The 144,179-nt window shown below is 38.2% G+C and overlaps 1 protein-coding gene across 4 annotated transcripts; it reads left to right on the forward strand.

Annotated features, from left to right (window-relative positions):
* The first annotated feature begins 8,722 nt into the window (after positions 1–8,722).
* SS18 (SS18 subunit of BAF chromatin remodeling complex) lies at positions 8,723–80,227 on the forward strand. 4 transcript variants are annotated; one of them, XM_066246537.1, is made up of 11 exons: positions 8,914–9,076; positions 12,880–12,956; positions 20,932–21,016; positions 47,601–47,754; positions 52,392–52,613; positions 62,451–62,618; positions 63,406–63,510; positions 66,252–66,344; positions 67,051–67,173; positions 70,597–70,730; positions 78,466–80,227. In XM_066246537.1, exons 1-11 carry the CDS (start codon positions 9,008–9,010, stop codon positions 78,490–78,492), a joined length of 1,257 nt encoding a protein of 418 aa, XP_066102634.1. In that variant the 5' UTR covers positions 8,914–9,007; the 3' UTR covers positions 78,493–80,227. The 4 variants fall into 4 exon arrangements, with proteins under 4 accessions (XP_066102632.1, XP_066102633.1, XP_066102635.1 ...); XM_066246535.1 differs by lacking the exon at positions 12,880–12,956 and having other exon boundaries at positions 8,723–9,076; XM_066246538.1 differs by lacking the exon at positions 66,252–66,344 and having other exon boundaries at positions 8,890–9,076.
* The last annotated feature ends 63,952 nt before the right edge of the window (positions 80,228–144,179 follow it).

Below are 144,179 nucleotides of genomic sequence, written 5' to 3' on the forward strand. Positions count from 1 at the left end.
AACAACTTTCTTTAACTTGTCGTTTGCTTTTCTGATGTTCTTATTTAATAAAAAAATAATCAAATGCTTTATTTTATCGCTTCATATTCATTTTGAAATATCCCCCAATTTTTGTGAGCAGTATATTAGTGGAAGAACCAAAGAAGATTTACATAAGGGAAGATGTGTATCAGATTCATGAATCAGACAACTCAACTTGATCTAGATATTTAATGCAATACTGACAAGAATTCCAACACATGCCTGACCAGGCGGTGGCGCAGTGGATAGAGCCTCGGCCTGGGATGCGGAGGACCCAGGTTCGAGACCCCGAGGTCGCCAACTTGAGCGCGGGCTCATCTGGTTTGAGCAAAGCTCACCAGCTTGGACCCAAGGTCGCTGGCTCAAGCAAGGGTTTACTCGGTCTGCTGTAGCCCCACGGTCAAGGCACATATGAGAAAGCAATCAATGAACAACTAAGGTGTTGCAAAGAAAAACTGATGATTGATGCTTCTCATCTCTCTCCGTTCCTGTCTGCCTGTCCCTGTCTATCCCTTTCTCTGACTCTGTCTCTGTAAAAAAAAAAAAAGAATTCCAACACATTTTTCCTCAGGAATTACTTTCATATTTAAATTTTGTACAATACAATGAGTTTTTACAAATATAAACACCCATATAACCATAACCACAATAGAAATATAAAATATTTTCATTATCCCCAAAAGTTCCCTTGTTCTCCTTTGTAGTCAACATCCCCCTAACTCCATTCCCAGTCAACCATTGACCTACTTTCTGTCACTATAAAATCATTTGCCTTATAGAGATTTTTATATAAATGCATTCAATACTATGACTCTTTGTATGCAACCCAATATGTTTGAAATTCATCCATTTTGCTGCATAATTAAGTTTGGTCCTTTTCATTCCTGAGAAGTATTCTATTGTAGGAATATATCATAATTTATTTATTCATTCACTTGTGTTGACTTTTTGGGTTGTGTCCAACAATATACTATTTTTATGAAAGGTGCTATGAATGCTGAGGTCTTTGTGTGACAAATACATTTTCATTTCTTTGAAGTAAAGGGTCAGTACCCAAGAGTGCAATTGCTAGGTCCTGTGCTAAGTTCTTTATACTAATCACTAGTTGTTTTCCAGAGTGGCTGTATCATTTTGCACTCCCACTAGCAATGTATGAATGTCCCAGTTCCATATGCTCACCATAGCACTGACATAATCATCAATGCCCTTCTTTAATTTTAGCTTTTATTGAGTATGAAGTAGTTTTTCAATGTGGTTTTAATTTGCATTTCTATGATGATTAATGATAGAGAACAACTTTTCACATATTTATTGGCCACTGATATGTCATGAAGTGTCTAAATCTTTAGTTTTACTGTTTACATTGAAGTCTACAATCTATTTCAACTTAACATTTGTATATATGTGAGGAAAAGGTAAAAGTTCCTTTTTAAAGCCATGGATATCTATTATTTTTTGGGAGAGAGATGAGAACCATCAACGAATAGTTGCATCCCTTTAGTTGTTCATTGATTGCTTCTCATACAGGTCTTGACCTGGGGTGGGGGGTGCTCCAGCCAAGCCAGTGACCCCTTGCTCAAGCCAGCGACTGTGGGCCTCAAGCCAGTGACTTTTGGGTTCAAGCCAGCAACTGTGGTATCATGTCAATGATTCCATGCTCAAGCGGCAACCCTGTGCTCAAGCTGGTGATCCTGTGCTCAAGCCGTGTGACCTCATGCTCAAGCCGGCAACTTTGGGGTTTCAAATCTGGGACTTCAGTGTCCCAGGTCGATGCTCTGTCTGCTGTGCTACAACCAGTCAGGCAAAAACATGGATATCTAGCTATTTCAAAACAATCCTTTCTCTGTTGAATTATCTTGGCCTCCGTACTAGTTTCCTATGGCTGCTGAGATAAATTACTACAAATTTAGTGGCTTAAAATAATAGACATTTATTTTCTCACAATTCTGGAGGTCACATGGCTGAAATCATGGTTTCTGCAGGACTGTACTATACTATTATGCTATTACTTTTCTTCTAAGAAAATGTATAATAAATGTGGTTGTTAGGTTATTTTTATATATTATAGACAGTAGTTTGTAACATATTGAATGACGTAACAGTATTTTAGTTCACATTACCTAATTCAACCATAAATGTTAGATGGGAAAACCCCACTGTATTAGTTTCCTATGGCTGCTGTGACAAATTATCACACACTTAATGGCTTAAAACAATACAAACTAATTATTACAATTTTGGAGGTCATCTGTCCACAGTGGGCCTCATTGGCTATACTGAAGGTTTTAGCAGGATGGTGTTCTCTGGGGGAGAATCTACTTACTTTACTCTTCTAGCTTCTAGAGACTATCCACATTTTTTGGCTCTTGACTGCCTTCCATCTTCAAAACCAGTCAAGTCTTTCTCAAGATGCCACTGTTATTGACTCTTTAACCTCAACTCTTCCTCATTTAAGGATATTTGTGATTGCTTTGGGCTCATTCAGATAATCCATGTTAATCTCCCTATGTGAATGTCAATTGATTTACCTCCTTAATTCTATCTGTAGCCTTAATTTCACTTTGCCATGTAACCTGTCATAGTCACAGGTTCTGAGGATTGGGAGGTGGTCGTCTTTGTGAGGATAAAATCATTCTGCCTACCATACCCATTCATAGAAAAATTAGCTAATAATAAGGAAATTAATGTATTAAAATCCTCTCTGTAAATTTTGAAGCAGTTCCAGAATACCGTAGTTATTATATTCTCTTACTAAAGGTAGAGTAACTGCACATCATGCACAAAGGTCAGAGAACATTCTAAATTAAAAAAAAAAAAGATCACTCGATCTCTAAATAGTCAAAAATTTCCCAAGGGTGGACTGTATTGTCAAGTATTTTGAACCGTTTCTAGTCTTCAAGTACATATTTTCCTCATTAGATTAAAAACAAGCCCTGGCCAGATAGCTCAGTTGGATAGAGCATCATCCTGAAGCACAGAAGTTGTTGGTTTGATCCCCCATCAGGGCATATACAGGGACAGATTGATGTTCCTCTCTCTCCCTATCTCCCTTCCTCTCTCTCTCTCCCTCACTAAATCAATATAATAAATATTAAAAAAAATTAAGGACAAATTTTATCCTTGTTTTGTAATTTACAGTATCCCATGTGCTTTTACATATTTTACCTGTTGAAATTTGTGACACTCTTAAAGAAAATAATGTAAGATAATCACTTAGTACATTGGATTACATAATAAATGCTAAATAAATAATCAAACATTTTATTATTTCTAATAGCCTTTTAGATAGGGTAGCTGTTTTTCACTAAGACAAATGAAATGCAGAAATGACCTGTCCTGTATCATGCCATAGGTGGAAGAACTGGCGACTCCAAGCCTATGCATTTGTCAAAGTGAGTGAAGGTGGCATAGAGCTTCACACGGAAACTATTTTTTTTTAAAGCAATACTATCATATAATGTCCTCCAAATATAAATGATTCAGTTCCTCCTTTATTCATTCAATGTTTAATGTTGTAAGAAGAGATGGAAATGCCCAATAGGCTTTGTTATCATGTACTTTGAATGAAATCTTCTGGAGTATTGAAAATAAAGTATTTTATGGAGAATTGGGAAAAGGTGATTTGTTCTTGCCTAGAGTAATGATTATATATAGATGTATGCTGTTCTCCTTATAGTCTTAAATCTGTGGAAGCCACAACTCAAAATGACTCATCAGATGCCATGGAGACAGCAGAAATATTTTGAAAGATATTACCTGAGGGGTTTTGCTCTGAGCCCAATTAAGAGCAGACAGACTTGGTCTATGCCTTTTCAATGTGTTCTAAGAATCTATGGCAGCTCAGGGGCTTAAAATATCAGTAAATTTGATAGTATGTATATTCCATTATTATAAAACAGTAAGTATTAAATGCATGTATCTGCAAATGCTTACAGTTTTTTGTGGATTAAGAGAATTTTAGTGCCATCATTATATAGTTTCACTAAATATTGAGCTTATTTCTGAAACACATCTTCAGTTTGGTGAAATGTATTAGAAGAATACAAATTCATGTAAAAAAATTAAAAATTGAAACATTTGAAAATCAAACGGATATATATTTTATTACCGTATTTTGGGTTAAATGTGTCTACATTCATTGGTATAAATAACTATTCATGAAGCTATTTTGCTTAGTCTGAGCCATTGTGTATGTTCTTCTATTAGATTGTTTTAAAAAACCTTTCATGTCTTCCTTATGTGACCTTACTTCCTTCTTCAGATGTCTCAATCTGGAGCAATCTAAATGGTGGGACTTGATTTTTCTAGTTGGGGAGATGGTTGCCCAAGTTGCTCATTTTTAAGTTGCTGGAGTAATTTCTCAGACTTGGGCCAATTTCCCATTCTTTAGTCTCCATTTTTTCCTTAACTAAAGGCTGGAGTTTCTTAATACCCCTTTTCCTTCCAATTGTGCTACCACTCAGTGTGTACCTCGGGGTTCCTTTCTCTTCAAAACTAACAGTGAAGGCAGGATTCACTGGGTGCCCCTGTTTCCCTTAACCCAGGGCTCTTACAGTTATGAAGGCTCCAAAATTCTAAGGAAGTTCCTCAAGGCTGCAGTCTTCCCTCTCACTCTTTGAATTTTTGACTTTTCCAAGATAAGTCGTGCTTACCAAGGAAGCTGGAGAGTAACATAGGGTCCCTTTAAAGTGTCTTCTCTTGGGGAAGTAATTTGTATTTCTGGCTGTACCTTTATTCCAGTACTTCCCAATTGATTTCATGTGATGGACACATAGAAAATGTTATTTTTATGGCTCATATAGTATCACAGAAAAGACATATCCATGTGCCCTAGGCCCTACTCAGCTACTCTGAAGGAATAAACACCACAGGCTGGCTTGGTACCTGTTTTCAGTTGATCTCCTTTCTTGTTGTTGGGGAGCAATAGTTTAAACAGAGAAGGTATCTCCTTGTAAAATAAGTCCCCTTGGCACCTTTCTTTTTAACTGGAATATGGAAATTCAGATAACTATTCCCAATAGTTCACGTTGCTCTTTAAGATTTTCTTGCTATCTGCCAAGCAGATAGAACTGGAACAGGAAGACTTTTCCATTTTTCCTACTGAAATATTGTTCTTAACTACTTAGGTATCTGTATGTATCTAGATGACAAGTGATAAGAGAATACTAAAAGCCAGGTGTTGGACATATAGGGTTAGTAGTGGAAAAGACTTAGTTTCTGTTCTGGGTTCAATAGTTATTCCAATTTGATACCATTACATTAAATCCAGATACACCAGTGTTTTGTTTTGTTCCAAAAATTAGGGTAGTGAAAGACAATTAAATTCATAATAACTACAGTGTGCCCATAAAGTCATGGTGCACTTTTGACCGGTCACAGGAAAGCAATAAAAGACGGTAGAAATGTGAAATCTGCACCAAATAAAAGGAAAACTCTCCCAATTTCATACCTATTCAGTGCAGTTCGATGTGGGCTCACGCACAGATTTTTTAGGGCTCCTTAGGTAGCTATCCTGTATAGCCTCTGCAGACTCGTCACTGATTGATGGCCTACCAGAACGGGGTTTCTCCACCAAACTGCCGGTTTCTGTTGGGAGCCGATCCACTAATGCTGGCTAACAAGGTCACAGCAGGAGAAGATCCACAACTGCTGGTTGACAAAGTCACAGCAGAAGAAGACCAATGACTGCTGGTTGATAAAGTCACCGCAGTGAAGACTAATAGCTGTGGGTTGACAAAGTCACCGCAGAGGAAAGGCACAATGATACTTTCCCCTTTGACCTTTTGAATTAATCTGGCCTTATATCCCCCCTTTCCTGGGTGTGTGCTATTATTTATGGCACAGGGATAATAGTACCGTGCTTTCCCTGTAGATTCATAGTAATTTCTTTGGAAATGAGACAGAAGGTGTAAGTTCCACAGAAAAGCCTGTAAGCCCCTTGAACTGGGCTCATAAACATAAGAGGCTGACCATGATATCCCTCATAAAGGGTTAAGTTTGTAGGAGAATTTCTTCTTATTAATCATGTTAGAAAGAATAAAATTAGAACTTAACTAGTGTATGAATATAGTAAATGAATAAAGTTTAACTAGACATTAGAATCTTAGGTAAGGTGTAGTGGAGTGGTCCGTTGCGTGGCCTTGGATGGGAGCGCAGCTGGCAAGTAAAGAATGTTTTGTTAAAACCCTTGTTTTGTGACTGAAGGCAGTTGCTGGGCTTTTCTCAGTAAAACATTCTCATGAGATGTTTGTATTTTCCAAGAATAAGGAGAGGAATGTGGTAGGATTCATAGCAGCAATAGCAATTAATGCCTTCTGATATTATGTTGCTACTAGCTATCTTGCAGGTGCCCTCTATGTATCTTTAAGTAAAAGTTACTCTTAATGCTGTGTCAGTTTCTTAAATAGCTAGCCTTTTGAAGTCTTGTGAAAAGAGAATTAGGACACTACATGAACTCAAGGCTATTTGCGTGAGCAAGCGGTGGTCCTTTGCTAGTCCTTGATGATTTCGTCTGCTATCTCTCTCTGCGCCCTTGACTCACAACAGTAAAATAGAGTTATTAATTAGTACTAATCTTTTAGAAGTTTGTACCGATATTGTTATTACTATTCAAGTTATTGTATAACTGTACTTTGAATGACTTACCACCTGATTTGTCGCTTATAGATATGAATTAACTGTTATCTGGAAATATGTAACCATAGTGAAACTAAAACAATGATGTATTCAAAATACCATGTGATTGTAACTTAGTGTGTGTGCATAAAAAGAAAAGTTAGACCAGCCATTGGCAGAGATGCCTGGCAGTAAATGCTAACTAGAGAATAAAGAGAAAGAAAAGAATTCAGTTCTCACTCGATTTCGCGGACGCCGTCTCTTCCTGTGGGACCCCTGGACTCTCCCCGGGGCTGGACCCCGGCAGGTTTCCTTGAACAGCTTATCCCACTGAGTAATGTTATTCCTGTGTGGTGGTGCTTGTTATAAACACGCCGATATTCACATTGCACTTTGGTCACGGATTCGAATTTAGCGAGCCACAGAACACATTGAAAATCCTCTATACGTCCACATCTCAACTGGCATGGCTGTGGGCTGCTCCGCTGTATACACTGTGTTACGTCATCATCTGCGCATGCTGCCACATCATCCTACAGAAACTGGGAGGGTTTTCCTTTTATTTGGTGCAGGTTTCACATTTCTATCATCTTTTGTTGCTTTCCTATGACCGGTCAAAAGTGCACCATGACTTTACGGACACACTGTATTACTAGTAGGAGTATAAATTGTCCTCCCTTTAATAGGATGGCTTGAGTTTTTCATCCTTTAGGTCTCAGTTTAAACATAAAAGACTTGCCTGACCTGTGGTGGTGCAGTGGGATAAAGCATCAACCTGGAAACACTGAGGGCGCAGGTTCGAAACCCTGGCTTGCCTGGTCAAGGCACATATGGGAGTTGATGCTTCCAGCTCCTCCCCCCTTCTCTCCTCTCTCTCTATCTCTCTCCCTCTCTTCTCTAAAATGAATTAAAAAAAAACAAACAACTTTCCATCCTATCTCATGATGGCTCGTCTTTCTCTTTGTTCCTATTTGCCAGCCTTTCTTAGAACTTGACATATATTTGCTTCGGTTTGTCGGCCCCGTCCGAATATAAACTCCTTGAGAGCAGGTCGCAGGCCCAGCTTGTTCAGCTGTAACCTCGGTGCCTAGTATAAAGCCTCCTAACACATACAGTCAAATTTGCTAAATGAATTAAACTCATGCCTTTTTTTTTTTTAAATGGAGACTTATTTGAAGAACACTTTACCCAATTTTTCTTTATTTTTTCCAGCTTACATTATATATAAACTGCAAATTGATTTTCAGCCTTATTAATGTTGGGTGAAATTTTACATAAACTTTTCCTTTGTGTTATACAGAAATTAAATTTATAGACTAAGAAACACCCACAACCAACACATTATTTACATTTTCCCATGTTCCTTCTATAAATTGAGAGCTTTGGTTTTCTTCCTCCTCTGATTTGAAGCCTGACAAGTTAGGCCTAATTTCCAAGATACTAAAATATGTAATTGAAAAAGAGTGAGGTTACCCTGTTTCAAAACAATTCTAAAGAGCCAAGTCAGCCGAAATCGACTCCACATTTCTACTAAGGTTTTGTCTCAAGAGACCAACTGTTCTCTGGCTCTACAGCCAAGCTGGCCGACTGGCCCCCGAGTACTCGACAGAGCCTTCGTTTCCCGATTTTGGGTCAAGCGTACTTTCCAACTGTTAACTGTGCGTGCCGGAGCGGAGACGGCGGACTCAGGAGTGCGCTTTTGGGGGCGTAGCGGAGCCGTTCAAACCAGCGAATCGGCGTTCACCTAGTCCTTCCACTTCGGCCCATCCTGGTCGATGCTCCGCGGGTTGGCACGAACTCCCGGTCCTGACCTTCTAACTCCCGTCTCCTGGGTGCCGGGACCCTTCTTCCCAGGAGGGGTGAGGATAAAGTTGGAAAACTGAACTAGACCGACAGCAGAGCCCCGACACGCAGTTAGAGGAACCCCTCGGCGCGGGGGAGGGAAGCAAGCTGCACCCGCGCTGGGGGCGGGCCGGCTCGGGCGGCTCGTATTTCCTGTGACAGGGCTGCCCCAGCCTCTCCCTCACCCGCGGCGGCGGGCCCATTTCCTGAATCGCTGAAGCGGAGGGCGGACCCTACCATTGCCGCAAAGGGGCGGGAGAGTGGCAAAAGGACAGGTTGAGGGAGGATTGATGGACCAAGAGCGGGGACGCTCCACGGGGGTCTGGTTCTCGAGTGATGGTCCGAAGGAGGGGCGTCCCTGGGCCAGAGTCCGTCCTCGGGCCGGGCCGGCAGCCGGCCTCTTCGGCGCTGGAGCATCCCCCCTCCCCGCATTCCCGACGTGGTACAGGCCGAGAGGCCGGCGTCTCTCCCCCAGTTTGCTGTTCACCCGGAGCGCTCGGGACTTGCCGAGAGTGGTGACGGCGGCAACATGTCTGTGGCGTTCGCAGCCCCGAGACAGCGAGGCAAGGGGGAGATCACTCCCGCCGCCATTCAGAAGGTGAAAGCTCGCGGCGACGGGGATGCCAGGTCCATCGCGCCCTCGGGAGCGACGCCGGGGGCCGGGCCAGGAGTCGCCGGCCGGGCCGGGCCGGGGGCGGAGGCGGGCCTGCTGGGGAGCGGCTGTGTGGGGATCCGAGCCGCGGGGCTGTGCGGCAGTGGGTGGCGGGAGACGGTGAAGCGGCTCTCACGGCGAACTTGGCGCGGCGGGGCTCTTTCCTCCAGGCACAAAAGCTGGAGGAACCGCCGCCGGATTTCTCTAGGGATGGGGCGGCGTTCGGGCTGCGAGGCGCGTGCGTCCGGCGCGGCGCCGCGCGGGGAAGGGCTATTGATCCGCGCTGGCGCCCCCCGCCGCCCCGCGCCGCGCTCCGCGCTCCGGAGTTACTTTGGCGTCGCCCCGCCCATCGCGCTGGGGCAGCTCGGTGTAGACCCGACCCGAAGGCAGAGGGGACTTCGCCACCCTCCGCCGCGCTCCAACTCTGGCAGAGTTGGGGAGTTCCCTGGAGAACTTGGGGCACGTTGCGGGGAACCTTAGAGTCAGAGTGGCGGGCGACCGCCAGCCCGATGGACTTCGAGGTTACCCCCGAGTCTCCTCCATTCCATATTCACTCCCTATCCGTTTTCATCTGCAGCGAGTAGGTCCTGCGGCTGCATTGGTGAGCTATGGTCCCTGCCTTCATGGAGCTTGCAGTCCGCTGGTACGGGCACTCTGATAGTCGTGACCGGTTTCAGAAGTCCTGTTAGAGGGTAGTGCTGCCTCTTGTTGCTCTGTTATTGCCAGTTAGGGACACAAAGGTTATTGCCTACGCCTTGTTGCCTTTGAGCAAGGGAGCATTCTGAGTTTTACTCAGTCTTTGCAGTTACTTGCTGAATTTCGAAGTTTACTTTAAATATTCCAGATTTGTTTTATGCATTGGAGTAAGGATGAAAAATGAAGAGAAGTCAACTTTTAGTTCTACTCGGGGCACTATCATATGTCCAATATATTGTTTTTGTTTGTTTGGTTTTTTTTGTATTTTTCTGAAGTTGGAAACGAGGATGCAGTCAGACAGACTCCCGCATGCGCCCGATCGGGATCCACCCGGCACGCCCACCAGGGGGAGATGCTCTGCCCATCTTGGGGCGTTGTTCTGTTGCGACCAGAGCCATTCTAGCGCCTGAGGCAGAGGCCACAGAGCCATCCTCAGCGCCTGGGTCAACTTTGCTCCAGTGGAGCCTCAGCTGCGGGAGGGGAAGAGAGAGAGACAGAGAGGAAGGAGAGGGGGAGGGGTAGAGAAGCAGATGGGCGCTTCTCCTGTGTGCCCTGGCCGGGAATCGAACCCGGGACTCCTGCACGCCAGGCTGACGATCGACCGCTGAGCCAACCAGCCAGGGCTGTTTTTTTTTTTAAATTGAAGTTATTGAGATGACATTGGTTAGTAAAATTATATAGATTTCAAGTGTACAATTTAGTAATACATTATATGTATATTGTACTGTGTTCACCACCCAAAGTCAAGTCTCCTTCTGCCACCATTTATCCCCCTTTTACTCCCTTACACTTCCCTGAAACCCCTTCCTTCTCCCAACTCCCTCCCCTTATCCCCTCTCCCTTTCCCCTCTGACAGCTGTCAGTCTGTTCTTAGCTTCTGTTTATTGCAGGTTCTTTGTAGTGTGGCATTTGACATGTGTCTAACTGTTACTTTATTTTATGAACTGACCGGTTTGGCAGTCCTTGTGCATTGGGCTAAGTCTGCAGCCTGGCAAACAGCTCTAAGTATACACATGTAAAACATTTCTGGGGGGATTCACTTTTTATTTTTGGACTGTAGGAAAGTCAAGAGTTTTCTGTTATTTTCTACAGTTATTCTTACATACATCTTAAAGATATTCCTTATGGGTGGGTAATTAATTAATTAATTAATTGATTCAGGAGATGCTTGTTTTTTTTTGTTTTTGTTTTTTTGTTTGTTTGTTTTAATTTCTGAAGCTGTAAACGGAGAGACAGTCAGACAGACTCCCGCATGCGCCCGGCCGGGATCCACCCGGCACGCCCACCAGGGGCGATGCTCTGCCCCTCCGGGGCGTCGCTGTGCTGCCACCAGAGCCACTCTAGCACCTACGGCAGAGGCCAAGGAGCCATCCCCAGCGCCTGGGCCATCTTTGCTCCAATGGAGCCTTGGCTGCGGGAGGGGAAGAGAGAGACGGAGAGGAAGGGGGGGGGATGGAGAAGCAAATGGGCGCTTCTCCTATGTGCCCTGGCCGGGAATCGAACCCGGGTCCCCTGCACGCCAGGCCGACGCTCTACCGCTGAGCCAACCGGCCAGGGCCTGATTCAGGAGATGCTGATCAATTAGTTTTCTTCATCAGATGAGAAGGGAGAATGGGTTCCAAATTAATTATCTCATTCTACAGTGTGAGGGTTGGTTTTAGACATGAGACAGATATATAACCATTGGAAGGGTATCTTAGAGTTGTTTTCTAGCAAGTGAAGATTATGATTCATATGCAGAGAAAAAGCCACAGTTAATGTTAAATGAGTCTTCATTTTTAAGAGTTGCTTTATCTGAATTACTAAGAGTGATTATGGTGTTCTGCTGCTTCATGCTTTCATCAAAGGATGGAGCAGGTACAGAAGAAACAGTTACTTGGGTCCCTTGATCTTACAGAGAAATTTGAGACCCTGAAATCTTAAGTGTTTGCACAGTATAGCAAAGCTGGCACTAAAATTAACTGTCCTTTTGCTACATCCTACTCTTTTCTCAGTGTTCCTTTGCTTAGATGAATTATTATTATTATTTTTTGTATTTTTCTGAAGCTGGAAACAGAAAGGCAGTCAGACTCGCGCATGCGCCCGACCTGAATCCACCCGGCACGCCCACCAGGGGGTGATGTTCTGCCCCTCCGGGGCATCGCTCTGTTTCGACCAGAGCCACTCTAGCGCTTGGGGCAGAGGCCACAGAGCCATCCCCAGCGCCTGGGCCATCTTTTGCTCCAATGGAGCCTCAGCTGCGGGAGGGGGAGAGAGAGACAGAGAGGAAGGAGGAGGGGAGGGGTGGAGAAGCAGATGGGCGCCTCTCCTGTGTGCCCTGGCCGGGAATCGAACCTGGGAGTTCCTCACGCCAGGCCGACGCTCTACCACTGAGCCAACCGGCCAGGGCTAGATGAATTATTTAACCCTTAAAGCCAATACTGCCTTAAATTGTTATAAGATGATAGAGTGATAAATTGATGTGCTTTTGTTTTTAAAGTTTTGGGACAACTTAATTATCAGGTAAGGTCATAAAGTCGGCAGTAAGTATCATACATACATAGGAATTATTGTACAGTATTTGAGTCCATGTTTGGAGAATCAAAAAACCATTCTGGGTAAAACTTGAAAACTAGCTAGCTATCTCCTCAAGCCTTCTGGGCTGAAGTTTTCATATGTTTACTTCATTCTTGGGTAAAGACAATGTTACTTTACTGCTAAAAAGCTTTAGAATGATACAAAGCCAACTTGGATTAAAGTTTTAGTCTTAACAGGTTAAAGCTACTTTTACATATAGCAGAGGTTATTAAGTGTTTGAATACAGAAGTAACTCCAAATTTTCCATTCTGGGTTGCAGGTAAAACTATGAGAAAATTGGAATAGAGTTATTCAAAAATTATTGATTAAACATGACATTATTGCTGAGTTGAAAAACAAGAGTTCAAAGACCTGAGTGGATTCAGTTTTTGTATACATAAACATATCTGAAGATAAAGAAATCTGAAGGATTTTCAAAAATTTTACTTGATATACTGTACTAGATTTACAGTAAACTTTTTCTAATTTTATTTCAGATGTTGGATGAAAATAACCATCTCATTCAGTGTATAATGGACTATCAGAATAAAGGAAAGACCTCGGAGTGTTCTCAGTAAGATTGACATGAAATTACTTTTTAAATTTTTGTTTTTCTGTATTGGTTAACTTTCTACTTTTCTTTTTCATAGCAGCTTTATTGAGAAATAATTCACCCACTTTAAAGTGTATAATTTATACTTTTTAGAATATTCATTGAGTTGGAACTACATCACTTCAATTTCAGACCATTTTCATTACCCCAAAAGAACCCCTACACACATTAGCGGTCACTCCCTGTTTCTAGTACCTAATTCCTCACCCCCTGACAACCATCAGTCTTTCTATCTGTGTAGATTTGCCTGTTGTGGACATTTCATATAAATGGATTATTATATGTCTTTTTGAGAGAGAGAGAGAGAGAAACATCAACTTATTGCTCCTCTTAGTTATGTACCCATTGCTTCTCATTTGTGCCCTGACCCAGGCTCTAGCCAGTGCTCTGGGACCAGCTGTGGACCCTGAGATGAAACCTGTGACCTTGGTGTTCTGGGGCAATGCTCTGTCCACTGTGCCACTGCCCAGGCTATATGGGGTTTTTTGACTGACTTCTTTCACTTAGCGTATTTTCAAGATTTATCCATGTTGAAGCATGATTAGTACTTGCGTTTTATTGCTGAATAATCTTCCATTGTATAGCTATGCCATATTTAATTTATAAGTGATAGATATTTGGGTTATTTTCACTTGACTGTTGGAAATAATGCTACTATGAACATCAGTGTACAGATTTTTTGTGACTTGATGTTTACAAAAGAAAAATGTTATTTGGGATGGAGTGGGTATTAATTTTTTCTTATACTTCTTTTCCTGCATTGTAAAATAATGACTTCAAATTTGTTTATGGTCTAATTTGTGGAAAAGTTAGATCTTCACATACATAGGATATTTAGTTATATTCACGTAAGTGATTGAGAAAGCAAAGATTTTAGCTAATAAATCAAAAATTCGTCATCATTCATAAAAACCTAATTTGTTCATTTGAAGTGTTATATCTGAAATAAATAGTATCCCTTAATAGAATTTGATAGAGTGGAACAAGCTGAATATTTTATCAAAGCTCTATAGAACAACACTGTTTAGTAGAAATATTGTGAGCCATGTATGTCGTTTTATATTTGCTAGTCTAGTAGACACATTAAACAAGTAAAAGAAGAAAAAGGACAAATTGATTTTTATATTTTATTTAACTCATTAATTCCAAAATAATATTTCAATATATATTCAACTTAAAAATATTTGGATAGTTTACCTTCTTTTGTTTCATATATACTACGTCTCAGAAATCCATTGTGTATCTTACACCAACAATAACATTATTTTGGACTAGTCACATTTCATTATGTCTAGTGGCTACCATTTAAACAGTACAGCTCTAGAATATTTTATTCTCACCATCATTTTGAGGCACATTTGTCTTTTCTAGGGATCTCACTGGTCTGCTCTCAGATCAGATATTGCATTTAGTTGTTATTTGTCTTAACTCTACTTTAACCTGGAATTGATTTTCAGTCTTCCTGTTATTTTCATAATATTGATATCATTGAAGAATACAGAGCATATGTTTTGTGAAATATCTCATTTTGTATTTGAGTGGTATTTCCCCTTGATTAGATTCAGTTAGGCACTTCTGGCAGGAGTATTACAGATGTGACATATTCTTCTCAGTGCATCCTCAGTAGTGGTATGATTTGTCCCAGTATTTGTGGTGACTTTGGTCACAGGTTATGATGGTGCCTGCCAGTTCTCCCCTGTAAAGTTACATTTTTTTCTTTATTAATACTTATTTATCTTGTTGTGAAGATAACTTGAGACGCACATATGCTGTTTCTTAATCTTACTTTTTCACATTTATTTGAGTATCCACCAGTGATTCTTGCCTGAAACAGTTGTGTCTGTGGTGGTTGCTAAATAGTGACTGAATCCACCATTCCTTCTACATTTATCTGGAATTCTACTGTAAGGAAGAAATTTTCCATCACTTGCTCCTATTCATTCATTTATATTGATATATCTCTAAATGGATTTAGGGATTCTTACTGTATTCCCTAGGTTATACAGTACTCTGTTATTTTCTTTCTCACATTGTCCCTGATGTTGGCCACTGGTAGTCCCTCATGATGGCTTTTAGATGTGTGTCTGTTATTTTTTGACACTTTTTTTACTTTCCTGCACTTTAAAAAAATTTATCTTGTATTTTTTCCTGTCCAAGTTTGCAGTCACTTGTTTCTTCAAGCCCTGATTCATTTTTTGGAGAATGATATTTAGAAACTTAGGTCTGAGTCCTAGGTTATGTTATTTTCTAGTCATTCCACATTGTGTGTTTTATATGACTTTTCATTTTTTTTTTTGGACAGAGAGACAGCGAGAGGGACTGATAAGGACAGACAGACAGGAAGGGAAAGAGATGAGAAGCATCAATTCTTTGTTGCGGCAGCTTAGTTTAGTGTTTGCTTTCTTATATGTGCCTTGACCAGGGGGCTACAAAGAATGAGTGACCCTGGATTCAAGCCAACGATGTTGGGCCTCAAGCCAGTGACCTTTGGGCTTAAGCCAGCGGCCATGGGTCATGTCTATAATCCCACACTCAAGCCAGCAACCCCGCGCTCAACCCGGATGAACCTACACTCAAGCCCGTGACCTCAGGGTTTCAAACCTGGGTCTTCAGCGTCCCAGTCCCAGTGTTTATCCACTGCACCACTGCCTGGTCAGGCTGACTTTTTGTTTTTTATGCATATTTTTTCTTTGATGAATCTGGTTTATTTATATTTGAAAATATTTTTTCAAATAAAATATATTTGAAAATTAAGTAACTTAAGAACTTCCTTAGTTTAATATGTGGATAATTATCAGTGGTAAAGAGATCACTAACTCAAGTTAGCCATGAGATGGTAAAAGTTGAGAGGTTCTGATTAGAATTATTTTCATCTGTAGCTTTTAAAATCGTGCGTAGAACCAGGGGGTTTTGTGTCACGTCTTGTTTATTAAGGGACCTAACATGGGTGGGAAATACTCAGATCGAGAACCAACTTGTTCAACTTGGGTCAGAAAAAGTTTATGCTGTCTTATTCTTTATATTCTCAACCTTTTTATATAAATGATTATTTTCTCTATTCTCTGCATATTGGAAGAGACTTCATTTTCTCCCATATTTGGTATAAAAGGGGTAAATTGAGTTAGGTCGATTCTGCTTAAATTCTGCTCTTTCTGATGGATTTTACTTCATTCCTAGAGTTCTTTAGTTATTCATTCTTGTCAGGGTTGGTTTGTGAACAAAGAGAAAAAAAGTCCTTCTCTCAATCTTAATATTTTATTTCTTATGGTAGGAGAAGTAAAAGGAAAAGAAAGAGGAACATCAGTAAACTATTAAGTCCATGTGGGACTTAATAGTTAAGTTTTAATTAATTCCTTAAGATGTGATAACTTTGCCTGAAACTATTTATTTTAAATTGAAAATAAGTATATTTTTATGAAAGCAGTATATGTATTGTAGAAAATTAGAAAACAGATATGTGAAAAATGAGATAATGAACACCATATTCTTGCCACCCTAACATTTTTCACTTGTGACGTCTTTGTCTACATTGGTCTGTGTATTCTTTTCCACATTATGCACGTACTGTATATTGCATTCATGAAGTCAGTGAATCAATTGTGCTCATATGCACAGATCCACTTCCCTTTAAATTCTGACATGAGAATGTAATGATTGCTCTTATATAAGATGTTTGGTTTGAGTAGATGTTTTCTAAGTCAACCTCTATGTTTGCTTGACTATATAAATTTACTTTTTTTGCATTTTAGAATGAATGCAACTATTTCAGAGTATGCTGTCAATAATTATCAAGCAAAAATAATTGTATTCATCATAATATAAAGGAATGTGGTTTTTCAGTCCCTAGTTAGGAAGATGACTTTTTCTAGAAATTATACATATTCCTATTGTCTTAAAAACTCAATCATCATAGCTTCTTGGTAGAATGTTTTTAATGAAATTTAGCTTCGGATTCACTTTTAAATTGTATTGATAAATTTATTAGTGATTACTTTACCTTGTTTAGGTAATTGATATAGTGGCTGTTAGTGGAATCTTTGAGAAGTCTGCTGCCTCATTTAATAGGTTAATAATGATGGAATCATCAAATATAAAATGTTGATGTTTTATATCTAATCTTAGCTTATATACTTGATTTTATTTTATTAATGTAGATTAATTAAGAAATAATCATACCCAGTAGAAAAGTAAACTTTCAGTGACAGATGTTTCTTTAATATTTGTAGGAGAATCTACTTTTCATTATCATTTCAGTAGTCTGGCTGAAGCCAGATTTTTCTAGAATGTTTGCTTATTTCCTTTTAGGTGACATATAAACAAACTTATAAAAGAATATGAGTATATAATATTTTTATTAATGTTCATCTCTGAGCCTTGTATAAACTTATTTGAATGCCGTAAAAATAACAAGATTTACATAAAATAAAACTAACTGAAGATAGAAAAGGCCAGTTAAAAATGATTCTTTTTACCTGCTGTTAACACAGCGGAGCTAGTGGGACACTTTGAAAAATTTGAATGGGTTCTGTGGATTAGATGGTAATACTGCATCAATGTTAATTTCTTCTTTATAGTGATTGTACAGTGGTAACATAGGGTGACCTTGTTTTTGGGAACTTGAAGTATTAGTAGTAATGAGCAATTATGCCTGTAACTGACACCTACATGGTTTTGGAAAAAAGGTGTGGTGTGTGCTTGCATGCATGGGTATGTTGGTGTACATGTTTAGGATGGAATTATACAAAAGTAAAATATTAATGATTGGACAGTGTGGGAGAAATATGTTTCAGATTCTTTATATTACTCTTAAAATTGTAAATTTGAAATTATTTCAAACTTAAAAATTAGGCCCTGGCCGGTTGGCTCAGCGGTAGAGCATTGGCCTGGCATGCAGGAGTCCTGGGTTCGATTCTCGGCCGGGCACACAGGAGAAGCGCCCATCTGCTTCTCCACCCCTCCCCCTCTCCTTCCTCTCTGTCTCTCTCTTCCCCTCCTGCAGCCGAGGCTCCATTGGAGCGGAGATGGCCTGGGCGCTGGGGATGGCTCTGGCCTCTGCCTCAGGCGCTAGAGTGGCTCTGGATGCAACAGAGCGACGCCCCAAGAGGGGCAGAACATCGCCCCCTAGTGGGCATGCCGGGTGGATACTCGTCGGGCGCATGCGAGAGTCTGTCTGACTGCCTCCCGGTTTCCAGCTTAGGAAAAATGAAAAAAAAAAAAAATTAAAAAGATGGTTGGGGAAATGGCTTAAAATTAAAGTACTCAAAAAATTCTGTACTTGTAGATGTTTAGAAGCACAAGGGACTTTGAGATTCACCTTAACCATTATTTTACAAATGAGGCTTTCAGAGTTTGGCAGATGAGATTTAACAGTATTTTTACATTGGTTTACTAAGTACTAATCAGCATGACTAAAGTTTTTCATAAAGGGTCATGAGTAAATCATTGTTTCTTAGTTAGGTTTGGACTTTTATTTTTGATAGGGTGGTCAGCAAATCTTATATCTGAATATAATACAACCATTCTAATACTCGGAGAAGAAAAGAAAAACTTGCAGGAGGAGACTTTGAAAAGGGTTTTGTGTTCTTATTAAAAATGGTTGGTTTTTAAAAAATGACAAAATTGTGGAACCTTGTATCTTAAATTCTATTTATAATCTCTGTAGAATAAGGAAATAGTTCCAGCTAGTGGTGCCTATTAGTGCTGTTTGAAGAATTTTGACAATATAACCATTATGAATAATTCAGTGAAATATTATAATTCTTGGTCCTTGTTTATATATGGGTCACTAAAATAAACAAACTATCAGGTCTGATTGAGCAACAATGTAGAATATATGTGTGGAGAAGTGTTAAGAGCACAGACTTGTTTTTAAACAATAAAAAACAAAAAGGGAAACAAGGAAACTGGGAAGTGTTGGAAGTTTGGGAAGTCCATTACATTGATTGTAATGATGGTATTTCCCTGTGTCCAGACTCATCAAATTGTACATACTAAATATGTATAGATCTTTGTATATCAGTTATACCTGAATAAATCTGGAAAGAATAAACAAAGAGCATAAATTTATTAGTGAGGAAACTTTTAAGCCATTGAGATTTCTTTTCCCTAAAAAAAATAGTGAACCACTTATTTCTAATAGGGAAACAATAATATAGGAAATGATTTATTCTGCCTTCTTTTGTAGTGTTTTTTAGAAAATTATTTCACCTGAGATCGATGTTACAAGACTTTATTTAGCTGAATGTAGGGCCAGTAGTCATGGCCACCATCACAGCGGCCTTACCTGTGCAGGTTTGCATTGGATTCGGATCGAAATCAAACAACGGAGCCCAGAACTGGTGGGCCATCCTTTATTCCTGCTCTCAACAGGCAGGCAAGAGAATACACACAGCGGGAAAACACTTCCCTTTCCATTCAGGGCTCCCAAAGCCACTGACTTTCTCTGCTTTTTCCTAGAATCAAAGGCTCAATAGTCTCACTCAGTCCCCTCTGCACCCTCCAGTTTTGGCTGCCTCCCCTGCAACCACGTGGCCACTCTGCCTTGCAACAATGTGGTCTCTCCCCAAGATGGCCTCCTAGCTCCTCCTTTTTAAACCCCACCCATCACCCCTCCTCCAGCACACAGTAGCATAACCAAGCCCCTTCCCAAGTAGGAAGGGTAATTAATATTATCACATGGGCAACGCCATCTTTAATAAAGTGAGCATAAAAATTACAATTTACAAACTTATTTGCTCAACACTGAATAAAGTTTGACTTATTTTCATGATTATTTTAATTTTTCCACTGATTTGAGAGAGAGAAAGGAAGGGAGAGAGAGAGAAAAGCATCAACTCATTGTTTTACCTAGTTGCTTCATTCAGTTGTGTACTCATTGATCGCTTCCTGTATGTGCCAGGACCAAGTGGCAGACTTGTGACTTTTAGTTTCAGGGATTGATGCTTCATCTACTGAGCCACTTGGCCAGGGTCTTATTTTCATTATTTTAATTTGTATATAATGTTTGTTGGTAAACAAAATTCTAAAACAGCTTAACAATTTGATGCAGGATTTAAATTTGTATTTTGTGTTTATAAGCACTAATAATTGGATGATTACTAATTTTAATCTGGTATCATATGAGTTAATTATTAAAATTATGAAGAGAAGTTTAGCAAAGCTAATTCATAAGCAAGATCACTATAAATGTGTTTAATCATTTTGCGCCAGTAATGAGAATCTACTTTATTTTTTAAAGTTAATCCTTAATGGTGTTGGTGTGCTATTATTTCCTCCATCTCTGTGCTTTAGCGTATTTTGTAAGTGTATAAGTAATTGGAAACACCTGTTTACTGTCCTAATAGATGAGAAGTATAAACACAGCAGGCATAAATTGTTGGTCACTGCTGCAAGGGTGCGACATGGTTCCCACCTCCTTTCTGCATTTTAGCAGAGCATATTGATGTTCTTGGGATTGAGGTTTTTGGTAGCATGAAAATGGCAAAGGGAAGGTAATAGCATACTAGTTTCAGTGAATTTCTTCTTTCTAGACCTCTTTTTAAAAAGTATATGTACTATATATGGAGTCAGGACATATCTCATTTTCATCACTTTACTATGCTCTGCAGTCTTCTACAAATTATTAACCTTTCTGTATCTGCTTCCTCATCTATAAAATGGAGAAAATAAGAACTTCATAGTGTTGGTTTGAGGATTAAATGAGATGTGTATCAAACTAACTATAACACTATCTAGCACATGGTAACACCTCTGAGTTTATTATCTTTGAATGTATTTAGTGGAATTCTTTTGCAGAGGAACTAAGAAAATGAAATGCTGTTGATGTTCAGGTAACATAAATCTCTTATTAAACTTGGAAAATGATTATAGTGCTGTTTGCATTTAAGCAGATAGGAAGAAAATGACTTTAATATTGATATTTGTTTTTTTTTAATAGGTATCAACAGATGTTGCATACAAACTTGGTCTACCTTGCTACAATAGCAGATTCTAATCAAAATATGCAGTCTCTTTTACCAGCAGTAAGTACCTTTTAAAATAGTGTGAAGTAGACAATCTTTATAGTTATATATGGTGTAACATAATTTGTTTATTAATTTAGAAATTTTTTTAGTAAATCCTGATCCCCTCTGAGAACATGAAGCTGTTTACCCTCTATGATCTAATATATTGCCTTCATCTTTAATTTGAATTCATTCAGTTAGAATTGATTTCCTCCCTGAAGAAGTAATATCCATTCCATCCATTCACTGACATACCTATCTCTCTGCCTATTTAGTCATTTATTTTAATCTGTAATTGCACAAATAACTTATGAATATATCTGTAGTATTTCAAAGCAAATCTGAGATACCTTACAAATTTACCTAAATACTTCATTCAGTATACATCTGTATCAGATAAGGACTATTATTTCACCCAACAAATTTAACCAGAATTTCTTTTTTTTTTTTTTTACAGAGACAGAAAGAGTTAGAGAGAGGGAGAGATAGGGACAGACAGACGGGAACGGAGAGAGATGAGAAGCATCAATCATCAGTTTTTCGTTGTGACACCTTAGTTGTTCATTGATTGCTTTCTCATATGTGCCTTGACCGTGGGGCTACAGCAGACTGAGCAACCCCTTGCTCGAGCCAGCGACCTTGGGCTCAAGCTGGTGAGCTTTTTGCTCAAACCAGATAAGCCCGCGCTCAAGCTGGTGACCTTGGAGTCTCGAACCTGGATCCTCCACATCCCAGTCCAATACTATCCACTGTGCCACCGCCTGGTCAGGCTAACCAAAATTTCTTAATGTCTTTTGATACCCAGACTGTTTTCAATTTTCACCAGTTATCTTAAAAAAAAAAAAGTTTTAATGATTATTCCCCACGGAATCCGAAATCCACATGTTGAGTTGGTTGATTGATATGTCTTAAGTCTCTTTCAATCTGTATCAGTTTATCTTTTCTATTCTTCATTTATTTGTTGAAGAAACTGGGTCATAACATTTTGTAGAATTTCTCACATTCTGGATTTGGCTGATTTTATCCTCATGGTTCATTAACATGTCCTAGTCATCTCATCCTTTATTTCCTATAAGCTAGTGAATAGAGGCTTTATGAATTAGGTTTAGTTTTGTATTTCATTGGTGATGTTGTGTGTTGCCTATTTTAACACATCAGGAGGAACCTGTTTCGTTGTTCCATTTTTAGTAGAAAATCTAAACTTACAAATCTTTGTATTTTTATTGTGCTTAAATCCATTGCAGTCATTCTTTGATACTCAAGTTATCTCGTCTTTGGGCAGTGGGAGCGTCTTCATTTGGCTCCTGTGTCCTGAGGCGATTCCAGTTTTCTTGTGGAGCTTCTTCGTTGTCATGATTTGAGGGAGATATCAGGTTGATTATATTTTTTGTCCCGGAACTGTTTTGCCCAAGCTATTCTTCTTCCAAGCAGTTTTTTTTTCAGTGGGAATTGATACTTAGAGACCACAATTTGTATGTTTGGAACATTTATTGTTATTGGGTTTTAACGGTTTCTTAGGTGTTTTTAGTGGACAGAACTAGTATAAACATTATTTAGAAAAAGAAATAAAGCATTGGATTAGTGATATTTCCCCTTCAGGGAGGGTTTTTTAATTATCTTTGCTTTTATTTATTAGTATTTCTTTTGTCTTACTCTAAAATTTTGGTACCTTAATGACACTATGGTTGTTTATTTGCTGTATAGTACTATATATAAAACATAATATCAATATGACCCTACCTAGTTTATCACTAAAATAAGATGCTTCTCCTTAAATATATCCTACTGAGGATATAGAATTACTAAATTTTTTTTTTAATCTGAAATAATTCTTTATGTGATTATTGACGTGAAGTTGGTTACTGGCTAAGTAGAATTCATTTGTTTTCATATGGATAGTTCTCTGTCCCAGCATTATCTATTGAAAAAACAAAAGTACCTTTTTTTTGTTGTGTCTCCTGTATCATAGCAGGTGTGTTTATATATGTCTGTGTCGGATCTTTCTATTCTGTTTCATTGGTCTGATTTTTATAAATTCCACTACTTTGTCACACTTATCTAATAAATCTTTTTTTTTTTTTTTTTTTAAACTATTTTTTTAAGATTTTATTTATTCATTATAGAGAGGAGAGAGGAGAGAGAGAGAGAGAGAGAGAGAGAGAGAGAGAGAAGGGGGGAGGAGCAGGAAGCATCAACTCCCATATGTGCCTTGACCAGGCAAGCCCAGGGTTTTGAACCGGCAACCTCAGCGTCTCCAGGTTGACGCTTTATCCACTGCGCCACCACAGGTCAGGCTATCTAATAAATCTTAATGTATATTAGAGAAGTTCTGTACTTTTTTTTATTTTATAGAATAACTTGGCTAATGGTGCTTTGCGTTTTCTTTTACACTTAAATTTCATTATGTACAATGTAGTCCTGTTGTGATTTTCTTTTCTTTTTCTTACTTTTTTCTTTTTTTACATGTTTACTGATTTTAGAGAGGAAGGGAGAAAGAATGAAGGGAACATCAATCTGTTTCTGTATGTGCCTTGACTGTGGATCGAACTGGGAACCTCTGTGCTTTGGGACTATGCTCTAACCAACTGACCTGTCCAGCCAGGCCAACCCTGTTGTGAGTTTCATTGAGATTACTTTGACTGTAAGTCAGTTTGGGGAAAATTGATATTTTTACAATAGTGAGTCTTTGGACCCTGGCCCATTGGCTCAGTAGCTGGAGTGTTGGCCTGGTGTATGGATGTTCTGAGTTCGATTTCTGCTCAGGGCACACAGGAGAAGCTACCATCTGTTTATCTTCCCTTTTGCCTTCTGCAGCCAGTGGTTTTATTGGTTTGAGTGTCAAGCTGGACACTGAGAATAGCTCGTTGGTCCCAGCATCAGCCTGAAGTGCTAAAAGTAGCTTTTCAGGCTGATGGGATGGGTGTTGCTGGGTGGATCCTGGTCGGGGTGCATGTGGGAGTTTGTCTCCCTGTCTCCTCTCACTTAAAACAAACAAAAACATTATTGACTCTTTGAAATCATGATCCTTGTCTATGTTTTCATTTAGATAGTCCTTTAATACCCACCAATGAACTTTTATGATCTTTCCCCGCAGAGGATTTGTGCATCTCTCATTGGACTTATTGTTAGGTACTTCATATTTTTTGAGGCAATTAAATGTAGTCTTTGTGTTTTAAATTTTATCTTCTGTGATTGCTGTTTACATGGAAATGCAGTTGATTTTGAATTTCACAAATCTTTTTCAACTCTTATTTCTGTTAACCTTTCTGTACATACTTTCAGTTTTCTGTGTTCACGAACGTATAGTTTGTGAATAATTGGTTTTGTTTCTTTCTTGCCAATACTACACCTTTTATTTCTTTCTCTTGCCTTACTTCTCTGGCTAGGACCTCCAGTACATTCCTGAGTAGAAGTGGTGATATCTTGTTGCTGGTGACAAAGGGAAAGCTTTCACTGTTTGACCATAAAGTTTGTTGTTTGTTATAGTTTTGTAGATAACCTTTTATGAGATTAAGGTAGTTCCCTTTCGTTTCTGTTAAGAGTTTATATGTTGAATGAATGTTAAATTTTATTAAATACTTTTATTACATCTAATGAAATAAGTTTTTCTTTAATCTGTTAATATGGTGAACTACATTAATTTACTTTGAAAATCAATTTTGCATTTTTTTTCTGTGACAGAGACAGAAAGTGGGACAGACAGACAGAAAGGGAGAGAGATGAGAAGCATCAGTTCTTCGTTGTAGTACCTTAGTTGTTCATTGATTGCTTTTTCATATGTGCCTCGACCGGGGCGGGGGAAGGGCTGCAGCAGAGCGAGTGACCCCTTGCTCAAGCTAGCGACCTTGGGTTCAAGCTGGTGAGCCTTGCTCAAACCAGATGAGTCCGCACTCAAACCTTGGGGTTCGAAACCTTGGGGTTTCAAACCTGGGTCCTCCGCGTCCCAGTTCAACGCTCTATTCACTGTGCCACCGACTGGTCAAGCAATTTTGCATTCTTGTAATTAATTAATATACTTTTTTATGGACCGTTTGATATTAGTCTTTTTTTTTTTTTCATGGTCTTTTAAAAAATTTGCTGTATTCAGATTAAGATTTAAAATTTTGTTTTCTTTTTTTTTCTGTGACAGAGACAGAAAGACAGAGAGAGGGACAGACAGGCAGGAAGGGAGAGAGATGAGAAGCATCAATTCTTTGTTGCAGCTCGGTAAGGCCAGGAGCCGCCATCGTGGCCATTCACATGCAGGTTCCCATTGGATTCGGGCAGACGGTAAAGAAATAGCAGAGTCGGAGGATGGTGGGCCATCCTATTTATTGGTGTCTCACCAAGACAGGCAAACCACAAAAGAAGACAAAGGAAAAGCAGAAAACCAGCTTTTCCCATGAAAGGCAAGGGATCAGGGAAGCCCCTGCAATCATGATAGCAGGAACTGTGTGAGCCAGCTCCTGGTCTGTCCCACTTTATAGTGTAGAAAACCAAAAACCCTTAATCCAATATACATACAAGGAAGTCTCCGATACAAAGTCACTTATCCGAGGCATAATTGGATTCCTCATGAGAGTGCACCACCCAGATCATACAATCAGTCAAGGGTGTGGGGAAAAGCCCAGTCTTAAAACCAAACCCCAGGCTACAACGACCCTGTCCCCCACACCCAACACAAACCACAAGGGAGCAAACACATATATCATATTTACAAACTCATTTGACCAACAAGCTCATTAGTCTCCTTAGTTGTTCATTGATTGCTTTCTCATACGTGCCTTGACTCGGGGTGTCTGCAGCAGAGCGAGTGACCCCTTGCTCAAGTCAGTGACGTTGGGCTTTAAGCCAGCGACCATGGGGTTATGTTTATGATCCCACGTTCAAGCCAGCGACCATGCACTCAAGCTGGTGAGCCTCTGCTCGAGCCGGATGAGCCCGTGCTCAAGCCAGCGACCTTGGGGTTTCGAACCTGAGTCATCTGCATCCTAGTCCGATACTCTGTCAACTGTGCCACCACCTACTCAGGCTCAGTTTGTTAAGATTTTGATCAAGATTTTAATGTTTTTGTTCATTAATGTAATTGACCTTTAATTTGTTTTTTCTTATAAAGCCTTTGGTCCTTTTTTTTTTTTTTTTTTTTTACACAGAGAGAGGGATAGATAGGGATAGACAGAAAGGAATGAAGAGAGATGAGAAGCATCAATCATCAGTTTTTTGTTGCGACACCTTAGTTGTTCATTGATTGCTTTCTCATATGTGCCTTGACTGTGGGCCTTCAGCAGACCGAGTAACCGCTTGCTTGAGCCAGCAACCTTGGGTCCAAGCTGGTGAGCTTTTTTTGCTCAAGGCAGATGAGCTGGCGCTCAAGCTGGCGACCTCGAGGTCTCGAACCTGGGTCCTCGGCATCCCAGTCAGATGCTCTATCCACTGTGCCACCACCTGGTCAGACACCTTTAGTCTTTATTATGAGGTTATTCTAACTTCATAAAAGGAGCTGGAATAGTTTCCTACATTTTCTTAATCTGGAGGAATTTGCCTAGTAGAGCTGCTATTTCTTAAATGTTTGATATAATTCTTCAGAGAAGCTAACTGGATCTGCAGTTTTCTTTGTGAGAAGGCTTTTGCTTAATTTCTTTAATTTTTATAGGATGACTGGCATATTTCTGTGTTTTATGAGTTGCCTTTTATTGTAAATGTGCTTTTTCAGTACCATATTTCCCCATATATAAGATGCTCCCATGTATAAGACACACCTTAATTTTGGGGTCTGAAATTTGGAAAAAAATGTGTTACGTAAAGTTATTGAACTCAGGTTTTATTCATCATAAAATTCATACAACTCCACATCACTATCAAAACTCCCATCCAATTAGCTTGTCCTTATCTGTGTTTGATGATGAATCACAGTCTTCTACAGTGAGCGCAAAAACGTGTGAAAAAGCTGTAAATGCAAGTAAAAAAACTACAGCCTTTGTATAAGTAAGATGTACCGTTTTTAAACCCCAAATTTTTGGGGAAAATGTGGGTCTTATACATGGGGAAATAAAGTATTTTTCTAAATTTTCTAATTTGTTGGCATAAATTCATGAAATCCCATTTTTCTAATGTTCTCAGAATATATGGTGATTTTTTTCTTATTAGTGTAGCTTATTTGTGCCTTCTCTTTTAAAATATTTTTTGGCCTGATCTGGTTGTGGCACAGTGGATAGAGTGTTGGCCTGGGTCACTGTGGACCCAGGTTGAAAATCCCAAGATTGCCAGCTTGAGTGTGGGCTCACCAGTTTGAGCATGGGATTATAGATATAACCCCATGGTCACTGGCTTGAGCCAAAAGGTCACTGGCTTGAAGCTCAAGGTTGCTGGCTTGAGCCCAGGGTTGTTAGCTTAAGCAAGGGGTTACTGGCTCAGCTAGAGCCCCCCAGTGAAGGCACATATGAGCAAGCAATCAATGAGCAACGAGTTGATGCTTCTCATCTCTCTGTCTCTTCTGGTCTTTTCTCTCTCAGGCAAACTAGCCTGGCTAGTTTGCTCAGCGGTAGAGCATCAGCCTAGCTTGTCGAAATCCCGGGTTTGATTCCTGGTCTTGGCACACTGGAGAAGCAACTGTCTGCTTTTCCACCCTTCTGCTTCCCCCTTCTCTTTTTCTCTTTCTTCCCTTCCCACAGCTCTGGCTTGATTGGTTAGAGTGCTTTGGCCCAGAGCACTGAGGATGGCTCTGTGAAGTCTCCACCTCAGGTGCTAAAAATATCTCTGTTGGAAGCATGTCTCCAGATGGGCAGGGTACTGGCCGCAGATGGGTCGCTGGGTCGATCCCAGTCAAGGCACATGCGGGAGTTTGTCTGTCTCCCCTCCTCTCTCCTGGGAAAAGAAGAAAAAAAATAAAAATAAATTTTTTTGGAGCACTTTGGCCAGGTGTTTATCACTTATTTTTTCAAATCTTTTCAAAGAATCTATTTTGATTTTGATCTTTCTCTGTTGCAACATTTCTTAGACTTTGTTTTCAGAATCGCTTTACATTTAAAAATTGAGGATTTCAAATAACTTTATGTAGGCTATATATAGAGATATTTGTGCATTTTTTTCAGCTTTTAAATTAAAACAAAATATTTCAAATGAACAATAATAAACTCATTGCATGTTAATATAAAATTTTTTTAAGAAAAATAGCTATATATTTGAGAACAAATTTAGTGAGATATGAATGACATTTTTTAGTATTTTTGCAAATTTCCTTTAAATGTTTAGCTTAATAGAAAAAAAGCTTTATTTTCAGGTTTACTTCTGGATTTAAACTAGCACAGTATGGTTTGGTTGAAGTAGAATAAAATTTGGTTTCACACAGATACAGACTTGGAAAGGGAAGCATATTTTAATAGCTTCTGAAAAATAATCTTCATATTGTTTTGGATAAGTTTTGTTATTACAGCAGACCTCAGCAAGTTTTGTGTTTTCTTTTAAAGGTTAGTTGCAGTATGAAATCTGAAATCAGTACATTTTTCTTACTCTACATTAAAGTTCATTGGTCTGTCTTGCATTTTGGATGCATCTTTTGCTCATGCATACTTTTGTAACCTCATGCATTGATTATTCAGAAAATACAAGTTCACTGAATTATTCATGAGAGGAGGGGAGATAGACTTCCTCATGTGCCCTGACTGGGATTGATCTGTACACCTCCCCCATCTGGGGCCGATGTTCTGCCCACCCAGGGCCATGCTCCACTGAGCTATCCTGCCAGGGGTCCAGCCCTGGGTCCATGGGCTTGAACCAGTTGAGCTGGGGGAGGGGAAGAGAAAAAGTAGGGAGGGGGGAAGGATGGAGAAGCAGGTGATTGCTCTGTGCCCTGACCAAGAGTCGAACCTAGGACATCCACATGCTGGGCTCTACCACTGAGCCAACCTGCCAGGGCCAGGTTATGTTCATTTTGGAGAAAATATCTGCCAAGTTCCCAAGCCTGGATGAGTAAATGATTCTTTCAAGTAAAAATGATGTTCCATGAAAATACCTGGATCAGCAAGCAACTCAGTCGGTGTGCTTTTATCTTACTTTGATTTGGAACAAGATTTTCTCATTTGTCACACAGAATATTTAATTGACATAGAGCATTTAGTAAATAATTTTACTGTTTGTCAAGGACATGCTTAAATCAAAATGATTTTTTCTTTTTTTTAACTGCTAGTTTGTGGCAGTAAAGAATAGTGTTTTACAGTGGAGTTTGGTGCCTTGACTCATGCTAAGGCTTCAGCAATTATACCCACTTTTTTGTTTTTGTACTATCATTGTAGTATAAAAGGCAAATATCAATTTCATATTTTTATGGAAATAATTTTGACCTAGGATCCCCTAAAAGACTTTTGAGAACCACACACTGTAAACCATTACTCTTTTTTGTATTTTTGGTTATGATTAATTTCTGATTTTTGTTATTTCATTTCACTTTCTTCTGGTATATTCTGTTCTTTTTCTGAATTTTGAGATGAATGCCTGCTTTATCAATTTACATTTTTTGTACTATTACATATATTTAAGGGCAGAAAATTTTCTCTATTCATAGTTCTGATATGTGGTATATTTATATGGTTTCAAATGTTTTCTAATTTCCATTGTTATTTTTTCTTTATACATGGATTGATAAATATATTTCATTTTCAAACATGGAAATGTGGTCATTTCCTTTTCTTAATGATTTCTGGCTTCATTGTCCTGTGGTTAGATAACATTTTGCATGATTTTAGTTCTTTGGAAATCTTTTGAAATTTGTTTCATGGTGCAGCATATGGTCAGTTTTTACAATGTTATGTGTATACTTAGAAGGAATGTATATTTAGCCTATGAGTGCAGAGTCTTTATGTTTATTAGGTAAAGTGTGGTGATTTTTTTGATTTTGATTTTTAACCTTTTAAATGTTTTGTTCTGTTGGTTATTGAGAGATGTATGTTAAAATGCTCAAGTGTAATTGTGAATTGAGTTTTTCCTTGTAACTCAAGTTTTTGCTTAATTTATTTTGAGGCACTGTTAGTAGATGCATATATATTTTAAAATGTTAGCACTTTCTGTTTCTTTGTAACATTTGTCATTATGAAGTATCCCTTTTTATTTTTAATATGCTTTTTGTCCCTTTGTTTACTTATCTGATACCAGTGTAGCCTTATCAGCTTTCTTTAATGTTTTGCATGGTATATCCACCTTTTCTTTCCTTGTGTTAGAGTTTGTGTTGTGAACAGCATGTAGATTTAAAAAAAAATGCAGTCTAGCAATCTTGTTCTTTTCTTGGAACATTAAATCCATTTATACTGAATGTCATCACTTATATAATCTGAGTTAAACCTACCATCATACAATGTACTGTTTGTCTCATTTGTCATATGTTCCTTTTAGTCTTTATATAATAATTACCGGTAATTACTTTTTTTTTCTTTGCAAGTGTGGAGATTATATACATATAATTATATACTTACTATTCTTTTAGTAGTTACTGTACAGTTTACAATATGCATCCCCAGACAATTCAAGGACCTTCAAATACTTTATTTTCATTTTTTCTCTTCAGTGACATATCTGTTGTCATATATTTTAAATCTCTATGTTTACTCACAAGCGATTGTTATTACTGTCTTTTTTTGAAGTTAGTATTAATTAGAGTTATCTTTGTTAACCATTTTTGATGTTTTTTATTCCTCCCTTTGTTTACAACTTTTTTCTCAGAGCATAATTTTTTTTTCTTTCTTTTTTTTTTTTAATAAATTTTTATTAATGGTAATGGGATGACATTAATAAATCAGGGTACATATATTCAAAGAAAACATGTCTAGGTTATTTTGTCATTAAATTATGTTGCGTACCCCTCGCCCAAAGTCAGATTGTCCTCCGCCACCCTCTATCTAGTTCTCTGTGCCCCTCCCCCTCCCTCTAACTCTCTCCCTCCCATGTCCTCCCTCCCCCCACCCCTGGTAACCACCACACTCTTGTCCATGTCTCTTAGTCTCATTTTTATGTTCCACCAATGTATGGAATCATGTAGTTCTAGTTTTTTTCTGATTTACTTATTTCACTCCTAATAATGTTATCAAGATCCCACCATTTTGCTGTAAATGATCTGATGTCATCATTTCTTATGGCTGAGTAGTATTCCATAGTGTATATGTGCCACATCTTCTTTATCCAGTCTTCTATTGAAGGGCTTTTTGGTTGTTTCCATGTCTTGGCCACTGTGAACAGTGCTGCAATGAACATGGGGCTACGTGTGTCTTCACGTATCAATGTTTCTGAGGTTTTGGGGTATATACCCAGTAGAGGGATTGCTGGGTCATAAGGTAGTTCTATTTGCAGTTTTTTGAGGAACCACCATACTTTCCTCCATAATGGTTGTACTACTTTACAGTCCCACCAACAGTGAATGAGGGTTCCTTTTTCTCCACAGCCTCTCCAACATTTGCTATTACCCGTCTTGTTGATAATAGCTAATCTAACAGGGGTGAGGTGGTATCTCATTGTAGTTTTGATTTGCATTTCTCTAATAACTAATGAAGCTGAGCATCTTTTCATGTATCTGTTGGCCATTTGTATCTCTTCCTGGGAGAAGTGTCAGAGCATAATTTTTGACCCTATTACGAACATACATATATATATATTTTTTTTTTGTATTTTTCTGAAGCTAGAAACGGCGAGAGACAGACAGACTCCCGCATGCGCCCAACCAGTATCCACCCGGCACGCCCACCAGGGGGCGATGCTCTGCCCCTCTGGGGCGTCGCTCTGCCGCGACCAGAGCCACTCTAGCGCCTGGGGCAGAGGCCAAGGAGCCATCCCCAGCGCCTGGGCCATCTTTGCTCCAATGGAGCCTTGGCTGCGGGAGGGGAAGAGAGAGACAGAGAGGAAGGAGGGAGGGGGGTGGAGAAGCAAATGGGCGCTTCTCTTATGTGCCCTGGCCGGGAATCGAACCCGGGTCCCCCGCACGCCAGGCCGACGCTCTACTGCTGAGCCAACCGGCCAGGGCCGTACGAACTTATTTTAATATTTCCTTTTAGTACTGGTTTGCTAGTGACAGATTACATTCAGGTTTGTTTGTTGTCTTTTTTTTTTTCTTTCTCTTTTTCTCTTTTGTTGATTTAAAAATACCTTTATTTCATCATCACTCTTAAGTTTTTTTAAGTGTGTTTTTGCCAAGGGCAGATTCTAGGTTGGCCTGCCATTACATTAAATTTGTCATTCTATTTTTTGATTTGTATCTATTAAACATTTAATTGTCAATGTAAATGTTACTATTTTGAAGGTAATCTATTTTCTTTTTTTTTTCTTTTTTCTTTTTTTTTTTGTACTTTTCTGAAGCTGGAAACGGGGAGGCAGTCAGACTCCCGCATGCGCCTGACCGGGATCTACCTGGCACGCCCACCAGGGGGCGATGCTCTGCCCATCCAGGGCGTCGCTCTGTTGCGACCAGAGCCACTCTAGCGCCTGGGGCAGAGGCAAAGGAGCCATCCCCAGCGCCCGGGCCATCTTTTGCTCCAGTGGAGCTTCGGCTGCGGGAGGGGAAGAGAGAGACAGAGAGAAAGGAGAGGGGGAGGGGTGGAGAAGCAGATGGGCGCCTCTCCTGTGTGCCCTGGCCGGGAATCGAACCCGGGACTTCCACAGGCCAGGTCAACGCTCTTCCACTGAGCCAACCGGCCAGGGCCAAGGTAATCTATTTTCTTTGTGTAAAAGATTTTTTACTTTGTCTAGAGTTTTCTGTAGTTTTACTATGATATCTCTAGGTATGTGATTTTTTGTTTTTTAAACTAACCTGTTTGGTTGAGATTTACCCTGTTTGTTGAGATTTCTGAAATCTGTGGATTGATGCCTTTCATCAGTTTTGGGAAATCTCATTTGTCTTTCTAGACTGGCTAACATACCCACAGCAGGGGTACCCCAAGTTTGGGCCTGCCTCTCTGGAACTTTTTTCTTCTCCGGAATCTTGGACTGATCATTTTTTGTTACTTTGCTCTTTCATATCTTTAAACATATTTTAAAAATATCCAGCATTTTTTATTGTCCTGTTGGGTGAGTTGTTGGAATGTCCTAGTTTGCCATTATCTTTGGTGATTTCTTTAAGTATTAGAACTGAATTCTGTTTTTCTATCTACAGAAATGAATTCTCAGATATGACAATTTCCTTGCAGATAGAATAAACACTTGCAGAATAACTAGTATGCATTGGGTCCTTTTACAGTACTTTATATTAATCTCATTCTCTGGTTGAAGAAACTCAGTCTCAGGTTATTTAACATGCCTAGGGATTCATAGTTGGTAAGCAGTAGCATGGGCTTTGAACCTACGTCTTAGGGAAAGTAGTTTGTGTATTATGCTATCAAGTTATGTTGCTGTTAGGATGGAATTGAAATAAAAGCCTTGTGTATCTGGGTAGGATTTAGCTAAGTCTTCACAGAATGTGAATCTAAAATTTATAAGCTGCAGTGTCTTGATTATTTTATTGCATTGTTATGGAAATGAATGCCTTAGTATTTTTTTAAAATCTTGTTTAGCATTATTTCTGTATTTAGGTATTAAATTAAAAAAGTTAAGTGAATGAGTCTGCTTATAGCTAGGGACTAAACTATAGATTTAAGTAGCAGTTGTAACTCAGTAATTCTTAATCTTTCTTTCTGTTCTAGCACATCTTTGAGACATGACACACTCTCAACATGTTCTCATCATGGCAGGGATGGTCAAGTCAGGGCACAAGGGAAGAGAGGGGGACATTTCCTTTTAACATGTGTTATCAGAATTTGTGGTTTGTGAAGGGGTGTGGTTCACAAGATTTCCTCAGGTAATTCTGTATTCCTTCCCCATTCCTTGTACCCAACCAGTTGGGATTTTCTAATTTATTATACTGTGCAAACTGTGGATTTTGTCAGTTTGTCTGGAATTGAAATACAGTGGCACCTTGAGATACGAGCAGACTAACATACGAAAATTTTAAGATACGAGCTGTGACTCAGTCCATATTTTTGTTCGAGATCTGAGCGAAATTCCGAAATACGAGTCTGATTCAGGAAGCTGCCGCTAGTTGGCGTATTGGTGCATGGGTCCAGTATCGGCAGCACAACACCAGCATCTCATTCTTTCTCACGTGTTACCCGCAGAATCAAGTCAAATCTCGTGCACTGTACTCGTTCTTGCATCATTATGGCATTTTTTACTAATATTTTTGTGTGCTATCATGGGGCCAAAGAAAGCGAGTATAAAGGACAGTGGTGAGAAGAAGAAGAGAATGATGTCGACAGAAGTAAAGCAAGAAATAATAGAAAAACATGAGCGTGGTGTACGAGTGATTGAACTGGCAAGGCTGTACGACCGCAATACATCTACAATTTGTACCATCCTTAAACAAAAGGATGCCATCAAAAGCGCAAATCCAGCGAAAGGAACTACAGTTCTTTTCCAATTAAAAACAAATATCCATGAAGAAATGGAGAAGCTTCTGCTGGTGTGGGTGAAAGAGAAAGAGCTGGCAGGAGATACAGTGACAGAGACTGTAGTATGCGAAAAGGCATATATTATTTACTGGGGCTTGACGAAGAAAGAACCATCAACCTCAAAAGAGGCAGCAGAAGATACATTTAAGGCAAGTCACAGCTGGTTTGAAAATTTCAAGAAGAGATCGGGCATCTACTCGGTGGTGAGGCATGGTGAAGCTGCGAGTGCTGACGTTAAGGCAGCTAAGGAGTACGTCGTACATTTTGCTGCGCTTATCGCAAAGGAAGGCTACATCCCCCACCAAGTGTTCAACTGTGACGAAACAGGATTGTTTTGGAAAAAAATGCCTCAGAGGACTTTCATCACCGCCGAGGAGAAGAAGCTGCCAGGCCATAAACTCATGAAGGACCATCTGACCCTTGCATTGTGTGCAAATGCTAGTGGTGATGGTAAAGGAAAGCCACTGCTAGTATATCATTCCGAAAATCCTAGAGCAGGGGTCCCCAAACTACGGCCCGCGGGCCGCATGCGGCCCCCTGAGGCCATTTATCCGGCCCCCACCGCACTTCCGGAAGGGGCACCTCTTTCATTGGTGGTTGGTAAGAGGAGCATAGTTCCCATTGAAATACTGGTCAGTTTGTTGATTTAAATTTACTTGTTCTTTATTTTAAATATTGTATTTGTTCTCATTTTGTTTTTTTACTTTAAAATAAGATATGTGCAGTGTGCATAGGGATTTGTTCATAGTTTTTTTTATAGTCCGGCCCTCCAACGGTCTGAGGGACAGTGAACTGGCCCCCTGTGTAAAAAGTTTGGGGACCCCTATCATAGAGCTTTTGAGATTCACAAGATTCTTAAAGAAAAACTGCAGGGTATGTGGCGCACCAATGCTAGGGCATGGGTTACGCGGCAGTTTTTTTATTGAATGGGTAAATCTCGTTTTTGGTCCTGCAGTGAAGAAATATCTTCAAGAAAATAAAACTTCCTATGAAAGCATTACTAATCCTTGAAAATGCTCCAGCCCACCCACCTGGTCTTGAAGATGACATTCTCGATGAGTTCAAATTTGTGAAAGTCCTCTACCTCCCACCCAACACGACTTCAATCTCGCAATGTATGTATGGATCAGCAAGTTATTTCCAACCTTAAAAAGCTTTACACAAAGCACTTGTTTTGCCACAGCTTTGAGGTGACTGAGAATACAATTCTAACCCTTAGAGAGTTTTGGAAAGATCACTACAACATCGTGATATGTTGATGCATTATTGACTTGGCATGGCAAGAGGTTACCAGAAGAACCTTGAACTCGGCATGGAAAAAGTTATGGCCTGATGTTGCAGACAGGGACTTTGAAAGATTCAAACCAGAGACTGAGACTGAGGTAGAAGCGTTGGAGGAGATTGTGTCCCTCGGAAAGTCAGTGGGTCTGGAGGTGGATGAGGGTGATGTAAAAGAGCTTGTCAAGGAACATGAGGAGGAACTCTCTCAACTGAGGAGTTGTAGGAGCTACAGATGATGCAACATGCAGAGCTTCTGCAAGAGATTAGTAGTGAAGAGGAGGTAGAGTCGGAGGAAGTGATTTCTACAAGTGAAATTAAAGACATGCTGGCAACATGGGAGAAGCTTTCAAGTTTCATTGGAAAGAAACACCCAGAAAAAGTTTCAACTGGTCATGCTTCAGCACTTTTTATTGACACTTGTTTGTCATGTAACATTTGAAAAGGCAGGCAAAAGCAAACCTCTTTGGATAGATTTTTATTCATAAGTCCTACAAGTGAAAGTGCCCAAAGTGCTGCCAAAAAGGCAAAAGCAGGTGATTATTAAATAAAAATACGAAATGTTAAGCTTAGGTTAAGTTTTTAGTTAAGAAAGTGCATTTTTTGCATTTAAATTTTTGTGGTTTTATTTTAAGTAAAGAAAGTACAGTTTTAGTTTTGTTTAAAGTAAAGAAAATGCAGTTTTAGTTTACATGTCTACAGTGCCTGCATCCCTTCCTCCCTCCCTCTTCCTCCGCCATTCACCTCTGTTAGCCGCACTCATCTGTCTCCAAGGTAAGAATACAGTACTAAATAACACTTTTTAAAAATTTCATGGATTTTGTTAAGCATTGGTAAAGTATACATGTGTGTTTCTTAATTAAAAAAAACATGTCTTTTTCATAATTTAGGATGGTTTGGGGATGTTTCACAGGGCTGGAACGGATTCAATCTGTTTTAGTTATTTTAAATGGGAGAAATTTGTTTGATGTACGAGTTGACTGACTTACGAGCTCGGTTACAGAATGAATTAAACTTGTATCTCAAGGTACCACTGTATTACCTCTACAAAATGTGGTAGTGTCTGAAAGCTGTAAGCATACAGCTTCTCAAATGTTTCTTATTTTCCTTAGATTATATGAAGAAAACAAAAATGTTTGATTAGATCATTTATCTTGAAATTTAGTTACTCGTTTTCTTGCCCTTTCTCAGAAAGTTTTTAATTCTAGAGATGCCATTGTAAAATTGATCTTACCATAGAAATTCATTATGTTAGAGCAAATAAAATCTCTAATTCAAAATTTACTTTTTCATTCTCACCTGTTTAAGGTATAAACTCTTAATGAAGTTTCTGCATGTTTATTACAGAATTTTAATTTTTCCTATAGACCAAATAGGACAGTAAAAATTATTACCATTTAGATTCGGGTAAAGTATTATATTATTTTACTGTCACCTAATTAAGAACTATTATAAAGGGAAGAGACATGTCATTACAAATTTTTGCCATTAGTTCACTCATTGACCATGGAATCACCGTTTTACATTTTATTTAACTAATGAATATAAATACTGACACTTGTATATTTTGAAATAAAATTTTTACCTCTTAATACTGGTTAAAGTTTAATTTAAAATAGTGGTCAAGATTTCATTTTAAAAGATGGGTATTTTGAAGGTCAGTTGCTTTGGAGGCCGAATTAACAAAGGAGGAGGAAGGGTTTTAGAAAGAATAGAAAGAAATGTATCCTCACTGGACAGGGATCGAAAGAGCATTGAACCAACAAAGAAAAGTGACCCTAGAGAGGGGAATATTTAGCTAGAAGGAAAGCAGTGGGTTGGAGGTAAAATAGAAGTTGAGAATTTGGGAAAACTAGAATAACAGAGTACCTAAAGGAATATAACCCGTCTGACAATAGGGGGAATGTACTAGTTACTAACTGTAATTTGAGACATTTTGACCTTTGAAACGAACTCTGTGTATGGGCTTTTTTAGGAGGTGGGGGGCAGGGGGATGAGAAGCATCAACTTGTAGGTAGTTGTGGCACTCTAGTTGTCTGTTGATTGCTTTCAGATGTGCCTTTGCGAGGTGGGGGCACTGAAGCTTAGCCAATGACCACGGGATCATTTTGATGATGCCGTACCCTGCACTTAAGCTGGATGAGCCGGCACTCAAGCCAAAAACTTAGGGTTTCTAACCTTGGGACCTCAGCGTCCCAGGTCGATGCTTCTATCCACTATGCCACCACCTGGGCAGGCTGTTCATTTCTTTTTGTTTACTAACTTTTATCATACATGAAGTTGGAGGCACCATTGGTTTAGGAAAGAATTATGAGCAGCTTAAATCCCAAAAAGTTTACATTTGTTAACTTAATTTTTCTTTTTGAAAAACTTGGGGAGAAAATAGTCTTGCTATTGTGGTAGTTTATTTTAAGGCATACAGTTTGGAAATATAGTAATAAAACAATTAAAAATTTTACAACTGGAAAGAACATAGTTAACCACATAGTCTAGCTTCTCTACCTTGGCTACATACACATTTTAAAAGCTTTGCAAATGATTCTACCGTGCAGTTAGGAATTAAGGACTATATATTTTCATGCTTTTTAAATGGAATATTCAGTGATGTTTTGAGGATATGCAAAACTTCAGGATAAATTTATTTCTATTCCTGTAGTATCAACTTCATCTAATGTTGCATAACACGAACTATTTTTACAATATGAGAAAGATAATACTAATTCTGTAATGTTATGAAGATTAAATAAAAGAAGTTATGTAATCCAGCATATAGGAGGAGGTACCCAGTAATTTTGTGTGTGTGTGAGAGAGAGAGACAGACAGACAGACAGACAGATAGGGACAGACAGATAGGAAGAGAGATGAGAAGCATCAGTTCTTCATTGCGGTACCTTAGTTGTTCATTGATTGCTTTCTCATATGTGCCTTGACCAGGGGCTACTTGCTCAAGACCGATTGATCCCTTGCTCAGGAAGCGACCTTGGGCTTAAGCTGGTGAGCCTTGCTTAAACCAGATGTGCCCACACTCAAGCCGGGTCCTCGGGGTTTTGAACATGGGTCCTCTGTGTCCCAGTTCGACGCTCTATCAACTGTGCCACCACCTGGTCAGGCTCAGTAAATATTGATGATGATGAAGAAGAAGGTAGTATATAATTGGAAAGAGAAGTCAGATTCTGGAGTATATGAAGCAAGACTTATGGGATTTAGTTAACTGAATATCTATGAAGGGTAAGTTTAAAGACTTGACTGACAGTAATGCCATTCACTAAGACTGAGTGTGTAAGCATGTCTCTTAATTTTAAAAGAAGGCTGAAAGCTGGTTGGAATTGCTTATTTGGCTTTCACGTAATTTATGTTTTTAAAAATCCTTAATTTAACGAGATATAATTATTAATTAATTTATTTTTTATTCATTGAGAGAAGGGGAGGCAGAGACAGACTCCTGCATGTGCTCTGACTGGGCTCTACCTGGCAGACCCACTAGGAGGCATTGCTCTGCCCATCTGGGACATTGTTCCAGCAACCCAGCTCTTCTTAGCACCTGAGGCAGAGGCCATGGAACTTTCCTTAGTGCTAAGGACCAACTTGCTCCAATGGAGTTATGGCTGCAACAGGAAAGACAGCGAGAGAGAGAGAGAGAGAGAGAGAGAGAGAGAGAGAGAGAGGTGAGAGGTGGAGAACCAGATGGGCGCCTTTCCTGTGTGCCCTGACCAATAATTGAACCTGGGACATCTACACACTGGGCCAGTGCTCTACCACTGATTCAACTGGCCAGGGCTGAATTTAAATTTGTCAAAAATAATTTTTGTTTAGTTGATGCCCTGCACAGAGAATTGAAGTCTGCACTATTGATAAACATTGATTATAGTAAGTTTTGTATTTGATATTTTCATTTTCTAACTTGCATTATTTTTGGTGATGCCACCTACACTTGATGTTCTGAGAAACCTTTGGGCAGCACTTGATTAGCCTTTCATTATACAAGCTTCAGTAAAAAAAAGATAGCAGATTAGTCTTCAGGTTTAGTGACCTGGCTGGCAGAGCATCTGGTGACTAAATTTGGAACGGTAGAATTCACTGGTTACAGTGATTGAACCGAAGTTTGGAACATCTTAAAGATTAGCAGAATACATTACATTTATAAATTTTTATTTCACTTATAGTTTTTTTCATTTATACATTTTAACTTGATTTTTAGCATAGGTAATACTTAGATATAATTAGAACATCAAAAACTATAAAAATGTCATTGAAAAGCTTATTGCCATCTCTATCTTCTACCTGCTTTTATACAAATAAAAGTGTACATACAGGGCAAACGTAGGTTTATACTTGTGAGTATGAGAAATAGTTTATCCTTATATAGTAATTGTTGTATTACTTATTTGTATTACGAATGTAAACTTTTACCCTATATATACAGTGGGCAAAATTAGGTTTACAGTTGTGGGTACACAAAAGTTCATTCTTGTATTATTTATTAATTAATATATTATTTTCCCTATGAATAACCATAAACCTACTTCTGTCCCACTCTGTAGTATAAATTAAAGTATCAGTTACTTATTTGATCTTGAGGTGAGGAAGGCTTTCTTGAGAAAATGTAGACATCTGAAGATGATGTTTTTTTAAAAAAATGTATTATAAAATCTATATACCTATAAGTTTTATAAATGAAATTAATGAGAACACAACAGGCGGTCTAATACATGCTATTTTAGAATACTGTATATATAAATACATTTGAAACAAAAGTGATTTAGTTCTGCTAATTGTTAGGGAAAGTTTCACAAAGAGGTAACCATGTATTTTGTTGGGAATTGATTTATGGGGGCGCAGTTCTGTTGATTAACATATTAGTAGCATTTTGCCAGCATTGTTGCCTATCTTGTTTTTTCAGAATCCTATAAAAAAGTCATGTTATTTGCTGGAAAGTATATATAAAATTCAGAAGTCTGAGTCCAGATATATAAAGATTGGATACATCTTACTGTGAGGAATATATGATAAATGTTAGTATGTGCATTTGTATTTATGTGTGTGAGTATGTTGATTTTTTTTTTTTTAAGAACTGTATTAAATTAGTGAAAATAGCTTCCTAATGTACTAGGGAACCTAAAGGTTGTACCTTTGTCATAAATTCACACTAATGTATGTAGCTCACATATTCAAGGAGCAAACTTTCTTTGCTGTTTAGCAAAAAAAAAAAGAACCTAAATGTTGGAAATTAAGTAATTCATTCTTATTTGCATAGAGTTCAAGACAAAAACTTTTTGCACAAGTCTATTGTTTTAAGCATTGTTTATATTAGGAAAAAACAGACTAGGAATAAGTGTCAGTTTTGAGAGTGGGTAAAAAATTACATTTATACAGTAGAATCCCACACTTTTGAATGAGGTTGAACTATATACTGATAAAGAATAATGCTTACAGTAGAATAAAAGAAATCTCAATAATGTAATCCTACTTTCAAAAACTAAATGCATATATACACATTTTATAAAAATTTCTGAAAGTATGCATATGAAGTTTTTATTAGTGCTTTTCATTTTCAGATTTTTTACAGTGATTATGCATTACTTTGGTTAATTTAGCCAGATTGATATAGATGTAAAAATAATATAAAAATACATTCAAGATCAAACCAATATATCTTCCTGTATTTAACAGATGATATTACTACAAACTTAAAGGTTAGAGTCTATTTATCCCATGTTTCAGGAGTGGACTAGTTTTATTTTATTTTATTTTTCAAAGTATATTCAGAGAATTCTCCTGGTCTGGGAAGAAGGCATTTATTTTTTTATTCTTTAAGATTATATGGATCTGGAATGACTCTTTAGTGATTAACATCACTGTAGATTTCAGAGCTCTGAGGTAGTGTTAATGTTGGACTTGTCATGGTGGCAGTGTTTGCTGTTTTATAAAGGAAAGATTGGATTTAATGGGGAGCTTATTACTAAAACTGGGGAGAGTATTTTTAGTAGGTGAATTATTTTGAGTTCTAATTTCTTAGGAAATTTGGAGAATCATCATGCTGTGAAAACAAGTGGTAAAAATTTTTAGTTATGAAAGTTCAGGTTGTCAGGTTTTATATACTGAATTCTGTATTAGCTATTTTTAAAGAATTGCAAAAATACATGCCACTTGATGAAATTATAAAACAAGGAAATCAGTTGGTAAGTTCAAGGCTACCTGAAATTTCTTGTGGGAATGTGTGAGGAAGCAAAGGGATCCTTCTAGATGGTGTCAGATATATATAGAACTCAGTTTTGGGAGACTGGCTTAAGACAAGGATGTAAGGCAAATATGATACCTGATGGAACTTTTGCAGCTATTCTTGGTTGGCTGATGAAGGATCTTCGTCTGTGGGTATAGTGGTCATTTCTTTATCAACTTCTGATAGTATAATATATATCTCTCTCTTTTGAATAATTTTGTTTTTAGTTTATTTTTATGTGTCATTTTAGTGCCTCCTTGTGGGGAACTTTATTAATGACAGCTACATTAATGATAGTTTTACAGAAAGATTATTAAACTAAAAATTGTACTTCGCAATGATATTTTTATATTTTAAAGAAACATTGAAGATAATTTTATTGTCAGAATTATTTTTAGTTTTACAGTAAATCATTAAACTTGAGAGTCCATTCATTTATTTACTAAATATTAAGTAGCTACTGTGTGACAGGCTGTAGCTAGGTACTTTTTGAACTTTCAGTGAACAAAATAGACAAATATTCCTGCTCCTTTTTGTTTTATATTCTAGCAGGCAAGGCAGGCATAATAAATAATTACGTTATATAGCTTGTTAGAAGATGTTAAGAGCTATGGGAAAGGAAACAATAGAGCAAGAAGAGGTGTTTTGGGAATGCTAGAAGTAGAGAATGGAATTTGCAGCATGAAATAGAGTAGTGAGGGCAGATCTCAGTGAGAAGGTGACGTTTGGGCAAAGACTTGAGGGGAAGAGTGAGGGAGAAGAAACAGGCAGTGGAAGGGTGCCTGCCTGTTCAGGAACATGAAGGTTTGTGACTGGGACGTGTGAAGGTGAGGAAGGAGTATGGACAGCTCCCATCCTCGAGGCTTTTTTTTCTTTCTTTTTTTAAAATCTTTTAAGGACTTTGGTTTTTACTCTTAAGTTGAGAGCTTTTGGAGGATTTTGGACAGAAGCATGAATTAATATATTTTAACGAGCTTATCCTGATTACTGTGTGAAGAATTTTCTGTTAGAGGAGCATGGGTGGAATAGGGAGTCCCTCTAGTTGGCAGGCTGTTGCAGTAATCAACATGAGAGATGTTTTGATGAATTCCCTTTACATCTTTTTTTTGTGTGTGTAACAGAGAGAGGGACAAATGGAGACAGCCAGGAAGAGAGATGAGAAGCATCAATTCTTTGTTGCAGCACCTTAGTTGTTCAGTGTTTGCTTTCTCATGGGCCTTGACCAGGGGGCTCCAGCAGACTGAGTGACCAAGCCAGCGATCTTGGGTCCAAGCTGGTGAGCCTTGCTCAAACCAGATGAGCCCGCGCTCAAGCTGGTGACCTCGGGGTTTTGAGCCTGAGTCTGCATCCCAGTCCGACTCTCAGTTCACTGCGCCACCGCCTGGTCAGGCAAATTCCCTTTACTTATAATGAGTCCTCTGAGCTTTTGTTTGAGACTATTATTTCATATTTGTGTTTGGAGGATATTGTCTCATAGTGTCCAACTTTAGGTTGGTTGAATATTTTCTTTAAAAATGTCACATTATATTGTTTCTGATAAAAAAATTTTCATCTTATTGCTGTTACCTTAAAAAATAATGTATATTATTTTCCCTGGGTACTTTTAAGATTTTTCTCTTTGACTTTGACTTTTAGGACTTTGATGTTTCTAGATATGATTTTCTTTATATTATGCTGAATATGTAGAGCTTTGTACACTTGCTAGAAAGTCACATCTTGTTAGCCTTGGAAAATTTTATATTAGTATTTTTCAAATACTATATTATGAATGTTTAATTTGCTCTTCTTTGCTTTTATAACTTCAGCTAGATATGTATTAGACCTTTTCACTATGTTTTACATGTCTTTACATTTTTGGGGAGGTTTTTTTTTTGTATTTTTCTCTCAATTATCTCTTGGCATGTCATATTTTTTATACATTTTTTTCTATTCACCAATTCTCTCTTTTGCTCTTTTAAACTAAACTACCAAGTTCTTAATTTCAGGGATGACATTTTTCAGTTCTGGAATTTCCATTTGACTGAAGAATTTTAGGACTTGGGTGAAATTCTCTATCTGTCCTGTGTTATTTTCTTGGATCTATCAACCATAGTTATTTTAAAGTCTCTTAGATAACTCCAAAATGTGAATGGCCTGTGCATCTTTTCTATTTTTTATTTCTGTTTGTTGTCAGTTTACTCTTTTTTAAATTGAGATGAAATTCACATAACATGAAATTCACCATTTTAACCTTTTAAAGTATACAATTCACTGGTTTTTGATATATTCATAATTCTGTGCAACTGTCATCACTATCTAAGAATCCAAAACATTTTCATCACTCCAGACTGGGTTGACAGTCAATCGTAATGCCCCCTCAGTGCATCCCCCAGCAATGAATCATCAACTTATTTTTTGTCTCTCTGGATTTTCATATTCCTGGCCATTTTATATAAACAGAATTATTTAATGTGTGGCCTTTGAGTTCAACTTCTTTGTTTTTAAGGTTCATCTATGTTGTGGTATGTATCAGTACTTCATTTTGTGGCTGAATAATATTTCATTGTATGAATTTAATTTTTTTTATATAATTTTATTTATTTTTTACAGAGACAGAGTGAGTCAGAGAGAGGGATAGACAGGGACAGACAGACAGGAACAGAGAGAGATGAGAAGCATCAATCATTAGTTTTTCATTGCAGGTTGTGACACCTTAGTTGTTCATTGATTGCTTTCTCATATGTGCCTTGACCGTGGGCCTTCAGCAGACCGAATGACCCCTTGCTTGAGCCAGCGACCTTGGGTTCAAGCTGGTGGACTTTTGCTCAAACCAGATGAGCCTGTGCTCAAGCTGGCGACCTTGGGGTCTCGAACCTGGGTCCTCTGCATCCCAGTCCGACGCTCTATCCACTGCGCCTCTGCCTGGTCAGGCTCATTGTGTGAATTTATACGCCACATTATCCATCATCAGTTGATGGACATTTGGGTTTTTTAGCTATTTTGAAAAATGCTGCTATGGGCCCTGGCAAGTTGGCTCAGCGGTAGAGCGTCGACCCGGCGTGTGGAAGTCCCGGTTTTGATTCCTGGTCAGGGCGCAAAGGAGAAACGCCCATCTGCTTCTCCACCCTTTCCCCTCTCCTTTCTCTCTATTTCTCTCTTACCCTACCTCAGGCAAGGCTCCATTGAAGCAAAGTTGGCTCAGGTGCTGAGGACAGCTCCATGGCCTCTGCCTCAGGCACTATAGAATGGCTCTGGACGCAACAGAGCAGCGCCCCCTGGTGGGCATGCCTCGTGGATCCCGGTCGGGCACATGCGGGAGTCCGTCTGCCAGCCTCCCTGTACTTTGTCCCAGTCGGACGCTCTCTCCACTGCACTACCGCCTGGTCAGGCAACTCTTTAATTTTTTTTTTTGAGGAACTGCCAAATTGTTTTTCATGGTGGCTGTACCCTTTTACAATCCGTACAGCATTTATGAGAGTTTCATTTTCTCTGCATTCTTGCTAATACTTGTTACTTCCTATAGTATTTTTTATTGTTATAACTGTCCTAATTGGTGTTGGCTATTCATTCTTGTTTTTTAGAATACTTTGTAATTTTTAACTGAATGCCAGACATTATGAATGAACAATTCTAGTGACTTGACTTGTTTTTTTCCTCCAAAGAGTTAAGTTTTACTATGGTAGGTGAAGTGCTAGGGTCACCCTGAGCCTTTTGAGGATTGATTATAAAATTTTTATGGTTGATCTATTTCAATTTTTACCTTAATCTATGGAGAGACTTTAATGAAGTCTCAATAGAGAGCTTCAGTTGTTTACAAGGGTTCTTCTATCTTGTTGGGACCTAAACTATGTCTCCCTAATACTGGGCAGAGTCTAAAAACTACTCAGCTGTTTAGTTTCCTGACTGCTGTTTTCTTAGCTTCCAGCTCTGTGGTAGTCCAAAACTGACTCTTCTACTCAGTCCAGTAGAACTGCCACTTCCTGGTTGGACTCTTTCTCCTGTTGCACAGCAAACTCAGGGAAAAAGCCAAGGCGATTTCAGAGCTGCTCTTCTGTACTTCCATTCTTTCAGGAGTTGTAATCCTTCCTGTTCTTCTCTGTGTGTGTTCTTCAGTGTTTTCAGAGTTTCCATTTGTCCAGTTAACTTTGGTAAACAGGAGGGTTAGTTTGATATACAAGCTACTCTTACTTTGATGGGAACCATGAATGCTGATGTTTTTTTTTAGTTGCATCACAGAGAAATGAAAAACTGATACCTATTGAGAGTAACAACATGAATTTTCAATAGAATATTTGAACACAAATATAGGAGGGAGAATTTTTATTTTCCAATGAGGTTCACATTCCGCTATGTTTGAAGGATAATAAAGGATAACTTAAAATTATTATGTGACACTGAGTTGATGTTTGATAATTTTTTTGAAAGTTGAACAAGATTATTAAAGAATACACGTTGAATAAAGAATTTAAGATGAGAATTAAAGAGAAAATACTTATTGAAGAGCAATTAATATTTGGATTTAATAGTGAAAAAATTAAGATGATCAATTTTAAATGAATATTATAGAGTACCACTTGTTTATTTTTGTAAATGTTAGTGATTATTGGAAATGGAAATGGTTGGAGATTTGAGTGTTCACATGTGGTGGCTAAAGGACAATGTTTGTCTGTTAACAGTGCCAGAGAGGATTTTGATCACAAAATCTGGATGGTACAAACAGAGTCGTTAACAGGCCATTTAAAAATGTAGGGGAAATAGAGTGACATTATAGGAATAGACATTATGTTTAGAGCATAGAGAAGTGGAAAGGAAAGCAGAAACAGATCTGTAAAGAATAATATTGTCCTATCCTCCTGCATTCTTAAAAAGGAGGGTTTGGAAAGAAACTAACCATTTGCTTTCTCCATCAAAATACCCCTAAGAAGGGAGCCAGGTGTTGCAGACCACCTTGTATCTGTGTTTTTCCTTTCGCCCTTTGTGAACTCTCAAGGTTAGGCAGTGATTTTCTTCACACTTTCATTAGGAAAGTTGCCAAAGGCATCCTTTTAAGGCAGCTGTCTCTGTACCCTTGGAGGCCATCAGTAATGTTTCCCATCTATAAGAGCAGTCAGCACAAAAATGTTGGGCTGAACTGAGTCTTGGTATTTAAAACATCCCCCCTCCTCAGACCACTGCCTGCCCCCAACAGTAGCAAGTATATTACATTTTGGGGCTTCTATTGATAGTTCTTTGATAATTTTTTGTTACTGTATTTTTTCAGGTAAAATCCATTATTAATAGTCAATACATACAAACATATTAATAATGAAAAGCGACTTAATTTTCAAAACATAATTTTGATAACAATGAACGCCTTAGAAATCCTAATATACAAATAAAAATTCTTTTTGTATAGAATGTTAAAATTTTTTAAACATCATTGAGATTTTATAAACTAAAATATACTTTTATTGTATTCTCTTGGTCTAAAGTGGTCAGGTGATAGATTCAAGCTGATGGTACTGTGACGTTTTGGGGGTATATTAAATATTATGTTAATAAGTCTGTGATTAAAATGCATTAAAATAAATTGAAATGTTTTTGTTTTTGTTCCTATTTAATTTAATAATATAGGCAACTGTTACACCATATGCATCTTTAATATATTGTCTAACTGTTTCTCTTGTTTTACTAAACTGTCTTCTTTCAGCCACCCACACAGAATATGCCTATGGGTCCTGGAGGGATGAATCAGAGCGGCCCTCCCCCACCTCCACGGTCTCACAACATGCCTTCAGATGGAATGGTAGGTGGGGGTCCTCCTGCACCACACATGCAGAACCAGATGAACGGCCAGATGCCTGGTAAGTTTTTCTCCTCTAAGACATTAACACCAGAGTTGCTTAGCAACTGAAACGACATGGGGGCTCAAGGGATACTAGATTGTTGATGACAAAACTGCTTTGAATGCCCCCGAGTACAAGCTCTCTTAGAGTTTGTTAGCTACAGAGCTACGTGACCTGTATTCAGTGTTTATCAGGCTGCCCTTGGGCTTTGATGTAGCTGACACACAGCATTCCTCTGATGAACAGAACTGGCTAAATTTAGTCTGTCTGAAACTATGCAATACAGCTGGCTTTCGATGGTTTTGGGGGAAAAAGGCATTGTGCAATGGCTTAAGCATTAAAATCTGTTTATTAAAAGGTATTATAACATTTCCCTGAATTTGGTATTAAACATTTATTGGTTTTAGAAACAGTAATCCTAAAATAACATGTAGGGAAAAGAAACAAAACAATCTCTAAAGTGCTAGTTTATTTTAGTATTTTCTCATTGATACTATCGAAGCTGAGTATAGATTTATGTATTTATAACATAACATGAATGTGGAAATTTATATTAAAGCAAAATTAAAAGCTGAAAAACAATGTCAGCTTTCTTGTATAATGAGCCATTTCCTTTACGATTTATCCATTTTAATTTTAGAGTGACTTAGGATATATTTCAGGCCATTGGATGCCTATTTAGTTATCCTTTGCTGGTTTGAATAGTTAATCTGAAAAGTATTTTTTTTTTGTAACAGCTGTAGCCCACTTTCACAGTTTTTGGTGGGGTGTTTTCTCAATTTAATAAGAGAATATTTTTACTTTCTAATGACAAAGGTTATTTTCATTAAGAAAAATAAAGTATTATACAAATAACAGTAATGACACTAAAATAATGAGCAATTTATTTTAAGATTCATAATTAGCATCATTAGGAGAGTGTCATCCTAGCTGGTTGTGTAGGTTGGTAGCATTGGTGACCAGGGATGATAGGTGTACCAGGGGTCCCCAAACTACGGCCCGCGGGCCACATGCGGCCCCCTGAGGCCATTTATCCGGCCCCGCCGCATTCCAGAAGGGGCACCTCTTTCATTGGTGGTCAGTGAGACCACCGCAAAGTGCGGCGTCGCTCACTTACAGTACTACTTCTGGTGACGTGGGACGCACGCCTCACGGCTCTGGAAGCGCATCATATCACTTGTTACGGCTAGCAGTGACAAATACGGAACCGGACATTGACCAGCTCATTAGCCAAAAGCAGGCCCATAGCTCCCATTGAAATACTGGGATTTAAATTTACTTGTTCTTTATTTTAAATATTGTATTTGTTCCCGTTTTTTTTACCTTAAAATAAGATATGTGCAGTGTGCAAAGGGATTTGTTCATAGTTTTTTTTTTATAGTCTGGCCCTCCAACAGTCTGAGGGACAGTGAACTGGCCCCCTGTGTAAAAAGTTTGGGGACCCCTGGTGTAGACAGTGAAGTAAAAGAGCATGGAGCAAAAGAAGACAGGTAGCCTCATGTATAGAAGACTGATGATGTGTGATTGATCAGGTAGATGGGCAATGGTGTTTTGGTGGCTGTCTTCTATTTCCTGCTAAAGCTTTCCACAGTCAGTGGCCCACCTAGCCCACAGTGATATGGAGGTATGAATAAAGATGTAATTACTTGTCAGGTGTAGTGAGGAGGAATATTTTTGCTGAACCACATTTAGCACATCACGGCAGTGTTTTAAAAATTGGGCACTAGTGCTAATACAGGGTAGCAAAATAGAAATTTTGTGGGGTTTTTATGGTGTAACCTTTAATTAGGATTTTGATATCACTATATAACATTCAAGCCCAAGGCTGAAGTAGCAGTTCAACAACAATATAATTATTGTTAACATGATATTTTACATTTCGTGTAAGGCCGTTTGGCGTAGTTATAGTTTATAAGCCAGAGAGTTTCCTCTAGTTATACCTAGGTTGTCCAGAATACTGTGGATCTCCCAAAACCATTTATAGATAGAGAGTTATAGTTACGTGTAGGAGAAGATGGAAATCCAATTACTTATATTTTCTTTGTATAATAAGTTCTCTATAGCAATTTAACCAACTTTGTGTACACAAATTTTTATCAAGCCTTTTCATTTATAATTTTAGTTTTATTTTTAAAAATATTCTATGATCTAAGTTGCAGAGCTATTTATATGCTGTTGTTCCTTGTCAAATAATCTCTCAGTCTCAGGTTTCTTTTTTAAAAAAGTTAACGGATTTATAACAAAAGACTGCTAGATAGTGCATGCCTATGGTACCAAAGTCAAAAGGTACCAAAAGGCATACAGTCTCTACCTCTTCAGGTACTTTGTTTCAGAGTCATTCGGAGTCTAGCTGTCCTTGAAGAGATATTCTTTTCTTTTTTTTAAGATTTTATTTATAGATTTTTACAGAAAGAGGAAGGTGTCAACTCATAGTTGCTTCACTTTAGTTGTTCATTGATTGCTTGTATGTATCTCAACCAGGCAAGCCCAGGGTTTCAAACCGGTGACCTCAGTGTTCTGGGTCAGTGTTCTGTCCACATCACCACCACAGGCCAGGCAGATAAACACATGTATAAAAAATTTTTTCTTTATTCTTTTTTTAAAAAGTAGCATATATTAGATAGTATTATGTATCATTTTTTCCTCCTCTTTAAAAGTGTATGTATCTTAAAGACCCTGAGTATATAAAGATTTATTTTGGAGACCACTCAGTATATAAAGAGTTGCCTCATTCGTTTTGATGACTGGATTGCATTTTTTTTTAATGGTTGCCTCTAATTTATTTGAGAAGTTGCCTTCTAAAACAAATACAGGTTAAAAACATCCAGATATATGGGTTATTTGTAGACTTTTGGTATTAAAAATTATGCTACCTTGAATATGTCTGTAAAATATAGCTAAACAAGTAGATAAGTAAATGCACACTATTATGTGTACACGTGTGCACATACAAATTTATAAATTTATAAGATAAATTCCTAGAACTAAAATTGCTGGGTAAAGTTACTTACATTTTAATGTATATATTTCCTGAACAATGTATAAAGGTATTTCTTTATAATACTATAGTTCAATCAAAACCTTTGGTCTTTGCCAATTTGAAAAACAAAAAATGGTTTCATAGTTTTAATTTGCCTTTTTGTATATAAGCATAGCAAACAGTCTGATTATGTTTATGACCTCTTATAGCTTTTTTGTGTGAACCTTGCCCTTTCTCCTGCTGGTGTTGTTTTACTGTGTAGTTTGGTCAGTGATATGACTTGTAAATAATTATTTCCCAGTTTGTTTTTTTATTTAATTTGTTTTTCTTTTGGTCTTGTTCAAATTTTTATTTATTTGTTTATTTATTTTGTGTGTGTGTGTGTGTGTGTGTGTGTATTTTTCCACAGTTAGAAGCAGGGAGGCAGTCAGACTCCTGCATGTGCCCGACCAGGATCCACTTGGCATGCTCATGGGGGTTGGGGGGAGCGATGCTCTGCCCATCTGGGGCATTGCTCCGTTGTGGCTAGAGCCATTCTAGTGCCTGAGGCAGAGGCCATGGAGCCATCCCCAGCGCCCGGGCCAACTTTGCTCCAATGGAGCCTTGGCTGCGGGAGGGGAAGAGAGAGACAGAGAGGAAGGAGAGGGGGAGGGGTGGAGAAGCAGATGGGCACTTCTCCTGTGTGCCCTGGCTGGGAATCGAACCCGGGACTTCTACACGTCAGGCCGATGCTCTACCGCAGGCCAGGGTTCAAATTTTTATTCTTATGCAGCCTTACAAAGAGTTATAAATCTATGACTCTGGATTTTCTGGCATACTTAAGAAGGCCCTTTAACTCTGGTATTATTTTTAAATTTTTTCTTTCTGAAATTGGGTTGTTTTTTTCTTCTTAAAAAAATTTTGTTTTAATTTATTGATATGAGAGAGTGAGCGAGAGAGAGAGAGAGAGAGAGAGAGATTTGTTGTGTCCCTTACTTATTCATTGGTTGATTTTTATATGTGCCCTGACCAGTGTCGAACTTCAACCTTGGTGTATCCCGATGACACTCAAGGTACCTGGCCAGAGCAGTCTTTCCTTTTTTTCAATTTTGAATGTTTTAGTCATCTGGAATTAGTTTTCATGGAAGTAATGTGGTATGGATCCAGCTTATGTGGTATGGATCTAACTTGGTTTTTTATTTATGTTTTTCTTCTCAGATGGTTACTCAATTATCACAACACCATTTATTGAACTATCTTCCTTTTGCCTACCGATGCTTAGTATCACCACTATAATTTTTTAATAAAGTCTGCATTTGTGTCTGTTTTTAGACTGCTCTGGGTTCAATGATCTGTTAGTTTATGTGCTAAAATACTACAGATTTTTAATTATACCAGCTGTATTCTTGGCTCTTTTCTAAAAACTAATAATCCTCCCTCATTACTTGTCGTTTTCAGAATGCTTCTGGCTTTTTAAAAGCTTCAGTTTCTTAATCTAAAATGGGAATAATACTTTCCTCACAGTATCTATTATTCACGTGAAGTGTTTTGTTTGTTATTGATTAAATACTGAAGTTACTGTTGGTATTATTATTCTGGTCATACAAAAAAAAAAAGAATAAAAACTTTTAAGGTACTTTTATACAGAGTGTCTGTTTAACTTTCACATTTTGGTTCTGATCACTTTTCTTCAAAGGGCCTAACCATATGCCTATGCAGGGACCTGGACCCAATCAACTCAATATGACAAACAGTTCCATGAACATGCCTTCAAGTAGCCATGGATCAATGGGAGGTTACAACCATTCCGTGCCATCATCGCAGAGCATGCCAGTACAGAATCAGATGACGATGAGTCAAGGGCAACCCATGGGAAACTATGGCCCCAGACCAAACATGAATATGCAGCCGAACCAAGGTGAAGCAGCTTTATGTTGTTCTTTACTAGAATGCTAATCAGCCTTTGAAAATAAAACCAAATTTTCAAGAAGTTAGCCAGTGCATAAAAATGTTTGAATTGAGTAACAATTATATCTACAAAAAAGGAATGTTGAGTTTGAAGCCAGCTTAAAATATCTTTTTTTCACATTTAGAAATTAAATTGCTTGATTTAGCTTTTGAAGCTTATTTATTTTTATGTCATTTGGACATTTTATTTGAGGTTCTATATTTGCAGATTTAAAAAAGAACTAATTAATGAATAAATATTTGCTTTAGAGCTAGAAAATAGAGAATATACAATTTTATGTTGCAAGTATCACCCCTAAAAAACATCTCTGTGGTTCATTTACTTATTAAGGCTAGAAAAACTTATGTGAATTTCCCTTGTGTTTTCTAATGCTGAGTTTCAGCATTTAATGGTAATTATAACATAATTTGTTATTACAGTATTTAGTGGAGGTATAATTTGTTATTACAGTGTTTAGTGGAGGTGCTGCTATATTCTTGTATTAGAGTGATGTGAAGTCTATTAAAGTTTATTACCAATCTCAGATAATGAAATTGTTATACTGTTTCTCTTTTAAGTATTCTTGTGAATAATAGCTCAAAACTGGTTAGTGGGCACTCTGTTCTGCTATTTGTCAAAACATTTGGCATATTGCAGCCTAAAGGTTTTTAATTGTGAAATGTGGTGAAGTTAAGAGTAGAAGATAAATTTAATATATTTGCAATAAAATTTTCTAGATTTTTTTTTAATGAAAAATCACTAAGGTGAATTCAGATAAAGGAAGTCAGTGTTTATCTGTTGATACTTATTTCTGATGAAATAATATATTCTACATTTTAAATATTAGTACATATATTCTACATTTTAAATATTAGTACAGACATCCTCTATAATTTTGATGAGATATACTGAAAACAAAGGGAAATAATAGAAAAAATTATCAGTGAATGTAGCTTTGCAAAACTAGTGCTTGCTCCATTATTTTCTTCAAAGTGGTTTAGTGCCTGTGATGGAATATTGTTTTAACTAGGTCAATTAAAGACTCAAACCAATAGCAAGATAACAATCATTGCTAGGTCAGAATGGAATTCAGATGCTCTCCATATAGTTACTGTATTTTTTGCTCCATAAGACACACCTGACCCTAAGACACACCTAGGGTTTTAAGGAGGAAAATAAGAAAAAAATATTCTGAACCAAATGGTGTGTTTAAAATACTTAATAAAATATACCACAATAATATTTCCACAATGTAAACTTCACAGCAGTATTAACAATCATTAGCACTGTTATTAACAAATGAGACTTTAAGGTTCAAATACTCTTCTAGTTGTCTGGAAACCTGCAGCAGCTAAAAAAAAAAAAAAGAGCATTCGCTCCAGAAGACGCATAGGCATTTCCCCCTCCACTTTGGGGAAAAAAGTGTATCTTATGGAGCGAAAAATACGGTAGTTACCAGGAGAGAGAGCCAGAAAGTTGATAGTGATTCTGACAGCACTACAGTAATGATGGCACACTTCTTAGAAACCATACAGTTAAGTTTCTAACTCTATAGCTATATATATATTATACAGAAATTGACTATGTAGGGGTCTGATTTTAAGAAATAAAAGTTACTTTTTAAAAGAGAGACTAAGATGGAAATACATAAAGAAATTTCCAATGTATTAAAAAATATATTAAGTTATTAAAATATCTTGAGTTTTATTAAAAATAAACTTTCAGTTAAATTTTGATATTTCAGAATCAAAGAACACCAAAGAAAATTACAATTATCAGAAAAAAAGTTATACTAGGCTCTGGCAATATTTTCTTACTTAATCATATGAATTTAATTATATGTGCCTGTTGAATAAAACATGTTTAGCATGGTGAAAGTTTTATTTGAAGTTTTAATAATTCATTTCATTATAAAATATTTTTTAAGTGGTTTACAGAAATGAACTACATACTTTAAAATTTTTGTTTTGATAAATAGGTGGAAGAAATTAGAGGAGACTGCATTGTAAATATGGTGCTTAAAGAAAAGCTTTAAAAATACAAAAATGTTATGAACGGAAAACACTGAACTTTTAAAAATTTCTCTTAACATTTATTGAGATGTTATTAGCAGTTCTTTGAGTTAAAGACAAAATATTGAAATCTTGTTGCTATCTCCACATTCTTACATATCTCTATGTCATGAGTTGTTAGAAAAATATTAAAGCTAATTACCATTTTTTATAATAGGGTTTATTAGTCAAGGAAAAATACTTGTGGGATTTTTTAGATTTAATCTCTGTCAATGACAAAAATGGAAAAAGACTAGTATTGAGAATTTTGTTTTAAAAAGGAACAATTAAATGGCAATTATTTAATTATAGTAATTATTAATTATTTAAATGACATATTTGGGAATTTTAATTGGTGATATGGTAGTATTTTTTTTTTTTTTTTTTATTTTTTTTACAGAGACAGAGAGTCAGAGAGAGGGATAGACAGGGACAGACAGGAACAGAGAGATGAGAAGCATCAATCATTAGTTTTCATTGTGCATTGCAACACCTTAGTTGTTCATTGATTGCTTTCTCATATGTGCCTTGACCACAGGCCTTCAGCAGACCGAGTAACCCCTTGCTGGAGCCAGCAACCGTGGGTTCAAGCTGGTGGGCTTTTGCTCAAACCAGGTGGGCTTTTGCTCAAACCAGATGAGCCCGCGCTCAAGTTGGCAACCTTGGGGTCTCGAACCTGGGTCCTCTGCATCCCAGTCCAATGCTCTATCCACTGCGCCACCACCTGGTCAGGCAGTAATAGTTTTCTAAACAGAAAACTTAAGGTCAAAGTCTAGATGCATTTATTCTGATAGTTTTAAAGTGACTGTTTGACCCTTTATTATTTTCCTTCTTTCTTTCTTAGCTTTGAAAATGAGATTAAGGGGGGGAAAAGTAAGTAATCTAAAAATCTTGTCATTGTAATTTAGGAATTTGGTTGAAATTACTCTAAGGGATAGATATCTTACACTACATTTACAGTTGAGAAAGTAAAGAGGAGTAGTCTGCTAATTTGCAGTACTAGTTGCAGTATAATAAGTCACATTGTGTACCAGTTAACTCATCTCTCTTCTCTTTTAAATTGGCCAGTGGCTCCAGTATTGCTAGTATATCAGGTTTCTATTTGTTACAGTTTTAGGGATGTACAGCTACATACATTTAATTGATAACTGCTATATTGAATGAATTTTTCAAGGTTGTAATTTTTTCAATAACTTTTTTTGTTATAAAAATAATTTAAAAATTGGAAAATGCAGAAAAGCATAGAGCATAAAATAAAAAGTCATCTATAATCTTGGTCTATAAGTTTTAAATTACACCATAGACAAGGTTCAGTTCACTTATGTCAAGTTAGGTAGCCTGTATGTAGACTCTTTAGCAGTAGAGTACTTGTAATTGTAGTTATTTGTAAATATCTGTTTAATTATTTTTCTCTAGTCCTACATTTTATGAATTCAGGAACTGTGTCTTGTGCTTGTCATTATCCTTTTTTTTTTTTTTTTTGTATTTTTCTGAAGCTAGAAACGGGGAGAGACAGTCAGACAGACTCCTGCATGCGCCCGACCAGGATCCACCCCGGCATGCCCACCAGGGGGCGATGCTCTGCCCCTCTGGGGCGTCGCTCTGTTCCACCAGAGCCACTGTAGCGCCTGGGGCAGAGGCCAAGGAGCCATCCCCAGCGCCTGGGCCATCCTTGCTCCAATGGAGCCTTGGCTGTGGGAGGGGAAGAGAGAGACAGAGAGGAAGGAGAGGGGGAGGGGTGGAGAAGCAGATGGGCGCTTCTCCTGTGTGCCCTGGCCGGGAATCGAACCCGGGACTTCTGCACGCCAGGCCGACGCTCTACCACTGAGCCAACCGGCCAGGGCCTATACTTTATCCTATTTGTTTTTCAATAGAACAGCTAGATTTTCTTCTTGCCATTACAAATTAAAAAACTAGCATCCTTCTGTATGCTATTGTCATCCATCAGCTATCATTCCAGGGATGAACCAAAGAAGGCTCTGTCAGATAAAACAGATCAGTGTCAGTTACACCAAAACCTAATGGGTTTGGGAGACAAAATCCAGATGTTTCTATTCAACAGATTATAAACTCAGTTTCATTACGAATCACTTTTAAAAACTTTTTACTTTGAAATTACAGGTTTACAGGAAGTTGCAGTGGTAATACAGAGATTCTATGTATCTTCTCCATAATTATCTTTAATCCCTAGCAACTACTGTTACTCTTCTATTTTTTTAATGTAGTCCTTTTAAGAATTATATAAATGGAATCATACAGTATATGATTTTGTCAGATTGGCTTTTTTATTTAAACTACGCCCAATTAATATCCAAATTGTTGCATGTATCAGTGATTTTTTTTTTTAATTTCTGACTAGTATAGCATAGTATGGTTGAATCACAGTTTATTTAATCATTCACCTGTAGTATTTTGGTTGTGTCTAGTTTTAGGCTTTTATAAACAATTGTGAGTATGTTCATGTTTTTGTTTAGACATGAGTTTTCATTTCTCTAGGATAAATACACAGGAGTGCAGGTGCTGGGTCACAGAATAAGTATATGTTTACTTTTTTTTAGAAACTGCCAAACTGATTGTCAAAGTGGCTGTGCCATTTTACAATCTCAGCAGCAGTGTATGAAAGATCTGCTTTCTCCAAATCCTTGCCAGTATTTGGTATTGTCAATACTTTTTTTGTTAGCTGTACTAAAAATGTGTATTGATATCTCATTGTGGTCTTAATTTGCATTTCCCTAATGACTACTGATACTGAACATCTTTTCGTGTGCTTATTTGCCATTCATTATATATCCTCTTCAGTGAAATGTCTCCAGGTCTTGGCCCATTTTCTAGTTGGAAAATGTTTTTTTTTACTGTTGAGTTTTGAGAAGTCTTTATATATTCTAGGATTAAATTTTTCTGCCAGTATTTTATTACATAAAATTTCAAACATATAGAAAAAGTTGAGGAATTGTACCTGCTTAGTTGCCACTTGCATTCTCCATTCAATATGTTACTGTTTGTTTTTCATTCATCTGTCTGTCCATCACCTATCTATCAATGAGTCTTATTTTCAAAATGCATATCAGATTAATTTGCAGATAATCTGTACACTTTACCTGTAACATTTTGGTTTATATATTATTAGAGCTCAATATTTAAAATTTTTTAAACAATTTTTTTCTTTAGGTAACATTTACATAGAGTGAAATGCACAAATATTAAGCTTGTCATTTAATGAGTTTTAGCATATTTGTAACACGAATCCCTGTGGATTCATTTTTTAGCTAACATTCTATCCAACTATAACCTATAGCTTCTATTATGGTAAAAGGGGTTGATTGATTATTCTTTCCCTTAGAACTTGATTTCAGTGTGTGTTTCTGGGATTACCAGGATCAGAATCACTGGGAATACTTGTTAAAATAAGGTTTGTGTGTCTCACCCTATATCGCTAAACCAGAATCTCTAGGAATAAATCTTACAAATTACATTTAACTACTTGATGTCATGCTTACTTATAGTCCATTACCTCGGAATTTTTCTGGGCTAGATAATTTCTTCTGTATCTGTGGTTCATAACTTTTCAGCTTTCATGCCAATGACACAAAACTATATGTTTTAATGTAGCTCATCTCCATGGCTTTCTACTTGAGCAGGATGGGATCTTTCACAGCAGATTGTCACCTGTGCCACATAAATCTACAGCTTTTGGAATATGTTTTAGAATTAATATTATATAGTATAGTTGAAACTATATAAAGAGGTTGTTTAACCTTAAGAAATTCTGTAGTCTTTTATTTTGCTAGGTTTATTAAGCTATAAAGCTATAACATACCCCTTTTCCAATTTTCAGTCACTAGAAAGCTAAATACGTAATCTAAATTCCAGATTATTTGTAGAGATGCCTATGACGTAAAATTATGCCCTTGAGATACGAGATTCTTTAACTCAGCATTGTTTCCATTTTAAGTTGAATAATTTTTTATTGTGGGGACTTGTCCTGTGCATTTTGAGATATTTAGCGATATTTCTCCTGTCCTGTACCTGCTAGGTGGTGTAGCATCCTCCTTGCCAGTTGTTACAACCAGAATCTCTCCAGACTGCAGAATGTCCTTTGGGGGACAAAATCTTGCCCACAGTTGAAAATCACAGCTTTAATAAATGTTTAATGTAAGGAGCTATATTTAAAGGTGGGCTGTTACTAAAAAAACATTACAGTAACAAGTTACTGATACTCTTATGTTTTAATACTTTTTAATACATTCATGGGAATTTTTCCAACACTTTCATGTTCTAAAAAGAGTGTATCTCTTAATAAACTGACACTCTTTTTACTATCTAAAATCTACCATAGTTCTAATTTATCATTAGTTGCTTAGAAGCTTAACTAAATTTATACTAGTTGTAGTTAATTTACTAAGTAAACTTTTAGGGTTTTCCTAGTTACTTGGCTCTTGGTCCTTGCTTATTACATTTATAAATGTCTTATTATAAATTATTTAGAACTCTTGATGAAGATAGATGTATGGTTTAAAAATTGCTATTTAATAGGTAATGGGCTAGCTAGTCTAATTCTCATAACATGGATATGGGTGGGATAAAGAAATTTCTTGTATTTTAGGATTTTTGTATTGTAGTGATAATATTATATAGAACCTTCTGCCTGGGAGATGTTACATGGGAGAAGTATGGTTTGACTTTGGAGAGGAGGTACACATAGTAGTTAAGAACATGGATTGAGAGTTCTCACCATTTACTAGTTACGCAACTTTAGGTAAGATTCTTAATGCGTGCAAATACTACATTTTTTTACCTGTAAAGTGAAGTTGGTAGTAATGCCACCTGTTACTTTTATTTTTATTTTTTTGAGGAAACACCATACTGCTTTCCACAGTGGCTGTACCAGTCTGCATTCCCACCAACAGTGTACAGGGTTCCCTTTCTCCATATTCTCACCAACACTTGAGCCTAATCTAAAGAAACCTGCAACACTAATTTGAAAGAATATATGCACCCCTGTGTTCATTGCAGCGTTATTTACAATAGCCAACAACTGGAAACAGCCCAAGTGTCCATCGGTAGATTGAGTGGATGAAAAACCAGTGATATTTTTACACAGTAGAATACTACTCAGCCATTAAAAAGAAGGAATGCTTACCTACCTTTTGCAATAGCATGGATGGACTTGGAGATTATTATGCTGAGTGAAATAAGCCGTTCAAAGACAAAAACCGTATGATTTCACGTTTTTGTAGAATCTAATGAACGAAATAGAAACATACTCATAGATACAGAGAACAGACCGACAATTGTCAGAAGGGAGGGGGTTGGGGGAGTGAAAAAGGTGAAGAAATTAACCAAGGGGAAAAAAAACCTTAATGGTGATTTCCAGAGGGAAAGAGAATGGGGGAGGTAGAAGAGTATAAAGGGGATAAATGGTTTTAGAAGGAGATGTGACTTGGGGTGTGAACATAATTCAAATATACTGATGCTATATTATAGAGTTGTACACCAGAAAGCTATATAATTTTATTAACAAATGTAACCCCCAAATAAATTCAGTGTAAAAATAATAATAAGCATCGTGTTTTAGTCTTCTGTCCTCTATTCTCTGTGTGTGGTTTTAGGCTTGATCCAGAATGATGTCAAGTATCCTCAGAGGGAGGGATTGACGGAGAATAAGAAGGGTGGTAATGGAGCTCTTCAGCACGGAACTGCTGACAGTCCGAAAATATAAAGCACAAGTAGCGTTGTCTTTTCTAAAGCACAAGTGGGTTTAAGCTGGAAATGCTTTTCTCCTTTAGACCAAAATTTAGAATTTTGTTGACATTGTATCCTTTTGGATTTTCCCTAAGCCATTATGTTTTTGCTTTCTTCCACCTTTACTTAAAATTTTTATTTTAATACATATTATATGCATTAGTTTTATAGTTACATTCTGTTAAGACAGGGGGTATTTAAAATCAGTGTTGGAGAAGAAAGACAATGCAAAACCTCCTTTTACTGAAATGAATGACATAAATGCCCAGTCATGCTGCCTATTAAATTATGGATGCTAGTGTTCAATACTTTATTATACACAAAATATATTTAAATTACTTTACCTTAATTAAACTAGTGTTTTGGAACTTTTGTTGCATAATTTGCTTTTGAACTACTAAATTTGCCATATAGTGTGAGTAGAAGCAGTGAAGAATACTGGAATAAATGTACTTTGAAATCACAAATGAGTAATCTTGATCTTTCAATTCCTTGGCTAAAATCTTGAAAATCAGGATCCTTACCTGTGGTAGTTGTTAATGGTTTACATGAAGTAGATAAATGTTGAAAGCATGTCTGCAGTGTTAAGTGCATTCAGTGTTCAGTTCTCTTCCCTCCTCTCCAGTGAGCCACATTGCCCCTACTACTAAGAGTGTATTTCCTGGTTGAAAGAAAAATCCCACAGTAACCTTTCAAAGGCTTTATTGATGGTAAAATTAGAAGGAAAAAGGAATTTGAAAAATATCAGAACACAAGAAGACAAACAGGAGAAAGAGTTAGCTCTGATAAAGTACTTTAGATAATACAGTTCTTCAAATGGAAAAATGTTGAATTCCTTCTGCTTACATTGTTGCTGTTACTGTAGGTCACTTACATATTTAGCAAAGTGAGCAGGTTTTGTTTTGATTTTTTTATTTAAATAATTAAAAATTGAGCTTGCAGCTCATTTACGTAATTTTGACTGTAAAACTTTTGTAGTCTCTTTAGTTCCTTCGCCTTCTTAAATCGTTCCCCTTTACTCAAGGGAAGTGTGTAGTGATTTAAGCAGTATGCACTGGGGAGAACTCATGCATACTTCTGAGACAGGAATGGTTGTAGTGGTAGAATGATGAGCTCCCCACCCCATAACTTGGCCCAGTGAACCTTTGAGGAGTTGTTTACGTTGTTGGATGGTACCACAGAACTTTATGTTGATTATTTCATGTGATATATTTTTCCTGTTGCTAATGTGGTACTATAGCAGTGGGTAGTTTGGCTACTGCAGTATTGCTCACTTTGGAAACTGCATAGTTCTGATTTCTGAGTCTATGATTTATTGTAGTTCTCTGCTTACGGTTTTTTACTGTGTATGTGTTAGGAGTTATTAAGGAGCACTAAAACCTTTGATTTCAGCAAGACCGTTTTAGTTTATAAATCTTATAGTTGGAAAAGGGAAAGCTGACTCTTTAAAATTTCGTCTGAATTGAAAGTTTATGAAGTTCACCAATATATTTATACATGTTTGCATAGTTTCCCTGTCTACCATTATGTAATGAGTGGCACTGAAAAAGGGGAAAAGTGGATAATCCTGGAAGTCATAGTTTTTCTCTTGGTTAGACTACTGATTTGCTATGTGATTATGTAAAGTTTACTTTGTTTTTTTGTGTGTAACTAAGGAGTCTATCTTTTCCAGAAAGGTTAAATACATAGGTATTAGGTAGTATAGTACACAGTGAAAAATACATGCAGTCAGGATGTTCATATATTGTATCCATTTTGTTTTTAAAAAACTTACTAGAATACTATCCAGTAAATTTCAAATCAGCTACCATGGATTGGTTGTTTTTCCTTGTTTGTAGATTATTTTAGACATGCAGACTTTAATTCAAAGATTTGAATTTATTACTTAATGTCAGTTTTTTATTATAATAAGGTATGTAATTTGGAGATTATACAATAAAATATTTTTGTATTTCTATTAAGATATTAATATTATAGTTAAACATTGTGTGCATAATGTTTTGTTTGTGTTCAGGTCCAATGATGCATCAGCAGCCTCCTTCTCAACAGTACAATATGCCACAGGGAGGTGGGCAGCATTACCAAGGCCAGCAGCCCCCTATGGGAATGATGGGTCAAGTTAACCAAGGCAATCATATGATGAGTCAGAGACAGATTCCTCCCTATAGACCACCTCAACAGGGTAAGAGTCCATTTGGAAAATTTTCTGCTTAATATGAGTAACAGTAGTTGAAAGGCTTTCTTTCCCTTTTAATGAACTTTTCATGTAGACATAGTCAGGGCTTTAGTTTCTTGATTTAAAAAAATATATCTATGTTTATATTTATGTATATTGATGTATAGATGTATTTTTTTCCTGAAAAGTGGTGAATGTGGTAGGAATAGTTGTTTTTTTTCTTAATTACATGTTTGTGTGTGTGTGTATTTTATATCTATATCTCTATATATAGAGAGATTTTTTTTTTCTCTTAAAAGGTAGAGGATATAGTAGGTATAATAGGAACTTCCTGGTATTCAGCTTTCTTTTATTTTCTGGGAAAATGCTTCATACCATATTATATCAAAAGCTGTAGCAGAAAATACTGTTTTACTTTTGAGAAGGTACTAAATACATGGTCAGAAAAAAAAACCCTAATTTATTTCAAACTGTTCTAATATCAGAATAAAAAGGAAATTAGTTTTCTACTAGTTTGTCCTTCTTTTTTAAGAAGTTGGTGTTTGGTTTTTTCAGTTGGTATTGTTTAATATTATATGTATGGTTTTAACATTAATCTTTGTGAAATGTGTGTTGTGTTGGCTGTGTGTTTAAGTATGTGTGTGTATAAGAATAGTTAAAAGTGTATGAAATGCCAAAGCATGGGAAGGGAATCTACAGTTGAATTAATCTCTCATAACACCAGAATAGAAAGAAAGTCTTTAATGACCTAGTGAACAAATTGTTTATATCTTGACTGGTTGTGGTTTTTCAGGCCCACCACAGCAATACTCAGGCCAGGAAGACTATTATGGGGACCAATACAGTCATGGTGGACAAGGTCCTCCTGAAGGCATGAACCAGCAATATTACCCTGATGGTAATCTCTCCTAATGTTAACTTTCCCATTTTCTATCCTTGGCCCATATTAATGAAGATAGCTATTCAAAAACACTTTTAAGTGAATGAAGAAACTAGCTATATGTTTCTTCTAAGTTTAGAACACTTCAGTAATCTAAAGCATCATAGCATTAATATATATAGTCTATTTCAAAGTATATTTTGTTTAGATATTCCATATTAGTACCATCGGGGATCACGTTCTGTCATTGGAATCCTTCTATAAAAGAGGATCGATCCTTTTTTATTTGCAGTTGTTCATTTAAACCAAAGCCAATGTTACTAATTTACTTTTTTAAATAACAGCTTTATTGAGATAATTCACATACCGTAAAGTTCACCTGTTGGTTTACTTCTATGCATAGCTTAAATACATAGAATTTCTAAAGTTTTTTTCTATGTTTCATCATTTTAGTTAATATTGCATACTTTTTAAAGGACTATGATTTGTATACATTAGCATTTGCATTAGAGAAAAAGTTTTGGAGGTTAAATTATATCCATATAATGTAGTATATAGACTTAGTGGAATAGTAAAGGCATTTAGAAAACAAATTTTAATTTTATTTATTTGATTTAATGATATATTTTTTTTAGTAGGAAGGTGGTTCGTGAAAAAGTGGTTAGTAACGATGTGCTGTACTTGGTAACAATCCAAGCATCCAAGTAGGCTATCACTGTACACTTCAGTTTTCTCAGTTTTTCTGTATGTTTCAAAATTTATAATACAATGGTGAGGGGTAAAAAGGATTCAAACATATTAAACTGGTAAATTAAGAGGTGCTTAGTCACATCACAAAATGGTTTATCTTGTTATGAAAGGATTTGCAAAAGTTTTCATTTATATAGTAAACTCCCTTGGTGTATTTAAGGTAAACTACTTTCAAAGAGAAACTATGGGAAACTAAGACTTTAAAGCTAAAGTGTTGGGACTATTTACGGGAAGCTAATATAAGCTAGCAAGAAGATGTAATTTGTATGTAAAAATCATTTTGCTTGCCATTTTTCATCAATGTCTCTCTAAAGCATAAAGGTACATTGGTGTAAGGGCATTAGTTTTACTGCCAGAGTTTTGCCTATGTAGGCAGAACAAGCACTCACCTGTAGAATTTTGCAAACAATAAATGTTTGTTAGTGATAGTGTTGTGATATGTATGGACAATTCTGGTTAGAAAACAACATATTAATTTTTTTTATCTCGGGTTTTTTTGACCGGAATCATTCAGTGTTGTGTGTTTATTTTTACATGTAATGTAGACATTGTATTAAGTAAGCTTGTAGACTATAGATATTTTTAAAAGAGGAAATCTGCTGAATATAAATGATTGGTTGTTTAATTTTTAAAATACATTTTAAGTAACTGACTTGAATTTTGATACTGTTATTATGGTCCTGAGTATTTCTTGAAATGTGTGATTTGTATTGTTTTAAATAGGATCTTTCTACTTGAGATGGATGTTATTTTTCTAACTATCAGAACTTTAAGGTTCTATAAATAATTCATCTTATTACATTGAGATTTAAAAATTTAAATGGTACATTTTGCTAGGTGTCTATTAATATATTTGTCTGACATTTACATAGAATATTTCATGTATAACAGTTAATTTTCTTAAGCAGCATTGGATTTTTTCTTATTATGTTTAGATATTTATGCCTGTAAATATGTAGATTAGGAATTGACAATCATTTTTTCTGTTAAGAACCGGAGAGTAAATAGTTTAGTCTTTTGTGTGACACATGGTCTTTGTCTCAACCACAGAACTCTTGTCATAGCATGAAAATAGCTAAAGAAGATATAAATGGGCATGACTGTTTCATTAAAACTTTATTGACGAAAACAGGCCACTGGCCTATTTAGACTGCAGGCTATAGTTTGCTAACCCTTAATATAGATATTTTTAAGCTGGTTTGGGAACATTGGAATACTAGAGCACTGAATATAACATTTATTCATAACTGTATTCCTCCTTCCTTAGACATTCTGCTAAAATGCAGTTCAGATTTTAGCGAATTGATAGGTTATTTTCTGTGTTTCCTAATTAAAAGGACTAGAGTATTGATTTTCACTAAAGTCCAGTCCTCTTGCTGGTGAAATTTATTGAGTATTAAAAGGAAAGATGTACTCTAGCACTTATTACAATCTTAATTGTATGAAGGTGTATGCTTATGTTATCCTAGAAATATTTTTGAAAGGCTTCTAGTAGAATGGCAGCATTAAGCACTATATTTTTGCGTCTAAAAATACTTTGAGATACATATAATTTATTCAAGTAAACCAAATGTGAAATGGAACTCTTATATAAATATTTTGCGTTGTTTAGCATATGCTCTTGAATTGGTGACCAGCAGAACAGGTGTTTGAATAATTGCTTCCTTTATTCATTCTCAGTTAAGTTATTTACATGTGAAAGGCCTAAATGCTTTTATTCTTAAAAGAAAATGGAAGATAAAGTTTTTCACCCCTCTCAAAGAGGATTATCAGAGTTAAGACTTAAGTGTTCTAAGTTTCTAAAACTACTGTTTTTTGCTTTAAAAAATTTTGCACGTTATCTCTATATGAAAAAAATCACATTGGTAAATATTTGGCTAATGCAATTGAAATTATTTTTTATGTATTTCCATTTCTTTTTCCAGTTTTATCTGAAAGTTTAAATATATTTAGGGTTTTCACTCAGTGGCCATTAACGTTTCTTCCTGTCTCTTGTCGAATTGATGTAGGTCATAATGATTACGGTTATCAGCAACCGTCGTATCCTGAACAAGGCTACGATAGGCCTTATGAGGATTCCTCACAACATTACTACGAAGGAGGTATCTATATACCTTCACACACATACACATATATATCCCCTTCCACAGGAATGAAAATTCTTGCATAAGACAACTTCTACCCGTGCAAAGCTCTCGTAGAAAAATAGTTGCTGGCTGTCTTGAAAGTTACAGGGAGCCCAGAACAATCAAAATAATTTCCTTACGTATATTTAAAATGTGTAACCATGACTTGCCATTTCTAACAACAATAAAAAGACTAAAACATTTTTAAAATAATTTTTTCTCAGTGGAAATTTTCTATTTGAACATAAATCCATCAATCCAATTTTTTTTTGCGTGTGTATTTACATATGTATAATTTCACATACAAGTATAGTGCCTTTAGGAAACAGCTTGCTGATCTTGTGTAGCTAGTGTGTGCTCTTGTAGCTGTCTTTAATTTTGTCTTTTTTATTTTATTTAGCATAGTCATGATCTTATGACTGTGATGTTCCAGTAAATGTAATGCTCGTATGGCAGAGACGCTGAAAATGCTGCAGTTCAACCTTGCAAAATTGGCTTTAACTGCAGTTTGTTTGGCCGAAATCCTTCTGTTTGGTTTGAGTTTTTTCTTTGTTTTGTTAACTTTTAAAAATCAATATGGCATTTTATTTTGTTCTTGTGTTGTTGGCTATGCATCTTAGAGGAAGTAATTAGTTAAGCCAACTTCTCAGGTTTTCCCCCCTCTTCTCCGATTACCCTGTAGGAAATTCCCAGTACGGCCAGCAGCAGGATGCTTACCAAGGACCGCCTCCGCAGCAGGGATACCCGCCGCAGCAGCAGCAGTACCCGGGGCAGCAGGGCTACCCGGGGCAGCAGCAGGGCTACGGTAAGAGCTGACGACACTGGATTTCTGTCCCCTAAAAATAAAGTGATTAATGTTTTGAAATACGGAAGTGAATATTTATCACTTTTGAAAATTCCCAATTATTATTGTTTTATTACTGTTATTGTTTATTTAAAACATTCTTAGATAAACTTTTAGGCTATTTAAAAAGAAACAGTGTAAGGTATTTTCTGCCGAGGAAGAAAGAAGGATGTAGCCAGCAAGTGTGGACAAGCAAAAGCTTTATTTAGAGCGTTCCCGGGCCAGGTTCACTGGTCCACAAGACAGGGGTCCGGGAAGTCACGCGGCTTCTCCTGCCGGGGGGGGGGGTGGGGGGGGGGTGGGGGGGACGGGGGACGGGGGGGGGGGACGGGACGGACGGACACGACACGGAGCGTAATTTATAGCGTTGGTAGGGTGGTGGTAGGTGGCGAAATTTCATTGGCTGACAGTTTCAAAATGCTCCTGGGCTGTTTCTTTTGGTGGGCATGGGCATGTGTGGTTCCTTATGTGACCTTCCCCCATTGCCGACCAACCTCACACAGAGGCCCTGGCTGGGTGGTTCAGTGGTTAGAGTCTTTTCTTGGCTCGCCAAGGTTGCTAGTTTGATCCCACATGAGATACAACCAATCAGCGCATCATTAATTGGAACAATTAAGTGAAACAACCTGTTGCTGCTTCTCTCTCTCACTTCTTCCCCTTTTCCTGTCCTCTCATTCTCTCAAATCAATGGAAAAATTAAATAAAATAAAATGAAAACCAACTAGAAATGGTTTATTGACCAAAGATATACTCTATAGTCAGTCATATAGAGGACAAGAAATATGAGTTTTAAAATTTTTTAAATGGCTGTTTTTCAACACTTTTTTTTTCTCTTAATATTTATTTTATTGATTTTTAAAGAGAGGGAGGAAGTGAGAGAGAGAGAGAGAGATAGAAGAAGGAACACTAATCTGTTCCTGTGTGACCCCTGACCGGGGATTAAACCGGCAACCTCTGTGCTTTTATCCAGTGCTCTAAAAACCAACCGAGCTCTCCAGCCAGAGCTTATGAATTCTTTTTAAACGTTTTATTATTTTTATTACTTTTTTAAAATAGATTTTAGAGAGACATAGAAAGGAAGGGCGAGAGAGAGAGTCATTCATTCCACTTAGTTGTACATTCATTGGTCATTTCTTGTAGTGCCCTGAATAGGGAACAAACCAGCAACCTTTGTTTTTTTCAAGACAATGCTCTGACTGAGCTAACCATCTGGGTCCAAGAAATAGAAATTCTTAGACATATTTAGAATTTATGACCAGCAGCTAGTTTGTATGTGCTTGGAAAATGATGAATTGGTTGCATATTAACCATATTTACATAATCTGATTAGCAAATTTGTTTCTAAAATTAATACTATTTACTATTACTATGAAAGATAATTTTGATTTTTAAAGTACGAATGTGATTTGTTTAGAATGCATAAAGAAAATGTCTTTGTTATTTTCTAAATAGCAACATCCGCATCCACAGGTACATATATTGCAGCTGTGTGTCTTACAGAGTTTAGGGGTATTTTATTTCTCTGTTATATATTCACCAAAATATGTACTAGCTGGCTATCTGACTTTAAATAACTCTATTAGATAAAGAGTGGGGAATGCTAAGGACCTTATATGTGTCTTAAATTTTAGGCCACTTTAACAATTTAAAAAATAGGAAAATACAGGTGTTTTTATTAAAGTTATTTATTGATTTTAGAGAGAAACATAATTTGTTGTTCTGTTTATTTATGCATTCATTGATTGATTCTTGTATGTGCCCTCACTGTGAATCAAACCAGGAAACAATATATTAGGATGATGCTTAAACCATCTGAGCTACTTGGCCAGGGAAGTAGCTATTTATTGATCTGCCATCATCTCTTGTTAACGTGGTCTCTTTCTTACATCAGTAATGTTTTACTACTTCTATTTGTTGACTTAAGCTCTACTATTACTATAGCACTTCCTCCTGTGATGGCAAATCTAAGAACCAAAATTAGGCTAAAAATTCTCTTGTACCTTCAATGTATATATTGAAATTAAGTCAGTTATTGTGAGTCAGGCATTTCCTTACAGTGCTACGTTCGGGTTTTCTAATGTCAGATATGACTTTAGAAATATTCTGTGCGTTTTTTGTTTTTTACAAAGGGACTTCTTTGCTCTTCTCAAATTAGAAACATTTAGTGACTTTGTCTATTTGTACTTTGAATAGAGTATTCTGGTTTAATTGCATTTCCGTGGAAACAAATATGTAGCTAAATCAGGTAAATCTACTGACTTAAGAGATGTAATTATTTTCAGTGGGAAGAGGGAATATAGGAGGTTAAATATTTTTGGTTTAAGTAGCTAAATGTTGTTTTGTTAGACATCAGGAATCCTAAAGAACTTACCATTTTGCTTATACATCGACTTATCAAACTTTCTTCTAGAAGAATAGAATTTTAATAAATGAACGTATAATTAAGTAACATAGACTGATGAAATTGATTTAAGCTTGAAAATTTATCGCTTTCTTTGGTACTTTCCTCTGCATTCAGGGTTTTTTTATGGCAGGTTTTGAATGTTTGTGATAGAAAACATAAATATCAAAGCTTTTTAGTTCATACTTTATAAAGCCTGCTCTATAATAGACAATAGTAGAGTTTATGAAATAGACATATTTGTTTGGCAAGCCAAATTAGTCCCTTGCCATCTTTGAAATTTGAAATTATTCCTTTTTATGGGTTAAGTATTAAAGGTGATTGGTACACAGTGTAATCTTGGAATCAAGTTTTCCACATGCAAATTGTAGCTTATCAAGTCTTTATTTTCTGTTTGAAAATATTGTGACAATAAGTTTGTTAATGCAGAACATAAAGAATTTTTTTGGTGATTGCAAATATAAATCTAGAATTTACATGTAAAATTATTCCTTTTTATTCTATTGGTGATTACAAGTATAAATCTAGAGTTATACAGCTATAAATATCATTGATTCCCAAACTGTATTCAGAAATTTCAGTATTTTAATTTGAATTCGTTTCTCACCTTTTCTTTTACAACTTGCTTATACTGATTAACTTTCTAATAGTGTTTACATGAATTTTCTTCATGAGGAGTTAACCTGCCTTACAACTCCTCTATCTCTTTTACTCATTTTGACATATAAATTTTTAATGGCTAATGCATAGCACAATAGTTACATTGAATCAGAACATTTAGTACATAGTGGTATCCGTATATTATTTCCACTCTTACTATAAACTTTGGAATTTATTTCAAAAAGCATTTGAGAAAATCATGATAACCAAGCTATCCTTTTTAGATTAGATAGAAAAACATAACATCTAGTTTTAAACCGTTTCTAGAGTACTAGAGCATTATATTTTTATTTGGGCTCTTGTTTATGTTAATTATTTTACAGGTCCTTCACAGGGTGGTCCAGGTCCTCAGTATCCTAACTACCCACAGGGACAAGGTCAGCAGTATGGGGGTTATAGACCCACACAGCCTGGACCACCACAGCCACCACAACAGAGGCCTTATGGATATGACCAGGTAAGTTACTTGGCCAACTGATTGCTGCATTGTTTGTGCATTCTTGATTAGGTTAAATATTGTTACTTGAAGGTTCGTTTTTTTCTTCTCCTGTTCATAATACATGAGTTAACCAACAAAACCTGTTTACTTTTAACTCTTTTCCATAGAAGGCTAGCACAGTGGATTATAATTATACTACCATGTAAAACATGTTTTATCTCTAGGCACCAGCATTCATTCGTGGTCTCTCATTCTCATTCTCTTTATCTCTCCCTCTTTTAAATTCATACTTATTATCTGTCTCTGTTGCCTCCTTCTTTGCACATACTCATTATCTGAAGACTTTTTTTTTTTTTTTTTTTTACATAGAGAGAGAGTTAGAGAGAGAGGGATAGATAGGGACAGACAGATAGGAACGGAGAGAGATGAGAAGCATCAGTCATTAGTTTTTCGTTGTGACACCTTAGTTGTTCACTGATTGCTTTCTCATATGTGCCTTGACCATGGGGCTACAGCAGACCGAGTAACCCCTTGTTTGAGCCTGCAACCTTGGGTCCAAGCTGGTGAGCTTTTGCTCAAACCAGATGAGCCCGCACTCAAGCTGGCGACCTCGGGGTCTTGAACCTGGGTCCTCCGCATCCCAGTTTGACGCTCTATCCACTGAGCTGCCGCCTGGTCAGGTTCATTATCTGAAGTCTTAATAATCTTTCTTCCGTGTTATCTTTCCTTATACTTTTAAAAATGTAGAGGTGTGTATCTCATTTTAAGACAACTGTATTCTCTTGAAACAAATGTTTACTTAGGTTCCTTTTTTTAACCACAGACAGTAATATGTACCACTGTCATACTTTTGTGAGTCTTTTCATATATACTTTGAATTATAATATAAATGACTTATTATGTTGGCAGTTTCTTTAAATTGATTACAGATTTGCTGATGACTTTCTGGTGAGATTAATCTGGTCTCTTCACCACTTAAGCTACCTAAAATAGGTTATTTTTTTGTAAGTTAGGGTTTTGGGGTCAGATGATTTGATTTGAGGAATAACTCATGCTGTACTAATTAGAAATTGAGGCATGAGTAGTTCTTTTCTAATGCTGTTTTTAGCCTACAACCTCTTTGTACAGACACTTCCTATTTAAGTGATAACGATAAAAGAGATATAAGAGACAAAGTAAAAGGGTAAGGACAGATGACTAATATTGAAGAAAATACACTAGAACTAAATCAAAGGATTAAGCAGAGGACTTATTAAATTTTTAAAGCACAATACAGTGGTACCTTGAGATACGAGTTTAATTCATTCTGTAACCGAGCTCGTTAGTCAGTCAACTCGTACATCAAACAAATCTCTCCCATTTAAAATAACGGAAATAGATTTAATTCCTTCCAGCCCTGTGAAACATCCCTAAACCATCCTAAATTATGAAAAAAGACATGTTTTTAGTTAAGAAACACACATGTATACTTTACCAATGCATAACAAAATATATGAAATAAAAGAGAAAAGTGTTATGTAGTACTGTATTCTTACCTTGGAGACAGACGAGTGCAGCTAACGGAGGTGAATGGCGGAGGAGGAGGGAGGGAGGAAGGGATGCAGGCACTGTAGACACGTAAACTAAAACTGCACTTTCTTAACACTAAATGTAAACTAAAACTGCATTTTCTTTACTTTAAACAAAACTAAAACTTCACTTTCTTTACTTAAAATAAAGCCACAAAAACTTAATTTTTAAAAATGTACTTTCTTAACTTTAAACTTAACCTAACCTTAACATTCTGTATTTTAATCTAATCACCACCCGTTTTTGCCTTTTGGGCTGCACTTTGGGCACTTTCACTTGCAGGACTTTTGAATAAAAATTTATCCAAAGAGGTTTGCTTTTGCCTGCCTTTTCAAATATTACATGACAAACAAGTGTCAATAAAAAGTGCTGAAGCATGACCAGGTGAAACTTTTTCTGGGTGTTTCTTTTCAATGAAACTTGAAAGCTTCTCCCACATTGCCAGCATGTCTTTAATTTCACTTGTAGAAATCACTTCCTCTGTCTCTACCTCCTTACTACTAATCTCTTGCAGAAGCTCCGTATGTTGCATCATCTGTAGCTCCTTCAACTCCTCAGTTGAGAGTTCCTCCTCATGTTCCTTGACAAGCTCATTTACATCACCCTCATCTACCTCCAGACCCATCGACTTTCCGAGGGACACAATCTCCTCCAATGCTTCTACCTCGGTCTCGGTCTCTGGTTTGAATCCTTCAAAGTCCCTGTCTGCAACAACATCAGGCCACAACTTTTTCCATGCTGAATTCAAGGTTCTTCTGGTAACCTCTTGCCATGCCAAGTCAATAGTGTGTAAACATATCACGATGTTGTAGTGATCTTTCCAAAACTCTCTAAGGGTTAGAATTGTATTCTCAGTCACCTCAAAGCTGTGGCGGAACAAGTGCTTTGTGTAAAGCTTTTTAAGGTTGGAAATGACCTGCTGATCCATAGGTTGTGAGATTGAAGTCGTGCTGGGTGGGAGGTAGAGGACTTTCACAAATTTGAACTCATCGAGAATGTCATCTTCAAGACCAGGTGGTTGGGCTGGAGCATTTTCAAGGATTAGTAATGCTTTCATAGGGAGTTTATTTTCTTGAAGATATTTCTTCACTGCAGGACCAAAGACGAGATTTACCCATTCAATAAAAAACTGCTACGTAACTCATGCCCTAGCATTGGCGTGCCACATAACCTGCAGTTTTTCTTTAAGAATCTTGTGAGTGTTAAAGGCTCGATGATTTTTGGAATGATACACTAGCAGTGGCTTTCCTTTACCGTCACCACTAGCATTTGCACACAATGCAAGGGTCAGACAGTCCTTCATGGGTTTATGGCCTGGCAGTGTCTCTGTGCTGATGAAAGTCCTTTGGGGCATTTTTTTCCAAAACAATCCTGTTTCCTCACAGTTGAACACTTGTTGGGGGATGTAGCCTTCCTTTGCGATAAGCGCAGCAAAACGTGTGATGTACTCCTCAGCTGCCTCAATGTCAGCACTCGCAGCTTCACCATGCCTCACTACCAAGTGGATACCCGATCTCTTCTTGAAATTTTCAAACCAGCCATGACTTGCCTTAAATGTATCTTCTGCTGCCTCTTTTGAGGTTGATGGTTCTTTCTTCTTCAAGTCGCCGTAAAAAGGTGCCTTTTCGCATATTACAGTCTCCGTCACTGTATCTCCTGCCAGCTCTTTCTCTTTCACCCACACCAGCAGAAGCTTCTCCATTTCTTCATGGATATTTGTTTTTAATTGGGACAGAATTGTAGTTGTTTTCGCTGGATTTGCACTTTTGATGGCATCTTTTTGTTTAATGATGGTACAAATTATAGGCGTATTGTGGTTGTACAGCCTTGCCAGTTCAATCACTCATACACCATGTTCATGTTTTTTTATTATTTCTTTCTTTACTTCTGTTGACATCATTCTCTTCTTCTCACCACTGTGCTTTACACTCACTTTCTTTGGCCCCATGATAGCACACAAAAAAAGTTAGTAAAAAATGCCAAAATGATGCAAGAATGAGTACAGTGCACGAGATTCTACTTGATTCTGCGATTAACTTGTGAGAAAGAAGGAGATGCTGGTGTTGTGCTGCTGATACTGGACCCGTGCGCCAATACGCCAACTAGCGGCAGTTTCCCGAATTACAACTCGTATCTTGGAATTTTGCTCTGATCTCTAACAAAAATACGGACCAAGTTGCTGCTCGTATCTTAAAATTTTCGTATGTTATTCTGCTCGTATCTCAAGGTACCACTGTAAGTCCTGGCTAATGAGTATTTAAAGGCAAGATTCTTGAGCAGATAACATTTAGGCTCGATCTAATCCACAGGTCAACTTTTTAAAAAAGTGATATTCTGGTAATTTATTTCTTCATTCAAATATTTTTAAATTTTTTTATTTATTTATTTTTTTGTTTACAGGGACAGAGAGAGAGTCAGAGAGAGGGATAGATAGGGACAGACAGGAACGGAGAGAGATGAGAAGCATCAATCATCAGTTTTTCATTGTGAGACCTTAGTTGTTCATTGATTCTTTCTCATATGTGCCTTGACCGTGGGGCTACAGCAGACTGAGTAACCCAGGGGTCCCCAAATGGCCCCCTGAGGCCATTTATCCAGCCCCCGCCGTACTTCCGGAAGGGGCACCTCTTTCATTGGTGTTCAGTGAGAAGAGCATAGTTCCCATTGAAGTACTGGTCAGTTTGTTGATTTAAATTTACTTGTTCTTTATTTTAAATATTGGATTTGTTCCGGTTTTGTTTTTTACTTTAAAATATGTGCAGTGTGTTTAGGGATTTGTTCATAGTTTTTTTTATAGTTCAGCCCTCCAGTGGTCTGAGGGACAGTGAACTGGCCCCCTGTGTAAAACGTTTGGGGACCCCTGGAGAAACCCCTTGCTCGAGTCAGTGACCTTGTGCCCAAGCTGGTAAGCTTTTGCTCAAACCAGATGAGTCCATGCTCAAGCTGGCGACCTCAGGGTCTTGAACCTGGGTCCTCTGCATTTCAGTCCAATGCTCTATCCACTGTGCCACCACCTGGTCAGGCTATTTTTTAATTTTTAATATGTGTTGGATACTGTAATAGGTCCTAGGTACGTAAGAGACATAGTCCTTATAGCTCGTGGAGCAATTGTCTTGATTTTTTTACTTTACTTTGGCATTTAATACATGTTGTTCTTTCATTGTATCAGTCCTTGACATAGCATTTTTCTTCGTTTCTAGACTTACCCAGTCTTATATTGTCAGTATCCTCAGCTCACCCGTTTAAACCCAGCTTCACCTTCATTTTTCCACCTATGTACAGAACATCTTTTTTGGTGTCTTTCCAGTTTCCTCAGCTTCAGTATATCACAGAGTAGACTAACAATTTTCTCTCTAAATCACTGCATTTCTAAATCCCCTAGATTTAAAATCATTAAGTAAATGTTTCTTGAGCAACATTTAGATGCCAGATACCTAAGATTGAGGTATATTGGGAACTAAGATAGACATGGACTTGGCTTTTGTGGACTTCAGTCTATGTGGGGTTCAGACAAGTAAGCAGATGGCACAATTTAGTGTGAGAAGTATGTGGATGAGGAAAGGCAAGATCTTTGTGGAAGGAAGCTGCTAACCCAGATAAAGAGAGTATGTTCCTTGGGAAGTATTATATGAGTGTGAGGGAATTACTGTATATAAGTGCGAGGGCCCAAGGTCTACTAGGTATTAACCAGGTAGATGTAGGGGTGGGAATGGTGTCCTAGTCAGAAAGAAGTGTAGTCAAAGGACTGTGTTGAGATGTTCAGTAAAGCAAGAGCTAGGGAAGAAGAGGCAAGACTGGAGAGATAAATTGGGGTTAGGTTAGGAAAATTCGTCTAAGCCATTTTAGGTTAGGGTATGTGGTAAACATGATATAGGTCATGTTTGATATATGATAGACATATGATGTACAGTTACCCTTGAATAATACAGAGTTGAACTGCACAGGCCCACTTTTAAATGGATATTTTTTCAGTTGACTGCAGTTCAGTCAAGCTGTACAGTTGAAACCTGTCTTGAACTCCGCAGTTGGGGAGGTCAGTACCCCTAACCCCCATATTGTTCGAGGGTTAGCTGTACTTCTTTGATCATCATAATTATTCCACCTCCCTAAAGTTCTTTAGGAAGTTGAGAGTATACTGTAGCTACAGACCGGTTGCCACCACGTCTGCTTCCCCAGTAGGAAAGGCTGTGAGGAGGGGCCGCTTTAGCTACTCTTAGGTCAGCAGTCTCTCCACGTTGGCCAGGGTTGTTTTCTATCCCCCATACTCGTTTTTATTTCTCAGAATATCTTAAAGCAAATCCTAAATTTGAGATTTTACCCACCAGTATTTCAACATAAGCATTGGCTTTAAATTTTTCTGAATATAACTATGTAAAGTATAATTTTTAAATACTTTAATTTTATTTATAGTGCATTAATCCATTAGATATAAAGTGGCGTTCAGCAGATTTTCAAGTATATCTACTTCTATGGAAATGTAGAGTTTTGTTTAGGGTACTGTTTCCTATGATACACAGGTATTTCAACTCTAGAAATACTTTGTGGATAAAAAGTAATTAATGTGACTTGGAGGGGTTTAACCAAAGAGACAGTTAGCTGATTATGTTCTTTCTAGTGAGTACTGTTTTTGGAAAATAGGTACTTTTTTTTTTTTTTTTTTTTTTTCTTCATTTTTCTGAAGCTGGAAACAGGGAGAGACAGTCAGACAGACTCCCGCATGCGCCCGACCGGGATCCACCCGGCACGCCCACCAGGGGCGGTGCTCTGCCCCCCAGGGGGCGATGCTCTGCCCATCCTGGGCGTTGCCATATTGCGACCAGAGCCACTCTAGCGCCTGGGGCAGAGGCCACAGAGCCATGCCCAGCGCCCGGGCCATCTTTGCTCCAATGGAGCCTTGGCTGTGGGAGGGGAAGAGAGAGACAGAGAGGAAAGCGTGGCGGAGGGGTGGAGAAGCAAATGGGCGCTTCTCCTATGTGCCCTGGCCGGGAATCGAACCCGGGTCCTCCGCACGCTAGGCCGACGCTCTACCGCTGAGCCAACCGGCCAGGGCAGAAAATAGGTACTTTTTATGAGCAATTTTAAAAACATCTAAGAAATTTTTGTTAAAATATATATTTTCTAATATGTTTCTCTTATACCTTTTTCTTCTGTTGTAGAGGAAAAGCTGTTCCCTCTCTTCCCCAAAAGCCAAACTTAACATTGTATACTGGACATTATCTACCTCCCTTGTAGAATTTTGCCACTTCATCACCTGTTTAATATCTGTACCCTCCTTTTCTCTCCTGTCCTGTCAGCCTACAGGCTTTCAAGCCTACTTCAGTCAAAGCAACACAAACAAAACAAACTTCCCTTGATTTTATGTACCAGCTGCCTGTCTGAATATCACTGGCTTCAGAGAAAGGCCCACATCTTCAGAAGGTTCTTTTTTTTTACCTCCCACATATCCGTACCACTTATCCTAAACACCTTTGATGTTAATTCATATAATAGTAATTATAGCAAGCTGAACAGTTGCAAAGTTGTTACTCTAGCATAAAATGTATATGCTAATGTATATACATTTAGAACTAAATTCTAATGTATATAGAATTTAGAACTAGAACTTCTTACTCATTCTTGCCCAAATCGTTTCAACAAAATTTCACCAACATTAAAATATCCACTGTGTGACAAGTACTATTCTATGCTCAAAGACTCTGAAATTCATTTGCAAGTGAATGTAATGTCAGAAGAAATTACAGAGGTACTATGTACATTAATACAGTGGTCCCCAATCCCCGGGCTGCGGACCGGTACTGGTCCGTGGGCCATTTGGTACTGGTCCGCAGAGAAAGAATAAAGAACTTACATCATTTCCGCTTTATTTATATTTAAGTCTGAACAATGTTTTATTTTTTAAAAATGACCAGATTCCCTCTGTTACATCCGTCTAAGACTTACTCTTGATGCTTGTCTCAGTCACATGATACATTTATCCGTCCCACTCTAAAGGCCGGTCCGTGAAAATATTTTCTGACATTAAACCGGTCTGTGGCCCAAAAAAGGTTAGGGACCACTGCATTAATACATAACAAGTTTTGTTTGTTATAAATGTAATTGCTATTACAGTACAGCAGTGTTAACATTTTCTGTGCAAACTATTATGATCAAATTATCTAATTGTATTTTAAAATTTATCTTTTAGGGACAGTATGGGAATTACCAGCAGTGAAAACATACTTACATTCCGATAGCCAGTATCTAATAGCAGCCATATTGTCGCCTCAGCACTGTGGACACCTCCCTGTGAAGAGATCCTTCCATTCCATCTAGTTTTTGGAAAAACCTTGTGGCTAATTGGCTGTTTCATCAATAAGCAGCCTTTGTGGCTTAGTTGTTTAAAAGGCTTTAGTAGCTCAAGAATACTCTTAATTTCACATTTCTACTCTAGATGGCAACATTGGACAGAATATACGACACCACCAATTTGCAATGATTTCAGAACTGTTTCAAATGGACTGTTACAGACTGAAAGGTGTGAACAGCTTTGTATGTTTATGAAGGTTAAGGGAATTTAATACTTTTCCACAGATTCTTTTGTAAGGGGAAGAGGGAAATGTACACTTTTTACAGTAGCAATATTTTGTATATTATGTTTATTTCATGTGGTAAATATGCAAGGCGGTACACTACGCATTGGACAGAATCTGTTAATGTGGGTTAGAACAGGATGGATGCTTGATTGTGTTGGTCTCAAAATGGTGTACTGTAAAGGGAGAGGTGAGGAGACCAGGCACACTGTGTGTCCACTGTTCATGTTCTTTAGAGGAAATTTACATCCCTTTTATCTGGTAGGTAATCAAGGGCACTGTGAGACAGTTTTGAGTAAAAACATTTTTTTAAAGCTTTCCAGTTTTGTGGATTAAACCGTTTTTATATAGATTATTTATAATACAGCTTTAAAATGTAAGGCAATAATAGTTACTTCATGCTGGATCTGAAGATCTTGGTAACAGTTTCAAGTAATTGAAATGGTAATCCTCTCTTACAATAGCAATAAATTAAAACAGAAGTGTTAATTTTACCTTGTTTGAGTAATCAGGAAAGTTAGTAAATAATATCAAAGCATTTTATAAATAATATCAAAGAAGAGTCAACATTGATTCAGTAATTTTATTTTTAAAAGAAGGTTAACTGGTTTATGCAATAGAGAAGTTCAGGAGACTTACAAACCTTTATTTCAACTTTCTTAACTGGAAATAATACCATTTATAAAGGGAGACTTTTACGTTTTTCCCTTTTTTTGTGTTGGTCGATAAAACAAAAAGATGCTTAGGAAAATGCTTATTGATGAGGTTAATTATGATCTGTATTAAAAGCATAGAGGCTGCATTCTCGATCACTTTGTTCATTAACATGGCATATTTAATCATATTTGAGACTGTCCTGTGCCTGATTATTTTAGCTCAATTCAGAGATATTGCATTAGGCAGGAAATCATGCATTGAGAAGTTTATAACCACAATTATTTAAGCATAATCTGAAAACATCTAGCCCAAAGGTAAGTTGCTGTTTTTATCCCTGTTGCCTATGCCCAGGGAATAAGATGTATTGTTTATAATTGAATTGGTTTTTCCCACTTCTATCTGGAAACAAAACAGAGGGTGTGCCATTAATTTGAATAAGCAAAACATACTGTTCTCAACATACTGTAATCAAAGGGAGGAATTTCAATGTGTCTCTGTGTATGTATGAGAGAGAGTGAGTGTGTTTTAAGGTCAGAATAGATTTTTCTTTCAACTTGGTCAGTAGAAAATGGACATCAAGTTTGAACAGATAAAGCATGGACAGCCTTATTGTGATTGAAATGCTTATAGGTTCTGTGCCAATTTTCCACCACTGTGTACTTTGTTGCTATTTAAAACTGTATCAACTCTAACGGAAAAATAAATTATTTGTGATTTTAATTTTCTCATTTGTTTCTTTAAATTAGATCTCTTTGACTCTGTTGTTTTGTCTGGAGACTATGCTGTGGGTATTTTATATAAGTTAGTCTAGTATAAGCAGACTATATTTGTATTCTAGGACTTTATCAAAATTCTCTTGCCATGCCCAAGTTAATTAGAATTAACTGTTCAGTAATCAGCATGTTGTGTGGGCTGTTTGTTACAGAGTTCTTTCTCTGAAAATGAAGTCCAGGAGGCTATAATCAAGATGACTGAATTAGATAAATGAGTTGAGGAGACAAAATTGTACTAAATTCAACCTGGTGTAGATATGTTATCTCATTTGAAATAAGCTCAGCTGACATTAAGAAATAATTTGTCTTGCCAACCCATCTTCTGTTGTCTTAGTCTCCTTTTAATGGAAAGTAAAATTGCAATTTTAATAAGCAGAATTTCCTCTAGGACTTTCTTCCCGGAGACAAGTGTATTTGCAAGGTTTAATTGTTTTATAACAGTCTTTATTTCGTAAAAGTTTTTAATTGGTGGTGACAAAAATTACCTTACTCCTTTAATACCTGGAAGAAGAGATTTACCAGTAGCTTTCTACCAAATTTGACATTCCCATATAGACTATACTAAAATTCAAAATGTATATTATTATAATGAAATTATAATATCTCATAGAATTCCAGAAGCAAAATATTACTAAGACAAATGCAGGGTGATTATCGATCCACATCGAAATTTAAAAATATCTAACTGCTAGTTTGTTTGAAAATATGTTAGTATTATTTTAGAGGTTTTTGTTGTTTTTTAAAAAAATAAAATTTTACGGTTCGAAACCCTGGGCTAGCCTGGTCAAGGTGCATATGGGAGTTGATGCTTCCTGCTCCTCCCCCCTTCTCTCTCTCTCTCTCTCTCTCTCCTCTCTATAATGAATAAATAAAATCTAAAAAAATAAAAAATAAAAAAAATAAAATTTTAAAACATACACCTACATGAAGAGAATGGTAGAATGAGCACGTGTACTAGTAACCTAACTTAGCTACCTAGCAGCTCATGGCCAGTCCTGTATTGTTTATACACCAACCCACAAATTAAAGAATACACTGTGTCCCTTAACTATTCAGTAAGTATCTTTAACAAGCGAACTTGACTCAAAAGAACCACTGAGCTAAAACCGGCCCAGGCCCACAGTAAGTATCTTTAAAAGACAATAAACACCTTTGTACTTAAGGACTCCTCCTGATTCTGAAATTTTGAATTTTCAGCATTAACAGTGAATTAGAAACCATTTCAGAAACTGAATTAATCACAGTCTTTTCTATTTTAGATAGTCATTCATGTTAAATAGTTAAGATATTAGCAAAACTAGATTATACAGGGAATAAAAATTCTCCATAATTTCATATCTTAAAGGTAGCAATTATTAAAAGGTTGATATGTTTCTTCCAACTTTATTTTATACAGGGAATTCAACATACATTATTGCTCTGTCTTTTAAAACAAAAATAGATTTATATTGTCCATGCTATTTTGCAAGTGCCTTTATTATAATGTTAGAAATATTTTGAATGCTTTCTATTTCCTGTGTTGTTTCTAACATTTTAAAAAAGCAAAGCTTTTATAAACTACCTACCTGACAAGGTTTTTTCATAATTTTGGTATGCATGTTGGTGTATTTCTAGATAATAAATTTCTAAAATGGTAGGTGTAGGGCTATGAACATTTTTAACAGTGTCTCTAAAAGATATATTTTTGCCAACACCATATTCTTAGTCTTGTTAATTTTTGAAATTCTGGTAAGCTTTAAAGAAAAATCTACCTCAAAAAAAAAAAGAAATGCTACCTCAGAATTGAATTTTAATTACATTTGATTTACTTGTAAGTTTGAGCATCTTTTCAAATGCTGATGACTATTTATTTTTGCCGTGACATGCATTTAAATGTCCTTTGTCCATTTTTCTATTGGAATGTTTATTGTCTAAGAGAGGGAAAACAAAATAAATACACCTACACAAATATATATATATATATTATATATCTGTATATATATAATTATATATAGTTTTGTCTCTACACATTAATCTTTTATCTCCTATATATTCCACTTTGTTCATTACTTGTCAGCTTTGGCTATGATGTTATGTCACTGCATTAAAGTTTTAAGATTTTATTTATTTATTTATTTATTTGTATTTTTCTGAAGCTGGAAACGGGAGAGACAGTCAGACAGACTCCCGCATGCGCCAACCGGGATCCACCGGCAGGCCCACCAGGGGTGATGCTCTGCCCACCAGGGGGCAATGCTCTGCCCCTCTGGGGCGTCGCTCTGCTGCGACCAGAGCCACTCTAGCGCCTGGGGCAGAGGCCAAGGAGCCATCCCCAGCGCCCAGGCCATCTTTGCTCCAATGGAGCCTTGGCTGCGGGAGGGGAAGAGAGAGACAGAGAGGAAGGGGGGGGGGTTGGAGAAGCAAATGGGCGCTTCTCCTATGTGCCCTGGCTGGGAATCGAACCCAGGTCCCCCTCATGCCAGGCCGACGCTCTACCGCTGAGCAAACCGGCCAGGGCAAAGTTTTAAGATTTTATATAGTCAATTTCATAACTTGTTGCAACTTCCCTATTTCCATATTCATAAAAAATATTCCCATATTTGTTTATTTTTAAAAAAATTTTTGTGCATGGTATGATTTAGAGCATTAACTTTTATATAGATAGTTATTTCACAATTTTTTATTGAATTATCCAATGATTTGAGATATCACCTTATTCTATTTATTTAATACAGTAATTATAGTTAAAGCATGTTTGACTTATGCTATTTCAAAGACTAGTTGGATTTATTTAAGTATAGCTATTTAATTGCATTAAGCTGTGAGGTTTTTTTCCCTGCAAGGTGTTTTTTAGTTAGAGTTAACTGCAAAGGGTATAGACAATGACTGGCTTCTTACTAGAGAATTATTGAAATGTAATTTTATATAGAATGACTAGAACATCTCTTTTATACTTGTTGAAAGTTTCAGGCTTTTTAATTTTTTTGTACCCTACTAATTATCTCCATAGCTGCCCCCAAATATCTCAATTTGATTATTAACAAAGAAATTAAAAAATCAGTACCAAATTATTTTATTGTTTAAAACTCTTACGTTTTAGAAATAGTGCAATATTCTTAATAATTCAATAAAGGACCTATAAATAAAATGATCATGTAATTTATTGCTCCATCTGGAAGACTTTTGAGAATCAATATTATATATATACACACATACATGTACACACATATACACATGTATATGTGTGTGCATTATGTACTTGTATATATATGTGGATAAGTGTGTATGTATTTTTTATCTTTATTAGAGATCCATAATTTAAGAACCTATATATGTGATGCATTGATGTTTGCAAAGGCTGTGATCTTTTACTGTGATAACATACAGAGTGGTTTCTTGCGAAACTGGACATTTAAAGTAATTATTTGAAGTTAAATAAATAAACAACCCTGAATATTCTGAGAGGTTTTCATTATTTTTTATCTCTATTAGGGAATGCTGATTATTCTCCAATATTGTTTTAAAAATAATCCTTAAGTGTTGGGTAGACACATGACTGCCTACCTGGTGGCTATATTTTATAGCCTCCTTTGCTATAAAATGTGTGGTCATGTGACTTTAAGGTCAGCCAGTGAGGTGTGAGCTGCAGTGATGTATGTAACTTAGAGATCACATCCTTAAAAATGTGCTCCAATTTTTGTTTTCCATTTACCAAGGGCTGGAACATGGTGTACTTGTGAATTTTGGCCTTGTAGATTGGAAGAAATTTCTAAAGAAGGGCAGCACATGGCCTCATGAAGCCCACTCTTGTACTTCTGTCAGCTTGGGCTTTGGCATGAGAGAAATAGCACTTTTATCATATTAAGGTCACAGCAGCAAATCCTGTACTCGCATGTTAGCGTCATGTTGCACAGGATCAGTTCAGACTACTATTCTGACATACTCTGTATGGAGCCATAGTTTTTAGGAATGGTAACAGTGTATTGTGCATGTGATGTACTTCATAATTATTCAGTTCATATTCCTGACGAATGACAAAATATTTTCTATTTCCCTAAAGAGCATTTTTTGATGTCCAATGCTTGAATGAATAGGATGCTTAATTAGTAACAATTAATAGTTCATTTTCAGTATTGGTTAAAATATACTTAGTATTTATCATCTTTTTGTCATCTGTATAGTTAAAAATTTTATAAATAGCATGTTTTCTAAGTACTTTGAGAATTCTGTTAGGTAGGACTTCATAAACTCTCTTAGGTTTTAAACTTTATTTTGGCTTCTACTGCTTTAATTTGTTCTTTTGAACTTTTCCTCTTCCACTTCCTTCCTGTTTTCCTTAGTTTTCTGACTATAAGAAGTTTGTGCTTTGATTCTAATTTCTCTGCCAATTTATCTTTTTGTAAGAAAAAAGATGTACTAAAGGTATTTTGCTTTTACACCTATAGTGACTCTTACTCAGCTTAGGTCAGTATAACAAATATATATATAGGAAATGTATGTTATCTGTGGAAGAGTATTTTAGAATGATTGTTTTTCATACAGTATTTAATATACATCCATTTTTTTAACTTCAGAACTGATATCAGTGGTTCAAAATACTGTTTATAGCTATCAAGGATTTTATCTAGTATCAAAATTATTTTTGTTAATGCCTAGTCAGTTAAGAGCAAGGAAGTATGACCGTGGCGTCTTTTCAGTACTAACACTGTTCTACTGACGGAAATCCTATTTTTTGTTGAGTGAATTCAATATTCCATTCTTTTCCAAGATCTCGCTTCACAGCAGGTTTTCATACTTCAAGCTCTACATGTTAGTGCTCAGTCCTCATTCCCACATAAACAGAACCATTTTGAAAACATGAACTGATATTAATTACCCCCTTGGCACCAAAAAGTCAGGATTTCCTGATGCGGCACGCTAATGTAAAATGCATTAGTGCAAACGCTGGCTCCAAGGGGTAATACTCTCTAAATAAACACTGCAATGTTTTTCTTTATTCACGACTCTCAGGCTATTCTGGAAGTCATTCATGCTCCATACCCCCCAAAAAAGCATTTTGAATTTTAATAAGTTATAACTGGTTTTTTATAAGAAGGAGTTGCATTCCAAGCTGCAAATCAATGGCACTTAACTCTTTGGTTCTTTGAAATAAAATCTACCTATGATTAAATGGCTTTGCACCATAATTTGCAATAGTCTGTTGGAAGATAACAATTTATGTTAATCATTAGTATCACTAAAAATGTGTCATTTTGACTTAAAATTTTCTTTGGAAAAAGAAAACGGGCTAGGAAGTTGGTTGTGTATGTATTTTTGGAGTTGGTTTTAGTGTGTATGTATCTGTGAACATTCTGTGTAGACTTGTAGACTACTGATCAAGAAGGCATTATTTCATGCTTTGATGTACCCTCACCAAATGCATACTACTACTATTAGATAAAACAAAAGTGAGCCAAACCGAAGATAGCCAGCCTCAAACAATGTATCTCTATGGAAAAAAATGGAACAAAAATGTAAATTGATAAGTGAGACCAAGACCATGGGCCTTCTGAGTTCTGAGTGTAGACACCGATAGTGGTACTGTAGAAATTGGCTTCTATGAAGTAATAGAGAACTAAAAATATTATATGGGATTGGATATTGGAGACCAGCTTACCATTTGAACTCAGAGGCTAGAACTTGACTCTTCCCCCCACTGTTCCCCTTCACAAAAGGAGGCTTGAAAAAGCTTTCCGCTGATTGCTACGTAGGATTTTGTTCTGAGGACGCTGAGGATAATGTTAGAAAATGCCTCTTGATCTGGAGCTGAACCCCGAGGTATCCTGCAACTTGGTAATTAAAGGTGTACAGTATATCTAAACCATTGTAAGGAAGAAGTTCTCAAAAACTTGGTTCTGGATTTGATATAAGGGTCCATGGGTATAAGTGGAAGTACAGAAGGGAAAAGGGTGGGGAAAAGAGAAAAAATTAAAAAACCTCTTTCTTTAATCTCATGAGCTAAAATTTCCAAATATACCTACTTTCCAGAACATGTATTCCCACCACATAAAATTAATCCTATAGAACAGTGTGACGTTTCAAATTTTGAATGTTTAGGAGGCTCAAGGAAATAAATTCATTGATTCACTTAGATCCTCAAATAGATATTAAATAACAAAAACATGGAGAACTAAAACAGGTATGTAAGAATTATTGAGGAATCTTACAAGTGAAAAATAGTCATTGAAACAAGCCCAACTGGCATAAAGTAGGCTGAACATAGTTGAAGAATTTTGTAAATTAGATGGTAGTCTGAGAAATTGTTTCATACCAAAGTACAAAGAAAAACATTTAAAAAATAAACACTTAAGAGAGATAGATGTAAATGGAGTCTTAGTAAGGTAGCTTCAGGAGAAGGAAAAGAAGGGATTGTTACAATGCATCAAAAATAAATAAAAACTGACAGTTTTCCACCATTGAATTGCCCTAAATCCAATCAGGGCAAAGAAAAGCAAACCCATATTCAGACCCATTATCACCCATTATCATGGTGTTCCAAAAGAAATAGTCTAAAAACTACCTGACAAAAGGTTCAGTACCTATAAAGAAATAATACAATTAAACAGGAGGGTTTTCTGCAACAATTGTAAGCTATAGGATTGAAGTAGTGAGGGCAAAATAAAAATGTTCAGACTTAAAAAGACCAAAAGACTTTATTGTCCATGGATGTATTTCAGCAAGAAATAATCCAGGAGGGTTTTTCAAAAATATTTGTCACATAAAATTCATAGGAAACATCAATTATTTGGGTATGAAAAAAGGAAAAAGTGAAATGTGATAGGTTGATTGCATTTATGACCTCGATTCTTTACCCCTCTGAGTTCATGCCTTTTTGCCATATGGTATCGCAGTTGTTCTCACTGAAGAAGCCGAGTTAATTTTCCTGCCCCTTAATTCTGAGTTTGGCTATGTGACTTGCTTTGGCCAGTGGGATGTTAGCAGATGTGACTCATATAAAATTTGGGAAAGCACTGGTGCAGTTCTGCTTCCGCTCTGTACCTCTGCCTTTGCCATGGAAGTCTGCCCAGGCCAACCTGCGGAAGGAATGTGAGGCCTAGGAGGCCAAGCCAAGTCAGCACAAATGGACCAGCCAACTTCCAGTGAAGATCAGTAGAGCCACCCAGCCAACCAGCCAGCTGACCACAGATGTGTAAGGAGGTCTAACCCAGGTGAGCTAGACTGCAGGCTCTGAAGCTAAATAAATATTTATTGTGTCACTGATTTTTTGAGTTCTTGGTTATGCAGCATTAAGTAAGTAGTGGATACATTAACAAGATACGAGCTAGGAAGCCTGCACGGTGAGATAGATAAAGCTTGCAGAGGACCTTCGTGGTTAGAAGAGAAAGACCAAAAATTGTATGACTTTTTGGAAAATTTTATGTTAAGTTGTAAGAGTAATAGTAGAAGCATTAGCATAAAAAATGAGTCAATATTAAAAAACAGAATAGGGATTTAAAGCCAGAAAATAGGGAAGGAGAGGAAAAACAAGAAATAGAGAAAATGTACTAATCCAATGAAAGAAAGGAACAAGGGGGGGAAAAGTGGCAAAAATCACACAAAAGACGATGGAGTTCTATCTAAATATATCAATATTTATAATAAATATAAACAGATTAAACTTATTAAAAGACATTAAATTGGGAGGAAATTCAACTATATTATTATTAAGATATATTGCTAAAAATATAACAGGTAGAAAATTGATATAGGTATATAAATATCAAAGAATTTAAAGCAAAAGCAATAATGTGAATAAAGAAGGGTCCTAAGTAATAATAAATGGAACCATTTAAGATATAACTTTGGAATATAGGAGCAAAAATTGAGAATTACAAGCAAAAATGTAAAACCACAAAACCACAGTGGAAGAAATTCAAACTACTAGCAGAAACTTGGCTCAGAAAACAGTACATATAGAACCATTCTAACAGGAACACAATGTCAGCCCCATATGTGATTTAAAACTTATTAGCTACATTAAAAACAGAAATGAGTACTATTTTAATAATGTGTTTTACTTAAACCACCATATATAAAATGGTATTTCAAAATTTAGAAAATTCATAAGACATTCTTTTTTGTAATAGTAACTCTTAGAAATCTAGTTATTACACACTTGCAGTACATTTCTAGTCATATTTCAAATGCTCAGTAGCCACATCTGCTCACTAGCTACTATATTGGATAGCTTCAATGCAGAAAATCTAATTGATGAAAATTGAATTCTGTACCTAACAGTATACATTATTTCAAATACATATGATATTTATAAAAATGACACTAATTTACCAAAGTCTGATCATAATGTAAAGAATTGTTAGATAAACTACTATCTCTGACAATGGTACATGTATTAGGAACTTGGAAAATTTATTAATAAACAACTTGTTAAAGAAAAATCAGCCCTGGCCGGTTGGCTCAGCGGTAGAGCGTCGGCCTGGTGTGCGGGGAACCAGCGTTCGATTCCCGGCCAGGGTACATAGGAGAAGCGCCCATTTGCTTCTCCACCCCCCCCCTCCTTCCTCTCTGTCTCTCTCTTCCCCTCCCGCAGCCAAGGCTCCATTGGAGCAAAGATGGCCCGGGTGCTGGGGACGGCTCCTTGGCCTCTGCCCCAGGCACTAGAGTGGCTCTGGTCGCTGCAGAGCGACGCCCCGGAGGGGCAGAGCATTGCCCCCTGGTGGGCAGAGCGTCGCCCCTGGTGGGCGTGCTGGGTGGATCCCGGTTGGGCGCATGCGGGAATCTGTCTGACTGTCTCTCCCCGTTTCCAGCTTCAGGAAAAAAAAAAAAAGAAAGAAAGAAAAATCAGTGGAAATTTTAAAAAATTGGAACTGAACTACAATAAAAATTCTCAAATCAAAACTGGTGAGATGCTGATATAACAGTTCTTAGAAGTCAATTAATAGCCTTAAATGCCTTTATGTAAAACCCAAAAAGGTGGAAAATTTATTTAACTCAGGAATATAGATGAGGAAGTCAAGATTAAGTACAGATAAAACAATATAAGGAAGGATTTTGAAGGGAATAATAAAGAGTATAAATTAACGAAATAAGATAAAAAAAAAGATCACTAAAAAGAACCAAATCTCTTTTTAAGTAAACAAAAGCTGTAAACTGACCAAAAATAAAATAGGACACAAGTAAGCTGTTTTAGGAAGAGAAAGATGTATTACACATTTTATTGGAAGTGTACCATAAAAGAAGAGTATGGCAAACCTGATTGTGAATGTCTTACATTTTACATTAATGTCAAATAATATAAATAGGTGTGATATAAGATGCGGTCTCTGGTCCTTCTAGGAATCATGACTAGATTTAGGAATCAAACAATTCTTTAATCACCTGTAGCTAGCCCATTTATGGATTTCTTCATTGTACAAAGGTAGTCGTTGTCAGCTCTCTGAAGGCAGGGACTTTGCTTTTGTCTACATGCTTGTCATTCAATGCCTGAAATAATGCCCAGCATGTATTGAGAGCTCTTTATATATTGGTTGAAAGAAAGCATGTGGGGAATGTTAGTTATGAATTAGGATGTATGCAGAAATTTAGGATTTATAGTTTTGGGGTTTTTAAAAAGATTTTTTATTTAGTCATTTTACAGAGAAGGGAGAGAGAGAAGCAGGGGAGGAGCAGGAAGCATCAACTCCCATATGTGCCTTGACCAGGCAAGCCCACGGTTTCAAACTGGCGACCTCAGCATTCCAAGTTGATGCCTTATCCACTGCAGCAGCAAAGGATAGGATTTATATAGTGTAATTGAAGTAATAAAACAGATGGGTTAGAGTTAAACGTCAGGGACTTGAAACACAGGTTGACAATACTTTCTCCTCAATTTTATAATCCTGACCTGTGCTGAGGACATCTGGCTGCATAATTGGGCCTGACCTGTGGCGAGGTTATTTATAGTCTGTCTTCATCTGACTCAGGTTCCCGTGGAAGTGTCACGTCACACACTGTATATGCACGCATCTGCTCCTACGAGTTTTGCATAAGGAGTTGTGAACCGGTGTAAATGTGTATACTTAAGCTGTGTCACAGAATAATACATTTCATACTTAAGTAGGCTAGGGGTAGTTTGCCTGGTCCTGCTGGTGATTTATTCACAAATTATAGCATTGCAATAATTTTATGGTTAAAAATAATAAGCATACCTAATTTGATACTGTTTCCCCTTTAAAAAAAAAAAAGAGTGTCCTTGGGGGCGTAAATTTTATATGAGAATACAGATGAAAGAATGACGATACTGATGACAGCATTCCTCTCTATGTTGGTCTCTGCTATCCTCTGTTCTGTGCCCAGAGCTAAACCTTTAGGATTCTACAACCCACTAGGAAAACACGTGCTATTTTGCTCCTGCACTCATCTAGCCAACTATATGATACATGTAAGGATCCCATCGTGAACTTCCTCCGGCCTCTCCTCTTCACATCTCTCTCATAGCCTTGGCTGCACGCCCATTCTGCCTGAACAATGCTCCTCCTATTTCCCAGTGTTCCCCCTCCCTCCGTCTGACAGTCCCCACACATTCTGTTAACATTCCAAGTGGCTTTCCTTACTGCATAATACTCACTCAACCATGTTCAATCAAGCTGCCTGTTAAAGCTGTTTCCTTTATTAACATTTTATGGCTTCTAAGCATTTCCAAGTTCCTCTAGTAGACAGTTTCCTTACATGAGGGGTGATGGGCTTTTGGCCTGGCATATGTAATTTTTAGTAATAATATTCTCTCTATGAAAAGAGCTCCTTGGTAAGCATTGTGCGGGTTCTGTACATTCATATTTGGGCTGATGCATCAGTAAGTTTGCCAGAGCGGAGCAAGAAAGAGGTATGAAAATTCAGGCTGAAAAGGATAAGCCGTATTATATCACTTCATATTTGGAAACTCAGTTCTAAACTTATCTTCAGAAAGAAATATTACCTCCTGGGTTGAACTAAATGTACATTTCATCTAGTCTAATTACATCACTTTAACTTGACTCCTCTTATGCCCTCAAGGTGGTGGTGGATAAAAAGTCTTAGCAGCTGCTGCCTTAGCGAACACTATTTTGTGGGCTAGCACCTTATTTGGAATGTGTTTTGGACTTCAGCCTGAATAAAGTAAGGCTAAAAAGTTTCACTTTAATACAATAGGTTGCCAGCCTCTCCAGAGTGCTCACAGGGGTTCATTCTTAAATGTTGAACGAATGAACAAGTGATCCCTCAAGTGAATGGATAATCTTTATTCCTTGAGATCGCCTCCTGTTGTCATTGCCTACTGTTGACTACCCCGTTTCCCTTCTCCCATGGTGCCCGATTGCCCTCTGCACACTCCATTTCTACTTCTTCACTCCCCATGCTCACTTCTGACTGCCTGCCCTTTAAATGTTGGTTTCCTCCAGGGTTTCATCCTCACTACTTTTTTTATTACATTAAAAATATTCTCCCGGGAGAATTTCATTCATGTCCCACTTGTGACTCCTATCTATCCACTTGATGTCCCAGCCCAGACCTCTTCACTTAACGTTAGACCAACAGTGTGCTACAACCAGCTTGTACCAGCTCATGAGAGAAAATTGTTAAATTTTCAGGATTTTGTGAGCCAGTTACTAAGGGCGCCATTATTAGAATTTTGTACATTTACAATTAAATATATATTTAAAAGGTAATTAATACTGAAAACTCATTACTTCCTAACAATTATGCTATATATTCTAATTATTAATACTCTTGAGATCATGTATGTCTATTGTATTTATATATTGGAAATATGGTTGACCCTTTATAAAAACTGGTTTGTACTGTGTGAGTCTACTTGTATGTGAATTTTTTTCAGTAAGTACTGTAAATGTATATAAATGTATATTATCTCATTTTTATATATTTTTAACTTTATTGTAAGAATACAGTATCTACTACATACAACAAACAAAATATGTGTTAATCGACTCTTGGTATTATCAATAGTTGTTCAGTATCTCCCAACTACACAAGATACATCTTTTCTCCCTAGAGATAATTATTTTTAACAGTTTGATATATAGCTTTTCATACATTTATAAACACATGGAATTTACATATATATATATATACACACACACACACACACACACATGTACATAAAAATACTGCTCTCAAAAATTAGGGGATATTTTATTTCCTAGTCATTTTGAAATATGCCCTCATTTTTGTGAGCAGTATATTTGTACTATTCTGCTATTTAACCTGATACTTTTTAGTTGGTGTATTTTGGTTATTTTAACATGATTGGTTTTGACTTTTTTTATTGCTACCTAATATTCCATGGTATAGAAGCACCATTACTTATTGAACAAATTTCCTATTGAGAGAATTTAAATAGATTATACTTTTTGTTATAAACAATGAAACATTCTATGTATACTTCTTTTTGTACATATGGTGGAAAGTTTGGTTTTTAATTTTTTTTTTTTTAATGTGAGAGAAGAGATGGTGAGACAGAGTATATATGTGCCCTGACCAGGATCCACCCAGCAACCACTGTCTGGGGCCAATGCTCAAATCAACTGAGCTGTCTTCAGTGCCTGGGGCCAATGCTCGAATCAACCAAGTCACTGCAAGAGGGGAAGAGAAAAGGGGAAGAGAGAGGAGAGAAGCAGATGGTTGCAATTCATGTGTGCCCTGACCAGGATCAAACCCAGGACTTCTGCATGCTGGGCCGATACTCAATCCACTGAGTCAACCAGCCAGGGTCATTGGTTTTGAGTTTAGATTTGAGAGGTAAACATGCTTTGACTAGCCCAATGATTTAAGGTTAATGAGAAACACATGTTTATATATCTATCCAGTCTTATATATGAAGCAGAAGCACTCTGACTGATTCACAAAGCCATGAGAACAAATGCTCATTGTTGTATGTCACTAGTTATTACGGTTATTTGTTATGCAGCATGTTTTGACAATAGCTAACTTACGCTTTTTTTTTTATTATTAAAGTTCTTAGATGCTTCTCTGTTTCCACTGATTTTTAAAATTTGGCATACTTACCTCTAATAGCTTTTGTATTTGATGGTTATTTTTATTTTGTACAATGTTGTCTTAGTCAAATCACAGTCCAAGAGAAAATTCACCCAACTTCGTTTCCTCATATACTGGTAAAAATAAAAACAAGCTCAGTTTTATGATCCTTAAATCTGTATTTAATTGTAAATAAACTTTGCCTGTCCTTTTCAATTCTATTCTAGGGTAACGACAAAGAGGAAAGGATATGAAGTTGTTAAAATATTTCCTTTTTGCATTCACTTGTCAAAATTCTCTTTATGTCATGCAAGTCGTAAAGGTTAAAAATAACTGTACCTCCAGAGATAACTTCTTGGACTGTATTCTTCCTTGGGATCTTCTAAGCTTTTCCTACCCAAACTGGGTCATAGTCCTTGCCTAATTTAAAAATCTCTCAGATCCAAAGCTCTATGAAAATCAATGAGATCTCTCCCACCAGATTATCCCGGCAGCCACACATGATATTCTCTCGTTGGATTCTGCATGAATTTGATTTTATGCACTCTATTGTAATAATTTATTAACTTGATAAAATCTGCTGACTCCTCATGGAAAATATTCAGTTTGTATTTTATTTTTCTGTAGCTTTCTTTTTATAGCCTTTATTACTGAGTATTTACATGAGAATAGGGCCTTTGTTTTTTAAAACTTCATCTGTGCCTGCTGTTTATTTTCTCCCCTGAAGTCACAGCTCTCTGTTTGTGACATACATCGTGCTTTTCATATTGAAAGCACTCAATGAACCCTGAATAATTAATCTTTTCATTGGGTCTGAGTTATCTAAGTGAGTTGAATTAGCCCCATTTTTTTTTGGCAGGGCAACCTTGAGAGATAAGGTGATCACTTAAGGATGTCCAAGTTCAAGTGTAAAGCCCTTGTATATTTTGTGCTAGAATAAGCTCCTCTCCTTGGTTATAGTTAGTTCTGTTGGGTTATTATCATGCATATTGTATCATGCCTGCTTTTTCTCTACATTTCCAAAGGAAAAATGTGTCACTAGGTAAGGTAAGATGAAAATTGGGTGACAAGACTTAACAAATAAATACCCCACATATTTCTCAGGGGAATGGTTGCTGGATCATCTGTTGGTAAAGTTGGGGCAGTGGCCATATGTAACAACATGTCTGCATGGACTGAGCAGTAAGTTCTGACTTTAGCCCTCCTTATACATTGTTTATTTCTAAACCACAACTTTTGGGTCAATTGACAAATAAGAGTGACTCGTAAATAGAAGACCCAGTGTATTCACATTAACCACTAAACTAGCTTGATTTATTCAGGTTCTTTTGATTGTTATGCTCAGATAACATTGAGAATTTGCTTACTGATTAGCAACCAATAGCTGTGATGATTAAAACATAACAAAATTTTAAAAATCTTTGGAGCAGTTTTTAGTATTCAATTTGGATTCTCGGAAAAGGCTAAGTCATGCAGTTACTGTATAGATTAATGTTTAGGACCATGGACAATGGGATGAGAGGATTCCATGCTCTCCTGTCTCTGAGATGTCCTCCACAGCTTTCTAGTCCTCTCCCTCCCCTTGACACTGTCCTATAAAAGCCTTCAAAATACCTTCTCAAGTGTAACATCTATCCCTCAACCAATTTTTGGAATCTATATTATAATTTCTTTGAATGTTTCTTATGTATGTTATTATCACCTACTGTCTTATCCTCCTGTGAGATCATAAATTTCTTGGGGGCAAGGACTATAATTAATTCATCTTTATATTCTCTGAAGGCCTAGGATTCTAGTGGTATTCTTCTATTCTTACTATTTGAATAGTGTTCAATTTGATGCTAAATTAACTCATGAAAACTGAGTTTGACTTGGGTAGAAAATCTAATTTTAGGGTAAACCACATGAGAAAAACCAAGCATCAACAAAAGGTTCTGTTATTAGAACGTATCTAAACCAAATTCAGGATCATTGTTTTGGTGAGTTTCATAGTTTTGGTAGTTCACATACTAGAAACTCCAAAAACATTTTAGTTCCAATTTGCAAAAGAATCAGGTTCCTTCAGAAACTGAAGGAAGCTCTGCTTGAATGTCATGTGTAAGAAAGAACCACAATGGGCTTGTATGTAGGGGAGAGCGTGTCCTCACGTGTACTCTGGAATTAATTCCACTGCTATTCACCAATCTTTAGGAATCTGGAAATAATATGCTTGTTGGCTATTTGTGTTAGGTCAGATGTAAAATTAATCGGGCTAGTTAATTAATAGTACCAGGTCTGCCTTGGCTAGTGAAAGATGTTAAACATAATTCCAAAACAGAAACCATAAGAAAGGCCTCCAAATCACATTACTAGTAGGCTCAGATATTGTCATTGTGTCATATTAATTCACGTTTCTCTTCATATTTCTCTTCTTGTGAAACACAAGATTATTTTCCTCCATAACTCGCCCTTTCTGGAAGGCAGTTCCTTGCTCACTGCATCCGTGACTTCCTGGTAGGCTGGTTAGTAAGAACAATACATCTTGCCTGTGCAGCTCTAACCCTGCAAGACTGGGCAGCAAAGGATGGCCCTGTTGGATCCCAGAGAACACAGATGTACCCTGATAGCCATGATAGTGGAAGCAACATACCTCCTAACTCTCTTCTTTTTCCCCTGCCCTTTTGCTGCTAACATAAAAACGTAAATAAAATTTTAAAATAAATATTCTTGATTCCTAGTCATCTTCCAAGATTGAGCTATACAAGGAGATGTTAATTAAACTGTTAGATGAGAATGATATGTGCAATTCATGATATGGATTAAGGAAACCAGGACCTTTTATACAATGCCTTTGACTTTGAGTTAGAGGACCTCAGTTTGAATCTCAGCCTGAGCATTTTCAGAACAATCCCACCCAACAGAGAGTAACCATAAATAATGGATAACTGAACAGCTCTCTTGCTTTGTGGCATTTATCCAGAACTCTCCTTGCTTGGTTTATGTTCACATTTTCCCAAGCATCCTATTTTTCTGTTTTGTTCCTTGGTGACCTACTTTCCACACTGGCTTGTCCACGACCCTGTGAAGATGGGAGTTACACATGAATTCTCAGAGCCTCAGGTGTCTTCATGTGCAGAAAGGAGCCTAAAATCTATCTCACATGGTTTTGTGACATTAAAACCCCATGTTAGGTCATTTTAGTCAACACACTTATTGAGCACGCACTGGGCCCTGGGATCTACTGATGAATAAGTTGCAGTTTTCTGGTGAAGACAAACAAGAACTCATGGCTTTCGGAGGAACAGAAAGGAAGTTATGGGAATGGGGATAGCTCACTGTGTTTCATTTTATCAGCTTGGGTAGGAGAAAAGGTGCATCTATAAAAGGCTCTGGATGAAAGTCACACTTGACTGGAATTTCAAAGCAAATTATGGAGTTAGACAAATGAGGAAACAGGATAAGAACCATCTAGACCAGGGGTCCCCAAACTTTTTACACAGGGGGCCATTTCACTGTCCCTCAGACCGTTGGAGGGCCGGACTATAAAAAAAACTATGAACAAATCTCTATGCACACTGCACATATCTTATTTTAAAGTAAAAAAACAAAATGGGAACAAATACAATATTTAAAATCAAAAACAAGAAAATTTAAATCAACAAACTGACCAGTATTTCAATGGGAACTATGCTCCTCTCACTGACCACCAATGAAAGAGGTGCCCCTTCCAGAAGTGCAGCGGGGGCCGGATAAATGGCCTCAGGGGGCTGCATGTGGCCCGCGGGCCGTAGTTTGGGGACCCCTGATCTAGACAAAGGGAACAGATAGGTGTTCAGAAGTAATGTCTGTTCAGAAGACAGCAGACTTCTGTGGTCCTCAGTAAGTGACTTTACTTCTGTGAGTTGCCAAAACCAAAGTGAGGGCTGAGCCTTGTTTATGATCGTGGAATTGTATATTGGGTATTGTTATTTCTTCTGTCCCTTCCCTTTCTTGTTGGAACTGTGTGCTAATTTTGCTTTGGAGAAATCACCCATTTCTCATCTTTGTAGGGGCCTCCTGAGATGAGCCTGAGCCTCTTGGTGCCTTGTGTTCTCCTGGCAGAGGTTGGTTCAGAAATGGGCACATGAGGACAACCAGCAAGACTGAGTTTTGAAACTTGAATTTTCTTTTCTGGGCAAGCTTCACCCTAGAATAATACTGTGCACTAGAACTTCCACAGCCATTTAAATCCCACAGAATGCCAATATAAGGAAAGCAGAGCTCAGCAGGAAGGAAAGGAAAAGGAACCCAGGGTCATGCTGTTACTCCAGTAAGGCCGACCCCACGCCAGTTTCCCTCCTGTAGTCTTCTATCATGAATCAGATCTCTGTTACGCCTAAGCCAGTTTCTGTCCCTCGCCATAAAACCAAAAGTTATGACTAAGATTTTTTTGAGGGCTGAATGAAATAATATATTAAAGTGTCTTATACTATATTTGACCCATAGAGGCCAAGAAAAGCTAGCTCCTGTTATGAGCAAAGGTCAGAATGTTGAGAGCATGCAGTGCATTCGGGGAATTATTGGTGAGTTGCTACTGTGAAGATGAATTGTGCGCATGGGGAAGTGGAAGGAGGAATAAGAGAGAGATGGAGGGAGGGAGAGAGGGAAAGGAGGAGTGAAGGAAAGATGGAAGGGGGGAAGAAAGGAAAAGAAAGAAGAAAAGAAGTGAAAAATTTGTCCATTTGGATTTAGTGGTTGTGTGAGAATTTCAGTGCCGCTGTGCGGCACGGTGGGGACAGAATCCAGGCCGTGAGAGTTGAAGACAGTTTGTTTCCTGTTAAGGAAATAAAGGCACACACTAGTCATATAAGAAGCTTGATTAATTACTCCCATTAAAGTGTAGCTTACAGGAAATGCATTTCCTCCTACTTGAAACTTTTCCATAGAGATGAAACAGGTTAAAAGAATATTAAGGACAGGCTCAGTCCTATTGATGCAAAGTCTAGAAGAGTGACTATGGGAGTGTGGATTTTACACTGGCAATGTGATTGTGAGAGTGTGTTTACATGTATGTTGTTGATGGATTTGTATACATTTGTTTGTTCAAAAAATATTTACTGGGTGTCTCTCCTGTGCTAGACCTATTCTCTTAACGAAGGATACAAGAGTGAACAGAAATGACAAAAATCCCTTCTCTCAAGGCACCCACATCCTAGGAGTGTGAGCGTGTGTATGCGCATGTGCACTTGCAGTGGCTCTGGAGAAAAAGGAATCGGAGAAGGTGGATAGGGGGTTGGGAATAGAGGGGTTGCGATTTTAAATAGGTATTCAGGGAAATTCTCTCTGAGAAGGTGACAACTGAGTGACTTGGAAGAGGTGAGCGAGTGAGCCCTCAAGACTTCTGCTGGAAGAGTATTTTAAGGGCAGAAGAATTGTAATTGTTGCCTGACCTGTGGTGGCGCAGTGGATAAAGCGTCGACCTGGAAATGCTGAGGTCACCGGTTCGAAACCCTGGGCTTGCCTGGTCAAGGCACATATGGGAGTTGATGCTTCCAGCTCCTCCCCCCCCCCTGTCTCTCTCTCTCTCTCTCTCTCTCTCTCTCTCTCTCTCTCCTCTCTCCCTCTCTCTCTCCTCTCTAAAATGAATAAATAAAATTTTAAAAAATTAAAGAAAAGACTGCGGAAAAAAAAAAAAGAATTGTAATTGTATGAATAGTTCAGAATTTTTTTTTTAACATTATCTAGTAGAGCCATTTCCTGTCTCCTTGAATCACTAGGCAGAATCAACACAGGGTGGTGAGTATGAAACACTCTAAAAAGAAATAGTTCTATTGAGAGAAACTTGTCATTGGGGCCACTTAGTCACTGCTTCCTCTAGTCAAGTATATGAGCCTCCTGGGGTTCTGGGCTCACGACAGACCATAAGAGAGAGGCCTAGTTACCCTGGAAAGGTTAGGATAGCAACTGTAGAGACTGGTAAAACTTAAAACATAAATTTTCCCTTCAAGTTTTATGTGTAAATTTACAATTGTGTTTCGCTAAGTATAAATGAGTTCATTTTGCCTTTGCACAGAACTAGTTTATGAGGGAAATGTTACAAATCATCTTTTTGTATTTGTTAAATCTGGACCTAATTTCATTTTTGAGAAGTCATGTTTGCAGAAATAAGGCACATGGAAATGAACAAATAATGAAAAATAGAATATAACAAACCCCTGAAGTCTTAGAGAATTAAAACTTTGTCAGAATTATTTATAAAATGTGCCCCAGTTATCCAAAAGTATTTACAATGTGCTCCATGGCTTATAAAATCTGGTGCAACCCAAACACACTTGGTAGTTCCCTGAGACCCCAAACATGTTTCTGAACTCCTGTGCCCAACTCCAGTGCAAAGCAAAGATGCCCATATGGTGGGATCATAATCTCAATGTGAAAAGTCTTTGTGACGGGAGGCCATTAGGATCATTCAGAAGAGAAGTTGAATTCTGCATATAACTGGTTACTGTCTAGTAAGTCTATAACTGTAGATGAATATCCAATTTCTTTTGACTCAGTGAAGTTGGTACAAGGTGTGGGGGGGGGAGTCAGGAATCCTAATTGGTTGGTAGGGGAAAAGAGGCTGGATTGCACACAAATCAACGTGAGGAAGAAAGGTGAATGGCATCCTAGGACCCTTTGAAATACAAATGGATATATCATCACCAGACAGTCAAGTGATGTGTTAATGTTTAAGCAATGTAGACTCAGCTCAAGCTTGAAAAATTCCCCAGTAAGTAACAGTGTTGGGAGGGACATGCAGGGGGATATTGGAGTTTGTCCTCTCCATCACACATCTCTTGCTCCTGTGACCGTTCAGATGGTGAGAACGCAGTGCCATCCATCTGTACCTCTTTGCAACAAGAATCTCACATTCAAAAATCCCCTTAAAAGGTGACTAAAAGAGCCAACTCTTGCTGCTAGCACAAGGTCTCACAAGGCTGTTAATCAAGTACTGATAGCTACTGTTCCACATTGGATGAATACCAATTAGAGAGCTGGTGCGACCTGGGGAACGGAGAGCAGGGAGCGGTGGGGGACGGGCTTTGTTGTTTTGGGGAGGGGTTGCCAAAAAAACATGACCTGGGGCGCCAGTGCTCTTCTTGCCAACCCTGGGGAATGTATCAGCATCGTATTATTATTAATAGGGTTTGTTTTCTAGATAGTGATGGCTGAATCTTATTTGTTTTTAACATGGGAATAAGGCAGTTTTTGTCTGAACTTTTTCTGTTTGCATTTTCTCTTATGATATCTCCTAAAAGGAAGCTGTGTGAAGCTCCAGGGAAGCTTAGAAGGAAAGGTTCTGGAAACAAAAACTTACTATAGACAAAAGAGAAGAATTTACCAGGGAACATTTATGAAAACGGAATGAAGAGTTCTTCCAAATTAAAGAACATCTCAATAGGAAAATAATCCAAACTGGAACAGGTAGTTTAAACCAGGAAGGCTTTCATCAAAATGTGATTTTATTTGCTCCTGTACATCTCTCTGCCCAGCCAATGATGTACAAACGCTGCGTTTGGTGCAGGAAAGCTGGTCTCGCGAGGGCCCCCTCCTTTGTCTTGTGTGAGTCCCCGTCTGGTAGCAGAAGTCTATTAGCACCTTTGGATGCATCTTGGGGATGGCGATTCTCAGTATGATCATAGAGTTTTATGACCGGCCACTCTATCAGAAGCAAACTGGTTGAGAACCAACTACATATGTGGGAATAGGGAAAGAAAAACATCATTTTCCCCAGTTTATTTTAGAGCTGTCTTTCTGCTGTCCCCGAGTGCTGAGAGCACGGCATGGAGCTGCTCAGAAAACCTGATTAGGTCCCAGGGTGCTCAGCACACAGAGTTTGAAGAGGCTGGGAAATTGTTACCATTGGAAGTAGTATGAAAAATGGTCCATGTGGGGGGATGACAAAAATTAAACTGAGATGACTAAGAAACATATTAACTAAAATTATATTTGATTTGCCGGCAAGAGCTCTCTCTTCTAGATGCTTGGGAGAGTCCCTCTATGGGGAGTTGAAAAGTATTCGTGGCCTCTTCTGAATTGATATTGCTCCCAGGGCTGATGGGAACAGTTTAGGAGGAGGGAGGACCACAGAGACCTTTCAATGAGCTGGGAGGCCCTGGTGATGGACTTGAGAACAGGTTTGAAGAAATAAGAAAAAAATGATTTTGTTACAAGAGTTATTTCTTTGTTCCTTGCATGTAGTAGAACACTAAATAAATATTGATTGCATAAGAACATGTTTGTTTTAACACATTAAAATAGTATGCAATTTGAAACCAAGTAGTGGATCTGGCTAGATGTTGTTTCTTAGATGACTAGTAACACTTCACTCTATCTAAGAATGGTTAAAAGATAGTTTTATAGAAATTTCTCTTAGATTTAAGCTTATTGGCTCATTATTTGCTCAAGCAATTCATGATTTTGAGAGTGTGGAAGCCATAGCAATACCGAAACTGCCAAGTAGAAATAAAAGCAACCCTTATGTAGCAAAGTCTTGGATTGAACATAGACATGGAGATGGCTGCCAAGCAAGTACATTTAGGGAGGAGAAGACTTTACAGAGGCTGCTTCCTATACAAAATAAGACTTGGCCTTTGGTTGATATCCTAGTTACCATAGAGTTTGATTGGACTTTGCCCTTATTGAATCTTTCTTTGTATCCGTATAAACTTGGTGTGATGGACCTCATGCAGCTAGCTTTGTGCTTTCAACTTTTCTTTTTCCTAAATATCATTAGAAGTCTATGTCCCCATGCATTGATGTCCTTTGCAAGCTTCCAGCAGAATCATAGGGAAGGGGAAAACACTGTTCCCTTGCTGTTGATAAGGAAGAGTAAAAAGGTGCAAGCCTGACTGTTATATATACTGCTCACAAAAATTAGGGGATATTTCAAAATGAGTATGATGCAATAAAGAAGCATTTGATTTTTTTTTATTATTAAACAAGAACATCAGAAAAGCAAACAAGTCAAAGAAAGTTTTTTGATTATGCAAATGAGATACCAAACCAACTTTTACTTCATTGGTGAAAATGCACTGTCCAAAAGGCTGAAAGTACTGGAGTATCTGCACGTTCCCTGATCCCCTAATTTTTGTGAGCAGTATTTATATGATCAACCATGTCTATAAGGGACAAAGGTCACTTAACAAAGAGTTTTCTTTTGCATAAACACTATCAGATCAAAACCAATTAAACCCAGACCAAAGAAGAAGAAAGGCAGAGTAATATCTGTAGAAGAAAAACTGGAAGAATAGAAAACTTCATGCACTTGGGTTGCCAAGTTGCGGCAGATTGTGAGACCAGGGAAGATATATGTCAGGCATGGGGAGAAAAGCAATTCATCCTAACAGCTATTCAAGTTGCAGAAAGATCAATTTAAGGACTAACCTGAAAACATGTAGCATTAAAATCTTGTCAACGTTTCCATAAGGAGCTCAGTGAAAGCAGCTCTGCTGAAAAGAAGAGAGGATATTCAATCCTCTAGACCAGTGGTATGTGGGGAGAATTCTTAGAAGCTGTCAAAGTGGAGTATGACATTTGGGAGTTCAGTCACATTGTGCAAGTCAAGAAAGTGCTCAACAAGTGGGAAAGAGAAGAAAGGATGGAACTGTTCTGTGACTAAAAAGCTGTAAGTTTGGGTGCCTAAAAAAGGGTAAGAAGTTAACATTCTAGATCAGTGCTTCTCAAACTTAAATACATGAGGGAAACAAGTGGGAGCTTGTTAAAATGTATATTCTGATTCAGCGGGCTTTGGTAGGGCTAAGATTCTGCATTTCCAACAAGTTCTCAGACTGTGCTCGTAATACTGTTCCAAAGACCATATCTTGGATAGCATGAGGCAAGTTCCAAAGACTGCCCTTTGAGTGGCTAGTAACAATGTCTTAGTTTGGTCAACATCAATTGTTGTCAAAGAAGAGTTTAGCTTGGAGCCAGGTTTGTGATGACCTATTTTATTGTCATTAGGCAATTAATTAACATGTTTTCATTGTTAATATTTTAAGTGTATTGGATTATAGGTTGTTTAAGCTGCCTTTGATGACAACTATTTTATCAATGTCCTATTCAGGTTACTGACAATTTGTATTTTCAGTTGCTGGGATTTGATTGTCTCTCTCCAGATGGTATTATGCAGAGAAAACTCCGAGAAGTATCATTACCTTTATCTAATTCTAACTGCAATAGGATGTACTAGGACTCCTTTCTTTCTTTCTCTTGATTTTTTTTAAACCACGACTGAGTCAGTGGATCTCAGCCAACTCGTTGGAAATGATCCAGACCTACACATTTCTCTTGCCCATTACAACTGAAACAGTGGCAGCAAAATAGAAATAGCTGTATTTTACTAAAACATTTTCCCCCTACAATTTAAGATTGCAATTGGCATGCCAAATCAATATTAGGGACATGTTTAATACACTTAGGTATTTTGAAGGTGGGGAATAGAAATAACACCTTTTATTTCAAAACCAATTTGAAGGGAGCTGACTTCATACACTGAATAGAGATCTCAGCCCATAATCTTGGGTTCCTGAACACACAGCACCAGTTTAGCTTCTAATTTACTCTCGGGTGACTTAATGGTATTGCTTAATTATAACAGTTGCAAATTCCATCCTCCAAAATACATCACAGGCAGCCAAACATCTGCAGGGTTTTGTAGTAGGGAGGATGCCAAAATGAAATGCTCATTTTTTGTATTATTTTGCTTTTATTAGTTTTTAATACATATATGTAATAAACAAGATGAGCAAGACAACACTTAAATATGCACCAATGGTAATCAAATGTAAGATATTAAGTTGCAAAAATGCCCATTCTATGGAAAGGAATACGCTCCTCGGGAGAATCTAGGCGGTGACAGGGGACATTTTAAAATAACATTAACTTTTCAGTGATAGAAAAGAAGTAGGAAGACTTCTCAACATGGGAAGTGCAGATCAGAGCTGGAAAAAAACCCCCTGCAGAATGTACTAAATGCCAGCAAAAAAATTTTGTTTTTCTGTGAAGAGGAGGGCTAATTGTTGACTAATTGAAACACCTCCATCACTCAGTCCTGCCTTCAAAATAAATTACAGACATGTGAACTGGTATCCGTGACCTCAGAATATTGAACTGAGATTAGCTCATTTTATTATTTGTGAGTGATAATAATAATTATTATGATCTTTTAATAGGAAAAAATGTGTTTTAAAGACAAACACACAATACACAACTATCACTTCTAGGAATGAAAAATTATACCTTATTTGGTAAAGTAATGAATGATCTAATTTTACATATACAGTAGTTTGGGAACATATTTTAGAACTAGTTTTTCTTTACCTTGTGATATGAAAATATGCCCCATCATAAAAAAGTATATATATATCTTTCTAAACTGTGTAGGTCTAAAAAGGGATGAGCATTCTTTACCATAATGCCTAAAAAAAATCTCCTAATGAATAAAACTTCAGATTTCACCAATGACTTATCTCCCTTGTGCAAGAGTATGTGTGTAAATTTAAAAAGAGGAAAAGAAAGAAAAGTACAAAATATAAAAAAAATAGCCAATTAAAAAAATTGCCTCTGTGTATGCTCAGCAGGGATCTGGTAAAAATTAAGCTGGGGCTAATGGAGCTCCAAGCCCCTGCGTCACGCCACAGAGGGAGGAAGACGGAATATTGCCTGCTATGAGGCAAACTGCTTAAGGAGCTCTGTGAAAGTCTCACTGAAACCAACTTCGCAAACGCTCCTGTCCCCAGCCTTTATGAGCATCATCTCCAATCAGACGATATTGCCGCCGCCACGGAGCTAGGTGCGACTCCTGTGTGTGCTTATTGCTTAGTCACATCGGTGAGATGTTAACTTGAAAGTCAAGGGAGCCTGGGAAATGGGTCTTATTACACAATCCAGGGCTCCAGGCTCACTCATTGATGCCCAAGTGGGTGCTAAGCATATAGATGACTTATTATTATAAGACTCACCCATTCCCTTTGCTGAACCCAGCTTTGTACATTCCCCCACCCCCAAAACAAGGCAGCTTCCAGCAAAACACAGTTGTGCTCTGCCTTTTCTGTGCCTCAGGACCCCATTCAGGCTCTTCCTAGAGGATTTTCAGAGCAGCTCACAGCAGGAGTCCCCCAGGGCCTGGCTTTTCTGACTCTGGAACTCCTGCTGAAGCCTCATTGCCACCAGATCTGTGCCTGCATCTGTGCCCCTCTCGGTCTTGCCTGGAGACCTGTGTGCTAGTTTCAGATGGACCACTCATGGCCTGGTCGCCAGGCCAGCATCACGGCACCTAAGAGCTTGTCTGAAATGCGAGAACTCAGGTCCCACCCAGAATGGCTTCTTCAGACACTGCTTGGTGCCGAGAGTCCAAGACAAAGGCTATGCACAGCCAACTCCATAAAGCACTGTTTTTTATAATGGCTGAATGAAGGCCTACCAGGTGCACTGGTATTAGAAAAGGGACTCCTCGTGAGCTGAAAATTTTGTACTAAGAAAACAAAAGTACGTGATAAACAGGAATCCTTATGAAAAGACGTTTGGACTTAGGGTCCTCATAGGTGTAGCCATAGCCCCACCTCTCCAAGTTTCACCACCTAGAGCATGCTCTATCCCATCTCAACTCAAAACCAAGTCTTGGGAAAAGCCATGACCAACCATGATGATGCAATTGAATATAGTTCCCTCGAAGTGTGCATCTATTTTTCCGTGGAGCAGAAGAATAGTGCGATTATTCAGCAAATGTTTATTGAACTTAGGTCCATAAGAACTGTAAGCAGTGTGACAAAGCCAGTAAGTAGTAACACTGTCCTGGGAATCCAGAGACAGTTTCATACCATGCAGCTCTTGCCCCTTCCCTCTCCCACTCCCCTCCAATCCTGACCGGGGTAAAGTCTCAGCCAGAGCTGGGCTGACTATGGTGGGGAGGGGAGGGATACTGCTGGTAGAGTAAAGAGAGAAGTCCATCACGCTCAGTTTCACCATTGTTGACATCCAACCTGAATCAGGCCTCGCTGCAGCAGGGAAGAACACTTAGCTTTAAGCATAGTTGGAAAACTTGACAAGTATCAAGGGTTGAACATTTCATTAATGAACTGAGATTATTTGGGGACTAGAGTCATTGCAGGAACTTTAATTACCTATGTGTATCCTGAAAAGCTATGAAACCTGCTCTAATTTTACCCAAAGATGTAGGAAAAACTAGCTGCAGACAGGATGATTTAAAGGACAGTGGGGGAAAAAAATAAAGGAGAGTGGGAGACAAATATGGTTGCATTAACTATTAATAAATTCCCCCTGGCCGGTTGGCTTGGTAGAGTGTCAGCCTGGCATGTCAATGTCCTGGGTTCAATTTCCAGTCAGGCACACAGAAGAAGGGACCATCTGCTTCTTCACTCCTCCCCATGCCCTTTCTCTCTCTCTCTCTCTCTCTCTCTCTCTCTCTCTCTCTCTTTCTCTTCCCTTCCTGCAGTCAGGGCTCGATTGGTTTGAGTGCATTGGTCCCAGGCACTGAGGATGGCTCTGTGGAGCCTCCGCATTAGGCACTGAAAATAGCTCGGTTGTGAGCATGATCCCAGATGGGCAGAACATCAGCCCCAGCTGAATTCTGGTCAGGGTGCATGTATGAGTCTGTCTCTCTATCTCCCCTCTTTAACTTGGAAAAGAAGAAAAAAAAATTAATAAATTCCTTTTTTTTTCTTCTTTTTTTTCTTTTTTTTTTCATCCTTCCGAAGCTGGAAACAGGGAGGCAGTCAGACAGACTCCCGCATGCGCCTCACCGGGATCCACCTGGCACGCCCACCAGGGGGCGATGCTGTGCCCATCTGGGGCGTCACTCTGTTGCATCCAGAGCCATCCTAGCGCCTGAAGCAGAGGCCACAGAGCCATCCTCAGCACTCAGGCCATCTTTGCTCCAGTGAAGCCTCGACTGTGGGAAGGGAAGAGAGAGACAGAGAGGAAGGAGAGGGGGAGGGGTAGAGAAGCAGATGGGCGCTTCTCCTGTGTGCCCTGGCCGGGAATCGAACCCGGGACTCCTGCACACCAGGCTGGCCGAAGCTCTACCCCTGAGCCAACCGGCCAGGGCCAATAAATTCCTTTTTTAATTTTGGAAAGGATATTGCAAAATCAAGCAATAATTGATTTAAATTCTTAAGCTTTGTGAGTTTAAGACTGTGAGTTTAACAAATGGATATATATGTTACATAGAACAAGTAATCAAGTAATTTGAGAATATGCTACTGAAAAGTCTCATATTAGGTTAAAGATTACATTTTCTCAAGTTAAAACTTTTCAAATCAGCTGAGCAGTGAGTCTTTTTACAGCTTCAGTGGTGTCACTTTTGACATATTTGAGTCACATGAAGATGAAAAAACACCTTTTTTTCACTAAAAAAAAACTGCTCTGACCTTTTTGGGCTTATATAAGTCAAAGAATTGAAGCCATAAACTTCAAACTGAATGTGAGTAGAGTTCTTATTGAGCACAGAAAATGAAGTCAAATTAGAAGAAAATGGTTTTATATCTTTAGAAGGGATTACTAAAAGTGTAAGCCTGTGTGCGGACATTTAGATAATTCATGACAATTCACATGGCTTTTTAGAGATACTCAGGTAAAACTAAACAAAGCACCTTTTGCATCAACTTTTAACTTTGTTCTCTACGGAGGAGTTTTAGTTCTCATAAAATTACTGTAAATGCGGCCCTGGCCGGTTGGCTCAGTGGTAGAGCATCGGCCTGGCGTGCAGAAGTCCCGGGTTCGATTCCCGGCCAGGGCACACAGGAGAAGCGCCCATCTGCTTCTCCACCCCTCCCCCTCTCCTTCCTCTCCATCTCTCTTCCCCTCCCGCAGCGAGGCTCCATTGGAGCAAAGATGGCCCGGGCGCTGGGGATGGCTCCTTGGCCTCTGCCCCAGGCGCTAGAGTGGCTCTGGTCGCGACAGAACGACCCCCCGGAAGGGCAGAGCATCGCCCCCTGGTGGGCAGAGCGCCCCCCCCCTGGTGGGCGTGCCGGGTGGATCCCTCTCGGATCCCGGTCGGGCGCATGCGGGAGTCTGTCTGACTGTCTATCCCCGTTTCCAGCTTCAGAAAAATACAAAAAAAAAAAAAAAAATTACTGTAAATGCAAATATTTTTGTTAACAATAAAATGTTTATATTAGAAAATGAAGCACTTTGAAATTTTACTATAATTGAAAAAAATATAGAATTGGTAACACAGCCATATTATTCATATTTTATGATGAGTTCTTATTTTAGTCTGTAGAACTTTAAGGGGGTGAGGAGACTAACCAATTCTCCTAGACATTAAAATGAAAACTTGGAACATTAAGAAAAACAAACATGTGACCCAGCAATTCCTCTTCTGGGTGTCTACTCAAAAGATTTGAAAACATTTATTCCCAAAGATATAGACACCCCTATGTTCATTGCCAAAACATGGAAACAACCAGAGTGTCCTTCAATAGCTATTTGGATAATGAAGATGTGGAACATATACCTAGTGGAATGCTATTCAGCCAAAATAAAAGATGAAATACTACCATTTGCAACAGCATGGATGGACCTTGAGAATATCATGCTAAGTGAAATAAGTCAGAGAAGAAAAGTTAGGAACTTATATATGGCATATAAAACTAAAACCAACAAATAAACAAGAAAAAAAAACCCCTCATAGGCACAGATAACAGTATGGTGTTTACCAGAGGGAACACCAGTAAAGGGTAAAGGAAATCTAATATATGCTAATAGAAAATGATTTGATTTTGGGTAGTGGGCACATAATATATAGATCACGTATCAGAGAAATGTACACTTGAAACCTATATAATCTTACTAATAAGGTGACCAACTATTTTTTTTTTTTTTTTTTGTATTTTTCTGAAGCTGGAAGCAGGGAGAGACAGTCAGACAGACTCCCGCATGCGCCCGACCGGGATCCACCCGGCACGCCCACCAGGGGCGATGCTCTGCCCACCAGGGGGCGATGCTCTGCCCCTCTGGGGTGTCGCTCTGCCGCAACCAGAGCCACTCTAGCGCCTGGGGCAGAGGCCAAGGAGAGGAAGGAGGGCGGGGGAGTGGAGAAGCAAATGGGCGCTGGTGACCAACTATTTTACAATGAAAAAGAGGACAAAAATAAATTGAAGAAAACAATATTGTAAATAAAAAAAACATTTTATTCATTGCAACAATAATATACTATAATATGATAAATGCATAATAAAAACATTTGTAATATTTTATATTGTAATTATGGTTACATGCCTATTAATTTTTAATAATAATTGTAAGAAAAAAGTAAGTACTCATTTAGTAAAACTAAATATCAAACAAGACCACTAATTTGAAGTTATATTCGGTATATTTATCATTTTCTTTTTTTTTTTTTGTATTTTTTCCAAAATTAAAAGCAGGGAGGCAGTCAGACTCCTGCATGCGCCCGACCAGGATCCACTAGGGATGCCCACTAGGGGGTGATGCTCTGCTCATCTGGGGCATTGCTCCACTGCAATTGGAGCCATTCTAGCACCTGAGGTGGAAGCCATGGAGCCGGCCCCAGCGCCCAGGCCAATCTTGCTCCAATAAAGCCTTGGCTGTGGGAGGAGAAGAGAGAGACAGAAAGGAAGGAGAGGGAGAGAAGCAATGGGCACTTCTCCTGTGTGCCCTGACCAGGAATTGAACCCGGGACTTCCACATGCCAGGTCGATGCTCTACCGCTGAGGCAACTGGCCAGGGCCTTTATTATTTTCTAATTAAAAAACGTCTGTTTTATGCAACTATTTAATCAAAAGGCATTATTAATAGATAAGGTTTGAGGTTAGATTTCCACTTTAAAACTCAAACTTTGGGAAAATACTTGTAAATAAAATGATACATATTTGGAAATTATTAAATAGACAATGAATTAATAAAACGTGAATTGTGCTTACCTGTCTATGATTGAATATTCACTGAGAAAGAAATAATCGTGAGTCTACAATGTCGTATGTGCTGTGTTGTGTTTCAGTAAAAAGTACACAAAGCCATTTGCACACTTGATATATCGCGTGCTCTCTCAAGGTCTCCCATGTGGAGCGCATGCGTTTCATAATAGCATCTCTCCACACTGTACTAATCCTTGACAAATCGTCATGTCAAATGCAAATATGTCACATCACACGCAATGGATCAACTCTGCATCAATCGAATATGGACATTTACAGATTAGTCGTACAATATCAAAAGGAAGACATGTAGGAGGACATTTCTTTACAAAAGAATAACTGTCCTCTCTAAAGGAAGATGATTGGCCACCTTATTATTAAACAATGTCACCCTGATACATTTAATAAAAAATTTAAAAGTCATTAAGTTTCTGACAAAATCACTAATATTAAATACATAAAATATAACCAAGGAGATATATGCTCTTCTTGGTTTTGCCACTGGATTTTGCAGATTTTAGGGCCATTACTTGACTTCTTTGTTCCAAATATATTAATCTGCCCTGTTATTTTTCTCTGTCTTGGCGTTTGGAGTTAAAATAAAAGAGAGAGGGAATTTCATTTTTTGGATGAAGGGATCCACTGGTTGGTATGAAGGAGGTTTAAGAACCCTTAAATGCTCTTGGAAAACCATTTGTTAAAGCAACTAGCAATGAGCCCAAGACTCTCACCCAGTTTAGGGCATTTTTTATGTTGGAACTTCTATCAATGATGGGTATTGTTACTTTCATTCCCATCAATTTACTCTCCTCAAACTTTCTCTATGTTTAGCACAGTAGGAAGTGGGGGAAAATCTTGCTCTTTTAAGAGATACTAATAACTAATATTTGAGGGGCATAATTGTCTCCTTTGATAATAAATTCTATTTCTGAAATAAGAAAGACTAGCTTTTAAAATATATTTGTTGCTTACCCATAAAAAACCTGTCCATATTCTAGAATTTATTTCTAGATATCAGAATGTAATTATCCCTGCTTTTCTTTTTTTCCTTTAACTTCTCATTGTTAGATATTTTCTTTTTAAAATAGTGCTCCTTTATACAATTTTAAGGGTAAAACACTCTACTAGAAGCCTTGATCCTTTAATATGTTCTTTTATTTATTTATTATTTTTTTATTTATTATTTTTTTAGATGAGAGGATAATAGTGAGGCAGACTCTCACATGCACCCAGACCAGGATTTACCCAGCAATCCTGTCTGGAGCCAATGCTCGAGTACCAAGCTAATTTTAGCAGCTGAGGCTAAAGCAGCTGATTTACTCAGACCAATTGAGCTATCCTCAGTGCCCAGGGCCATGCTCAAACCAATTGAGCCACTAGCTGCAGGAGGGAAAGAGGGAGATAAGAGAGAGTTGAAAGGGGGGAGAAGCAGATGATCTCTTCTCCTGTGTACCTTGACCAGGAATTAAAGACATCCATACACCGGGTCGACGCTCTATCTGCTAAGCCACTAGCTGGGGCCTAATATGCTTCTTTAATTAAATAATGCTAAGGGCTATATAGGAATGCATTTAGTAAAAATTTAATTTTATTTATTTTTACTTAAAGATATTTTTAATTTTCTGGCCAGATAGTTCTGTTGGTTGGAGCACATCCCAAAGTGCAGAGGTTGCCTGTTCAGTCTTTGATCAGGACACATAAAGGAACAGATGTTCCTGTCTCTCACTTGTTCTGTCCTTTCCTCTCTCTAAAGTCAATAAAATGAACAGTCAAAAAAAATTTTGAAAATATTTTAAACTGTTTTTTATTTTGACATAGTTTCAGTAGTGTCAGATATATAGTGACCTTGCAAGCATAATATAAAGAATTTTCATATGACCTTCACTTATATCCTCCATATTTTTATATTATACCACATGAGCTTTGTACTTCCTCCATGCTGTGTGTTTGTGTGTATAATGTATATATAGACACATATATGCATTATTATAGTTTTTTTTTGTATTTTTCTGAAGCTGGAAACGGGGATAGACAGTCAGACAGACTCCCGCATGCGCCCCCAACCAGGATCCACCCGGCACACCCACCAGGGGCGACGCTCAGCCCACCAGGGGGCGACGCTCTGCCCACCAGGGGGCGATGCTCTGCCCCTCCGGGGCGTCGCTCTGCCATGACCAGAGCCACTCTAGCGCCTGGGGCAGAGGCCAAGGAGACATCCCCAGCGCCCGGGCCATCTTTGCTCCAATGGAGCCTTGGCTGCGGGAGGGGAAGAGAGAGACAGAGAGGAAGGGGGGGGTGGAGAAGCAAATGGGCGCTTCTCCTATGTGCCCTGGCCGGGAATCGAACCTGGGTCCCCCGCACGCCAGGCCGACGCTCTACCACTGAGCCAACCGGCCAGGGCCTATTATAGTTTTTCTGAACTGTATTTTGAAGAGTAAGGTACAGACATGATGCTGCTGTACCCTTAAATACATCAATGCATGTTTCTTAAAGCAAAGACATCTTACATCTTTACATATCTCCAATGCAATCATCAAACTCAGAAATTAACATTGATATAATACTATTATCAAATCTACATTATTCAAATCGCTGATTTTACTAATAACTTTTTTATAACAAAAGAAAATTCCAGATGATGCATTGCATTCAATTGTCAAGTCTCTTTAGTGTCCTTTAATCTACAAAAGTCTCCAGTCTTTGTCATGACCTTGACATTTTTGAAGAGTATAAGTCAGTTATTTTTTTATAATATCTGACTTAAAATATCTCTAAATTTGGGTTTGTTTATATTTCTATTCTTATATTTTTAATTGAATTTTTTGGTGACATTGATTAATAAAGTTATATTGGTTTCAGGTGTTTAGTTCCATGATACGTCATCTGTTTATTGTATTGTGTGTTCACCACCCCAAGTTCAATCTCCTTCCATCACCATTTATCCCCTCTTTATCCTCTTCTACCTCCTCCCACCCTTATTTTTCTCTTGTAATCACCATACTGTTGTGTCTACATTGTTTATGTATTTTATTTTTTATTTTATTTATTTATTTATTTTTTTGAAGCTGGAAACAGGGAGAGACAGTCAGACAGACTCCCGCATGCGCCCGACCGGGATCCACCCGGCACGCCCACCAGGGGCGATGCTCTGCCCCTCCTGGCGGGGGGGGGTCCGTTCTGCCGCGACCAGAGCCACTTCAGCGCCTGGGGCAGAGGCCAAGGAGACATCCCCAGCGCCCGGGCCATCTTTGCTCCAATGGAGCCTTGGCTGCAGGAGGGGAAGAGAGAGACAGAGAGGAAGGAGGGGGGCGGGGGTGGAGAAGCAAATGGGCACTTCTCCTATGTGCCCTGGCCGGGAATCGAACCCAGGTCCCCCACACGCCAGGCGGATGCTCTACCGCTGAGCCAACTGGCCAGGACCTATTTTATTTTTTATTTTATTTTTTTTCTGAAGCTGGAAACGGGGAGAGACAGTCAGACAGACTCCCGCATGCGCCCAACCGGGATCCACCCGGCACGCCCACCAGGGGGCGATGCTCTGCCCACGGGGTGGGGGGGGAGGCGATGCTCTGCCCCTCTGGGGTGTCGCTCTGTCGCTACTAGAGCCACTGTAGCGCCTGGGGCAGAGGCCAAGGAGCCATCCCCAGCGCCCGGGCCATCTTTGCTCCAATGGAGCCTTGGCTGCGGGAGGGGAAGAGAGAGACAGAGAGGAAGGGGGGGGGGGTGGAGAAGCAGATGGGCGCTTCTCCTGTGTGCCCTGGCTGGGAATCGAACCCGGGACTTCTGCACGCCAGGCCGATGCTCTACCACTGAACCAACCGACCAGGGCTATGTATTTTAAAAAGTATAAAATACTCATCTTGGAGGAGTTGAAAAATTCTTATTGCTCTAGAAACTCATAACCTCATAATTGTTGACTTAATGTGAACTCAAATATGTGAAACACTAAAAAGATTGAAGCTCTGAATTTAAACATATGGTTCCCGAGCCATTTGCACATATGTATACACTCTTCAGATTTGTTCACTATTTTCTCAAACAAAAATAGTAAATGGCCAGAGTCATGAGTTGAAAATTATGATTCATTTTTTAAGAGAAAAATTCCAAGTTCTTTATTTTAATAAGCATTACTATTGATTGTATTTTCTGAGTTCTTTGTCTCACTTTGTCTTAAGTTAACAGGAAGGAGTGAAAAGTTGTTAGTGAAAGGTTCAGGAGTGGTTTAATAGATAGTTGCACTAGTTCACCAAGAAAGTCTGAAAAGATGTACTATCAACTAAAAGCCTTTTTGAGGGACAGCTAGCCCATTGCTACCCAGGGATTCTTTTTCTCTTTATTTCAAGACCTCTCTTCTTTAGTTGCGTCCTTGTTTTGGTGAGTCCATAACAGTTGGGTCTGTTAGATAAACATGACTTCCAGCTACTACAGTGTAGATGTTGGGCAAATGAGTTTGTAAAATTTGTATTTTCTGGATTTGCTCACTTTTATTGTTAAAAATGGCACTGGTTGCTCTTATGGTTCTCCATGGCTGTTCTTTTAGGGGTTGCGGGCTTGGTGTCCCCAAACTTTTTACACAGAGGGCCAGTTCACTGTCCCTCAGACCGTTGGAGGGCCGCCACATACAGTGCTCCTCTCACTGACCACCAATGAAAGAGGTGACCCTTCTGGAAGTGCGGTGGGGGGCCGGATAAATGGCCTCAGGGGGCCGTAGTTTGGGGATGCCTGCTAGGAGCTCTGTGCAAGAGGCTGCCGGAAGCCTGCAAACCGAGCAGCGGAAAGAGATGGAATGGCCATGGGAGAAAGAGATTCAGATCCTGGATATGGAGCAAGTGCTGGAGAAGGAGGCCAAAGAGGTTCATGAGTTGCACCTAGAAATGGAGCAGTCTCTGGAGAAGGAATTACTGATTCGTGAGTTGCAGTTTGCCCTGGAAGTTGCTGAGAGCCGGCAGCCACAGGAGCCTAAGATGGAGCCGTGCGGGCAGAGTGGATCTGAGTCGGCAGGAGCTAGCGTTTCCAGCTCCTCTTTTGAGAATGAGGAGAATCAGGCTGAAGCTGCAGTCCACAGACGTCAGAAGGTAAAATCCCAGCAGCAAGAAGTTCCTACTCTGCCCCTATTAGGTTTGCTGCCATTTTGAGACATAGGAGTAGATGGCAGCATGCTCTCTGGAGCAGAGGTGGAAATGCTGGTCACCACTGCCACATGCTCCTCTTTGGGACAGCGTTGTAAGACCTGCCAAGACGGCAGGGAGAGGGGGAGGCCTGAGGCCCCATGTGTGTGGACTGATTTCTGAACTGCGGCCAGAGGGGGCACTGGCTTCCTTGTTGGATGGACTTACTTACGGTTTTTGGAAAACGTGAGAGACCTTGATGGGGCGGGAGCAGCTCTGGTGAAGGGCTCCTTTGTAATTGTTGCAATTGTATGACTTGTGCTGTTGCTGTATTTTGTGTGATGTGCCTCATGCCTTACAAGAATGCCTGTGATGTGGATTGCAAAGTGAGCAAAAGGGGTGAAATATTGGGCAAATGGGTTAGTAAAATCTGTATTTTCTGGATTTGCTCACTTTTATTGTTAAAAATGGACATTGCCCAGGTAAATTGAGAAACTACTAATTACCTTCCTGCTTGGGAAGTGGCTTTGCTATGCTAACGTATGCTGGAAGAGGGCTTTTCATGCCAAAAAATTTTAAGAAGAAGAAGAAGAAGGAGAGGAAGGAAGCCATGTTTTGCAGAGTTTGTGCAGAGAAAAGGAGATGGGGAACGAGAGAGGACTGAGGCTGGTGGGGGGCCATTGATTCTAGGAAAAACCAGAAAAGATTCTCCTGGTTGTGAAACTGAAGAATGTATGAGTGGGTTTTGGTGCCCTCTGTGTGTTTTTACTTGCTGGCAAGTTGAGAGGCTAGAATAAAGGCATGGCCCACCAGTACTTGGCTCCGTAGTTTCGTTACTGTCTGTCTGAATCTAATGTGAACCTGCAAGTGCCTCGCTGTGATGTATGCATCTACTGGGCCTACAGTAGATTTTTTCTTAAATCATCAGATCTAGTTTTGAAATCGTTTTATCTTTTTATTTATTTAAATAAATTTATTGAGGTGACCCTGGTTAATAATAATGTATGTTTCAAGTGTACAGTTCTGTAACACAGCATCTGTGTATTGCATTGTGTGCTCTCCACCCAAAGGCAATTCTTCTTTTGTCGCCATTTATTTGATCCCCCTTTTTCTTTTCTATCTCACCCCTCCCACCTTGCCTCAGAAGTTCAGTGTGGGCTTGAAAAGAATTTTTTTCTCTTCTACTGCAATTGGTAAACTGAAATATAATGGTTATTTCAGGAATCATTTCTCTTCGTGAACAACAGATTTTTATTGAAGAGCTGAAGAGGGGCTTGTTGGGTAATACAAATGTTATTATTAATATATTGTTAGGATAACATATGAGCATAAAGACTAAAATTTCTCACTGAGATTAAAATTTACTTCCCAGGAAACAACACATTTCTTTCTTTTTTTAGAAAAGGAAAAAGAAATTATGATAAATAAAATTTAAAAACACAAATAGCAGATGACATTCAAGTCCCAGGTAGCTGTTGGCTTTGGTGGAACTGTCAACTAGACATAAGAAACATTTTGTCCTGGACCTTCTGCAGGTCTTGTGCCTCTAAAATCATCAATTCCCTTTCTTCAAAGATTCCCTCTACAACAGCAAACCGTGTAATAATTATTGAATATCTGTCTTGAAAAACAATTGTAGTCCTCTTCACCATTATAAAATGTGACTCAGCACTTAAAATTCTGCATTTCTGATTAAAAAAACAGAAGCAACCTATAGTACACACTTCTTTCTTTTTTTTTACGAAGACAGAGAGAGAGTCAGAGAGAGGGATAGATAGGGATAGACAGACAGGAATGGAGAGAGATGAGAAACATCAATCATTAGTTTTTTGTTGCAACACCTTAATTGTTTATTGATTCTTTCTCATATGTGCCTTGACTGTGGGGCTACAGCAGACCAAGTAACCCCTTGCTCAAGCCAGCGACCTTGGGTCCGAGCTGGTGAGCTTTGCTCAAACCAGATAGATGAGCCCACGCTCAAGCTGGTGACCTCAGGGTCTCGAACCTGGGTCCTCCACATCCCAGTCCGATGCTCTATCCACTGCGCCACTGCCTGGTCAGGCTGGTACATGCTTCTTAAAAATTTATTCTTCTTTGGAAGTGAAACGATTAATATTAGAATTCTCTTAATTGAGCTCAAACATTGCAGAGCTTCTCTTTCAAAAAAAATCAATGTAAAAAACACCCATTGTTTTCTTGTTAATTGCTACCACCTGCCTTCTAGAGGTGCCTGAATTTTTTTTTTTTTTGGTGGTCTTAATATCTACCTGGCTCCATGGGTTTGTTTGCCACTTATTCAGTTCTCATCCCCAAAGTCATCCAGAATTATCTTGCCGAATCAACTTGTTGAGCTCTTAACTTTCTTTTCAGTCCTCTCACCTCTGTGCTGATTTGTCAGGCCTAGGGAGTCAGCTTTGTTGCACCAATGCACACTTCAAAGACAGTTCAGAATTTGCACTTCAAAATTAAAATCTACATTTTCTTTTCTTCAGTGACTGAGTCGGGAAGCAGAATCGCATGGGATCAGGAAGTTGTAGAGTAGAACAGAAAAAAAAACACCTAGCAATATAGATGCAGGCATTTTCCAGGGAATTAACTTTCTCAAACACGTGTTTCCCAGAGCTTACGAAACACTAATTTCTGTGTTGTTGGTATTGTTTCTGCGTTCTACTCTGCCACTTCCTGATCCCACATGATTCCATTTCATGCCTCAGTCACCAAGTAAGAAAATGTATATTTTAGGTTAGATTTTAACTTTAAGCACATTTTTTGAAGTGAGTCCCGGTACTAAAAATGTTAGCACTTGGGATACTAGCGGGAAGCCGGGTGATAGGATCTGAAATATTCCTCACAATCAGAAAAACAAGGGTAAACATGTTTCCTGGAGACAGAGACTACAGCTTCTACCTCAAGACATAGATCATTTAACTGGAGCTCTGTAGGGGCCAATGGAACGTTGGCACCTGAGTTTCCTGATGCCGAACATGGAAGGGTTCCATGTTTCAGAACGTCGTACAATTGTAAGGCTGTTGTGATGGGGGTGACATGTCCCACTGCTGTGCTGATGCGTGGCTGGTTTCAAATGATTTCATATGTTCCTGCCTATTAGGGGCTTTCCAGTGGTGGGATTCAAATAATTTAACAACCGGTTCTCTGCCCAAATGACTTTTAACCACACAAAAAAAAGATAGCCCAAAAAGCAGTTTATTATTTCATTTATTTAATACCATATTTTTGCTCCATAAGATGCACCTGACCATAAGATGCACCTAGGGTTTTAAAAAGAAAAATAAGAAAAAAAATATTCTGAACCAAATGGTGTGTTAAAATATTTAATAAAATATACCACGATAATATTTCAACAATGTAAACTTAACAGCAGTATTAACAACCATTAGCACTGTTATTAACAAATGAGAAATGACTTTAATGTTCAAATACTCTTCTAGTTGTTTGGGAACCCCAGGAACTCATCATTGTTAAGCCCAATCCAGAGGGACCCGAAACATTGAAGACACGAACAAGGTCTGTTGATTACACACCAAAGCTTTATTGTCTAGCTTGGCCAAGTGGCGGCAACTCCGACAGAAATCTGAGGGAGAGTGCGCTGGCCCTTTGTTTTACCTAGTTTTTATAGTTTTGTAAGTGGCAAGTACAGAAGCAAAAATTGTAATTAGGAGCCCTTTACCACTATTGGTTATAGTCATATGCCCTTTAACATGATAGGACCATGTTCATTTTGCAAGCCATACATCATTTCAGAGAAAACAAAATTTACAAATCAACACAATGGTAGAAAGATGTCTCTTTACATATTAAAAGGCATTCCTATATTTTCTTAGTGTTCATCTGCCATCTCTCTGTCCAGAGTCACATGTATTAACCACATGCATTTACATAGGAGAGGTAGTTTCTTGGGGACAAATGCCCGCAAATGGCTCATTGCTATAAGAAAAGGTTTATTTTGGCTTTTCTCTCCCTGCACCTGGCTAGCCATTCACCCCTTTCCCCACAGGTGTGGTGGAATGTCTGGGAATCCATGTTTTCCTCCCCTTTGCATTTACAATACAATGCCAAGGGCCATCCTGGTTATGCCAATCACACAGTACAGAGACTATTCTCACAATTTCTCTGCACACCTTAACCCAAATTAATAAAATGTTCTTCAAGCCTCTTAAAATATTAATATTAATTCTGTAGTTTTTGGTACCTTACAACACCTGTGGGTGAAGTGGCTCAGTGGCTCCTCAGGGTCCTCAATCATCACTAGTGTCAGAATTTAAGAAGCTCAGTTGCTCACAATCACTGGTATCACTTTCTTTTAGACTCCAGGTCCGGCCATTTAGCTTGTAGTTCTTTTTTTTTATTTTTTATTTTATTATTATTATTATTTTTTTCTGAAGCTGGAAACGGGGAGAGACAGTCAGACAGACTCCCGCATGCGCCCCACCGGGATCCACCCGGCACACCCACCAGGGGCGTCGCTCTGCCCACCAGGGGGCGATGCTCTGCCCCTCAGGGGCATCGCTATGCCGCGACCAGAGCTACTCTAGTGACTGGGGCAGAGGCCAAGGAGCCATCTTTGCTCCAATGGAGCCTTGGCTGCAGGAGGGGAAGAGAGAGACAGAGAGGAAGGAGGGGGGGGGGTGGAGAAGCAAATGGGCGCTTCTCTTATGTGCCCTGGCCGGGAATCGAACCCGGGTACCCCGCACGCCAGGCCGACGCTCTACCACTGAGCCAACCGGCCAGGGCCTAGGTTGTAGTTCTTTAATTCAGGATACCCCTCTGCTGCTACACTAGGGAAAGTCCAGTTATTTTTTACTCTAAAGTCACTACATAGGTAAACTACTTGGATAACAGCTGGAATAAACTGATGGATATGAGCAGCATAGCCTGCTCTGTCTGTGCTCGCACTGGCTTCCCAGCTCACTGCAGGTGCCTCGCACCCTTGGCCCCTCCCCTATCTGCCAGGTAGCCAGCCAATGAAATGCTATTAGGCTGGCAACAAGTGACGCCAGTACTCCACACAGAGCTCCAGCAGCTGCAGTGCAGCCCTCCACTGCTGCAGCGCGCCTCTCATGTCTGCCCTCGAGGATGCCAGATGAATGCGCCCAGACAACCTTGCTGACCTTCCTGCCTGCGCTGCATGCAACTGTGGAAACCAGAACCAGGAGATCACTCAGCTGATGCCCTGGTTCTGCACACTGCTGTGGCGGGTGATTACACTCCCGCTGGCGCTCATTCTACATATGTTTACTGGTGCAGTGCCCCATAGTAGCTAAAAAAAATGAACATTCACTTCATAAGACGTATGGACATTTTCCCCTCCACTTTTTGGGGAAAAAAAGTGCGTCTTATGGAGCGAAAAATATGGTAAATAAGAACAATAAAAGAGATACACAAAACTAGATTATCTTATAAGTAAGAGTTTTAAAATATTAATAAAAATTAAATAATACCTGACAAAAAACAATAAAAATGTTATTTAACATATTTCCAATGACAGTCGGTCACCCCCTGGTTGTTTGGCACTTTTTCTCTTTACATTCTATGCTTGTTTACTGAAGTAACAAATGCAAGGGAATTAAAAAGTAGTATTTCATTAAAAGTATAATGAGTTTTAGGAAATGAATAAATAAATATTACAAGCACAGTTCTGTCATATTTTTTTTTACCTATGGATGGAATGAACATTACTATAGGCACTTAGAATACGCTGTTACGCAGATGAGCATTAAAAAAGAGTAAGGAATGTAAATTTGTGATTTTCACATCAGGCGGCTGCCCAGGTGCCCACCTTAGAGAGAACCGTGATTACAAATGACATTTTAACAACTGGTTCTCTGAACTCAGCAAAAAATTAGGTATGGGTTCTGCCGAACTGGTGCGAAACAGCTGACTCCCACCCCCAGGGTTTTCTCTTCTTGCTGTCATCCTGAAGGTGACGTTCACTCTCTAGTTTGAGACGAGCTTACTAATATCCTGGGCCATCATGGGATGAGGGCTAGGTAAGAAGATGGGTTGGGAAGAGGGGGGTTGGCAAAGTTCTGGTGCCCTTATGGGAGTCACCCCAATCCAGAGAATGCCCGTGACTGGCTGGCAGCTATCGGGGTTCCCCGAGGGTGGGATTGGTGCCCTTGGCTCCAGCGGTTTTCTTCTCAAACACTCCCCAGTGTGTTTGCTCTCCTTTCTTTTCTCCCATTTGAAGCTGAGAAGAGAACATTTTCTTATTTCTAAGATCAGGAAAACGTACTCTGAGAGTGTGTATTTGAATCTTTCTCCTTGGGTTCAGGTTACTAGATCTCCACCCCCACCCCCACCCCCACCCCACACCCAATAGTTCAGTCCCTCAAGCTTGTTTTTCTGATTCTGTTAAAGAACAAAACAATATTTAATGACTCTTGTAAAGACGGTAAGGCGGGTTTACTCAGGACTATCGCGCTAGGTAGAGAGACAAGTGCAATGGGATTTCACAGTGGCAGGGAGAGACTGAACTCTCAGCTCCAAATACAGCATGAGTAAGAGGGAATTTATAACCAGGGAGAGATGGATTGAAAGTTACTAGGAGGAGACATAGGGTCATACAAAAGTATGTCTGTGCAAAGTGACAGATTAGCTGGGTGGACAATTGAGTTTGGAATTTTCAGTTTTACAAAAAGGAGTCTCTAGGGCAGGCTCTTCATTCCCTCTAAAAATAGGCTTCTATTGTTAGCAGTCACATTATATTAGATGGTCCTAACAGACTATAATTTGATTATATGCTTTGGTATTTTAGTGAACATTGATTTACTGTATTTATAAATCTCTTGAATACATTTTTTATCAAATTGTTCAATGTTCCTTTCACAAAGATCAGTACAAAAAGTTCTCAAAAATTATAAAGAGATCCTGTTAAACTAATATTCTTCTTTTTTTTATTAGTTAATGAGAACTGTATAAGCCAGGATGTTTTACATTTTATCTTAGCTACCATGAAACTCAGAGACAAATTTGGTTAAGTCCAAACTTAACGCAGTCGATTGATAGGTTGTTGGAACTATGGTGAAATGTTTTATGAAACCAATTTTGCTATATAGGCCAATGGATAGAAACAAGAGCTAAGTTCCTACAGCATCTCATCAACGTATTGAACGATGTTGAACAAAACGTTATTTGAGGACCTGCTATATTCTCACCAATTCAGTTGTTCTGGTTTTCTCTTATCCTTTTCAAGGTTCCTGTTGTATAGATGGTTTTCATTACAAGTGATTTCAAATACATTTTTAGAAACAGTAGGGGTGTAGAAAATAAATATGTGCAATGAAACCATAACATTTTATTAAATGGTATTGTCTCATTTTTTAATGAAACATACATGTGTAAACTGTTTGTATTTAGCCCAAGTGAGGATTCTGATTGTGGCTGTTATTCTCTTGAAAGTATTATTGACAGGAAAGCACTCTCGTTCCTACTGGAATGCCTATGTGGGCGTTCCTCGATTAAACCCTCCTAGATTAACTCGCTCATCTCCAGATACTCCTATCCCTCTAAGCACCCCTCAGCACTCATGTATATGTTTCTGGGTAACCATAACTGTCATTAGTTATGTATTTCATAGAACATAGACATTTAGAGCTAGAAGGAATGTAATCACCCAAAACCCATTTAGCTAAAACGATAGATGGGCATTTTGCAACCACTAAGAGATTACAACAGACGTTAGCACGTTGTAGGTTATTGCATGGGCTCTATGGGACTCTCTTCCAAATGTGTAGACTGGGCCTAAGAGACTCTGGGTGGTTTTGCATTGTTTCTCCTTGAGTGGCAAACAGAAACTTGGCTTTGGGACTTTCTTCTTGAAAATAAATTTTCATCTAGTTATTTGTTTCTGGTTTCTGTTTATACATGACTGTCTTCCTTTCTGGAAGAAATAGTTCTCAAGGGCAGGGATCATATCTCAGCCATCTTTCTGTCTCTGGCACCTACTCAGGTCCAGGCACAAAACAGACATGTAATAAAAACTGACTGAGTAAATGAGTGAGTGAATGAATGAACGGTACGTTTCTTAGGCTTGACTGTACATTCACTGAAGGAAGGCTCTGCCTTTTCTTTTCTTTTCTGCCTTGTGAGATGGACTGCCCACAGAGAAACACAGTGCACAGTGACTGACAAAAACAGAGGATCCAGCCAAGATGGTGAGCAAAGCATCGTCTTATGATGTTGGCAAGTAACTAGGGCTGCGGCTGTCACCAGTCATACAGCTGCTCCAGCAGAGCCGAGTTAAGAGGGAAGAGCTGAGACACGCAGTGATGAGAGAACCAGAAAAAAACAGTGAAGGATTTGTTGTCTGAGGACAGAAATGAAGGAGCAGAAGAAGATGACAAAATTATGAGTAGTTTTGTGTTTGGGAGGGTAGTATTGAGGCACCGGGAGGCTGGGGAAACCAAGAAGAACATTGAAGGAGAAAGCGAAAATCATTTCTGGGCAAGTGTGCGGAGTGGTCAGGAGCTCGGCTTCTGTGCACTCTCCTAGGGTATGGCCCTGTCTGTGTAGTCCAAAAAGCTGCTGGTGCTCTGGCTGTCACAGTGGAGTGGGGCATCGGAAAAGGGGGTGCAAGGAGGGGAAGAAAAAGACCATGAGTAAAGGCTAGATTGTAAAGAGCTTTTCTGGACATCACAAACGTGCTAAAATCTTATTGGCCAGAACTTTGTCACATGACTGTATCTAGCTGCATGGGAGTTTAGGAAATGTAGTGTTAAACATGTGCCCTAAATAAAACTGGGAGGCCTTTTACCATGGAAAAGGTAAGGCTGAATACTGAGGGGCCACTAACAGACTGTGTCACGGAAAGATAGACATAGAAATTGGTCACGGACTCCTAATCCAGTGCTCTTCTAATTCTACTACACAGATGGAGATGTGAACTCGATTTCATGGAGCAGAATGTGAAACCAAGAGATGTCCAAGACTGAGTGGTCAATGTCTTGGCTGTGCCATTTTCTGTTACCTTGGACATAACATATAATTTCTCTAAATCCCTGATTTTACACCTGAAAAATGGTTTGTTGTATAAAATTATCTCTGAATTTCTATCTGCTAAAATATCTTATGGTTTTAATAAAGTGATGGTAGCTAAAACTTAGTGAGTGATTGAACACATCCAAGGAATCTATAGAGTCCTCTCATGCATGGCCCTTCTGGTTTGAGATTCATCAGGGAGCCCCATAATTCGGCTGCATTATAAACCCACCACCTCTTATCCTTGGAGACAATGTGCCCAAAAGAAGGCTAAAGTGGTGCCTATTCAACCATTATTTCTTCACTTTTTCTTTGTCAGCAAGATTCCAAATTATTTGAATGTTGGTCAGAAATCCTGTGGTACCTTCATTCCAAAAATGGCTGCCACTGATTCCTTCCCTACCTGTGCATGTACGCTACGCCCTCATTGAGAAGCCGAGTCTCTAGAATCTGGGCTGGACTGGTTTGACCACCTATAGAATATGGCAGAAGAATGTGACATAATAGAATGTGGCTAGTTCTAGGCTTAACTTTAAAGATGACTATTAGATCCTGACTAATACACCTTCCGGTCTTTTTCCTGAACATTTCAAATACACACACACACACACTTACTTTCTTTTTGTCTTTAACTTAAATGGGATTCTATTGCCCTACAATTTTATTTATTCACTTGGTGTCTTCTTTCTATGACAGGAACTACATTTTATCTGATATAAGGCAATGAAGTGTTCAGCACTATGCTTAGCAAAGTTAGCACTTGATAAATAGTAACAAATCAGTACATGGAACATGCAGGGCTGTCATCAGAAAATGATTGTTTATTGTCTCCGGACCATCTGAACTTTATTCTTCACTCCAGCTCCCGGATAAAACTCCCAGCAGTCTCACACCTCTTCTGAGCATCTTTAGATAATGAAAAGTTCTAAAGTCACTTTAAATTGTAAATACCTACAGTGTCAATTCAGAAGTCACAATATACAGGATCAGGTGAGAAACAAAACTGTCCTTGATTTACAATTAATCCTTAAACCCCCTCGTTCAGCTAGGACCTGCTGTAGGTGGGAAGCTTCCTTTAGGGCAGGGGTCCCCAAACTTTTTACACAGGGGGCCAGTTCACTGTCCCTCAGACCACTGGAGGGTCGGACTATAAAAAAACTATGAACAAATCCTTATGCACACTACACATATTTTATTTTAAAGTAAAAAAACAAAATGGGAACAAATACAATATTTAAAATAAAGAACAAGTAAATTTAAATCAACAAACTGACCAGTATTTCAATGGGAACTGTGCTCCTCTCACTGACCACCAATGAAAGAGGTGCCCCTTCCGGAAGTGCAGCGGGGGCCGGATAAATGGCCTCAGGGGGCCGCATGTGGCCCGCGGGTCGTAGTTTGGGGACCCCTGCTTTAGGGAAAGGTAGGTTGAGTTCTTTTTCCACATTCTTTCTCCATCTTACCCTTCTCCTCTTCTTCTGGCATCTTCTATGGTCTCTCATACTTCCAGGGTTGAAACAGGAAAGTAAATTGCTATAAGGAGGCAGGAAAGTTATTTCATGGTTGGATGATTTTGTGCTTTCGGAATCTGGCAGTTTTTAACAATGGACTCTTTCTTATGAATGTTTGCATGGGTTCTTTTGGGATATTCCCAGCCACTAGGGACTTCCCACCTGTATTTCTCTTGAAAAGAATAATGAACTGGCTTTCAATTGGCTGCTTTCCAATTATACATTCCCCAGAAATACACTGCTACCTGCTACCTGCAGCTTCTCTCTGCTGAAGTCTGGCCACCCTCTCAGTTTGCCCCATTGGACAGGCCCCAGGAAGACATCAGGCTGGTTGATTCTTCCCAATAGCCCACATCTGGCCCCTGGAAATCCCTTGACTCTTTTTGCTTTCACAAACTCTGGCAGTGTAGGCCACTCCCAACACAGCCACCTCTCCGTCCATTCATCCATCAGTAGCTAGACAGCCTGTGTCTCCTTTTCTGTTTCTTACATGGGATCAGACATCAAGTTCACTGTATCCCCAGTCCTCTTAGCTTCAGGGATTTTTATTCCTTTCTCCGAGTAGTGTCTCCGGAGTTCCTCTCTCTTAATTTGAGATGTACAGAAAGCACTGCAAACCCTTCCTCTTTTATGGTGCTCATAGTACACCAATAGCTTTCAGCAAAGAAGAATGCCTGACATTCTCTAATTTCCTATAAATTGAGCTTTTTGTATCTTTGAATAGGGTGAGATGTTGAAAAGAGTTCAGTAACAGGCTCTATTTACTGCATCTTGGTGCCTCAGTTAAAACCTCTAATTTAGCATTCTATTTTATTGTTGTTTTTTGTTGTTACCTGCCATTAAGAAGAATGATTTTATAGTGTTCTAAAATATGAATGCAATAATTTATTTTAATTTTCTACTGATAGTCACTTAGGCAGTTTCCAATTTCTCTTTATTAAAAATAATGCACAAAGACATGTTAAAGGATGTTTATCTTGGTGCACATGTTTGAAATTTCTGTAGAATAAATTCTTAAAAGTAATAGTACTAGATCAAAGTACGAATACAATTTAAGGTTGGAGTTGCTGCTCAATTTTTACTTCCCTAACAGTGCTTTCTCACCTTCTTGATAATGTAAATATTTGCATTTTACCAGTGTTATGGCTAAGGTCCTTTTCCTTGTTGTTTCTACTAACAATTTCCTGATTAATGGAGAAGCTCATCATCTTTATTTACCTTTATTAGCCATTAGACTTCAATTAATTTCCTGTTCAAAATCTTTGCCTACTTTTTTCTATTGCCTAATTTGTCATTTTTTCTTGTTAATTTTCAGATGCTTTTAATATGTTGTGGATAGTAATCTAGTCCCATGATTTTCAAACTGCCACCCATGGAACCCCAAGTTTCCTAGGGGCTGTGTGAGGTATGTGTGGGTGCACTTCCTTAAAAATGAGAGACAGACAGACAAGGCTCTGCTTCCGTCCACCTATGCTTCAACCTGAGCAGCTCTCCTCTACCTCACTTAGAGCTTAGTGCCTTTATAAAATTGTATTTGGCAGGGGGTGGGGGGAGAAAGAAGAATGCTGCTAAAAATAAGTGTTTGAACCAGATCATCTTTTTTAATTTTTTTTTTTTTTGTCTTTTTCTGAAGCTGTTAACGGGGAGAGACAGTCAGACAGACTCCCGCATGCGCCCGACCGGGATCCACCCGGCACGCCCACCAGGGGCGATGCTCTGCCCACCAGGAGGCGATGCTCTGCCCCTCGGGGGGGGGGGGGTCGCTCTGCCGCGACCAGAGCCACTCTAGTGCCTAGGGCAGAGGCCAAGGAGCCATCCCCAGCGCCCAGGCCATCTTTGCTCCAATGGAGCCTTGGCTGCGGGAGGGGAAGAGAGAGACAGAGAGGAAGGAGGGGGGAGTGGAGAAGCAAATGGGCGCTTCTCCTATGTGCCCTGGCCGGGAATCGAACCCAGGTCCCCCGCACGCCAGGCCGACGCTCTACCGCTGAGCCAACCGGCCAGGGCCTAATTTTTTTTATTTTAAAAAGATTTTATTTATTCATTTTAGAAGGAAGACAGAGAGAGAGAAGGGAGGAGGAGCAGGAAGAATCAACTCCCACATGCACCCTGACCAGGCAAGCCCAGGGTTCTGAACCGGCAACCCCAGCGTTCCAGGTCGGTGCTCCATCCACTGCGCCACCACAGGTCAGGCCAGATCATCTTTAAGTATCACTATTGCTCTGAAATACTGTGATGTTCAGTTCTATAAATTCAAAAATAAAGGTGTAGTCTGTCAGGAATAAGAGATAGAAATAGAATTGCTAATGATCACATTTTTCAGAGCTTTATGTTTTTATTCATTTACTAAGTAGTTTTTGTTTTATTTTATTTTATTCATTTTATTTTTAGTGAGATAGAGGAGGTGGGGACAGACAGGCAGGAAGGGAGAGATATGAGAAGCATCAGTTCTTCATTGTGGCACCTTAGTTGTTCATTGATTGCTTTCTCATGTGTGCCTTGGCTAGAGGGCTCTAGCTGAGCCAGCAACCTTGGGCTTCAAGCCAGTGACCTTTGGACTGAAGCCAGTGACCGTGGGTCATGTTTATAATCCTGGCTCTGAAGCCAGGAACCCTGCACTCAAACTGGTGAACCTGCGCTCAAGCTGGTGATTTTGAGGTTTTGAACCTGGGTCCTCTGCATCCCAGGTCGTCCACTCTACCCACTGTGCCACCACCTGGTCAGGCCATTTATTAAGTATTATTGAACAGCTACATTGTCCTGGGCAGTATGCAAAATGCTGATACAGTTGCAAACAAGATAGCCATGGTTTCTAACCCATTAGTTCACCAACCTCTGGATGGTGGGGGAGACAGATAGTAAACAAATAATTTCAATAAAGAATATCGGGGATTATAAAAGTAACATATGGCATATTTTCTTAACCCAGTTTGCTCAGAAGTGATGTTTAGCTGTAACCTGAAAGTCACTGAACTAGACAGGTGAAAGGAAAGAAGACAGAGACTGGGGGTGGGTAGGTGGGTCACAGGGCACTCAATAATGTAAACAAAATTTAATTTTCTTGGATTAGTGTCTTGTTTAATAACCAAGTTTACAATCTAGATATCTATCTATCATCTATCTATCTATCATCTATCTATCTATCTATCTACTATCTATCTATCTATCATCTATCTATCTATCTATCTATCTATCATCTATCATCTATCTATCATCTATCTATCTATCTATCTATCTATCTATCTATCTATCTATCTACCATCTATCTAAATTACAGTGAGTTGCCATTTCTCTCTATTTTCTTCTGACGTCCTCTCCCTTTTCCCTTTCTCCACCTTCTTAAAAGGCAAAAGGTTTTTATATGATGTGAAGACAAACCAGAGTATGTCTTTCCACATTTTTAAGGAGAAAGTAAACATTTTCTTGGGTGACTTATAAATTAAAATTATATATCTAAGATGAAACATACTTAAATATTCAGTCTTCAAAATAACAATACAGTGGAAATTTGAATGAAAAATGAGATTTTTGACCAACTTCCAATAATACAAAGAAACATTTGACTTGAATTCAACCAAAACAATTGATCCAGAATTCACAATTATTTAGCGACTTCAAACAGAAGTTAACATGCTGTAGGTTATTATATGGGCTTTGTTAGGCTTTCTCCGAAATGAATAGACAGAGCCCAAGAGAATCAGGTGGTTTTCACATAGTTCTTACTTGGGCAGAGAACCTGAATTAGCTATAGAATTTTGCTGTTGAAATTGTTTTCTGTATTACCCCCCAGCACCCTTCCATCTTTCTCTTTCCTTTCACTGTCAAACACTTAAAAGAGAATAGTTTACCCCCATGTCTCTATTATCACCACTAGTTACTTACCTTATATTTGCAATCTAGCTTTAGTTCCCATCTCTCTAAAGAAACTGCTTCCTTGTTCAGTGGAAACTCCCAGATATAGGAGGTAGGCTCTATTCTTCTCAATCTGGTATTTCATGTAGTGTCTGGTAGTCTTGTTCTCCTCTTTCCTCTGCACTCACTTGAAAGTCTTTGTTTTGTGATAAAGCCCGATTTTCCTCCTTGTATGTCTCTGGCCCCTTTGTTGACTCTTTCACTGACCTCCCCTCTTCTCCCCCTACTATAGGTGTATTCCTGTGACTGTCTTTCTCTGTCTTCTTTCCCCGTCCTTCTTATGGAAATGAGTCCCCTAGTTCTACATCCAGACGTAGTTAGGCTTCAATCCAGCCTTTGTTGTTTCTTCAGCACCTTCGCCTGGTCACCCCTTGCCCCTGCCTAGCAGCCAGGTGTTTCTATGAACTGCACCAGTGTTCACAGGTCCCCAGAGTTCAGCCTTGTATTTGACGCTTCCCTTTCTCTTGACCTCTTGAATCCGGTAAACCACTAACTGCTTTTTGTCTTCACATTTCTCTCTCATCTTTCTTCCGGTGTCTTTCCACTGGCTTGAGTGACCTTCTACCCCAGTTTGCTTAGGCCGGGTGGGGTTTGCTCCCAGCACCCCGTTCTGTTAGCACCCTCTTTCACTCACGAAGTGTTCCAGTTAGGAAGATAATGAGTCACCCTACCACGTCCAAAACACTAGTTCAGATCTTGAGGGGCTCTTATAATACCTCTTAATGGTATTTACTTATTCATTTTAGAGTCACTTCTAGTCACTTCCTGAATATATGCTATTGAAAAAGACTTAAAATACTTAAAAAAAAATACATTGACTCTTTGCTTTAAAACCTTTGCCAACTCATCACCTTTGCCTTTGAAATAAAGTAAATGTCCTGTGGTCTTTGTCTAAAGCCTTCCACAATTTGGCCCCAAACTGTGATTTCAGTTTTATTTCTCTTTCTCTGAAAGGAAAGAACAGGGCGTCCAAGTCTGAGGCGCGCAAGGGCCAGCATTGTGAGGGCCAGCATTTCAACGTGGTCGCAGTGTGGGCCTGTAGGAGACGCTTCAGGAACTGCCAGAATTGGCTGAGAGGCCTCTTTCTGGAATAAGCTCCACTTTGGTTCTTTTTCTAACAATGAGACAGAAATTTTAGGACTCCAAGAGACCCTTTGCTCAGTCTCTATTGTCCCTTTACTCTCAGTTCAGGCAACATGAGGGTACTGTTTCTGAGGCCTCGGCTGAAGGTGGAATGCTTCCCCGTGTGAGCCCCCAGCACCTCAGAAACGGAGGTGCCCCTGGTGCAGAGATGTCCACAGGGGTCTTGCCCACACCCACAGCTTGGTTTCCTGGGCATGACCAGGCAAGTGCTCCCAAGAATGGAAATGTTCTGGCCTCCTGAGGCAGATAACTGGGTCTGAGGTACATCCAATTACAACCTTTTTACCTCATAGCAGGCCGCCTTTTTAATTTTCTGGTGGAAACATATTTCCGGAAGTGAGTGTAATTGCAACACAAGGATGGACGGGGCTTCCCCAAGAATTTTGGTTACCTTTCCTTTCTGCTGTGTGTGATTTTTTCATATCCTGAGCAGGGCTTTTGTGCATAGAAAAAAAAAACCAAACAAACAAAAAACAAACCCATTCATAATACTTTAGTTTTCAGTGAATAATTTATAAAAATTAAAAAAATTAAATCGGTTTTATTAAGTTTTTCATTTTGACCTATAAATCTTGTGTTCTGTGTAAAAATCTATTACAATAAAAACAAATAACTTTTTTTTTAAAGATTAGTTCTTTAATGAACTCAAGTTGGAAAAACCAGATGTCCTTAAACAACCAGTCCTATTTACCAACCTAATTTAATTAAATTCCTTAAACATTTAAAAATGCAACAATATATTTAATAGATTTCATTTTCTTTTATAGAACTTTGAATGTCTGACAGGGCAAGTCTACTAAACGGGGAAAATCCTGTAAATCTACTACACCGAGTTTGCAAACATATTAAAGCCAATGACAAACATAAACAAGTTCTCTGAAATATTCCAACATTATTGACCAGCTTTTCAAAAAGTTTTTTTAAACCTTTCCAAAAAATTATAAAATTAATTAGACATTTTATATTGGTATTACAAAGCTTAATAACCTGTCATAATCCTTAATACTAAATGCTCTTAAATTTAAAATACTTTATTATTAGATATATACCAATTGTCCTAATGATATAAAAACTTTTTCCTAACTTTAACACAAAATTGTTTATACCAGTGGTCCCTAACCCCTGGGCCGTGGACCGGTACCAGTCCTTGGGCCACTTGGTACCGGTCCGCAGAGAAAGAATAAATAACTTACATTATTTCTGTTTTATTTATATTTAAGTCTGAACAATGTTTTATTTTTTAAAAATGACCAGATTTCCTCTGTTACATCCTTCTAAGACTCACTCTTGACGCTTGTCTCGGTCATGTGATACATTTATCCGTCCCACCCTAAAGGCCAGTCTGTGAAAATATTTTCTGCCATTAAACTGGTCCATGACCCAAAAAAGGTTGGGGACCACTGGTTTATACCATGGGTTTTATTTATTTTATTATATTTATATTTTATTCTAGCCTTTCCAAATCCGAAAGATATACTTGCCTATATTAGAAAATTCACTCTAGTGGGTGAGCTGAGGTTGGTCTTGGATTGACAGTCACAGCCAGGATGTGGCCTGAGGTAGGAGATAGGATGTAGGGCTTGAAGACTATATGCTTCTACAATAATCTGTGTCATCAACTGAAGAGGTAGCTAATTTTCCAAGTTTCTATGTCAAGGGGAGAACTCAAATCCATGGTTTGACCCAATACTGTTATCTGATGTGAGTCTTCACCTTTGTCCAAATTGCAGTTAACTTCATTCAATTAATTTCTTTACTGCTCTGTTTAAATCAGCATCCTTTTCATCCTGGTTTTGAAAGTATCTAGGGCAACACTATCCAACAGAAATATGGTGTGAGCCCCAAATGTGGACCATACATTAAATTTTTCTGATGATAATATTAATAAAATCAAGAGACAGGTAAAATTAATTTTAATAGTATATTTTATTTAAGTCAATATATCCACAGTATTACCGTTTCTAAGTGTAATCAATATAAAAATTATTGTGTTCTAAATCACTTTTACTTTACTACTGAAGCCAAGAGGAATGAAATTAGGATTAAGGTCGGGGCTGGGTGGCTGTTGGCAGACCGTGTTTCAGAATAAAGTTCATAGGAAGTCTAGGGATTGCTGCCGGGATCTGTGTGGCTAGACACTTCTCCTCTCTTATAGGAGACCAAGTCAGCATCCCGAAAGTAGAAACTATTTTCTTGTTGCCTCCAAAAACCTGCTTCATTAGCTATTAAACTCTAAGTAAATATGTTGTGAAAGAATTAGTGAAAGAAAGTAAGAGATAGAATAGTTTTACGCCTTCACAGTGGATCTCACTAGGCCTGACAGTAAGGATGCCCAAGTACAGTAAACTTTTTACATTACTAGTGCATTTGGGACCAGAGACATCTGTCTCCACCTGGGCTGGAGGTTCAAATTCTGAGTCTCAAGGGTTATCCTGGTAAAGGGTCTCCTTCATTCCATTAACATCTCAAATGCCACATTCTGATTACCCAAGAAAAGAGTCTTTGAAGACCTTAGGAACCAATCTGATAATAGTGACCTAATGGCTAATCTATTTTTGGGGCTAGTGAATGTTGAGGTATTCACCACAACATCCTATCATCACTAAATGTGAACAGAGAATAGTCATCTGCTTTTTCTTTGACCTAGTAAATTCATTTCTGGGAAAATAGCGTAAGGAACAGAGATAAAGTCTGTATTAGTTAGCTTTTGTTAAATAACAAACAACTCCAAAGCAAAGTAGTTTGATGAAAGAAAATCATTTATTTATCTCATGATTCTGTGGGTCCCTAGGTGCTTCTTCTTCTTTTATTTAGTTTTATTTTTTAAGAGTTTACTTATTCATTTTAGAGAAGAGAGAGAGAGAGAGAGAGAGAGAGAGAGAGGTGGGGAGGAGCAGGAAGCATCAACTTTTATATGTTCCTTGACTGAGCAAGCCCAAAGTTTCAAACAGGTTAATGCTTTATCCACTGTGCCACCACAAGTCAGGCTCTTCTTCTTCTTCTTTTTTTAAAAAATTTATTTATTGGTTTTTTTCCCCCCCATTTTTAAAATTAAATTTAATGCAGTGACATTGATAAATCAGGGTACATATGTTGAGAGAAAACATCTCCAAATTATTTTGACATTTGATTATGCTGTATACCCCTCACCCAAAGTCATATTGTCTTCTGTCACCTTCTATCTGGTTTTCTTTGTGCCCCTCCACTCCCCCATAAATTTATTTATTGTTTTTAAAGAGACAGGAAGGGAGACAGAGAGAGAAAAAGAGAAAGAGAGACAGGAACATTGATCTGTTTTGTATGTGCCTTGACCAGGAATTGAACTGGAAACCTTTGAGCCTCAGGACAATGCTCTAACCAACCAAGCTATCCAGCCAGGACTAGGTGTTTCTTCTTGTCTGGGCTAGCTCTGCCAATTTCAGCAAGGCTTCCTAAAACCAGTGTTCAGTTGGTGAGTTGGATGATGACTGGGTGACTTAGGATGTCTAGTGGTTGGTAGGTCTCCTGAAGGGATGGTAGCACTGGACCATGTGTCTCATTATCTAGAAAGCCAGCCCATGCTTATTGATATGATGACACAGTTCCCAGGAGAGCAAAGAGAAAGCTCCAATATGCAAGCACTTGCATGCATCAGGTTTGCTAATATCCTATTTGCCAAGCAAGTCACATGGCTGAGCTCCCAGTCAGAGTGGAAGAACACTCCCAGTCACATGCAAGAGGGCATGGACACCTGAAGGGGAAGTATTGCTGGCATTTTTGCAAAACCAGTCTACATAAGCTATCAAAATATATGCATTATGGTGTTCATCACAGGGGTTTTTGTAGCATAGCAATACATAATGCAACTCAAGTGTCCAAAAAAGGCAATAAAAAATTATGATACACTGGGAGTACATTTCTTAGCTGTCCTGTGGTAACAGAAAAAATGCTTCTGTTATGCTGTTAAGTGAAAAAAGAAGGATACATAATTTTATGCATCCTATGATAACTATGTAATAAACACTAATTCAGATAAAAATATTAGAAAGGAATACACAACATTTTTAGTAATTTTGTATTGAGGAATGACATCCTAAGTCAATCTTCTCTTCATTAATCAAAATTTCTGAAATATTTCACCACATGTATATTTATAAAATTTATTTAAAATTGTATTCAATATCAACATTCAACTTTTCATGCTTATTAGGAAGAAATAATTTTGTACATCTTCAAATTATTAATATGTCATTGTATTAATGGGAAAATGTGTTTCAGGAACATTTTTTCTTAGTATAAAGAAAAATTTTTACAATTTTTTCTTTTGAAAGAATAATATAAGACTACAAGAGCAAGAAGTAATTTAAATATGTTCAGGGACCATTTTCATCTTCAGAATTAAGGATTATTTTAATTTTACACCACTGCCTTTTCTCTTTACTTTTCTTTTTACTTTTATCACTTAGGATTTCCTATTTTTAATTTTCATACAGAGATTTTTAAAATTGATCATTTTAATTAGCATAAAGTCATAAGTTACAAAGTCATATTTTGTTGGATTCTAGCATTCTAAATTATTTATTTTACTTAACTGTTTTTAGAGTAGTTTATCTTAAAATTCCCATTTACGGTTTGTTGTTTTTTATTTTGTATAAATAAAAAGGCAGAAAAAAGTGAAGGACGTTATAAAATAGATCTCCGAGTTTGTTGATCTTAAAGTTTATATTGTTTGATGCTCTGTGTCCTTACCAGATATCAATGACTCCCAGAAGCTCTTGATTTTATTTTTTATAAACCTGGATGTTCTCAATGTATTCCAGCAAACCCTCACTGTTTCTTCTTGGACCTTAACTTCTTAACTAAAGCCATTTATTGATATACTACTTTTTTTCAGTGAGCTCGCTAATCAATAAATTAAAGATTAGTTCAGCATGTCAGCTTTTCCTAAGCATTCTGGGACTCATTTACTACTTGGGTCGACTCGGAGGCCAGGTGGCAGCCTCTCACAGAAATAATGGGTTTCTCTGTCAAACATTTCTGGGAGTTACCTTTTAGACTAATTATTGAATTCCAACTGTTTTAGATGAGAAATTGGATGTAGATCTTAACTTTGTATGTACTAACATTACTAGTTAAAACAATTATTTTCAATACATCTCATTTTATATTACCCTACCAGGCTCAGATCCAGTTTTAGAAGGAGTCTTTGGGGACATACTTTGTTCATTACATAAAACAAGCCCCCTGGCATGGCCTAACACAGCCTGTGTTTCTTTTTCTTTCTTTCCCTCTCTCTCTCTCTCTTTTTTTTTAGGGCACACATTTCCATAAGCTTTCTTCCAAGCCCTATTTATATAACTATGTGGGTGGGATATATTAGTGCTACACTGGATTTCATCAATCTTATCTCTTGGAATCGGTACAGTCTATTTACTCTGATATTGTTCTGTTCGCTCCTGCTAACTTTTACCCGCCTTTCATTCCTCAGAGGTCCGTTCAGGGATCTGAACTGTTTACTCTTTAGATCTTCCTGTTAGTATCACGGTCATTGCTGAGAACTCTCCCTTCAACTGAGAATTTTACAATTCAAAACATCATTAGGTTTTATAGAATCATATTTGGAATTTCTATCTCCAACTGTTTGAAATTGCCTTAATTTTTACTTAAGAGCATTTATATATCTGATCAGAAACATTTTGTGTGGATGGAAAAGAACAGATTAGCCATAGAAAGTGAAGATCTGGGAGTCACGTTAGAACCGTGTTCAGTGATCAGATTAAATGGTGACGACCAGTGTTTATGAAAGACATAATGGGAAAATGTTTTACTTGAATCTGCTGTTCATTTACTGGTTTAAAGACAATGGTCAGAACAAGTTCTATCCCAAATGGCAGAAGGTTAAAATAATGGGTAACCTAATGTTAGAAAATGGGGAAAAATGCACTTTGATAGTGGTAGGAATATAAATTGATATAATCTTTCTGAAAAGCAATTTTACAATATATTGAAAGCCTTAATAACTGCCTAATCTCAATGACTCAGCAACTCAATTTACAAGATTTTACCCTAAGGAAATAATTCTGGATTTAAGCAAGGACTAAAGGATGTTCAACACAATCTGGCTAATGATAAAAAACATCAGCAACAACTTACATAGCCAATACTAGGAGGTGATTGAATAATATGCATTGTATGGCATACTATGTATCTTTTGAAAATTATGCTTGGAAGAATAATAATATAGAAAATGTGTGTAATATGTGTATTAAGTGATAAAGAACTGTTTATAATATCTTGGATAAGATAGCTATCAAATTATAATGCTATATACCCAAAACATACATATACATAGTATAATGCTATTTTGGAGGAAAAAGTGTACTTATACTCAGAAAGCCAGATTAGAAGTATATGTACCAAAATAAGAATGTTTGTTTCTGGGTAGAGGCTTATAAATAATTTTTATATTCTTCTTTTGCCTTTATTTACTTACTAAATTTTGTATAATAAAAAAGTATTCTATTTGTGAGTAAGGAAAATATTATTTCAGAAAATTATCAGAACCAGGAGGGCAGGGATCACTCAAAAACTGTACATAATACATATATATACGCCCACTACAAGAATTCCCATTAACAAAGAGACATTAACATTTGCAAAAGAGCTCATGCAGGCTGCTAAAATGTGTTGTGTGGATGTATGCGCAGAACCAGTGGTCTGAAAATTCAATGATCTTTATGCAAAAAGGCACAAACAGAATTAATAATCCATACAATTTTCTCTTTTCATAGATGGATTGACTTAAACATTCTTTAAAAGCAGAATTTTGGAGTTGGTGACATAAACAACACAATGCAATGTGGAACTTCAGACCTCCCAAATTACAATTTATTCCACCCATGTCCTTCACACCCAGCTTTCATGTAGAAGAGCTGTTGGGATTTCTGGGTGTGTCCACGTGTATCTGCGGTCTGTGGGGACAGAGGGTGGCTCCAGGGACATGATCCAGGAGAGATTTGAGGAGCTAATGCTGCCCCGGGAGTATTTGGGGGCTTAACTGCACAGCTCTATGTCCTAATATAGTGGAGACCGAGCAAGAGAACTTGATAAACATAGAATTAAAACGAATAATACAAATGTAAAATGATTGGAAACATTTTCTTTTTTTCGGTCTCAGTTCTGTAACAAGAGACCATCAGCTCAGATGGGAGGGCATGTCTACATTTCCCTCCTCTCTGCTCTGCTCTCCCACAGAACACACTGGGTGACTTTACTAAGAGGTCAAATAGGGTAAAATGCTTTCCCCTGTCCCCGATCTAACCTTTAGTTTGCTGGTTAAACCTATTATCATTGAATGGTGGGCTGAGCATGCTCCTTGCCCCCTGCTTTGTGAGCCGTGTCGCTGGGGCCGCTTCTGTTCCAAAACACCTATTTTCAAATCTGGTTCCTTTACAGGAATTAGGATTAACTTTTTAATGAGCGAAGCCAAGAGGCCCTGTGATAATTTGCAGAGCCTGCAGCCCTCTCTGTAGACCTCTCCTCAGCCTGACTCTTTTGCAATATAACCTTGAACAGTGGTCTATGGAGGGACGCCCAAAAAAAAGGGGTAGCAAGTGGAAATTTTCTAGGGACCAGCATGTTCCTCAAAGCAGTTTACACCCTAGAACAGGGGTCCCCAAACTATGGCCCGTGGGCCACATGCGGCCCCCTGAGGCCATTTATCTGGCCCCGCTGCACTTCCGGAAGGGGCACCTCTTTCATTGGTGGTCAGTGACAGGAGCATAGTTCCCATTGAAATACTGGTCAGCTTGTTGATTTAAATTTACTTGTTCTTTATTTTAAATATTGTATTTGTTCCCATTTTGTTTTCTTACTTTAAAATAAGATATGTGCAGTGTGCATAAGGATTTGTTCATAGTTTTTTTTATAGCCTGGCCCTCCTATGGTCTGAGGGACAGTGAACTGGCCCCCTATGTAAAAAGTTTGGGGACCCCTGCCCTAGAAATCTCACAGTAAACTTGCTTCATCTGAGAGAGATCTGCATCTTTCTCAGTGAAATATTTGGGGCATGTTTTGAGAAGTTTACTGGAAGTTGTTTGTGTAATGCGCTAAATTTTACTTGCTCCTTTTAACAAATTCTCCTCTACTTCATTAAAATGCCATCAAGAATTATACCACCTTGACCAAGGGGAGGTGAACTGAGGCAGCCTACCCTTCATTGCCTTTTCGGTATCTCCACATGCTTCCTTATCCTTCCTGTTACTTCATTGAACCCCCAGCAGGGAAATCTCCCGTGCAAAGGGGCACCTATAAGTGCCAGGTGCTTGTAAACGAGGGCTGATGTTCACCTCAGAGCTCATTTATTGTCAGGAACATCGGCAGTGCTCTGGCAGTAGGGGCAAGCGATGTGTACAGAGGTATCATCCCGGATTGTCAATCAGCCTGGGTGAGGTGACCTCATGACAGGCTGGACAAATGTGCTTTGTTTCATATTATATCCCTGACCCTGATCAAAGTTTCCAGTTTTTGTTTTCTTTGTCTTTTCTTCTCAACCTGTTGATGTTGTACCTGACTTTGTGGTGGTGGGTTTTAGAATTGCTTCTTATAAAGTACTTCCTAGATTGTGCATGCTTACTATATCAGTGCTTTCAACCGCTGACCTGTGCACTTGTGCGGTCGGCCAGACGTAAGATAATATTCTTACAACATCAGGGTGGCTAGCTCTTTTGCGAACCAGCGCAAATTTTCTGGTGGACCAATAGTTGAAAAATACTGTACTATATCAGTTGATTCTTTTTTTTTCACTGCATCTTCCATCTTTTCTGGCTCTTAAAAAATTTACATGTTCCCAGATCTTCCCTATCTTAAATAATTTTTCTCCTTGGCCAAGATACTGCTATTCCTTACTATAGCCCAGTATAACTAGCTTTCTTTTTTCTTTCTTTTCTTTTCTTTCTTTCTTTCTTTCTTTCTTTCTTTCTTTCTTTCTTTCTTTCTTTCTTTCTTTCTTTCTTTCTTTCTTTCTTTCATTTATTGATTTTAGAGAGACAGAAAGGCAGGAGGAAGGAGCTGGCAGCATTAACTTGTAGTATTTTCTTCTCATATGTGCCTTGACCAGGCAAACCCGGGGTTTTGAACCAGCGACTCCAGCATTGCAAGTCGAAACTCCCTCCACTGCGCCACCAGGTCAGGCAGTCCTGTTTCTTGAAAGAGTATTCTGGCTGGTTTTCATCTCTTCTTCCTTTGCACTTACTCTTCACAGTTCACAATATTCTGGCTCTTGCTCCTAAAAAACTACCAAGCTGCTTACATTGGCTTCATCAAATGATGACTTTTAGTTTCTAGCCTGTGTGACCTGTCTGTGGCAAATGCTCTTTGTTCGTGCCCTGTGTTATGGAACTTTGCACCCTGGGTGTTTGAGATACCATTTCCCCTGGTTTTCTTGTTTCTGACCAGTCGACTGCTTCAATTTTGTATTCTCCAGTGTAGTCTCTTTGATCTTGTTCTTGTCACTCTAGTCTACATGATCTCCCTCTCTAGATAATCTCTTGCAAATCTATGGCTTTAAACATCATCTATGCGTGAATTCCTAATTGATAACACTAGTTCTGACATGTCTTGACATCCAGGAACATTCCCAGCAGCTGTCTTCTTTGTTTCCTTGACTCTAGGTATTTTTTTTTTTTTCTACTTAAGTTAAACCAGCTGTTGATGTTCCTCTCCTGGTTATGTACTGTACATCTAATGGCTTCCTGTTTCCCAGTAGTAGAACCCAGATTCCTTAGTTGGCATTCAGGGCCCTTCATGAGTTAGTTTAGGTCCAGTCAGGAACTAGAGAACTGCAACTGTTCATCACAGACAAAAACTATGTCACATTTAATTGAGCCAAGATTCTGGTTGTTATGCCAACTTTTGGAAGTGTGTCTCCCTCTGCACCTTCACCCATGACATTTTTCAGCACAGGGTATGTATGGCTCAACAAGTATATGCTCAATAAATGAATGGAATATCTACTCAGCTATTGAACTGAATTCTCACTCTACTCAACCTACCTTCTGTTCTATCACCTCCAGGAAGTCTTTTTCCTGGAAGCCATCTCTCCTTGGAGCTCCTGTGGCACTTGTTTTCTTATATTAGCCTTATGCCACTTTGTACATTTTTGTAGTCTTTACAATATCCATCACAGAAGCTTATACCCACCAGGTGCTTATTAAAGATAAAAGACTTAATGTAGTCTATCTATCTATCTATCTATCTATCTATCATCTATCATCTATCTATCCATCTATCTATATTCAGCAAGAGGGGCAAAGGCAGAGACAGATTCCTGCATGCACTCCAACTGTGATCAACTTGAAAAGCCCACTAGGGGGCAATACTCTACCCATCTGGGCTGTTGCTCTGTTGCTCAGCAACCAAGCTCTTCTTAGTGCCTGAGGCAGAGGTCATGAAGCCATCCTCAGCACCTGGGACCAACTTGTTCCAATTGAGCCATGGCTACAAGAAGGAAAGAGAGAGAGAGAGAAAGAGAGAGAGAAAAAGAAGGGGAGGAGGAACAGTGGAGAAGCAGATAGGCACATCTCCTGTGTGTTCTGACCAGGAATCGAACCTGGGACATCCTCACACCTGGCCAATGCTCTATCACTAAGCCAACTTGCCAGGGTCTTAATGCAGTCCTTTTAAAACTGACTAACATGGAGCCCTTGGGATATGAACTTTGTACCCAAATAAAAAGGTTTAAAAACCCCACTTAATAAATAATTTAATTATTAGCAAACTAAAATAAAAATGTAACTCTTTCTATTTTTTACACTATGGATATGTTACTAGAATTTACACAGAGTAGAGGTGGTTCATATATTAACAGTTGGTAATTTTCACCTAATCTACCATTTCAATAGTGTCTGTTACAATTTTCATTTCTAACTGAAAAACAGTTTGCTTTAATGTATTATGTAAATGGAGCCCTAACATAGTTAAAAGTTTTATGGCCAGATCAATTTAAGTATTAAAAATTATATTTGACTGCTATATAATAAGCATGGTTATTAAAAGATGTTACCAATTTCAGAATCATCTGATCTTGTATCAATATGTACATAATGGTGGCTTAAGCAGACCTTATCCCCGCTATCACGTGAACATGGCAGTGATTGAATAGACTCTTCTTTGCTACTTAACAATGAGACATCTTTCAAAAAGTCTTTGGGTTAACTTTATTTTCAATGTGCATGTAATTGGTCCGTATGTATGAAGCCACAGGTAAGCTGTCATGTACATTTGCAAAGTGAGGTCCTTTGTCTGCAGTTTTAGACCTGAAATGAATACAAGGCAATTTGAAGAGTATGCTGTTGTGGAGGAATTGGGAAGATGTTTTTAAATATTGTACCTTAGCTAGATTTCTGATAGCCAGTAACACAGTAAAACCTGCTAATGAGTAGGCCACTTGTGTAATATTTTTTTTCCTTAAAGTAAAATGTAAAAATGTCAGGTAACTCTCCATGACTTACTCTAGGGAAAGGGGAAAGCTAATGATTAGTTTTCTGTTTACAATTAAAGTCTGATTTCTTTTTCTAATTTTGGTTGACTTGCTATTGGTCCTCTGGACTCCTAATAAGCCTTGTGGATTCTGAATAGATTCTGCTTTGACTCCCAATTACCATGCAATTAAAAGACCTTCAAATGCTACCCTTTAATTTTATGTTCATTTTCTCTAAGCTTCTGTTCTATAGTTAATTTTAAGTACCATACCAGTAATTTATAATTTTGTATTTGTTTTTAGTGATATACCTCCCTGATTTTCCAATATAGCCCTTCTTTATTAAAAAAGGTAACAACTAAGAAAATTACCAAAATGCCTGCATAAGCTTAAGTGGAAACAAGTGGTGTGAGAACAGACTTAATCAGGAGTGCACCGGCTTACGAGTATGGGTTTGGTAACTAGCTCCAGCCCTGGATTGACAAGGTGAATACCTTGATCCCTTTGCACTTAACCTCCTAGATTTAACTAAAGAGACAGACATTTAGTTTGTTTCCAAAGTAAAGTCTGTTTTGTACGTTCTCTGGGAGCCTGTGAATGCACTTAAATAATCAGTTGGCTAAATAATGGATAGCCAGCCCCTATCTTTTCACCATGTAGGGTATAGTCTTGATTGCAAAAACTTCCCCCCACTGCAAGGCCAAATTCTCTAATCTTCTGACATGATGGTTAGTTAAGCTGATAATGGAAGAAAGCTAGGGGAGAGGCCCCATGGCAGGAAGGCCACAAATATACATTCTAACAGCGACCTTTAAGGGGCCATGGCCCCTAACCCCCAAAGAATCACTCAAAAAGTGACTAATTAGCCAAAAAAGCAACTTCAATATTAGGGATTTCAGGAGTGTAGAACACACCTGGTATTTGGTGAGGCCTTGCAAATCACATTTGGTCTTCTTTAGCTCCATAGAGTAGTGGCCCTAGACCCAAAGATCTTCCAAGGTCTGAAAGGCTGTAGGAGGAAGGCAGGGTACCAGCCCTTAATGAAGACGAGTTCAGCGCAGTAAGCAGTAATCACCACCAGGCCTTGCAAAAAGTGCTGAGTTACTTTTCCTTCTGCTTTCTCTGGATAACTCAAGAGAGTAAAGGGGAAAAGTCACTGATATGGGTTACCCCAATCCATAAATAATTGAAAGAATATGTAATGCAAATCTAAATTCATTTTCTTTCATAACAACCCTACTTAAACAGTTCAGTCAACTGCGTATGACAGGAAATAGAGTGGAATTGGAATTGACAGGAGGGCTTTCTCTTGACTGTTCTTGAATATGCCAGCTGAGATGCAGAAATGCTTTCTGGGGCAAAACAAAGAAATCAGCAAATGAAGGCAGTCATTCTGAGCTACCCCACTTTTTTCTTCCCTTCCTGATGAAGCACCTAATGAAATGTGAAGTGGTCCAGGAGCTGTAGGCAGGAGAATGCTTAAGTGGAATAATGGAGAGAGCGGTGCTTGCTATAAACATGGTTGAAAGTGGGAATCATGTGTCCAGGCTGGAGATGGGCAAAGACAAGGCTCAGGATCAGAGAATGTGGGAAAGTAGCACTCAGGAAAGGTATCTTTTAGTCACTAATGTCTTCTGTGATTTAAGAACAAGACAATTCCAAGTCAGGTAACAGCAGATGCAAATGTGATGGCATTTAAAAATATTAATTCTTGTTTTTCTTCCTTTCTCCCATGGAGCCTGTGAACTGGGGGACGCTGTGCTTTGTCTGTAGAATGCTACCCAACCTCAGAAAGGGCAATACTTTATATATGGTTCCAAGAATTTGGGAAAATACAAATTTCCCCCTATTTTTGGTTCTAGAAAAAAAGGAGGCCCTGGCCGGTTGG

Source organism: Saccopteryx bilineata, chromosome 11, assembly GCF_036850765.1.
Source record: "Saccopteryx bilineata isolate mSacBil1 chromosome 11, mSacBil1_pri_phased_curated, whole genome shotgun sequence".
Lineage (NCBI taxonomy): Eukaryota > Metazoa > Chordata > Mammalia > Chiroptera > Emballonuridae > Saccopteryx > Saccopteryx bilineata.

Excerpts from the sequence above, each read along its gene's own strand:
- SS18 (XM_066246535.1), top strand. The coding sequence starts at position 8,769 with ATGGACCAAGAGCGGGGACGCTCCACGGGGGTCTGGTTCTCGAGTGAT. Across the intron at positions 63,511-66,251 it reads CCAGCAATATTACCCTGATG|GTCATAATGATTACGGTTAT; the intron begins GTAATCTCTCCT and ends GAATTGATGTAG. Across the intron at positions 66,345-67,050 it reads ACAACATTACTACGAAGGAG|GAAATTCCCAGTACGGCCAG; the intron begins GTATCTATATAC and ends ATTACCCTGTAG.